General features: G+C 38.4%; 2 protein-coding genes across 2 annotated transcripts; one reads left to right on the top strand and one right to left on the bottom strand.

Annotated features, from left to right (window-relative positions):
• The first annotated feature begins 26,659 nt into the window (after positions 1–26,659).
• Positions 26,660–28,666, top strand: LOC137501020 (uncharacterized). The gene is made up of 3 exons (XM_068227866.1): positions 26,660–27,311; positions 27,404–27,438; positions 27,532–28,666. Exons 1-3 carry the CDS (start codon positions 27,010–27,012, stop codon positions 27,945–27,947), a joined length of 753 nt encoding a protein of 250 aa, XP_068083967.1. The 5' UTR covers positions 26,660–27,009; the 3' UTR covers positions 27,948–28,666.
• Positions 28,667–28,954: 288 nt separating this feature from the next.
• LOC136875035 (zinc finger protein pat-9) lies at positions 28,955–129,404 on the bottom strand. Its single transcript, XM_067148757.2, has 5 exons — positions 129,381–129,404; positions 128,055–128,150; positions 95,737–95,895; positions 95,191–95,468; positions 28,955–30,555 (listed from the first exon to the last, which is right to left on the bottom strand). Coding segments are annotated over exons 4-5 (828 nt in total). The 5' UTR covers positions 95,193–95,468; positions 95,737–95,895; positions 128,055–128,150; positions 129,381–129,404; the 3' UTR covers positions 28,955–29,729.
• Between the last annotated feature and the right edge of the window lie 5,538 nt (positions 129,405–134,942).

Genomic DNA, 134,942 nt, shown 5'->3' with positions numbered 1-134,942 from the left:
TCTCTGTCGCTTGCCATGTGACCTACTACAACACTCGACCTACAGCGCCCACTTCACAGCCTATACAGTACTGTGCTCCCCGTCTATGCATCCACCTTGTGATTTAAAGTACATGTTCTGTGTATCTGTACTCGTTTTATGGGTTCATTCGAGGTACCCACAATGAATTAATAGAGGTGCTCAAAATTCCTGCTGTCTTCTAACCCGTAAACACACATCTCGTTATATTACCCCAGTTTAAGGAGAGGGATCGATGTCGTTCAAAATTGTAGTAAATGTGAAGGGATGCATAAAACTGAATCGCAAGGGGCTGGTGGACCATCCAGTATATAAATGATGTGAGTAAAGAAGTGGAATCAGAGATATGGCTTTTATGTTATTCAGTATAGAGTAATAAATAAGTTACAAGATTGTGAGAAACAGAAAAATGACCTTGATAATGCTGTGAGATGGACAGTATGCAATGGTATGATGATAGGAAAAATCCTCTCAGTTTTAAATACTGGATTGATGGGGTGAAAATTCCTTTTGGGGATCATTTTAAGTACCTAGGCGTTAATATAAGGAAAGATCTTCATTGGGGTAATCACATAAACAGGATTGTAAATAAAGGGTACAGATCTCTGCACATGGTTATGAGGGTATTTAGGGGTTGTAGTAAGGATGTAAAGGAGAGGACATATACAGTAAGTCTCTGGTAAGATCCCATCTGTATGGTTCTATCATATAGGACCCTCACCAAGATTACTTGATTCAAGACCTGGAAAAAATTCCAAAGAAAAGCAGCTCGATGTTCTGGGTGATTTCCAACAAGAAAGTAGCATTACAAAATTGTTGCAACGTTTGGGCTGGGAAGACTTGAGAGGAAAGAGATGAGCTGCTCGACTAAGTGGTATGCTGCAAGTGATTAGTATTATTGTAGGTCTGTATTGAAAGTTATTATTATTCCCCATGTAAGGGGCAGCCTAAATAATTGCTGGCAGTAGCTCTAAAATGCCTTTGAGAGTGATGACACCATTGTAATCAACACTCCTGAATAAGATTCGGAGTGGCCAACCCCGAAGGCGTTTAGTCTTCACCCCTAGTAAATTTCTTTATTAGTTCCCATACGATGAAAGTTATTATACTTACTAAAATAATTGTTTTTGTTCATCCACCAATGCAATACATTAATGATTTTAGTAAGTATAAGTGGTATGTTCCGAGCTGTCAGTGGAGAGATGGCGTGGAATGACATTAGTAGACAAATAAGTTTGAGTGGTGTCTTTAAAAGTAGGAAAGATCAGAATATGAAGATAAAGTTGGGATTCAAGAGGACAAATTGGGACAAATATTCATTTGTAGGAAGAAGAGTTATTATATATTATATATATATAACCTTAAGAAACTAAATTTAACAAACAGTATTTGATAGTTAAATTATGCAAATTAATACCATTATACCTCCCGAACTCTCGGGTGATGTTACACATTTAGCCATGCATAAGACAGTATCGGTACCTACTTGTTAACACGTGGAATATAGTGATATAAATGGTGCCCAGTAAACATATTTCAGTCATCATGCCACGATAAATGGAACACCCTTACATAACCCACAACATCATCTAATGTAATTTACATAGGCTGCAAACCCACAATCTCACTATCATGCAGTAAATAAATAAAAATCTTGACTTTTTGTCAAATCAACATTGTATCTGTTTTCTCACTTACCTTAAAACTTCAACATCTTGTTAAATTTATAATTAATGTTCTACTAATAAATATTAGAGTTCACAGAGCTTATATGTATTTTCTTTGAAATCTAGAGGAACGAGCTTAAACCTTGTACTCAGATGTGTTAGTTCGTTTAGCCTGTTCCCAATATTTTAAAAAGGGTCCACATTTCCTCTTATTGAAGTTGAGTTTATGCAGGCATCACATTACTATATATAGTAGGGTAATAATATATTTTAATGTTTATTCCTATCCCGAGTTATATGGCTAGTCACATAACTTCATATGTATTATGCCATTATTGACAGTGAGTGATGCGCTCAGAATACTAGTGGTGCAAGTCCAAAAATTATTTTTTAGAACAGAGGGTTTTTTCAGAGGGCTAGTGAATGAAGTGCTTAGTTGAGCTGTTTGTCTCCAGGTGGCAGCACTTTACATGACCACTGAAGAAGCTGTTTATTGTTTCAGAATACAAGTGAAGTCCACATTCCATGTTGTGTTTTACTGTATAGCCATGACGAATATAAGAACCAAGTGTGATTACTCAACTGTTATAGCGTGGTAGTTTGTGGACCCGCCACTGGGAGCACTGCAAACGTCGGAATCCAACACGTGCTTCAGTAGACCGGCAAACCATGTGTTGGAAAGTGCGGGAGATGTTGATGTGCGAGATATTTCAAGTCAACAAGTTGAATTTCCTTTGCTTTCAGTTCCTAAACTCAGTTCATTGTGTGTTGTGCACTTAAAGCACGTGTGTTAGTGGTCTGATTAAATTAATAGTTCAACATGCCGTACTGTTTTGTGCCTGGCTGTAAGTCAGGCTATGGTAGAATAGTTAATGGTATAAAATTCTTTTCACCACCGAAGGATATAAATAAATTTGAAAAATGGGCCAGAGCTATTCCACGAAAGGATACTGTGTTAACGCGTAGAAGTAGAATTTGTCAAGTTCATTTCTCTGATGATTTGATAGTAAAATCAGATTATAGTGAATGGTGAAAAAGTGGTTATGCCTCGTGATAGATGGAAATTACGTCCAGGAGCAGTGCCTCACATTTTCCCTAATTTGCCGAAATACCTTTCAAGTGAGATTAAGTCCCGTGAAACTCCCAACAGGAAAAAGAATCTAGACACCACTAGGAGAAGAAAGAAGATTGAAGACGCGAGTGTAGCAGCAAATGGAGAATTAAAAGGCCAGTCTAATGTTGATCAAAATTTGGGTTATGCTAGTGTGCTTTCTGATGCCGAAAAGACAATATTATCGCTCAAAAGGCGGCTAAAAAATGCTAATCGAAATTTAATTCGAGCTAGGTCCAGTCTAAACTCAGCAAAATCGAGAATTAATTTACTGGAGAAGCAGGTTGGAAATACACAGGAATTTAATTATAGAGATAACGAACACCTTAGCAAGAAGGAAAAGATGATAATCGATACCATGCTTAAGAAATGCCAGGTGAAATCTTCTAATGGAATGAGGTACAGCAATGAATTCATTTTAGAGAGTTTATTGTTGAGAATAAAATCACCGAAAGGATTCCGTCATTGTCGGCGACATGACCTCTTGCCTCTGCCCTCAGAAAGTCACTTGAGAAAACTTTGTAAAGGGCTTAAGTGCCCTTATGGAGTTAATTCGCATAGCATAAATGCTATTTCAGATTTTCTTAAGGATGAAAATGATAATTCACGTTATGGTGTTGTTATTTTTGATGAAGTTAAGCTAAGAGAAGAAATCCAGTTCAATAGTTTTTCCCATAAAGTAGATGGATTAGTTGATTTAGGTGAACACACGCCAGACCTCCAGAAGAACTTGCTTGCAAATCACGCTCTAGTGTTCATGTTCGTACCTTTTATGCATAATTGGGTGCAACCAGTTGCTGTTTATGCATGCAGAAATGCTACTCCAGGAGACATTCTCGCAAAAATTCTAATACAGGTGATTTTGCAGTTAGAAGAGGCTGGGGCGAGGGTGGTTGGATTTACTTGTGATGGTAGTCAGACAAATAAAAAGGCCTGGAAATCGTTAGGAATCAGTGGCAAGACAAGTTCTCTACAACCTCACATCATTAATCCTGCAGATGTTAAGAGAAAGATCTGGGCTTTCTCCGACTTCGTGCATGTATTGAAATGCATAAGAAACCACTTTCATGATAAAGTAGAACTTCACTATAACGACAAAATCATTAATTTCAATTTCTATAGGGAATTGTTCAAAGAATATCTATCAGGATATGCTGGGCTTAGAGCCTGCCCCAAGCTGACAGTTGCTCATTTAGACCCATCATCGTTCCAGAGAATGAATGCTAGGCTTGCCTTCCAACGTTTTAGTGATAGTGTTGCCAAAGGTATGAAATTTTATCGCGAAATGGGACTGGCAGGATTACAAGGTAGTGAGGACACTGAAACATTTACCAGCGATTTAAATATGGTTCATGGTTCATGTTTGTGGGTTACTGTAGTCACGTCCTAGTTCGTGAACCATGGGCAACGGCTGAGTGGCCTAGTAAGTGGTCCTGAGAGTCGGGATACCAGTTGCTATGGAATGGGAGTGGGCATCTCGGACATATTCTGAGTCGTGGTCCTCCTTGTGCTCAGGCGGCTAGGACTATACAATCCACCGGTGGTCCATAACCCGTTAGAGGAGAGATCCTCACTTGGACTATGTGCAAGTAGGGCAGCATCCTGCTTCATGAATCGACCGAGCTCAGAACATTTTAAGCAAGCCTCGGACCTATGGGAGTAACGGAGTCCCACTCCCATTTGACAGGCGAGGGACTCCTTGGAAACAACTTGGCGAACGAAATGGAATTCGATGGGGAGCTATCAATATTAATGGGGCTTATGGAAGAAAGAAAGTAGAACTGGCTGAGTCAGCAAAGAGGATGCATCTGGATGTGCTAGGAGTAAGTGATATTCGGGTAAGGGGAGATAACGAGGAAGAGATAGGAGATTATAAAGTGTACTTGACGGGTGTTAGAAAGGGAAGGGCAGAGTCTGGGGTAGGGCTCTTTATCAGGAATACCATTGCACGGAACATAGTTTCTGTTAGGCACGTAAATGAGCGAATGATGTGGGTAGATTTGTCAGTTGGAGGAATTAGGACTAGAATTGTGTCCGTGTATTCACCATGTGAGGGTGCAGATGAGGATGAAGTTGACAAGTTTTATGAAGTATTGAGTGACATCGTAGTCAGGGTAGACAGCAAGGATAGAATAGTGCTAATGGGCGATTTCAATGCGAGAGTTGGGAATAGAACTGAAGGATACGAAAGGGTGATTGGTAAATGTGGGGAAGATATGGAAGCTAATGGGAATGGGAAGCGTTTGCTGGACTTCTGTGCTAGTATGGGTTTAGCTGTTACAAATACATTCTTCAAGCATAAGGCTATTCACCGTTACACGTGGGAGGCTAAGGGTACCAGATCCATAATAGACTATATCTTAACAGACTTCGAATTCAGGAAATCTGTTAGGAATGTACGAGTTTTCCGGGGATTTTTCGATGATACAGACCACTATCTGATCTGTAGTGAACTAAGTATCTCTGGGCCTAAGGTAGAGAAAGTGAAATCTGTCTGCAAACGAATAAGGGTAGAAAATCTCCAGGACGAGGAAATTAGACGGAAGTACATGGATATGATTAGTGAGAAGTTTCGAACAGTAGACATTAAGCAGGTTCACGATATAGAAAGTGAATGGGTGGCATATAGGGATGCTGTAGTAGAAACAGCCAGGGAATGCCTTGGAACAATTGTGTGTAAAGACGGGAAAAGGCGAACATCTTGGTGGAATGGTGAAGTGAGAGCAGCTTGTAAACGTAAAAAGAAGGCTTACAAGAAATGGCTCCAAACAAGGGCCGAGGCAGATAGGGAGTTGTATGTAGATGAAAGAAACAGAGCGAAACAAATAATTGTTGAATCCAAAAAGAAGTCATGGGAAGATTTTGGTAACAACCTGGAAAGGCTAGGTCAAGCAGCAGGGAAACCTTTCTGGACAGTAATAAAGAATCTTAGGAAGGGAGGGAAAAAGGAAATGAACAGTGTTTTGAGTAATTCAGGTGAACTCATAATAGATCCCAGGGAATCACTGGAGAGGTGGAGGGAATATTTTGAACATCTTCTCAATGTAAAAGGAAATCATCCTGGTGGTGTTGTGAACAGCGAAGCTCAAGGGGAGGAGGAAAATTATGTTGGTGAAATTATGCTTGAGGAAGTGGAAAGGATGGTAAATAAACTCCATTGTCATAAAGCAGCAGGAATAGATGAAATTAGACCTGAAATGTTGAAGTATAGTGGGAAGGCAGGGATGAAATGGCTTCATAGAGTAGTAAAATTAGCGTGGAGTGTTGGTAAGGTACCTTCAGATTGGGCAAAAGCAGTAATTGCCCCTATCTATAAGCAAGGGAACAGGAAGGATCAGTGGCGGCTCGTGAAAAAATCGTCCTACGTGCTACAAAAAACAAGCTAAATACGCTGTTTTAAATCTGCATATTACCATGATGAACAACGCATACTTCAAACTTGGTAATAATAATAATATATATATATATATATATATATATATTCGTTTAGGGCCATTAGAGACCACGTTAGATAACAATTACATGTTTCTGGAAGCCTTCCTCACAGCCCAGAACTTCAGCATCCTCTCTCTGGCAGCCTGTCTTCTTTCGTCCGTCCACCCACGGTTAAGTTTTGGTTCGTCATGGAATCCCTGAAATCTGTCGATCACTGACCTAAACTTTGTTCGGTTTGAGATGTCTTCCGAATTTAGTCCCACCTGTCTGAGATCCTTTCTCACCTCCCTGAACCATTTGTCTGACACTTTAGGTCTGCTGTCTAGTATTGTGAAAATCCTTTTCGTTAGTTTCTTCTCATCCATTCTAAATAAATGCCCATAGAATTTAAGTCTCCGTTTTCTCATGGACTCAGTTAGCCTTTCATTGTCTCGGTAAAGTTCTTCCCTTCCTCGCAGCCTATACTGCCCATCCACAATCTTTGGACCCATTATTTTGCGAAGGATCTTTCTTTCAAATTTTTCAGCTTCTCTCAGTCCCGCTTTTCCTGTCATTTGGAGGCATAATAATAATAATAATAATAATAATAATAATAATAATAATAATAATAATAATAATAATAATAATAATAATAATAATAATAATAATAATAATAATAATAATAATACAACTTTTCCCACGATTTATAACTCAGAACAAACAAAAACAACATTAATTTGGAAGCAGATGAATTCTTCGACAACTGTCTACGAGATAAATAATTCATTGGAGAAATATTGTTTTTACTAACCTAATGGCGCAACTTACATCAGTGCAAATAGAATCGTGGGAATATAGATCCCCACTAAGAACACTAATTTAATTTCACTTTATATACACTGCAGTGGATAAATAATTTGATAAGTCTTCGTATAAACTTTAGCACTAACCCAATGACAGAAAAAACACGCACCAGTAATATAACCGCGAGATTAAAAACCGCACAAAGCAACTGAAAGAGCCACCAACTGATTCATTGAGACCTCCCCTATTACCAGAGTAAATGTCCGGCTCCATGGCTAAATGGTTAGCGCGCTGGCCTTTGGTCATAGGGATCCAGGGTTCGATTCCCGGCAGGGTCTGGAATTTTAACCATCATTGGGTGTACGTGTTGTCTTCATCATCATCTCATCCTCATCACGACTCGCAGGTCGCCTACGGGCGTCAAATCAAAAGATCTGCATCTGGCGAGTCGAACATGTCCTCGGATACTTCCGGCACTAAAAGCCATATGCTATTTCATTTCACCAGAGTAAATGACATTGTAATGCGGGATAACATTTAGGGTCAGTCAAAGATTCTTTGACTCACCTACGAATTTCTTATTTATGACACAAAAGGTAGATGGATATTTTAATAAGCATGTGTGAGATAGATTGCCTCCACTTACGCTTTACTTTCGAGCTCAGACGATGCTACTCTCTAGTGGCAGGTTCGCTTACCACGTTCAACATAAGCACGATCGACTGGATCCCTCGCTGCGCTCCAAGGAGCTAGCTAGAGCGACGCATCAAGTCGGCCGTGAACATAAGGGTAGCAGCAGACATCGAGTAACTCTACCCCCTTGCGGGAGAGGAAGTAACTATAAACGGGATCAGTGAAAGTTGATCCCGGTTTACGGTATATTCCGCCGGCTAGGGGGAGTGTTGCAAGCTTGGCTGCGCCTGCGTATTGCTTCCTTCAGGCTACAGGTAAGGGCTCACTTCACATGAGCACGAGCCTTGTTCCCCGGGAGAACGGCGCTAGGTGTTCGACAGATCTCGTCCTGATTTTCACAAAACACAAATTCATATCGTACTCAAAATAACGAAAAGGCACCAGGATAATTGTACTGTACATAAATAATATTCCTTGCAGTTCCAAGCTACGTGCTGGAGCCCGGTAGCACGTACTGACCGGCCGCCACTGGGAAGGATTGCAACAACTATCGAGGTATCTCACTGATTAGTATACCAGGCAAAGTATTCACTGGCATCTTGGAAGGGAGGGTGCGATCAGTCGTTGAAAGGAAGTTGGATGAAAACCAGTGTGGTTTCAGACCACAGAGAGGCTGTCAGGATCATATTTTCAGTATGCGCCAGGTAATTGAAAAATGCTACGAGAGGAATAGGCAGTTGTGTTTATGTTTCGTAGATCTAGAGAAAGCATATGATAGGGTACCAAGGGAAAAGATGTTCGCCATACTGGGGGACTATGGAATTAAAGGCAGATTATTAAGAGCAATCAAAGGCATTTATGTTGACAATTGGGCTTCAGTGAGAATTGATGGCAGAATGAGTTCTTGGTTCAGGGTACTTACAAGGGTTAGACAAGGCTGTAATCTTTCACCTTTGCTGTTTGTAGTTTACATGGATCATCTGCTGAAAGGTATAAAATGGCAGGGAGGGATTCAATTAGGTGGAAATGTAGTAAGCAGTCTGGCCTATGCTGACGACTTGGTCTTAATGGCAGATTGTGCCGAAAGCCTACAGTCTAATATCGTGGAACTTGAAAATAGGTGCAATGAGTATGGTATGAAAATTAGCCTCTCGAAGACTAAATTGATGTCAGTAGGTAAGAAATTCAACAGAATTGAATGTCAGATTGGTGATACAAAGCTAGAACAGGTCGATAATTTCAAGTATTTAGGTTGTGTGTTCTCCCAGGATGGTAACATAGTAAGTGAGATTGAATCAAGGTGCCGTAAAGCTAATGCAGTGAGTTCGCAGCTGCGATCGACTGTATTCTGTAAGAAGGAAGTCACCTCCCAGACGAAACTATCTTTACATCGGTCTATTTTCAGACCAACTTTGCTTTACGGGAGCGAAAGCTGGGTGGACTCAGGATATCTTATTCATAAGTTAGAAGTAACAGACATGAAAGTAGCAAGAATGATTGCTGGTACAAACAGGTGGGAACAATGGCAGGAGGGCACTCGGAATGAAGAAATAAAGGCTAATTTAGGAATGAACTCGATGGATGAAGCTGTACGCATAAACCGGCTTCGGTGGTGGGGTCATGTGAGGCGAATGGAGGAGGATAGGTTACCTAGGAGAATAATGGACTCTGCTATGGAGGGTAAGAGAAGTAGAGGTAGACCAAGACGACGATGGTTAGACTCGGTTTCTAACGATTTAAAGATAAGAGGTATAGAACTAAATGAGGCCCCAACACTAGTTGCAAATCGAGGATTGTGGCGACGTTTAGTAAATTCACAGAGGCTTGCAGACTGAACGCTGAAAGGCATAACAGTCTATAATGATAATGAATGTATGTATGTATGTATGTATGTATGTATGTATGTATGTATGTATGTATGTATGTTAAATATTGTTGCTGATGCACTAAATGCATTCATCCCTTCTCAGGCTCTTCGTAGAGGTTCACCTTCTCATACAGTTCTTGTTAATTTTCTTCAAACTGTGAGATCTACTAATAACACCTTTGCCTCCAACAGAACCTTGGAATCACTTATGGTAACCCTACAGAGTACTTTGGAAATGTCTGAATGGCTTTGGGAAAGAGGTTATAAGTATGTGTTAACAGGAAAGCTCACCCAGGATCCCTTGGAACGGCACTTCGGAATTATGCGTTCTTTCAGTTCAGATGATCATCCATCGACAATAGATTTCCTTCATTTGCATCTACTTCAATGTGTCTATGTCCCTATAAAGCAGGCTTTAAATGTAGGAGGAAATTGCGAACCTAAACGGGAGCCGATCTTGACCTCGTATGTTAATCAGATGCGTATGTTTGCCCGGAATGTGGAAATGCATAATGAGACAGTGAAACAATCAGTGGAAACTTCCATTAAGCAAAAAATCGTGGTCCAAGATGCAGTAAATATCGAAGACTGGGAAAGCTCTGTACCTGAATTTGATAGCGCAGTTCGAAACTCTTCGATTGAGAAGTGTTTAGTGTACCATTTGGCTGGGTATGTTGTTAAGCACTCTTCTAAATTTATTAAGTGTTCTTCCTGTGCCCATTCTCTACGTGATAATAATCATAGTACATTTTCAGTTCTCTCCGAAATAAAAGACTACGGTTCAAGCAATAATGAAGTGTTTTTAACACGCCCTTCCAAAAGTATATGTGACGTTCTTTTCCAGGCCGAGAAAGTAATTAGTGAAAAACTGAACTCAAAATCGATGTGGAGCGAAATATTTTTTGATTGTATCGATTCTATAGACAAAATTTCAGTTGTTTCTTCAGGCGCTGGCTGTTGTCTTCAACATATTATGGATATAATCCCCAGACTTGTTTATCATTATCTGAAATGCAGATTTTTCTTCAGAGTGAAAGAAATCCGGCGAGATTTACAATCTCGAACATCCGCCAAATCTTCACGGAAGCTTTCGAAAGTCCAGTAACCGACAAACTGAGATGGTAAGTAGAGAATTACCTTTAAATAGTTCATGGGTGCTTTTTAATATGCTATGTATATGTATATATACACTCGAGTAACTTGTGCTTTTCGCAACATGTGATGGAAGTCGTAGCTCTTATTTCCGTGTGTGATATTTTTCCATTGTTCTCTGCCGTGGCATTTTAATTGTAATCTCTCATTTTTTTTTATAAAAGACAGTGTATATACTTATCAGTTACGGAGTAATACGTTTCCTGTGTCACCATTCCTAAGAACAGCTGATAGGTATTGTGGAGCCACCAAACTCTAGCGCTGCCTGGCGGGGCGCGCCTGAACTCGATGAGTCATCACACTTGGTTCTTATATTCGTCATGGTATAGCTATAACACCAGCTAATCATTACTATGGACAGAGACGAGTGTTTGGAAGAAAATGAAGGTAAGGTTTAAAATTGATGTTATTAATCACATGAAATAATTTCCTGCTTATCAGAGTCCTTACACCAGAAACAAAAATCCTGAAGAACAAAAAAAACAAATATACCGGTATATATATTTAAACCATGTTAATGTACATGCAGGAATGTAAAGAAGAATGGAAAACACCAGTGAAACAGAAATTCTATTACAATGTTTTCACGACCAAATTTAATCTCTATTTCAAGCTACTATCAAAAGACAGATGTAGTTTCTGTGATTATCTTAAAGATTTTCAGTGGAACAGAATTAAGCTAAACTGATGTCCTTGAAGCAGAAAAGAGAAGTGCCACTTAATAAGAGCTGCTCAGGCTAGCAAAAATTTAAAATCAGATTCAACTAATTGTTCAGATGAATGTTATGTAAGTTATTGATGTTTGATCTACAGAAAGCACTCCCATTTCTAAAATGTCCACATTGGCAGCATAATATAAGAGGAATCTAACTGTGCAACTTTGAAATACTTTCATTTAATGAAAATAATGGTTTTATGTACGGAAAAGGGAAGAGGATCGCAGGATCTTTCATCTTGCGTAGTGAAACATCTGGAAGAAAAAATATGCAAACATTGCAAGCATGTGATTTTGTATTCCAACATCTGTACTGGACAATATTGGAATACAAAAATGGCATTTGCATTGAATAACCTGGTATGGACACAGAAAAAATAGATCATAAATTCCTCATATCAGGACATTCACAACTACCCAATGATTCAGACTTTGGCTTGATAGAGCAATACATTTATTTATTTATTTATTTATTTATTTATTTATTTATTTATTTATTTATTTATTTATTTATTTGCCAGATGACTGGGTGATCATTGTGAAAGAACTCACAAGAGGAAAAATCCTTTTAAAACAGTTTGAGTAAGGCATACTGACTTTTTTGACCAAAAAATTGTAAGAAGCCATTGTGAACCAAAGAAAAGCTGTTGACGGTCACAATGTTCATTGGCTATAAGTGCGACGGGTGAGGTATGAAAAGGGATGTGAATTTTAACTAGAATACAAGACAACCTCAATCCTGATATACAGTTTCATGAACTTAATTTGGCAAAGAAAATTAAAGGAAGACCAGCATTACAGCAACCAGAACAAGATCATCCCTACATGCTGTGATGTGCAGTTATTGACGCGTAGAAGAAAAGAAGGATATGTTGGATCTGCTGTCTTTTATTCCTCCCATCTAGTATACTTTCATTAAGCATCTTCCTTGCATTTCAAACACTTGTCAATCACAGCTTGCTCAAAAAGATACAGGTGCTGAAGATGATCATGAATTGTTCTATGTGCAAATGTGTACAGAAATATGATCAATACAAGAACTGTGAATGGAAACAATGGAATGATGTAGTTTTGTCAATGACAAACTTCACATGAAAATGTTATATTGTGTACTGAATGTTTTGTAATAATTTTCAGTAGGCAACTGAAGCAAGTCCACAATTTATATTCCAAAAATTATTATAATTTCAAATGTTTATTCTGTATACTGAAATTGACATGGTATTAGTGAAGTAAGCCTACTATTTTCTCTTTGGAAATATGTCAAATTTAGATTTGTAAAATATATGCTGAGATTTTTATTCCCATATATCTGGGAAGAGTCTTTTTGACTCTGGCAAATGGGAGTGAGATGCATCATTGCAATTCATCTAGCAACAATAACATAAGGACTCGACAAGTTTGAGTTCTCTAGCCTCTTTCACTTCAAGCACATAACCTACAAGAGGTGCACCTGTTAAGCCAAGCAACCCAGTGGAAGGTTTGGGTACCCAACCCCGGTGGGAAACTGGGTCGACGAGCCGATCAGTGCAGGAGGATCACCAATCCGTCATTGAAGGGGGCATAGTGATTAAGCTTCACACCCTTTAAGTCAAATGGTGAATGATGTTAAGGTTAATAAATTCTTCAGAGGTAAAATTCCCACAATCGGATCTCCGGGTGGGTGCAGCTTTGATGTCTCAGAAACAAAGAACTATTACAAAGAAACCTCAAATATTCAATGTCTGTACCTATAACTGTCGCTCATTGCTAGGTAGTGACAGGCTAGAAGAGATTGAAGAACTTGGGAAGATCAACTGGAGTATTGCTGGTCTAAGTGAAATGTGTCGGAAAAGAGAACACTGTCTCCTCTTAAAATCTGGAAATTTGTTTTATTTCTGTGGCAAGCCAGAAGGAAAACTGAATGGAGTTGGGTTCCTAGTAAACAGGAATATCACTGACAAGATATCGGTACTAGAAGGAGCATCCAACAGAATAGCTTGACTGGTTCTGAATGTTATAGATGTTGATTCCCATAGAGAACCTGAAATATCTGTCCCGAATGAGTAAATTTATAATGCCAATTAAATGGTCCATTATTGGACATTATAAATTTTCCAGCTAACTCATTCCTGGTTGCCAGCATTTCACCCGTGTGCTAAGTTGGGCTCATCAGTTGGTACTTAGCACACCCACCAAAACGTATGGCTAGTGCATACCGTGGAGGCCACTGCGTAGGCTACTAAGTCACCGGCAGTGCCAATGCACTATGAGAGATTTTGTCTCCGTTCCAAAAAATGATGCCTGCTTGGCCATCAAATGATATATAGATTATATGTCTAATTTCAGTCTTTAAATAATAACCTGTTAAATAATTCTTCATTGATATATCCAGAATTGCTTTAGCAACTTTGAAGTTAATATTTTAGCAACACTTTCTTTCTAGATGTAATTTACGAGGCACGTCCAGAAAGTAAGTTCCGTTTCAATTTATCTCCGCTGCAGCGCTGCGATCGCAGTTCCGCACATGCACGGTAGACGCTCTGTATCAAGGAGAAGAAGCGTGTGCCATTTTGAGATCGCTGTCAGCCACGTACGCTTTGTTGTGCTTGTTTACAATGTCGGTGTTGATTGAAAATCCCGCCGCTTGTGAAATCAGATCTGTGATTCGTTTTCTGAATGCTAGGAAAGTGAAACCAATTGAAATTTATCGGCAAATTTGCGATGTTTACGGACAAAATACGATGAGTGATTCAATGATGAGAAGGTGGGTCCGACAGTTCAATAAAGGACGTAGTGACGTGCACGATGAAGAACGAAGTGGGCGTCCATCTTTGGTTACAGAAGAACTGGTTCACGCGATTGATGACAAGATCCGGGAAAACCGCAGATTTACAATTAGTGCTCTCGCTATGGAATTTCCCGAAATCTCACGATCACTAATTCATGAAATTGTTACCGAAAAACTGCAATTTCGTAAACTTTGCTCACGTTGGGTACCAAAGATTCTTACTGAGCAACACTAAACAAAACGGATGGGTAGTGCACTTCAGTTTTTAACCCATTATAATGAAGGCGGCGAAGAGTTTCTGACACAGATAGTCATAGGAGATGAAACTTGGGTTTCTTACGACACCCCTGAAAGTAAGCGGCAATCAATGGAATGGAGGCAATCTTCATCCCCAGCAACAGTTAAGCCGAAACAAATCTTGACACCTCGTAAAATGATGTGCACAGTGTTCTGGGACTACAAAGGCATCTTACTCATTGATTTCTTACCGCGTGGTCAAACAATGAAAGCAGATGTTTACTGCAAGACACTTAGGAAATTGCGCCGCGCAATACAGAATAAGCGCCGAGGATTGTTGTCAAAAGGTGTTGTTTTCCTTCACGACAACGCACGGCCACACACTGCAAATGTGACGAAAAACCTCCTACAGGGATTTGACTGGGACGTGTTTGACCATCCTCCGTACAGCTCTGACCTCGCTCCTATCGACTTTCATCTCGTACATCTCAAGTCTTTCCTTGGCGGTCAACACTTCAACAGTGACGAAGAGCTGAAAGAAAATGTTTCCAACTGGTTGAAGACACAGGCGGCAAACTTCTATGAAGAAGGTATACAAAAACTTGTGCCCGCTATGACAAATACCTGCAAAATTTTGGCAGTTATGTGGAAAAGTAGTTTAAGAGTTGTAGAATTTTGTGCAACAAATAATTTTTCTGTATCTGTACACAATTTAATTTTATTACCAAACGGAACTTACTTTCTGGACGTACTTCGTATTTATCCATTTCCTTATATACATTTCCATTGATATTTGAATTTAGCGTGAATTTTCAGGTCACACCACTAGGAGCGCCACTTGCGAATTATCTCCTATTTGAACAACGCTAAATCCGGAAGTGTCACATATTGTCTCTACTGTATTTGGCCCAACTTAGCACACGGGGGTGAAACACTGGCAACCAGGAATGAGTTAACGGGTTCTGAATGTGTCAAAAAGGTACAAAGTGCAGATTGTACAAGTTTATGCTCCCACTTCAAGCCATTCAGATGAATAAGTTGAGTCCTTCTATGAGAGGCTTGAAAAAAAAATATGTGAAAAAGGGATAGTCATTTCCAACTGATTATTGGTGATTTTAATGCAAAAGTCAGCACCTATACTTGGCGACTCAGTGGTGGGCAACTACAGGATTGATGGCAGGAATGACCGAGGAGAGAGACTAGTCCAATTTGCAGAATATACCAACATGCCAATAATGAAAACATTCTTCAAAAAGCATCCTAACCGAAAATTAACATGGAGAAGCCGCAACTTCAGTGTTAAAAATGAGATAGACTTTATTCTGTCAAATACGCCTCATATTGTGAAAGACGTCTTGGTTTTAAACAAATTCAATACTGACAGTGATCACTGACTTGTAAGAGCAAAAACTGAAATTAATGTAAGAGATGAAAGAAAAAACTTAAAAAGGAAGAGAAACGTAATCAATCTCAAAAATTTAGAAGAAAACAAAGAAGAATTCCAAAAAGTATCCAAAGATTTCAGGTAACAAAGGAAGAAGACCTAGCACAAATGTTAGTTGTAGATGCACAAGAAGTAGGTGGCTTTTGTAAAAATAATGACCAACCAAATAAATTCACTGACAAAACCAAAGACCTGATACAGAGGAGAAGAGAAATGAAAATTCAAACTGATCAGGGCACAATAGAATATTCTGAGCTATGTAAGACCTTAAGGGGAGAAATGAAAGCTGATATACAGAAGTTCAATGAAGAAACCTTAAGAACAAGTGTAGAGAAAAAGACAAGTTTAAAGGCAGCTAAACGTAAGCTCACAATTGGTAAAAAAACAGACCATAGCAATTGATGGAGACAGAGGTCTAATTACTGAAAAGGAGGTTTTGAATTTTAGAGACTTTTATAGCAATCTGTATAGTAAAACAAAGGAAATTTTGATAGCACCAGACCTAAAAAGTGTAACTAAAGTTCCAGATATACTTCCTTCGGAAGTCAGATATGCTATAGACAACATGAAGAAAGGAACTGTTGCCGGTGATGATGATCTTTATGTTGATATTCTGAAGCTTACAGGTGATGAAACAGTAAACAATTTGGCTAAAATCTTCACTTCTTGTTTACTCAATGCTTCAAACCCAGCATCATGGAATAAAGCAAAGATAGTATTATTGCATAAAAAAGGAAGTATTCACAATACCCAAAACTACGGCCCTATAAGCTTGCTCTCAGTTTTGTACAAACTTTTTATAAAGATCTTGCTACACAGAATCAGCTCTACCCTTGACTCAGCCCAGCCAGTTGAACAAGCAGGATTCCACAGCAGCTTTAGCACAATGGACCACATTCTGGCTCTGTGTGAAGTGATTAGCAGAGCAAATGAATACCAGATGCCTCTGTGCATAGCCTTTGTTGATTTTGAAAAGGCATTTGATACAATCAGCCATTCAGCTATCTTACAAGCCTTAGATGAGCAGGGAGTTGAAGTGGCTTATATCAGAGATCTCAATAACATCTACAAGACCTCTTCAGCCTTTGTTAATGTTGGTGAAGCAACTTCAGAATTCCCTATCGGAAGAGGTGTTAAACAAGGTGATCCAATCTCTCCAAATCTATTCTCAGCTGTTTTGGAGATGGCAATGTCAAAGTTAAATTGGGAAGGAAAAGGTATAAGGATCAATGGCAGAAGGCTTAACAACTTGAGATTTGCTGATGACATTGCATTACTGGCAAACGACAATGACGAACTGCAGACATTAGTTACTGATCTTGCCATGGAATGTGAGTCAGTCTGCTTGAAGATGAACCTTTCCAAAACAAAAGTCATGTCCAACAAGTGGGTCACAGCAGGAAGTGTGAACATCAACAACATGCCATTAGAGAAGGTCAATGATTATATCTATCTGGGCCAGTTGATGAATATGAAAGGTGATACAAGACCAGAAATTTTTCGACGCATTAAGCTAGGATGGCAGGTGTATGGAAGAAACTGAACTATCTTCACATCAAATATGCCAGTAAATCTGAAGAAAATAGTTTATGATCAGTGCATTCTATCTGAGCTGACTTATGGCTGTGAGACCTGGACACTGAACGAATTTACAAAAGGGAAACTTAGGACAGTGCAGAGACACACAGAAAGGTCAATGCTGGGTTTTACAAGGAAAGAGAAGAAGAGAGCAGATGACATCAGATCAATCACTAAAGTTAATGACATTTAGGAGAGAATAGCCACCTTAAAATGGCAGCGGGCTGGATTATATTGCTCAAAGGGAAGATGACAGATGGATGAAGCTAGTGTTAGAATGGAGTCCAAGAGATCATCAAAGGGCTAGAGGAAAACTGCCAGACAGATGGGACAAAGACATCAAGAGAATAGCCGGTGCTACCTGGCAGAGAACTGCTCGAGACCTTTCTACTTGGAGAGTTCTGCTAAAGACTTACCTGAGTCCATGACTTAAAGAGGCCACATCATGTAATGATAGAATTAGCTGCTGATGATGATATCTTTAACTCCCAATGTCACAAAAACGGTTTATCTGGACTTCAAAAATAATAACGGTGTTCATTAATCTACCTATTCAATACTTTATTTCCACTTATAGTGGTTACATAAACGCAATAACACTTATTTGGGACATGTTTCGCCCTTAATTTAGGGCATCTTCAGCCTAAAATATAATCTTCGTAAGTACACGTAATACTACAATAGAAGCTAAAAGATTAGCTAATTACTAAAATTTGGTACATATAATGTGAATATTGATACATTAATAAAAATATGTTAATGGAACACTGTCAATGATCATTGACTGTGGATTAATGAACACCTTTATTATTTTTGAACTGTAAATTTTCAATACGGACCAATAATGAGGTTTATAACATGTAATAATTATCTGGACTTACCACTTGTAATCTGAACGTTTCATATCTGGCCCTGAAGAGGGCTGTTGGCTGATCTTTTCAGTAAGTTGACCACACACCACCATTGAGCTTGACTCTTCCAAACATGTGGCCATGGAATTGATTTGGGCAGAAGTATCTGTATTATCACTTGCCACCTCGTCCCAGGGCTTGAGACGTATCTACAGAATGGAGAAGGCCCAAGGTTGGCTATTCGCACACTTGGCACAAAAACCGTCAACTCCGTCTATCTCTAGGCCTAAGACACACTTCCCTACACACAATGCGGGGACAACGTTCTCGAGATCTCTCTAAATTTCTCACGAGAAACAGATGCTTGTGCTAGTTTCGAGAAATCTCACACTCTGTCTCAGATTGCCCATCACTGGTATTCCCATTATCACTTGCCACCTCATCCCAGGGCATACTGGCAACAACCTAGATGGGTTTGCTCATATTTGGCACAGGATCAGGCCAGGTCTTCACCATTACTCTCTTTGTCTCAACCCACATGATCTTGAAGAGATTGATGATGCTTGCTGTTTAAAGGGGCCTAACATCTAAGGTCATAGGCCCCTCTGGAAAGGATTCATGTCTGCTCCACAAGCAGGCAGCTGACAGGCTCGACCTGACCCTGTCTGAGAACCATTCGTGAATTAATCGGAATGGGTGCATCGGAGACAGGTCCTGCAGAAATAATGTCGGGGGATGAAGCACCTGCACAAAAGGGACCATAATATTCCTTAAAATGTGCCCAAATTGCTCAGCAGTGAGACATTGCTATATTCTGTGCAATATTCCGCCAGAACCTGTCCAACACCACACCCCTCCCTCCCCGTGGGTGGGGCGGTAGAATAACACCCATAGTATCCCCTGCCTGTCGTAAGAGGAGACTAAAATAGGCACCACAGAGTGAACTTGTGATTAACTGTAAACGGTAGTAATTCAATAAATTTAGTGGATAGTTAGAAAAACCTACCTCTCTGTGTACTAATCTTAGTTTTAAGAAACCAGATAATCCACCACAATAATAAAATTCCCAATATCAATATATTAATCTTTATTACATTCTCATATCACCTACATGCTCATTTGGTACCACAAGTATAAAACAGATCTGAAACCACTGACAAGTTCTACAGAATAGGGCTAGTACACATTTATGAGGAGCATCATATTTAACACATACTAAAATTATTCAGTCTTTAACCTTCCTTAAATGATTTGTGAGCAGATTAGGATATAACCTTGCATTTTTAGTTGTAAAGTTCAATGCTGCTATTCATATTTTCGAAAATGTTAATTTTTCATCCAATAAAACAGAGATATATACCAATATAAGATAAATTCAAAAATCTGAATCAGGAATAGTAACTACAAGGAACAAAGAAATGTGTCTAAAATGGATAATAACTGCTTCGTGAAATAAAATACCTTTCGACTATTAATAAATCAGTTAAGGAGATTCTTGTTTTAGCTCTTAAAACAGTTTTTTAAATTATTAACTAATAATGTGTATGGCCTAATCTTTTTCTTTTTGCCTAATTAGGTTATGATTTAGTTTGTAGCAATTTTGTCCTAGTGTTGTGTGTGGATTATCATCAGTATAATTGTAGTAGTTTTTTTTTTACTTTTATTTTAAATTCCATCATATTTTATTGAACTCTTGCACAACTCAAAATTGTTCCAATATTTTCCACGTGTATACGTATGTCCAATGTATACAGCCTCTTACAGTGAGCTAGGCCTACTTGTGGCCTTTCACAAATAAACTGAAAAAGGTAAAATGTTTGATTAAGGGAAAAAGATGCACATTAATTGAATAACTCTAACACTTTTGCTGCGCTATTTTTAACCAACACTTACAGAAAAATGTAAATTTTTTTCGTATTTTCCAAATGAACTGAAACTTTATTTTTTTAAAGGTTAGTGACATTCAGCACCACTGCGCCATTTTTACCTCAACTTTGGCAAACTAGCAGTGACATTTGACCTTTTAACACACATTACTGTGATACATCTCCGAACTTGGAACTGGACACATTGCAGGCTGTCCTGGGCAATTCTTACAAATACTGTGTTTTCTCTTGCACAGTCCCTTTCGTTTCTTTGAACATTTTGCTGGTAATATGGAACAAACAACACAATTAGGTTTGCGACTCTTGTCCTGTTGCTCCCCAAGAAAGTGTCTCTCCGTCAGGCGCTTGAGTTATGTAATCAGAAGGTCTTCCTCGTTTCGCCGGCGAACTGCCCTGATACTCTCGTATAAGTCCCATTATGACAGAATATCTGAAGTCAGGAGCACTAATTACCCTTTTTTGAAGCTCACTGTACAATATTCTTCCAAGTTTTAATGTCATCACTAATATCCCGCTAGTCCGACACAAAAGGAAGATCTTCCTCTTTGGCACTTTCTTCCGAACAATCACTATACACGTCATCACTTGTTTCATTGTCCAAATTTACTGAACAGTCTGAATCAGAATCGGCCACTAAACGATTGAAGATTTCTTCACTGACATTACTAATGTTGTTCCGCACGCTCATAGCGGCTGAGTGAAGCCTGCTATCGGCCAAACAGCTGACAGGAATGTTGGCGGGCAGGCGGGTGAAAGTTACCAAATAAACATAGGTCCAGTATTGGAGGCAGCATTTTCAAACAATGCTTAGTACATAGTCAATGCATGACTATAGATCAGGGGTTGCCACTAACCTTAACTTTGGGAGCCGCAAATTTAGGAGACAAAACTGGGAGCATGTTTAGAAAATAGTTTATAAAATGAAGACACGTTTTTCATTTTATAAATGAAGGAACATTTATTTTCTACACTACACAGAACATTATTGTTAAAGTACACATCAAGGAATGAGATTTTTTTGAGAAGTGCTTTTTTGAGTATTCATTTTTGTTGTTAGTTTTTTGAAATCTGGTAAGCGTAATTCGTACAAGTTCACCTAAATGTTCATCAGTTAGTTCAGATCGATATTTAGATTTAATGAATTTAAGCATTGAGTACAGTGATTCACACACATAAGTAGTTCCAAAGATTGAGATAAGGCTCTTGGCACACTCTTTTGTTAGTGGTTATTTTTCTTCTGGAATGTTCTTCCAAACTTCTATGGTAGAAATGCCACTTCGTTTGAGTCCTTTTAGTCCTTCGTCCTCTTGCAGTTCTAGTACGTCCAACTCTACAGCTGCTGTATCCTTTGTTATTGGTAATGAAACAGGACAGCCAATGCCCACATCAACAGAAAAAGGATTTTCCAGAAATGAAAATGAAATCAATAAATCTGCCATTGATTTCTTCAGCAAGGCCAGACATTTTACTCATGTAATCTCCAGTTTCCAGTTGAACGCCAGGAATGCTTTCAGTAATTTTCTTCAAACATTTGAAGTGAGAAAATATTTTAGTCTGAAGGTCTTTCCCAAAAAGCTTTAACTTGCTATGAAAGCTAAACACAGTCTGGGCCAAATCAGAAATAAGTTTTTCTCTTCCTTGTAAAGATATGTTTAGCGTTTTTAAATTTTGGATCACATCTGTAAAAATATCCAAATCTAACAACCACTGGGGGTCACTAAGTTCAAGGAATGTTTTTTTCTTTTTCTTCCATAAACTGTTTGATTGAATCAAGTAATTCAAGAAATCTGCCAAGAACATTACTTACTGATAGGCATCTTACTAAGCAGTATCAAGATACATCATGAGGAAGCCCATCACTGTTCATATCTTCTATAAAAGATTTGAACTGTCGGTGTATTTTGGCACATGAGGGAATCAAAAGTCGACTTCCGCAGCGAAAGAGTTAAAACAGCTGAGAGCAACTGATAACCTAAACTAAAACTTGAATACATGGAGCAGAATGGAAAAATCAGACAAGTACATCACAAAAGATGGGGAAAGAGCAGGGAGTGAGGAAAATAAAAACTGAAAACATTCGTCCATTAGGGGCATACAATCTCTGAGATTCAGGGATGAGTTTTCTCATTGCAACACATGTGTGGTTAATGTTATCTGCCTCTCCCCTCGATATGCCTACTGCAGTATGCGGGTGACAGGCCATCTGAGTGAGATCCCTCATCAGCTAAGGGTGGACAACGTTATTTAAAATAAAGTGAGAGATTGATTGTGTCCATTCCCGTCTGTGTGCTGCTTTCTGCAGGTGTCCAAAAAACTGTTCAACTTTCTTGATGACTGTGATGTTGAGAATATCAGTGTGTTCCTGATATATGAAGATCATGATGAAGACCTTCAAGATCGTGAAGAGAGTGATATGGACGGAGAAGACAGGGTTGAGAAGTGAGAAGGGAACTCTGATACTGATCAAAGTGATGAAGAAATAGTTTGTGTAGTGCCATCCAATAAACTGTTGTTTTTTTCTTTTTATATAGGAAAGGACAAGAACACAGTTTTGAACACTCATCCAAATCCATGTAGAAAAGCTCGACCTCACAATCTGGTCAGGTGTTTTCTTCCAGTTGTGGGGGCAGCAAGACAGACAATAGAAATGTTTCTTCCGAACAAGAAATATGGCAAATTATTGAGTTACATACTAATCGGTATATTATATCAATAAAAGATAAATTTCCATGTGAAAGAGAATCAAACTCGCTGATATTGTTGAGATAAAGGCATTCATTTCACTACTGTATTTGGCCGGGATACTTCATGGAAACAAGAGTAAATTTGGAAGATCTGTGAGGATCTAACGGTGATGGAGTAGAGCATTTCCAACTGAGAACGAGTGTGAAAAATTTAGACTTTTGATTAGATGTCTTTGATTTGACAATCTAGGAACGAGAACTGAAAGGAAGGAATTAGACAACCTTGCAACATTAAGGGAATTTTTTGAGTGCTTTGTGCAAAATTGCAAAATGCAAATACTCTATCAGTTCTAATGTGACAGTGGGCAAGAAACTTGAAGCCTTGAGGGTAGATGTAAATTCTGACAATATATTCCATCACACCACACAAAATATGGTATAAAAATGTATGCAGTTGTGGATTCAAAGATGTTCTACACACAGAACATGGAAGTACAGTGAAACCTCGTTAGTGCGTTCCTCATTAACACGTTTTCCTGCTTAGCACATCGTAAATTCAAAGTCCCGATTCTCATCGTATTAAATCTAATATAAAAATATCTCACTTATTGCATCAAATTTTTGCTATTACCGCTTAGTACGATCACATTTTTCCTAGCCTTGAAAATGTTGTCATCCCTTGTGAAAGAAATGCGATTTCCAAGTCGAGTAAGAGCCATCGCCACAGTTGCATGATTACAGGAAAAGGCCTTGAATTCCTGAACACAGAATAAGTTGCACCTTCAGGGAGCACGCCGTTAGCCTCAGGAATGTTCAGTTTTGCTTATGTGTTAGCAGCGAGATTGAGTCTGGTTGTGCTTGTATTTTGCATTCCATTTATAAGTTAGAAATTTATTTTGTGTTGAGTAGTACAGAGAAGAGTAGCTAATATTTATCCCATGATAGCCTAGTTATGGATAGGGAAAAAGTCGTGAAATTCCTTACATGAAGACAAAATTAAAATCTGTCAGAAAGTAGGCTGGCATCCGCATCTCAAGCATGCAGAGGTCGCAAATGTTGAAACTTGCACCTTCAAGTTTCGACTCAATCACTCGAGAGTTGGTCAAAATTTTGTCGGATTCAAAATTTTGGTCAAAGTAATTCCTGGCAGCCGCAAATGGTCGAATGTAACCTTCAATTCATTGTCTGACAGTGTGACCAGAAAATAATGTTTAACCCTTACGCTTTCAAGGTAACGATCTATCAGTACCCACGGTTCCTGTGAAAACTGTTGTGGTAACAATCCATCGCTACCGGCCTTTATTGTTATTTCGTTATTTACACACCAGATAGCAGCATTTTGCATCGAATAAGAAGAGCACAGTTTTAACTCACGTTATACTCCGCAGGAACTGCCGACTATCTGTATTTATCTATATTCTTAGAGTTTAAAACATGTGCTCACTGGAATTCAGTGTCTTGTTTACATCGTGGTTTGCAGCAAATATGCAAACATTTCTCTCTCTTTTTGTTGATGATACTAATTATATAGTGAAATTAAGCAGTATCATAGACATTATATTAGTTTACTTGCTAGTTCATTATTTAAATAGCTTTCTTAGGTAATTAGATGCATATTGTTATAGTTGGATATACAGTAAATCATTTAGGTTAGGCCTAGTTATTTATCACGTGCGACATGGCAAAGAAAGTTCATTTAGCTGACGATGGTGATATCACAGGATATCTTGACAATTATTCAAGTGATTATGTTTCTTTGTCCAAATCAGAAAGTGTAGATGACGATGATAATAATCCAACACCTCCAGTAAGAAATGTGTATTTTACGCAAAAATGGCTGACTTTTTTCAGTGATAAATCACTTTACACAATTTAATCTATCCTTGGATCTAATGCACATAGAATCTTGATATTTACCATGCTAGTGAACAATAATATAACCTTTCTATTAATAGCAATCACAAACTTAAGCAGAGAACACCATTTTTCAGAATTACTTCAAAACTTTCAAAAACTGAAACTTCTAACTTTGTTTTGGCATGTAATTTTTCCATGTAATTTTAAAAGTAGTGTGTACATAGTGGGGTAAATAAGCCTGACAGTTATCACACATCCATCAGCTGAGAGCTTGAAAGTAAAAGGTTTAACAACCCACTGGTCCAAAATAAAAGGCTCCTACTGACATTTGTTTTAGAAAGTGTGATCTCCACTACTAATTGATTTTTTTATTGGCCCCTGTGCACATTTTCAGATTTGTTGTCTGGTGTTTTTCACACCTTTCAGTACACTGTTATTTTATAAGCCCCAGCAGAAAAAAGTGTTCATATCTGCTTTTTGTGTTTTTCACACCTTTTAAAATTTTCCTCTCATCTTTAGGACTGGAAGATATAGTATTCACTGTATCTGTGGATACACTATGTAAAATGCTTGTGTCAGAAAAAATAGTATCTAGAGTTTCCATAACCCTGTTGGATAGTTTTTATTTGTGTATTCAGTAGGACGTTTCTCACTTAACAAGTTCTTTTTCCTTGTCCCCTGCAGAAACATCTTAACGAAGTTTTACTGTATATACAGGTAAACAGCCAGAGGGACCATATAGAGAAAGTAATTCTCCGGCTGATGATGCAAAGCGATTGGTTGCAACCACTAAGCGGTAGTGGGAAGGAATATAACGGCAGATAATTCGTTTTCAGATGTTAGTTTGGCCAATTATCCAATTGGGGAAAATCTCTCGTACGTTGGAACTCTGAACAAAAGTAAGAGCCATCAGGGACAGACCAGCATCTTCAAGTATATATGACTTTGGAAAAAATGTTACTTTTGTCTCACATGTGACCAACAAGAACGTGCTTTTGATCTCCACTATGCACTATTAATATTTTTAATGCAGCCAAATAGCCATAACAGAGAATATAGGTTACATTGATGGGTTACATATTTGCATAATCACTTATAGACATTGTTCTCTTGTACAGAATTCAATGTGGTACTGTTCACATGTTTTTCCACATAGTTTGCACTCACAGTCTATACTTGGGTCATGGAAGTGTTTTGATTTGCAGAGTAGGTGATGAAAACCGTGAACTGCTAATCTTGTAATGACATGTCTTAATTCAAAATTAGCTTTTGTCCACGAGCGATCTATCATTGCCCCTGTGCCATAGAAGTCTGGTTGGACTTCTTCTCTCTTCTCCGTCAGATTTGCTAGCAGTTTCTTTGATGCACCGGTGTTCGGTAGTGGCATACTTGTCCTGAGATCTTCTATGAGAAATTATTCCCTTGCGAGGAGATATACAAGTCTAGATCGTGTCGTTTTTGATACACCTATCACCTTCTTTATATAGTTCGCTTTCACCTTTTCCAAGGTTGATAAGTTCCTCATTGTTAAATGTGTCCAGATAATTTCAATGCCATAAGTCATTATTGGAAGAATTTTTACTCTGAATAGCAACATTGCTGTCTCCAGACTAAGTGATCTAATGTCTTTTATTTCATGCATTGCCATCATTGCTTGAGTTGCCTTTTCTGTGACATGTTTTGTGAAACAATATGCGCTCGATTGCAGGGTGATGCCTAAATATTTGAAGTCTGATACTATCTTTAATTTTTTATCCCGAATGAAGGTCTCTGCTGAGGCGGGTACTTTCCCTCCTTTCCTGAACACCATGGTGTCTGTTTTTTGAGATGTTTATGAACAGCTTGTTTTCGGAGCACCAGTTTTGGACGTCATTTACAGTTTCTTGTAGTTTTGTTATGTCTCTTGAGCCAATTACAATGTCATCAGCATACGCGCAAGAAAATACTCCCTCCTTTTGGGTAATTCTTAGGATATCTGCGGTTGCAACTATAAACAGCAAAGGACTCAGTGGGTCACCCTGTAAGACCCTGTTTGATTGAGCTATTGGATCTGATAGAGTGAGGTTATCCGAAACTCGTACTTCGTTCCATTGCAGTATTGATGTGATGAGATAGGTCCATATGTTGTTCGTGCCTAGCATCTCCTTAAGCTTGTCTATCACTAGCTTCCTGTTTATCAGGTCAAAAGCTTTAGTAAAATCTATGAAGATGGTGTAATATTTTCCGTTGTCTTCTAAGGCATCCCAGATTTGGTTTAGCAGGAGTTCAATAGCGTTTAGGGTAGAGCGTCCCTTCCTAAAACCAAACTGGTTCTCTGGTAGATGCTCATTTATTTCCTCATTTATTTTTCCTGTTATAATTATGGGGACATACATACGTTTGATCACATATTTGACACTTCGTCAAGAAACCAAGATGTCTTCGACACTGTTATTAAGCCGCTAGTGGTATCAGCCATTTGCGGATATAATACTACGGTATTGGCATATGGTCAAACAGCTTCAGGAAAAACACATACTATGTCGGGAGATGAAACAGAATGTGGAGTTATACGGTTAGCTATATCATACATGTTTGAAACCATGAAACAATCAAGTGGCTGTGAGTTTTCGGTTCGGCAATAAAGCTCATGAAGAGAGGGGAGCGAATGAGACTCGTTTGTAAGACGATGTCGAATGAAAAAAGCTCTCATTCACATTCTATCTTCCGCATTAGTATTCAAAGTAAAAGCACTAATGAAGGTGATGCAGGTGCAGTTAGAGTATCTCATCTAAATTTTGTGGACTTAGCTGGATCAGAGAGGGTAAATCAGACTGGTGCTGAAGGTGGACGTTGGAAATAAGGATGTTCCATCAACTGCTCTCTTTTAGCGCTTGGTACTGTCATGTCTCAATTAAATGAAGGTCAGCAGAGATATGTAAACTTTCGAGATAGCAAGTTAACTCGTATCCTGCAGCACTCCTTAGGAGGAAACGCTCTCACTGTCATCATCTGCACAGTTACTCCTACTGCAGTAGAAGAGACTCGCTGTACTCTGCGGTTTGCTTCTGCAGCGAAGAATGTTAAGAATGAACCTATTATGAACGAAGTTTTCTCAGAGAAGATATTACTAAAGAGATATGCTCGCAAGATATCAAAATTGAAAGCTGAACTTGAGGCTAATGCTTCTAATTATGCTCAAGAAGTTGAAGTCATGGAGAATGAGTTGGAGCGAAAAAACAATCATATTAGACGTTTGCAGGCACGCAAGGCGCTTTGACTGAAAGATTAATTTCTGGAGCTACAACCGAAGATGTATGTCATGAGAGGAATGAAGCCCTCAAGAGACGACAAACATGGTGTGCACCATCTGCTAGACTTTCTTCCCTTCCCTTAAGTTTAGCAACGATTGAAGAGATTACTTCTGCAAGTCAAAAGCCAGTCAATATTTTGGAAAGCTCGCCTTCCTCCCAGTTTCAGATGCCACTGGAGGAATTTGAATTAGAGTGTTTGTCATCTGGAATTTCAACAAAGTCTGGCACGATACAAATCACTATGTGAAGGCCAAGGATGTGACTCATCTGGGGGACAAGGAAGTGCAGCAGAACAAAATGCAAAGGTGTACGAAGTATAACTGCAAGGTTTGCTATAGCAATCTCTGCTTGGCTGACCACTGCAGATTTATTTATAAAGATGGTTAAGAGCAAGTTCCAGAAGCACAGGGGTAAGAAGATCCTTAGAAATTCATGCCAAAAAATATTTTATCATACATAAATCTAGCTGTGTTGTTTATTATCTTTCTGTTTCTGGACTATAAGGTTTTACCCTTTTCATATTTACATCAGAACAGCCAGCAGGTTCAAAGACTATTTTTTATATATACGCATAGATTAAATTTTTGGTTTAGTCTGTATTCTGCAACAACATTAAACTTCTGCTAAAAATGCTGCGCTTGAAATATACTGAATTGAAACTTTCATGGCATGTCAAATATGATGTTTTGTATGACTCTGATGTAGTTATATGTAATAGCAACATGTTTGTATTATAATAATAATAATAATAATAATAATAATAATAATAATAATAATAATAATAATAATAATAATAATAATAATAATAATAATAATAATAATAATAATAATAATAATAATAATAATAATAATAATAATAATAATAATAATAATAATAATAATAATAATAATAATAATAATAATAATAATAATAATAATAATAATAATAATAATAGGAAAGTGTAAAATGCATAATAAAAACAAAACAAACACTAAGACTAATATTGACAATCTGGCAGATGGACTGCAACGAACCATACAACAAAGTAACAAAAAGTACTATAGTTTACAATGCATTATCAATAGGCTATCAAATTACTTATAAACTAAATTATTTCAACTTAAGCATCTTAGGAAAGCATCAGACTGTAAGTGAAAATCAAAACAATTTACAAAACAGCTTTCATAAAGTTTTAAATCCTTTAAAAGTATAAAAATCTCTCAGGTGAGTTGCACCTAGTAGTTACAAAAATATTGTTGCTAGCAAAGGGAAAAAAGTATTCCACAGAATTAATACTGAAAAGAATAAGAGGTTGACAAAAACTCCACATTATGGTGGATGAATCTGGTTAAGAATATCATAATGCAACGAGCCATGGATGGGAATACTGCATGGTGATGGATGATAGTAGAATGAAGAGGAATCTCATTTTGGATGATTACAGAACATGTAATACTCTTTAAGACTATTAATTAATAGCATACATACATACATTATTCAGTCTTTTCAATACTCAGTTAATAAATAATACACATAGAAAGCAATGTTCTTGGAAAAGTTGACAATCAATTTGAAGATCATATCACAACTAATGATGAAGTGGCCAATGAGATTAAATGAAGAATTTTAAGTATCTAATCAGAGCCACCTCTCTCCATTCTATTTGTACTTCGGTTTACATCATCTGGATTTCATCCGCAGACAGTATACTTTAATTTAAATTATAACAGGAATTATAAAGTTCACAGAAATCAGTGCATATGAAAAATCAGCCTACCAGCCATATACTATCAGAGTATGTTCTGTATCGAATACGTTTTCCCAGGGAGTAACTTTTCATACTGCCTGTTTCTGTATGCTCAGAGGTATCTTTGTCTTCTGCTGTGGCAGAGTTCTTTCCAGAATTCACTGAGGCATCAGAAATGGAAGAGGTCAAGGTACTATTCACTTCCTTCAAGGAACGTTTTCGAACACCAGACTTCTTAAGAATCATTTTCTGTTCAGAGGTGTTCTTTCCTTCTACTGTAGCCGAGTTCATCTTAGTCTTCACAAAGAAATCGGAGGAATTTGGGGTTGAGGTACCATTTACCTCTTTCTGGGAATGTTTCAGAGAGGTAGGCTTCCTAAGAACCATTTTCTGTTCATCTGAATTGTGAGAATGTTCTGTGGATGATTTGTGACTCCCATTTGCAGACAAAGAGTTGAAGTCTTCACGAGAATCATCACATGCATTAGATGTAGATTGAAGGGATCTTCCACGGCACTCCTTAAGCAAGTGGATTCTTCGAGCTTTCCATGTCTGAAATGTGCTACCACAATTTCTGCAAAGGAATAAAGCAATATTAGTGTGTTTCTTTTTGTGATTTTTTAAAGCTCCTAGGCTGTTGAATTCCCTGCCACAATATCGACACTTAATGCTAGACAATGACGGTGAGTTGCAATAATGAAGCATTGCTTCGTTTCTTGTTCTGAAGGGCTCTGAGCATTTTTGGCAGGTGATCTTTCTTTTCTTGCCAGCAATTGCCCTTCCTTTATTTTTGTCGACTACGTCTGTAGAAGTCGGCAAGACATTTGTTGCAAGAGATTCACTGCACCTGAAATAAGGAAATCTCAATGTAAATACCATTTAAAAATAAAAATAAAATATTACTCCTAAAAAAAATAAACACTAATGGCTCCATCATGCTTTACACAAAATAAATCAAATGTCTCATTGGGATGTTGACAAGAAATGAAGATATAGCATATATAATCACGTGTCATATCCAAGGTGTATCAAAACTAAACAGCAAAAACTTCAGGAAATGCATAATTACAGAATAACTTCAGTAACTTTACTACAATCTGACACTCCCAACGCTGTTGCATTGCTACACTACGTAAATCAGCAATGCCAGCTGGAACACACTGTTCACGTAACAGATGAATTGTCGGAACTGACCTCCTCTTGCCTTAACAAAGGCCTCAGCCTGTCTTCACATTAACTGCCAAATAATCACAACAATAACAGAACAGGTGATGATGTGCGTCGTTGTCAACACTAATAAAAAAAAAGTAAAAAAAAATATTTAATACTTACCAATTAATCTATCATACATGTTTTGAGAACACCATTACATCCGTAAAAAAGCAATCACGTGTACTGGAAAGTTTGATCACAACTTGGCTCGCAAGTTGTTTATCATTTTAAGATGTATTTTAACACATAAGGAATACAGATGGAACTATATGCGAAATTGGAGTCAAGTTTTCAACATACCGTACACAAGAATTTTAAAGACTTCATATAGAATATTCTGAATATTTGAAAGAAGGAGAGATTTTTTAAAATATATATAATTTTGATCAGCAATTGAGGCTTTTTTTTTGCTTTTTGCTATTTGTTTTACGTCGCACCAACACAGACAGGTCTTATGGCGACGATGGGATAGGAAAGGCTTAGGAATGGGAAGGAAGCGGCCATGGCCTTAAGGTACAGCCCAAGCATTTGCCTGGTGTGAAAATGGGAAACCACAGAAAACCATCTTCAGAGCTGCCGACAGTGGGGTTCGAACCCACTATCTCCCGGATGCAAGCTCACAACTGTGTGTCCCTACCTGCATGGCCAACTTGCTCGGTAATTGAGGTTTTTAAAGTTGTAATCCTCTTAATGGGAATGATATGAGTTGTTAAGGTGATGAATTATAACATTTCTTGTATTTTTATTTGTAAGATAGTTGATATTATACTGGAGTTATATAATTTGATGAAGTCTGCAGAATATTCTGTTGAACTTTTTGTCGCTGATGAGGAGAATATAATGGTGTTCTCGAAACATGTATGATATGTTAATTGATATGAATTAAATAATTTAATTAGTAATTGACAAGGTGGACACACATCATCACCTGTTTTTTCAGTGTTTAGAATAGGGAAAGGTCAATACGGACCCAAATAGACCATAATGGTCAAAGTAATAAATTAAGTGCCAGATGTGAGCATCTGGTGTAGTGTGTACTGCCTGGAAGCCTACCACAATACAGCACAGAAATTTGTTCATCAACAGCAGTCCAAAAAAACGAGACTTAAATGTCAATATCTATCTATCTATCTATCTATCTACTGATCTGCATTTAGGGCACTCACACAGGTGGCAGATTTCCTGTTATTTTCATAGCCTTTTCTTAAATGATTGCAAAGAAATTGGAAATTTATTGAACATCTCCCTTGGTAAGTTATTCCAGTCCCTAACTCCTCTTACTGTAAACGAATATTTGCCCCACATGCAAGAACATATGAAGTCGGACAAGTTGCCGAATATTGTAGGGGCTGCATACTAGCCAGGAACTAAATTTGTTGAAACATCGTATGAAGGCTCTGTGCAGCTCAAGCTACAAACAAGCTCTAGCACGTAAACAATTCAGCTGAATTAAATACGTAGCAACAGACAGTGACCATGCATCCTAAGCAGGCTGGAGAAGAAAATACATGGCAATGGAATGACCACATTATATGAACAATGAACCGTGAATATGCTGCTTATATTCGGAGTGTGTAATGGCAATGAACGACAAGCGGCTACAATATCGCAGTATGTATACTTCATTTGGCAATTCGTCCGTTGAGGACTCCGTACAGGAATCCAGAGGAAGTGAATATGGTGAGAGAAGTTGTTGCTGTAGAAACACAAACAAGTGCTACAGAGTTGGCACACATACTGGGAACACATCATGTTGAAGTGCACAGAATTATTAAACGTAATCTGCACTGGCACACAGCACCAGCAAACAGAAGACCATGCCCTTCACCAGATTTTCCATGAGTAGGTAACTCAACTAATGAGTAGCGCACACCTCAATATAAATCACGTTGTTACTCCAAAGTCATAAAGTGACGTGTTGTCTCCCATTGTTTAGCTTTACCATGTTATACCATAACGATCACTGGACCTTGGACTTCTTTTGAGGTGCTATCTGCACGATCAAATTTACACAACATTATCTGCAATCAGAGTAGACCTTGTACATAAACTTTGTATGGCAACAAAAGCTATCATACCAGTAACATTAACAAGAGTGTGGGGAACAGGGAGGGGCCTATTTTGAACATTTGTTGTGATTAAACATGCACCATTCTGTGATTCCCCTCTCTTTCCATTTTCCTTTCCATCCAAATGCAACTGCCAGGTGAGCAACAAACCAACATACTACACAATATACACAGTTACAGGATTGTGAGAGATTGCAAAAAAAAAAAAGCCACTTTGACAATATTGTGAGATGGACAGCAGAATCGTATGATGGAAAATGGGGTGAAAAGTCAGGTTGTAAGTTTCACCAAGAGGAAAAGTACTATCAGTTTTAATTACTACATTGATGGGATGACAGTACCCCACAGAGATCAGTGTACCTTAGATACTTAGGTGTTGTATAAGAAAGGATCTTCATTGGGGTAATCATATTAACAAGATTGTAAATAAAAGTTACAGATCTCCTCATCATATGGTTATAAGGGTATTTAGGAGTTTTAGTACGGAGGTACAGAAGAAGGCATATATCACCAGAACAAGCCCCAATTAGAGTACGACTACAGTGTACTGGACCTTCACCAGGAATACTTGATACAAACACTGGAAGAGATCCAAAGGCAAGCAGCACTATTTGTTTTGATTTCCAAAAACAAAGAGTAATGTTATGAAAATACTATAAACTTTGGACTGGGAAGCCTTGGGAGTAAGGAAATGAGCTGCCTGACTAAACGGTATGTTCTGAGCTGCTGGTTGAAAGATGCTTGTCATTCGACTGGGCAACAGGGAGTGAATGTTATTTTTTTACTCATCACAACACTTTTTCTTACCTTTTCCATTAATATTCTATATTCTAATACTTTTCTTTCTTTTCTCTCTATTACGGACACTTCATTCATCTACAATACATACTCATTGGCCGACTTATAAGCACACTGACAGCTAACCATATCCTTTTTAGGAGTTTGCATTCTACAGAATAAATAACTAACTAACTAACTAACTAAATAACTAAACAAATAAATACATAAAAAAGGTTTCCTTACAGACTTCAATAAAGCTTTTTAACACATTATTACTAATAGTATTTCAAGATCCAATACAAAAGGACTCGCGCATCAGTGCAATGTTTGACAATTCATTTTAGCATATATTCATCTCTTGGAGGGATAAACAATTTTCAGCATTCAAGACACAAGACATTTTACTTGTACTTATTTTGTCATATTAATGTGCCATTTCTCAACATAATTTTAATATTTTAATTTAGTCACGAAATGTTATGATCATGTTTTAGTATTTTAATTTTGAATCTACTGTTTTTTACTGAATATGGCCCAAAGTATAGGGCTAAAATATGTATAGATTTTAAGTATAACAATATTATATTGTACTAGCTGATGTACCCGTGCTTCGTTACGGGATTCTCAGAAAGACTGACTTGGTGGCTTTCCTAACTGAATTCAACATAGGTCATTACCAAAAAGGTCAGTAGGAATGTAGCGATTGAAAGCAATGTTATCATATAAAATACTCGATCAAATGAATAACCGCACACTTTCTCACTTTCAACGAACAGTACTACGGTGTCGATCTAAGAGTCCAAAGTTCCAGAGCTGGAATAACCAGGTCGCAGACTGCCGTGAACACTCCTCTGTCATTATTCCATTAAATATGCACACTACTCATTCCAATCAGTGGCTCAGAGTAGGGATTGTATAGCTCGAATACTATGATGAACCAGTGTGTTACGTACCAGACATATCAGAAAATGTACGAACCAGAGGAATGGCATGCTAAAGAAGAAAGTTATCTTACACCCCAGCTACTTCCCTCCAATATACAGGCAGGCTGTTACAGTTGGTACGACCAGGCGAGTTGGCCGTGTAGTTACGGGCGGGCAGCTGTGGGAGATAGTGGATTCGAACCCCACTGCCGGCAACCCTGAAGATCGTATTCGGGAGATAGTGGGTTCGAGCCCCACTGTCGGCAGCCCTGACGATGGTTTCCCGTGGTTTCCCATTTTCACACCAGGCAAATGCCGGGACTATACCTTAATTAAAGCCACGGCCGCTTCCTTCCACTTCATAGACCTTTCCTATCCCATCGTCGCCATAAGACATATCTGTGTCGGTGCGACGTTAAGCAAAAGAAAAAGGCATTCCGTGGTTTCCCATTTTCACACCAGTCACACCAGGCTGTACCTTAAAGCCAAGGCCGCTTCCTTCACACCACTATTCATTTCCTATCCCATCGTCGCCATAAGACCTACCTGTGTCGGTGCGACGTCAAGCAAATTAAGAAAACCTCGGTACGCTGCAGTAATCCTATCTATCAGGGATGAGAGGAAACAGAAGACAAAAAGCACATCGCAACAAACAATGGTCAATGTAATGTTATTGTTGATAAAGTTTATGAGCTTCCTATATTGCAGGCCTTCACATTCGTTTTCTTTCGACTCTGTGATATTAGGGTGTCTTACAAAGAAATTTATATCGTAGACTGTAGTTCCTTATTCTCAGACTTTACATACCGATTTTCACTAAATTCTGTTTACCCATTTTCTCATGACTCGGCGCTGATATGGACTTAGTAACAAAAATCCAAATTCTTGAATATCTCCAATTATATGCCGTACGGTAACAATGTATAAGACATAAGTGATTGGAAATTTAATAATTTCTTACATAACTACTACAAACTTACGACATAACTAAAGTTATGTTAGTTATGTAGTATTTATCAATACGACCACTAATAACATAAATAACTTAATTGAGAATTACATTTCAGACCTTCCCCTAAACTACTATTTCACTCAGCGTGAATAAAATAATTTGCAGCCTAGATTGCAGTGGTTCATCACCCGACATTACATACCGATTTTCTTAAAAAAATATCTTCAGCCGTTTTATCATGATGCGTGTACATACATACATACATACATACATACATACAGACAGAAATTACGGAAAAGTAAAAAAAATGCATTTCGTTGTTATTGTTGACATGACCAATACAGAAATACAATTCTTTTCAAATTCCAAGTAATGTACAGACAAAACTCTTATTTTATATATATAGATTTATCGATACGACCACTAATAACATAAATAACTTATTTGAGAATTACATTTCAGACCTTCCCCTAAACTACCATTTTACTCAGCGTGAATAAAATAATTTATAGCCGAGCTTGTAGCGGTTCATCACCCGACATTACATGCCGATTTTCATTAAATTCTCTTCAGCCGTTTTTTATTGATGCGTGTACAATCATACAGACAGACAGACAGACAGACAGACAGACAGACAGACAGACAGACAGACAGACAGACAGACAGACATTATGGAAAAGTAAAAAATGCATTTCCTTGTTACTGTGGACATGACAGATACAGAAATACCGTTCATTTCAAATTCTGAGCAATGTACAGGCAAAACACTTATTTTATATATAGATTACATTACAGGCCTTCCTCTAAACTACCATTTCACTCAGTGTGAATAACATTATTGATAGCCTAGATTTTAGCGACCTATTCCCCGACTTTGCATACCAATTTTCGTGAAGATACGACCACTAATAAAATAAATATTTGACAATTAAATTTTAGGCCTTCCCCTAAACTACCATTTTTCTCAGCATGTATAGCCTATATTGTAGCGACTTATTTCCCATCTTTGTTTAGCAATTATCATTAGGACACGACCACTAATAACATAAATATTTGAGAATTGAATTTCAGACCTTCCCCTAAACTACCATTTCACTCAGCGTGATTAAAATAATGTATAGCCTAGATTGTAGCGGTTCATCACCCGACTTTACATTCCGATTTTCATTAAATTCTCTTCAGCCGTTTTCTCGTGATGCGTGTACATACATACATACATACATACAGACAGACAGACAGAAATTACGGAAAAGTAAAAAATGCATTTTCTTGTTACTGAGGACATGACCGATACATAAATACCATTCTTTTCAAATTCTGAGCAATGTACAGACAAAACTCTTATTTTATATATATAGATTGAACAGGAGGTTACTATTGAAAATTAATATATTTTTATAGAAGAGTTAGCTGTCAATACAGATAATATGAAGTTTATATCTTGTGACTCACAACTCTGCATACATTTATTTCTTCAAGTTCTCCATTGTTTTCTATCTATTCAAATCTTCCAAGAACTTCCTCGATCTCAACTTGAGGAGTTCTCCCAGCTTTACTAGCTATGTTTAAGAAACGCAACACTAACGTTCAAGAATTTTTCCTGCTATAATATGTACAATATGTGATCAAAAGTATCCGGACACCTGGCTGAACATGACGTACAAGTTCGTGGCGGCCTCCATCTGTAATGCTGGAATTCAATATGGTGTTGGCCCACCCTTAGCCTTGATGACAGCTTCCACTCTCGCAGGCATATGTTCAATCAGGTGCTGGAAGGTTGCTTGGGGAATGGCAGCCAATTCTTCACGGAGCGCTGCACTGAGGAGAGGTAGCGATGTCAGTCGGTGAGGCCTGGTACGAAGTCGGCGTTCCAAAACATCCTAAAGGTGTTCTATAGGATTCAGGTCGGGACTCTAAGCAGGCCAGTCCATTACAGGGATGTAATTGTCGTGTAATCACTCCGCTACAGGTACTCGATCGTGTTGAAAGATGCAATCGCCATCCCCGAAGTGCTCTTCAACAGTGGGAAGCAAGAAGGTGCTTAAAACATCAACGTAGGCCTGCGCTGTCATAGTGCCACGCGAAACAACAAGGGGTGCAAGCCCCCTCCATGAAAAGCACGACCACACCATAACACCACCGCCTCCGAATTTTACTGTTGACACTACACACGCTGGCAGATGACGTTCACTGGGCATTCGCCATACCCACAACCCATTATAAGAGACACAGTCTGATAACTGCATACGGGAGATAAAACTCCACAATGGAATTAGGCTTCTGATAAGTTCACCTGCATACACCCCAGCGTCAGTGGGTAGGGTCTGACACATCCCACTCTGATGAGTCTAGTGTCAGACCTAAGACAAAACGCTGGTTAATAGAGCAAATGCCTGAAAAGGCATACATCTAATTTTTTATCTGATTTTTTATATGCTCTGTTGGTGGAAAAATATCTAATTCCCCCCCATGGGAACTTAGAATGATATAATGGTACCAGCAATAAACTCGAGCACAAGGTGTCAAGTAGTTCATAGTTGGCCGGATAAGAAGAAATCTACAGCTGAATATCCGGAAATAAACATCAGAAATAGGTTTTCTGCCCTAAATAATTAAATTCAGGAAGAAAGTGATCGCGCACGTGAAACCAAAACATCGCGAACCGCTGCTGTTGCCGTGCCAAGGTTAAAATTTAGGCCTAGATTTCAGAATCAAGACCCAGCTAGGCCTAAATCAGCAAAAGTAGCTGTGTTTGGTGATAGCCAAGGAAGGGGAATTGCGGGAGTGATAAATGACGAGAATATAGCAGCAACCGGAAAAGTATATCCAGGAACTTCTATCAATGTCCAGGAAAACATAGAAGAAGCAACTAGGAACTTCGGGAGCGGCAATGCAGTGCTTACCACCGGTGGTACAAACGACGCAGCTCACAACAACGCCAAGAATGTATGCTCTCAACTTCAATATATACACTAGGGAAGCTGACTCACACTAACATCTTTGTAGTGAACGTGCTTCACAGGCATGATTTGAGTTGAGACTCGTGTGTGAACATTGAAGTGGACAAAGTTAATACAGATATTGTTAAAATTTGTGTAAACATTTTTGTAATACTCAGGTAATTGAATGCAGCAGTTTCGAGACACACTGTTACACAAAACATGGCCTTCATCTAAACAATTCAGGTAAACTAAAAGATTGCTAATATTGTTCTCAATTTTATTAAACATCGATATGTACTTTGAAAAAATTCAATTCCCTTAGCTTATAAAACCCACCAGGATAACTAGTAGAAAGAGCCAGCTGTTCTTCAAGCTGGCTCAGTCAACTAGAAAATGTTATGAATTTTAATAGGCCATGTAAACCAAAACTAGCATCTGCGACCAAATCAGATCGGTCACCAAATCAAACCATTATCAAAGATAGTTTAGTAAGTAGCCAAACTCAGGTATGTTATTTTCCTATTCATAAAATACGAGTGCATAAAACATCAAGTCAGAAATCTCCACCAGTAATGAGTGATACAAAAAGTGGTTACCAAGAGGTAAATGGCATCCAAAAGAAGGATAGCAAGGGTAAATCTCTCAATTTATTGCAAGTGAATATCCCATGATTAGAAATAAGTTGTTAGAATTAGAACAATTTTGCCAAACTGAAAAAGTTAATGTGATTTGTGTATCGGAGCATTGGCTTACTGAAAATCAAGTAGAATATTTTGTGCCCCATGGATATACTGTTGCAGATATATTTTGTAGGAGTAAAAAGAAAAGTGGAGGAGCTGGGATTTTAGTTAGAGAGTGTTTTAAATTTGTAAAGATCGATATAAGTCAATATTATGTGGAATTCGAGGCAGAATTTAGTTGTGTGAAGCTGGTTGATCAGAATTTGATAACTTAGTTTGTATAGATCTCCAAATGCCGATGCTTATGTATTTCTTAAGAATTTTGAATCAGTAATGGAAAAAAGTTTGAAGTTTAAGGCAAAAGTTGCTATTCATGGGGATTTCAACACAGAAAAGGCATATTCAGATGGACAGATTTCTAGAAATTTTCTGAATTTACTATGAACTCTACATTTAACTTGCACAAACAAGCTACTTACACATAATAATGCATGCTTGAATAATATTACTGTAAGTTTTTCGAGAGATTTGTATAAACTTAGACTTGTTGGTGGGGGTTTCGCAGACCATGACCCCTTGCTTATGTCATTATATCTTAACCAGCCTGACATAATTTACAATGACGGACCTGTTCTAACAATTAATTAATGTTATTTGTTTTATGTCCCACTAACTACTCTTTTACGGTTTTCGGAGACACCGAGGTGCCGGAATTTAGTTCCGCAGGAGTTCTTTTATGTGCCAGTAAATCTACGAACACAAGGCTGACGTATTTGAGCACCTTCAAATACCACCGGACTGAGCCAGGATCGAACCTGCCAAGTTGGGGTCAGAAGGCCAGCGCCTTAACCGTCTGAGCCACTCAGCCCGGCACGAACCTGTTCTTTTTTTTGCTAGTTGTTTTACGTCGCACCGACACAGATAGGTCTTACAGTGACGATGGGAAAGGAAAGGGCTAGGAGTGGGACGGAAGCGGCCGTGGCCTTAATTAAGGTACAGCCCCAGCATTTGCCTGGTGTGAAAATGGAAAACCACGGAAAACCATTTTCAGGGCTGCCGACAGTGGGGTTCGAACCTACTATCTCCCGAATACTGGATACTGGCCGCACTTAAGTGACTGCAGCTATCGAGCTCGGTCAACCTGTTCTAATGTGGGCAAAAAGTCAGGGTGATGATTACATTAACATATTTATTTTTAAAAATCTGAAACAAATTAACTGGGGCTTTGCATTTGAATTTCAAATGAGAGAAAATGATATTGAAACTGTATTTGGAAACTTTTTAAATAAATTGGTTGAATTGTGCCATTTATGTTCACCACTGGTAAAAATTAGTTTTAATGGTAAACTTAAAAGCAAGAAATTGAACTTACATACAGTACTGACGAATTGACTCAGTATAGAGAAAGAATGCTTTTGGTGTATAGAATTTATAAAAACTCTTGTCAAGGAGGAACCAAGCAGAATGGCATGTATAAAGCTTATCTTAATTGTAAAAAGTTATATAAAAGAAAACTTATCCATGCCAAAACTTTAGCTTGTGAAAAATATATTGAGAATGCACCCAACAAATGCAAGGTGGCATGGGATGTTATAGTGCAAGAAAACATCCCTACTCGTACTCAAGACACATTCCTCGATCCTGAAGAACTGAATAATTATTTCTTAACTGTGTAAAAGAAATCCGAGATCAAATTAAAGCAACAGGTACCTCTACAAGCGACTTTCTTCATAATCAACCCCCTGCCGAAACCCTTCCCGTTGGGTTGAAATCACACCTGATGAAGTAATTAAAGTTAGCTTAAAATTAACAAACTCTAAGAATATGGATTTTTATTGGTTATCTAATTACATCATCAAAATAATAATACATTTGATTTCTGAACCTCTAGCTTTTATTTTTAATAAGTGTTTAGAGTTTGGAGTTTTTCCTGATTTACTTAAAATTTCTAGTTATTCCAGTATTTAAAAGTGGGGACAAACAATTTCTTCAGAACTATTGTGCAGTCTCAATTGTACCAATAATTTCTAAAATATTTGAATTACTTTTGTACAATAAACTTAGCAACTATTTTGAAACTTACAATCCCCTATCGAAAAGTCAGTTTGGGTTTCGACAAGGTAAATGTACTACTACTGATGTTCTTGAAATTGATAATCAGATATTAACAGCTTTTAAAAAAAGCAGGCCATCTCTTTGGTGTTTTGCAATCTAAGTAAAGCTTTTGATTGTATTAATCATGAAATTTTACTTGCAAAGCTTGAGATGTATGGTGTCAAGTATCCCTCACTGCACATAATTAAGTCATACTTAAATAACATATCAGTTTGTTGTCACGATTAAAAATAGGCATTCCACTTTGAAGAAAGTTACAACTGGTGTGCCACAGGGCTCTGTCCTCGGTCCATTTTTATTCATTCTGGCAATCAATGATTTACCACAAAATGTCACAAAATATCCTATGCAGACAATACAACGTTAATTACAAAACACCAGAGCATCTCAGGTTTGCACAGATGTCACAGGAAACTCTTGCAAATGCAATGCATTGGTTTTCATCAAATACGCTGTTGTGCAATCAGGATAAAACTCAATTTCTCACACTAGGTTCATCCAAAGATATTGAGTCAGTCAAACTTTTGGTTTTTCATATTGATGCCAAACTGAACTGGGAAACACACATTGATCATGTTAGTAAAAAACTATCACGAGTGACCTATCTGATAAGGAAATTGAGGGATTTAGTAACCAGTGACTACCTAAAAATGGCATATTTTGGTCTCTTTCAGTCGAACATTACTTATGGACTGTTATTATGGGGACAATTCTTCTTACGTATATAATATTCTTCTAATACAGAAAAAGGTTGTACGCACAATGTGTAGACCTCTCATCATTAAGCTTAAAATACTGACAATTATAAATTTGTATATTTATATATCTTTGACATACTGTATGTTAAAAAGAACAAATGAATTCAGTACTAAGGAAAACATTCACCTTCATGATACTCGGGGCAAAGCAGACATTGACATCCAAATTCACAGGCTGACAAAAACTGCTCACTCACTTAAAATCAGTTGTTTAAGATTATTTAATAAATTACCACAATCTGCACGGTCCACTCCTTTAAGTAATTTTAAAAGGAAACTGTATGATTGGTTAATAGAAAATCCATTTTATAATACCTCTGAATTCTTAGAAATGCATAATGTTAGTATTAAATTTCAATAAAAGGTGTATGTTCATTCAGCCTTAGTAATATTAAGTACTAAATTATTATCAGTTGACAAACCCTATTTCATTGTATATGGTGAATGGCAAATAAAGATTCTTGATTCATTCTCTGTCTGTTGTGTAGATTTTCTGACATCACCGACATCTAGAGGCACCTGTTTTTTGCAAAGTGCAAAATCACAAAATTTTTGTGAAATTTTACAAATCTGGCTCAAAAACACAAAACTATTTTCATTTAAGCAAAATTGCAAAATAATTTATGAAAGTATTTGGAATTGCATCTTTTGAAGTTTACAACGGAGATTCGAGGTGAGTTGTGGCAAAATCTGATAATCGATGCCACAATCGACTTCATACCCTTTCAATATATATCGAAAGCTAAGATATAGTACATCAATTATCACTAAATTAGCTTCCTGTGGAGTTGGAAATGTATCTTATTCATAATTACGTGTAACGTGATGGTGTATTTCCTCTTGCCTGTTGAAAATCGCTTCTGATTGATGCATTTAATTTCCTATTTTGTCCTCAGTTTATTAAAATGGTTGTGACAGTTTTTGATCAAGAAAAAGAATTTGCATGGGAAGGATTTTACATGTTTGAAAAGACTAGAAAGGTACTGAAGTGCAAATACTGCAATGTGCGAACTGAGTGGCAGAGAAAGGACACGTGCCTGAAACATTAATAACAGAGTTTCACATAAGAAGGAAAAGGTGCTAACGACGACAGGCATCAGAAGACAAACTTAGTCTCGCAGACACTAGTTCAGCAGCAAAACGAGCGGAATATGATAAAGACGCATTCATTTTATCTATAACTCGAGCCTTTATGGAGGCAAATATTCCACTGGAAAAAGTTGATCATCCGAAGCTGAGAGAGTGGATAGAGAAATATATATACCAGGTTTGTGCAATACTATACATTTTTTCCTGAGAAAGAGATGTGAGCTTATGTTTTTCTAATAACTTTGTGCGGTTATGCTAGTTTTCTGGTTTAATGACATTTACGCCTAAATAATGTATGCTGGATCCCTCATTTACTTACAATTATAAATCATTTAATTCATTCAAATGACGTTAAACAACCCTCTAATATTAGGCCTATTGATATTTTCAACGTGCTGGACACTTGCCCACAGCTGGAAGGCTGAGGGAAGGTTCTGTACCTCGAATCATCAAGAGGAGGAGGAAAGATTAAAAGAAGCTGTGAAAGATGAGTGTGTTTCAATTCTTTGTGTTGAAACAACTGATAACAAAGGGCAATGTGTATTTATGGTTCTGATAAAAGTGCTTAGTTGTGGCGAGTACAGTTCAGAAGTTATTTGTAGGGGGAGTGAAAGTTATTGCAAATGCTAATGCTACAGAATATTCACAAGCAATTATGAGCGTAATTCCAAAACTTGAAATTCGGTACCAGAATGTAGATTCTGTAACTTCAGATTAAGCACGTTACATGGGCAAGAGGATAAATGCAATTAGGGTTCTAGTTTCAGAAGGGTTGGTACACACACAGTGCTGGGCTCAAACTGAATTTGGTGGGCTGTGGAACTTAAGTGCTTTGAACAAATTTGTTGTACACGGAAAAGAAAGCATGCATACATTCAATTCTTGAATCAGAAATATGAAGACAAACCTACTAAAGCTAAACTCTTCCCTATTCCTGTGATCACCAGGTGGAACTCATGGTTAAAAAAGTGTTGAGTAACTTGGAGAATATCTTCTAGTACACTTTGTTGAAACTACTGAAGACGAGAGTGTTGCTGTGAACTGTTTCAAAGCCTTGACTCCAAACAAAGTAACGAAAATTCATCACCTAGCTATTTTTCTTGTTGAGCATTACTCAAAATGTTGTAACTTGCTGCTCATATTAGAGAGTTCCAACATTAATTCATATACTACTGGGCGAGTTGGCCATGCAGTTAGGAGCGCGCAGCTGTGAGCTCGCATCCGGGAGATAGTGGGTTCGAACCCCACTGTCGGCAGCCCTGAAGATGGTTTTCCGTGGTTTCCTAATTTCACACCAGGCAAATGCTGGGGCTGTACCTTAATTAAGGCCATGGCCGCTTCCTTCCCATTCCTAGGCCTTTCCTGTCCCATCGTCGCCATAAGACCTATCTGTGTCAGTGCGACGTAAAGCAACTAGGAAAAAAAAAAAAATCATATACTTAAATCTCAGCTTAGTGACTTTTCAAAGGGCTTTAAATTACTAGAGGACGCATTTTTTGAGACAATCTCGGATAAAGTTTCCAATCTACCAAAACAAATTCAGATGCATTTAACATCTTTATTTCAGTCTGTAGGTAGAGCAAGCCTGAAAAAGCTAAACTAGTTAATAGAGTCTGACACAGGAAAGTTTATCATTTCTTCTTTCAGTAAACCTTTCAACACCAGAATACCTTGAACCATACACAGCGTTTATTGATCTAGTTACTAGTTCATGTAGAGCAGGTAGAGATATTGATGTGATTGCCATTCTTCTTTCCCTGCAACCAAAATTTGAACATTTTGTGGAAGCTGCAGTGAAGGTCTTATGGATCCCAGTCAGTAATGTTGATAGTGAGAGGGCATTCTCAACGTATTCTAATGTACTGTCTAACACGAGAACAGCTCTGACTCCCAGTAATATGAAACTCATGGTATCTGTCTTTTCCAGATTGATATGTTTCTATATACTTAGGCCAGGCCCTACTTGTTAAGAGTGACAGCCGATACAATTTTTTCAAACTTCCATGCTTTGATATGTGTAATACTGTATGTGTTTTGAACAGAAGCATTATGCAAAAATACGTTGTTATTCTGCAAATATGGCATCAACTAAGTTATTGGTTTACCTTTTATTGCTGAAAAATGGAAATAAAATTTAGCAAAATTATTGACAAAATAAAATAAAAGTAGCTAAAAAATATACCAAAATAACTGTTAAAAAATTATGAGATTAGGCAAAAAAACATTCAACACAAACAGGTGCCTCTACCGATATCCATGCCCTCAGAGCCTACTATGTATCTGGCATCCTACTGATTACTGAATTTGCGTCTCCCATTTGTTCTACCTCTTCAGCAACTAATCTGAAACACACTGCCGCGAGCAGTGCCAGAGTATCCGATTGTCAAAACCAAAACTTGAGCAGCAATCAGATACTGGACAAATCAAACCTTCGCTCCATATCTACTCGCAGGAAAGTAGCCAACCTTAGATTCCTTTATAATGCTGTTAACGGTTTATTTTGTTTTCGTGAACCTGCATCCTTTTCCCTACATGTCCCAACTCTCAAAACCAGGATAAATCCACCCCTTCATATTTTGTATTCCCGCCCTTCTCTTGTTCAGAGTACTTTATTTATCCACATTCCAACCCTCTAACTCTTTATCTTCTGATAGGAACTTGGACGTTTTTCTTCATATGTCTCGTTTCATCAATTCATTCTTAACCTAGCTCATTTCCTTCATATTCCTTTTTCTCTCCTCATTGCTGTCCCCTATATTGTACATAATGTATACCTATTTTTTACTGTACTATACCGACACTTGTGTGTCTTATCTGTACTTATCTTACTGTGCCTAGCTACAAGTTTTTCTCTTAGTTTTTCTAGCACCCGTTAATTTTCCTTGTTCTTTTCTTTTGCCTGTATGTTTTATTGTTGTGTCAGATTTGAAGTTTGCATTGTGCTACTCCATTGTAAATATATTTTTCATTGTGGAAATCTGCAATTCAGCATCTTGCTGTTTTGGTTTCTCAAACAAACAAACAAACAAACAAACAAACAAATGGTCCCAGGAATTAACCTGGGAGGAGTCCTTGTGCCTCTGGGCAAATGGGAGTGAAATGCGTCGTTGCTGGGTAACTGCAACATAAAATATTGGATTCAGCAAGAGAATCCAACTAGCCTCTTTCACTCCAACTCCAGCACGTAACCTACAAGAGGTGTCCCTGTTAAGCTGAGCAACCCAGTGGAAGGTTGGGTAACCAATCCCAGCGGGAAGCTGAGTCAGTGAACTGATCAGTGCTATATTGCTAGGAGATTTCAACGCTCAGATTGGGAGAGAACAGAAATACTGGAAGATTGTAGGAAGATACCCCGCCCATAAGATAACCAACAAGAATGGGGAACGGCTAATCAGTCCGTGCACCAAGTATGGATTACTCTTGAAGTCTATGGCTTTTAAACTCCTACCTAGGAAGGCCATGACATGGCGCAGCCCAAACAGCAGGATGGGCGAGTTCCAAATTGACCACGTAGCAGTAGACAAGAAGCACCACTGCGACATTATGAACGTGAAGGTTTAACGAGGAGCTAACATTGACTCTCATCATTACCGGTCCATGGTTAAGATGAATCTGAAACCACTGTATAAGACCAAGGCTATGCTTATGGAGAAAAAAGAAGATTCCTAGGTTTGATATCACCAAACTTAAAGAAGACAATGCAAGTTACAAAGAGAGTCTGAACCAACACATCAATAGAATTCACACCACTACAAAATGGGACCCACTTCGGGATGCTATAACAGACGCTGCTCAGAAGACGATCCCCAGCAGACCTAAAGGAAATAAGCACCCATGGTGGTCTAACAACTGCGATGAGGCTATAAGAGCCAGGCGACTAGCATGGCTCAAATGGAACCATCATAAAAACGAAGCCAACCTACAAGCCTTTATTACACAAAGAAAGAACACCTCCAGTATCATAAGAGGGGTGAAAAGAAAATACAACAAAGAACTGATTAAACAAGTTGAGGAGGATTTTGGAAGAAACAACTCTAGAGACTTATACAAAGGTCTAAAACAACAGACGACCCAGTTCACACCCAAAACTTTACACCTCCAGAGAACAGATGGATCACTGTGCCTCAATGATGATGACTGCATCAAGACCTTAGCTGATTATTTCCAAGGACTTTTGAATGCTGAAGAACCTACGCAACGCCTCCCAGTTAGAGAACCAGCTAACCCCCCTCCTCCCACCTATGAAGAAGTAAAAGAGACCATTCAAATTTTCAAGAACAACAAAGCCCCTGGAGAAGACGGAATAGTAGCAGAAATGTTGAAACAAGCTGGTGAGCAAACATTGAGGCACATACACAAAATAATCCTGGACATATGGGCTAAGGAAAGGCTCCCGGATGATTGGACATCAGTCGTTATCCACCCAATCCACAAGAAGGGAAGCAAAACACATCCCAGCAACTATAGAGGAATGTCATTCCTTTCAGTATCGTATAAAGTCTTTTCCAAGATTCTGGAACGGCATATAACAAGAAAACGGGATAAAGAATTAGCATAATATCAAGCAGGGTTCAGAACTGCAAGGTCTTGTGCTGAATAGACACAAAATCTGAAGACCATCCTTCAATATAGCAAGAAAAGATGCCGACAGTGGGTAGCTATCTTTGTCGACTTCCAGAAGGCATATGACTCCGTGGATAGAATCACACTCTTCAACACCTTAAGAGAACTGGGACTGAACGAAAAAATTAATAGGTTGGTGCAAGTCACCCCGCACAACACCACTTCCAAAGTTAAGTTCAGAGGTCAATTATCAGAGAGCTTCACAATCAAAACAGGGGTAAAGCAAGGAGATGGTATCTCATGCATATTATTTAACTGTGTCCTGGAAAAGAAAATAAGAGAATGGACCAGGTAATTACCTGAGAACACCGGATTAAGCATGGGGTTTAAAGCAGACAACTTGAGGATTCCACGCCTAGCCTTTGCTGATGACTTTACTATATTAGCAAACGACATGCATGAGGCCACTATGCAGCTTAAAACACTGCACTCTATAGCAGCTAAAGCGGGTCTCTTGATCAACATTGGAAAGACCGAGTTTATCACCAACATCAAAGATGCCCCTACAACAATAGGAGCCAGTGATACAAAGCATATCATGAGAGCTAAAAATGTGACGTGCCTCGGAGAGTGGATATCGGAGGACCTAAGTGAAACGATGGCTCTTGAACAAAGGAGAATCAAATTAGACAAGGCCTACCATGCCTGCAGAAAACTGTATGCCTCAAAGCATTTATTAAAGAATGTAAAACTGAGACACTATAATGCAGTAGTCAGACCATCAGTCCTCTACGCAGCAGAATGCCTATCCCTAACTAAAAAGACCCCACTGAGAGCCCTGGAAGTGCAAGAACGGAAATTCCTGAGAAGAATGATAGGGGCAAGGATCCTACCAGATGGATAGCGATGGAACAAACCCAACAATGAGCTCTACCAGCATCAAGAAAACCTCATAGATGCCATCAGTAGAAAACATCTGACTTTCTATGGACACCTACACAGAATGGATCCTAATAGATTATCCCATAAGATCTTCAAGGTTGCTAACAAAGGCAAAGCTACTGGATTCCCCTGGACCCAGCAAGTGGACAAAGATCTTGCAGAGCTTAATATTAATCAAACCGCCATAACTGACAGGAATGCATACCATTTAATGGTCAAAACTAAACCTTTCCTAACATCCCTTACATCAGCTAGTCACAAAGGAGCCGGGAATCAGTCAGAGGAGCGCAGGAAAGAATTCAGCGAGAAAATGAAGGAATACTGGGCCAACAGGAAGGCTCAAGAGACCGCTAAGAACGCAATCCAGTACGCCAAAATGGGCAGACGGTAAAAACACAGCTAGAACACAAGCACCGTGGTCCACAGACGGCCTAAACGCAACGAAAAAATAAATAATTGTCAATAAGTCTGAAGGAAAACTGTTTTGAATGTGCTACCATACTGGTCACTTTTAACTGTGCTCACAACTTTATCAGCATTCCTGCCTTTTAACAAAACACATCTTTCTACTCATATCTTCTAAGTTAAAATAATGTTGAACTTCTAAGGCAGTGGTTCCCAACCTGGGGGCGATCGCCCCCAAGTGGGCGATTTGGGTTATCAGGGGGGCAATAAATAAGTGGGGGGCGATGAGTATTCAAAGGGGGAAAATTAAAATAGTACTGTACAGTAGAATTTGTCGGGTGTCCGACTCGTTGGCTGAATGGTCAGCATGCTGGCCTTCGGTTCAGTTATTATGGACTTGGTGCAGCTTATTGCACTCACCATTCGACAGCGAAATACAAATATGAGGGAATGTGTGAGTTCTGAAGAAAGGTAAGAAAAGTGAACTCTTTTTTTTTTTTTTTTTTTGCTTCACGTCGCACCGACACAGATAGGTCTTATGGCGACGATAGGACAGGGAAGGGCTGGGAGTGGGAAGGAAGCATCCGTGGCCTTAATTAACGTACAGCCCCAGCATTTGCCTGGTGTGAAAATGGGAAACCGGAAAACCATTTTCAGGGCTGCCGACAGTGGGGTTCGAACCTACTGTTTCCCAAATACTGGATATCGGCCGCACTTAAGCGACTGCAGCTATCGAGTTCGAAAAGTGATCTTTACTTTTACAAAAAAATTAAAAAGGTTAGAAAATAATTCCATTCTTTCTCCGTAATGTCCTTTCTTGCGTGATCCTTCAGCGTACAATTGTACGGGGTGTTTTTTAATTTCTCCCACTAACTTTATGTTGAAAACTAGTTCGCTCGCCATCGTAAAAAGCTTGTTCACTGGGAACTGAGAAACTAAACTCGCTGGTGACTGGCTCCGCGAGACACCTGGAACTGATTACAAACTAGTTACTAACAGATTACTAACTGGTAGCGCTGTGTGTGGCTTTCCATTGAAATACACAGGAAGTGACACTCAAGTAATCGGCCGGAAACTTCACTTACCAATCAATTACTAATGAGTAGCTCTGTGTGTAGATGGCCTTACAGTACATTCGTCTTCAGTCTTAACTAGCCTTTGTGTGCTTCACCATAAGTTTTTGTGCGTGGCTTTTCTGCTTTTGTGCATTTGTTTTGAAGTGTAGAAGTTCATGCACAATGGATTCAAAGAAGAAGTGTCATCAGTACTCAGCTGAGTATTTAAAATTTGGCTTTATTGCATCACCGCAAAATGTGCAATTTCCATATTGTCTTTTATGCAATAAAAGATTTAACAGTAATGAAGCCATGAAGCCTTTGCGAATGAAAGATCATTTATCAAGAGTGCACAGTGATAAAGTGAGTAAAGAACTTAGTTATTTTCAACACCTCAAAGCTAAAACTGACAAACGGCCTAATGTGAGTGAATTATTTAAAAAACGAGCAACCGATCTTGACAAAGGTCTTCTTGCTTCTTACGAGGTGTCTTTATTGATCGCTAAATGTGGTAAACCTCACACAATTGGCAAAACTCTTGTTTTACCGGCTACAAAAAAAATTGTTGAAATCATGCTAGGCGAGGGCCCTAGTAATAAGATAAGTTAATCGGTTCCTTTGAGCAACAATACTGTTTCCAAGCAAATTGACGAAATGGCCACGGATGTTGAATCCAAACTCACCAGTTTGTTGAAAAAAAAGTAAATTTGCTTTGCAGATTGATGAATCAACTGTGACTGATAACAAAGCAATTTTATTAGCTTATGTGAGGTTTATCAATGAACAAAAGGAAATTACCGAGGAAATGTTGTTTGCTAGAACTTTGATCACTGATACGAAGGGATTCCCCTAACAAACGTGAGCGCGTGTGCAACAGACAGTGCTCCTGCCATGTCAGGTCGTCATGCTGGGTTTCTAGCCCACCTTAAGAAAGAAGTGCCAGAGGTCATCACTATTCACCGTGTCATTCATAATCAACATTTAGCTGCGAAAAAGTTGAGTGATGTCCTGCATGAAACCCTACAACTGGTTATTACTGGTGTCAACAATATCAAAGCTAATTCCCTCAATGACCGTCTGTTCCGACAACTTTGCCATGAAAATGATGAGGAATTCGAACGCTTGCTTCTACATACGGCTGTGAGGTGGCTCTCCAAAGGAAACTGTTTGCGCCGTTTCTTCGAATTATTTGATACGGTTACTGAGTTTCTCGACACGTCTAATCCTGTCTTAAGTGAGAATTTGAAGCAACGCAAATTGGAACTTGCGTACCTTACAGATATTTTTGAAAAAATGAACGAAGTCAATATAAGGCTTCAAGGAAACAAGATGAACCTTATCAAGACCAAAGGAATTATTTCATCATTCATCGCCAAGTTTGATATTTACAAGGTAAATATTGGCCGTAAAGAGCTTATTCAGTTTCAGACCCTTAAAAAGAGTTCAGTGTCAGATAACGAGAGACCTGAACTCCCAGAAGACAAACTCCTAATTCTTACTCATCACCTTGACCAGTTAAAAACTGACATGGAATCAAGATTTGACCAAGTTACAAATTCCGGATTGGATTCTAGATCCATTCTCGTTTGAAGCTGTGGATAAGCTTGATAACTCTTTGCAGACGTAGTTTCTAGATCTGAAGTATGACTGTGAGGCGAAAATCATTTTCAAGCAGAGCGGTAACGAGTTAGCCTGGGTGAAGCTTATGGACACTTATCCACAACTGTGGGGAAAACCTGAACCACTTCTCATCTCGTTCCCGTCAACATATTTAGTTGAAAAAGGATTTAGTTCTGTTGTCCAGCTCCTCACCAAACAAAGAAATAAGTTGGACATTTGCCTCAAAGGAGACTTGCGCCTGAACTTGACGAACATAAAGCCGGATATTCAAGCTTTAACTGCAATCCACCAAGGACAAGGCAGCCATTGAAATGGTAAAATAAAACAATAACAAAGTTTTCAAATTTTCATTTACCTACATACATTATCATTATAGACTGTTATGCCTTTCAGCGTTCAGTCTGCAAGCCTCTGAGAATTTACTAAACGTCGCCACAATCCTCGATTTGCAACTTGTGTTGTGGCCTCATTTAGTTCTATACCTCTTATCTTTAAATCGTTAGAAACCGAGTCTAACCATCGTCGTCTTGGTCTCCCTCTACTTCTCTTACCCTCCATAACAGAGTCCATTATTCTCCTAGGTAACCTATCCTCCTCCATTCGTCTCACATGACCCCACCACCGAAGCCGGTTTATGCATACAGCTTCATCCATCAAGTTCATTCCTAAATTAGCCTTTATCTCCTCATTTCGAGTTCCCTCCTGCCATTGTTCCCACCTGTTTGTACCAGCAATCATTCTTGCTACTTTCATGTCTGTTACTTCTAACTTATGAATAAGATATCCTGAGTCCACCCAGCTTTCGCTCCCGTAAAGCAAAGGTGGTCTGAAAACAGACCGATGTAAAGATAGTTTCGTCTGGGAGCTGACTTCCTTCTTACAGAATACTGCTGATCGCAACTGCGAGCTCACTGCATTAGCTTTACTACACCTTGATTCAATCTCACTTATTATATTACCATCCTGAGAGAACACACAACCTAAATACTTGAAATTATCGACCTGTTCTAGCTTTGTATCACCAATGTGACATTCAATTCTGTTGAATTTCTTACCTACTGACATCAATTTAGTCTTCGAGAGGCTAATTTTCATACCATACTCATTGCACCTATTTTCAAGTTCCAAGATATTAGACTGCAGGCTTTCGGCACAGTCTGCCATTAAGACCAAGTCGTCAGCATAGGCCAAACTGCTTACTACATTTCCACCTAACTGAATCCCTCCCTGCCATTTTATACCTTGCAGCAGATGATCCATGTAAACTACGAATAGCAAAGGTGAAAGATTACAGCCTTGTCTAACCCATTTTTTCAAATTTTAACTCTCCACTTTCTCAACTTTTCCAGATTTCAATTTTAAAATGAAAACATGTACTCCTGTTTTTTTTTAATGTTCATCAAAGATACCGTAATAATTATTTCACTTCTTTTTTCTTAAAAGATCTGTAAAAAAATGTACATTTTAATATTTTCTCTTTTATTTAAGAGTGACCGGATAAAATTGCTGTGGTTGTTTTTATATACAGTAATAAAATTGTTTAAAATAATAAAACTGCTTTCTTTCTTCTTCTTTCGAATGGGCCACCAGAGGACCACGTGCCAATTTCAATTCCTTCTTCTTTGTTCTTTCCTTTTCTTCCAGTACGCTTTCATCTGTTCACTATGTTTCTTCTTTCTGTCTTCAGACCACTTTGAACCAGTCTTTTTTACTTCCCTACCTTGGAATCCTTCTATTTTCAATACTTTTTCCCGAAAGCCTTCTCTATTATTTATTTCTTCTGTTGTTATATTGTTTTTTTCTAAATCCTTTCTTACTTCATTGATCCAGCTTGTCGTTGATTTCTTACCCCACAAATATCTGAAAATCTTACTGCATTCGATAAAAATGTCCAAAAAACATAAGTCTCCTTTTCCTCATTACATCTGATATATTTTCTATTTTTTTATATATTTCAGCATTACTTCGTAATTTCCAACCTTCTGCTGTGTTTTGTGGGCCTAATATTTTCCTCATGATTCGCCTTTCTAGTATTTCTAGTTTATCTAAATTATAGTTTAATGCCAGACATTCGCTTGCATATAGGCATTCTGGCTTCACTACTGTGTTGTAATGCCTTATTTTTGCATTTTTGGATAGGCATCTTTTATTGTAGATATCTTTGGTAACGCCATAAGCTCTCTCCATTTTATGTACCCTCTCCTCTACTGCAGATTTTTCTAAACCATTTTCTTGGATTATTTCCCCTAGATATTTGAATATTTTTACCCTCTCTATTTGGCCAATATCTGTTTTCAGAAATTTTGGTGCATCCCAAATATTTGTTAAAAATTTTGTTTTTTCTGCAGAAATTCTTAAGCCAGTTCTGCTGGCAATTCTTTCCACGACATTTACTTGGGTTATAGCAGATGTCACATTTTCAGAAAGTATTGCAAAGTCATCTGCAAATGCAAGACAATTTATTTCGATCCTTTTGTTTCCTCTTCCTAACCTTATCGGTGAAATGTTGAGTTCAATAAGTTCTAAGGTAAATGTTGGACTACCAGTAAAAAACAGGTTGGTATTGAAAAATACCAGGTGAGTTAGCCGTGCGGTTAGGGGCGCGCAGCTGTGAGCTTGCATCCGGGAGATAGTGGGTTCGAATCCCACTGTCGGCAGCCCTGAAGATAGTTTTCCGTGATTTACCATTTTCACACCTTAATTAAGGCCACGGCAGCTTCCTTCCCATTCCTAGGCCTTTTCTGTCCCATCGTCGCCATAAGACCTATCTGTGTCGGTGCGACGTTAAGCAAATAGAAAAAAAAAAAGTATTGAAAAGATGGATTCCTTTCAAAGTTTTACATAATATAAGCATCCAACTCAATTACAGAGGAATAGCCCTTCTGGACTGCACATACAAAATATTCTCTCGGATTAATTCTCAACACATCAAAAATATTCTGGAACCTAAACTTGGAGATACCAAGGAGGAGATCACCCGTAGGGAAGCTATCCAGACCAATTTCTCAGCCTGAAACTAATAATGGAATATTACAAGTGGAGAAATGAACAGCTCTTTATTTATTCATTCATAGTTTCAAAAAAGCATATGATAGGATCCATAGATCATCACTTTTTAAAAATCCTCAGATCATAGAGCCTTCATCCCAAACCAACAAAAATCATCAAACTCACTTTAATCAACATGAATTCCAAGGTAACGTTGAGGGGGAAAGTGTCAAAGGATTTTACAACAAAAACTGGACTCAGACAAGGTGATGGATTATCTCCACTGTTTTTCAATATGGATCGCGATTACATCATGAAACTCTGGAAAACAGAAAACCCACCTAAAATAAAAAATGGAGCAAAACTCTCTATAAGAACAAACTGCCTGAGATCTGCAGATGATTCTGCTCTCGTAGCCCTGGACTTGGAAGAACTTTGTGCCTAAATCACCAGTCCCCCAAAAACTGCCCTAAAGATAGAATTACAAATATCCTTCATGTAAACCCCTGAGTTCAAATAAAGTCTTCATACATGATCAAAAAATCAGCATAGCTCTACAATTTAAACATCTTGGAGAAATCACAACTTAAAAAAGGAAGATAACTAGAACTAACAGAATTTTAAAAAGCCCAATTTCTAATCGGGTCAATGTTTAATAAGAAATGCCTGTCAGTAGACACTAAGGTATTTATTTATTTTATTTATTCCTGACTTACATTTGTGGCAAAGTTAGGACTCATGGCCCTCTCTTACACTTAACCACTTTAAACAATAAAATTTTAAAATGTAAACATAAAAGTTCTCTTGTTTCCATTAGAAGTAAGACATAGTAATTCTACAAAGAAATAATACTACCGACAGATATACTAAGTTACAAATCAGTACGGCAATTAGTGTGACAATAATAATAATAATAATAATAATAATAATAATAATAATAAAAAGAGGAAATATAATAATAATAATAATAATGCTGAAGTGCATAACAGATGAAGAAAACCCATTCACACAACATACACACAATGACTCACATAACTCAGTTATATGTTCCCAGAAAAAATGTTCAGCAGGCAGATTTGAATTTATGAGAGGAAGTAATGTGCCGAATGTCCATTGGGAGTGTAATCCAGAGTCTCGAAGCGGTAACTAAAAAGGAACGATTGTATGAATTTGTTCGATTTAGTGAAATTTCAAGTAGGGAACCAGAACAGGTACTAATTTCATTTCATGGAATGAGAAAAGGAAATTAGAAGATAGGTAAGGATTGTTCATCGAGAGCACTTGGTAAACAAGTGTCATTAGGTGAAAATTCCTTCGTTCAGTTATGCGTAGCCATCCCAATGTTTTGAAATATGGTGTAACATGAGCATCATGTCACAGTTGGAAGACATATCGTATGCATGAGTTTTGTGCTCGTTGAAGTCTCAAAGCTTGTTCAGCATTTAGAATGACTAGTACTGTATCACAGTAGTCTAAAATTGGAAATAGTAGTGCTTGGATTAATGTTAATTTAAGTTTTTGAGGAAAAGAATTCTTGTGACGATTCAGGGGATATAGAGCTGCATGAACCTTTCTTCATACATTAGTTATGAGTTCATTCCAGGTCAGATTCTCATTGATGGAGATTTCAGGATTAGTTACATTTTTAAGGTACAGTACAGCAAATGTCGCTGATTATGATTGGAGGAGGATTGGTATCGCTTATTATATGTAATAATTTAGAGTTTCCTATGATAATACTTTGTGTTTTATGAGTATTTAGGATTAAGTGGTTGTATTTAGAATAGGTGGTAAGCTTTTCAATATTTGAATTAATATGCTGAACTGTTTCATGTAAATTGTTTATAGTGGTGTGTTTGTATATCTGCATATCATCAGCATATAAATGGTAGTTAAAATACTGTCATGTCCTAAGGATATGGCAAGCTGGGGACTGGAAAGGGTTCTAAAAATGGACTCAAATTCTACAATAAGAACACCAAGTTAAGGTGGCTTAATGCCACGAATTACTATGTTGAATTGCTCAAGTTAATCACTATACAATATATACACTCATATACAACTTGATGTTAAATTGATCTTGAGTTAGGGAACTTCCTATTCTACACAGTATTCAGTACAGCTAATAAGTTCTTGGTTCCCTATTTAGTCCAGTTATTTACTAGATAATACTTATCTTCCAAGCGGAGGAAGTCTTCCACGTCTTCTTTCTTGAAGCTTGAATTTCACTTCACAATTTATCACATGCTGGTTCACTGCTTCCCCTTACTATTTCCCAAGAGATACAGTTCTGTTATTACTTTGTGTTACTGTCTAGGTGGATCCCTAGGCTATGACTTCACAAGATGTACAGGAACCAGCCGTTCCGTGGTTACCTCTTCCCAACTATCTGGTCCAATCTCGTACAGTCTTATTCCTGTTCAACTCTGTGGTAGGAAACTATAATTCCTAATTGATACCTTCCCTTGAGTCTCCTCTGTGTAGTTTAGTGACTATCGAGTGGGCTCCTCCAGAGACCTTCACTCATATTAATGAACAGCCAAAGTCTTCGATCGTTCTCCCTTCGATTTAAGTCCTTGATAGCAGTAGAGATTATATGTTCCCACTGCTAATCAGATGTCTGTACGTTTCCCTGGTCGCGTTTTTATAGGGACTTTCCGTTTATCCTAATGGTTAGATAAGTCTGTGAATGAGTCCTTTCACCCTAACACTCTACTACTTGAGTGTGTAGACTTCCTGGCACACTGCCTAATATAATCTATTACCAAGCTGGTAATTCTGACTTAGTACTTTACTCAAGTTCTGTTCGCGACCTAACCGGCTTATTGTCCCCACCAGACTTCCAGCCTCACTTCCCCAACTACCTCTTCTGACTGTGAGCTATGAACTAACTGATCACCTCTCTGAGTTCTCCCTTAAGTTAATTTCGTATTTCGCTGTTACTATGCTCAGCCGAACTTTGAACCCTGTGTACTTCTGATTTGTCTTATTCTCATTGGCTGGCAGCTTCCCTTCTCTGAGGGAATTCTAAAACTTCTTAATTGTTCCAGAAGGTCGAACCAAGGAAATTTCCTTGGATTACGTGCGTTTCAATCTATGATCTGTCATCCTTTTGACCATGTACATACTGTGATAAGAAATGACAAATATATGTGTTTGTTCAAATATTTCACCACTGCCTGAAAGCTTCTACTGCTCAGAACTGCATCTCCTTAACAATTCCCAATGTATACTACTCCAATCTCATTTTCTTTCACATAAAATTATTTTATCTTGATGCCTTGAAGTTCTATTTCAATTTCTGACTCCAAAATTTCTTATAATTACTTTTACTCCTGCATTGTGAGGTCGCGGTTCGAATTGATGTTTGAACCGCTCACTCACGAATTTATGAATTACGGGTGGTGCCGGGTCAGCGACACGACAATACTGAAGTGTGGAGTATATGTCATTAATATGCAAGACAAACAATAGGGGCCCTAGAACAAACCCTTGAGGGACACCGGATGATTTTACAGCCGATTGGGATCTTTGACTGTTTACCACTATGCACTGGTGATGATTTGTATGGCACGACTTAAAAAAATTTAGGGCTAATGGGCCGATATGCAGAGAGTGGAGCTTGGATAATAGTACATCTATATTTACCAAGTCGAACACACTACTAAAGCCAAAGAGCGTCAGTATCATCATCTGCCGTTTGTCCATTGCTAGTCTTATGTCGTCTGTTACCCAAGAAGTGCAGTGGTAGTACTGTGTCCCTTTTTGAAGCCAGATCGCAATGGGTCAAAAAGAAAATGACTCGTTAAGAATTCTACTAGCTGCTTGTGTACAACTTGTTCAATAACTTTCAAGAGAGGGGGAAGAATCAAAATAGGCCAGTCATCAGATGGTGCATTTGCTGTGGTATGCTTTAATATTGGGGTTACTACAGCATCCTTCCATGCAGTTGGAAACATCCCTGCAGTGAGACTAGTTTACAATGTGGGTAATAATTGGTAGGACAGCGCCAATGTTTTTTATAAAGCCTATTAGGATGTTATCTGCACCTTTAGCTTGTGACTTAACTGAATTCAAAATATGCTTAACATCATTTACACTGACAGGGTGAAAAGATAAATTATATTCATTTTCTGTAGGGTCACTGATTCTTTTATTTAGATGGATATGATTTTGAGGTTGAGATTCCTTTATTGGGTTAGTTACAAAGTGAGAGTTAAGGGTATCAAGAGATATGGTTGGCACAAGAGGCACTTTGCATTTTCCAACTCCCATAGCTCGAAGTTGGTTCCAGGTTTCACGTGCATTAAAGTTCCTTGTTACATTTTTAATACTATTAAATTTGCTATTGGGAATTAATTGCTTTGTTACGTAAAAGACGATACTGTTCAAAATCTATTTCATTATTTGTTTCCTTGTATTGGCAGAATATTGTGACACGGCGAGCCATTGTTGCTTTTATATCGCTAGTTAACCAAGGTGCAGGCAAGTGAGTTACTCTAGCTTGCGTAACTGGAGCATGCTTGTCATATACTGTAGTTCTAGGAGTAGAGAGTTAATCTTGTCACTTTCATGTCTGTGTCGTGCAACTGCTTTATATCCTTCCAAGGTAAACTGTACGCATCATTCTGGAGTTGTTGTAGATCGATATTTTTCAGATACCTATAACTAATGTATTTAGCTTTGTACTCTGGTACACATAGAAAGTTGCACAGGTAAATTATGCCATGAGCTGAGATGCCAGGTACAGGAAATTGACCACATTTAAGAACTTTATGCGGGTTATTTGTAATCAGGAGGTCAATTACAGTATGGCTTGTATATCTAAGTGTATGAACATGATTAGTTGCATCTAGTGGTAAGATCGTCATGTCGAAGGAGGTAAATAGTTTGCTGATTCGGTCTACAAAACTATAAAACACTACAAAACCGTAACTGTCCCAGAAGCCACTTATGCTTGTGAAACCCTGTTTAAAATTAAAAACCAAAGAAGAACTGATTAGCTCCTCAAAACTGAAAGAAGAATCATCAGAACTTGCATTTTTGTTATACCAGGTCGAAGGAGTCTGGAGAATCCTTCCTAACGAAACTGTCTATCGAGAGATTGACACAATCACCAGCACAATGAAGAAGAAAGGAATCTTATTTCTTTCGCATCTTGTGACTGCCAGGAGACAAAATTTAATAACAACTAGTGATAAGAAATTTTAGAAAGGTGACTGGAAGACAATGGATCCGTGAAATTCAGCAAGATCTCAAAGCAGTTGGACTCCAGATAGCAGATACAGAGAATAAAAAAACTTAACACCCTTTTTGAAGCTCACAAATTTTCAACAGAAATGGCACACAGAAGAGCTATTGCAATTTCAGATGAATAGAAAAAATTACAATCAAAACGACTGAAAAACTACTAAACTACTGGGCAGATTACAAGAACCAAATAGTGCAAACTTCAAAGAGAAAGTGAATGTGGAACAGTTTACGTGGTCCAATGTGGCCAATCAATAATAATAATAATAATAATAATAATAATAATAATAATAATAATAATAATAATAATAATAATAATAATAATGACTCATTGAAATTTATTTCATGCAGCTATTCTTTGGCCAAAGAGGAACATGCTTCCGGCACAATCATACATGAGAGTCACAGCTACTCTTTTGTTCCAAGAGCCAGTGTTACCCTACTCGATTCACAGTATCCTAGGAATAAATGTTTTAGTTGCATTAGCAGCGCAAGTTCACAAATAGAAGTCGTCTTCATGTTATCTTCAGAATTGGTCCGCTATGACGTATGTTTCCAAGGGTCATTGTGATGTATTTGGAATTGGTCTGCTTTGGCTAATGTTTCCCATGCAAAATGGGATCACTTCTATAACTTTTTCAGAGTAAAATATGAATGCAGAACAACAATATAGTACTAACAAGAAAAGGAAATTAATGAGCAGAAAAAAGGAAAATCATACAGGAAACGAACGGGAAAAGGGAGAAGATCACCCAAGTTCAGTCCCATGAAAAAAGGAAGAAAGGGGACCCTTTGCAGTGGGGAAAAAAAGCCATTAGGACGATCAAAAGAAACAGAGGAAAGGCATACTCAGGTGTCACAGTATAGTTCTTCAAAAACTCTTCATAGACTATGAGTGCAAATGTTTAAAGAATCATACAAACGTGTCAAAAGATAATAAAGCACTTTTTGGTGAGTTTTATAACAATGATAGCAGAGCTATAATTCATACAGCAGTGCTGAAGACTAACAGATACAATATAAGACCAGTAAGAAGTGCATAAACTACACAGTAAAAGTTGTTTTAGTGCTGTAGATCTGATTAGAGAACTGAAAGCTTACTTGCAATTGGACGTGGTTATGCAATTGGGAACCAAGTATCATTTTTCAGATTTCTGGTTCTCTATTGCAAACTGTGACTGAATATGTGTAGTTTGTGATGCAAAATAGAACCAACTCCATTCCATAATGTGTTGCTCTCTAGAGAGGTCTGAACCAACTACCAGTAGCTGTACCCATGTACCAGTTATTTACAATGCGGAACCAAGTCCATGTAATAATGATATACTGTTGTCATACAGATTTATCAAGAGGAAAGTATTTGGTTTCTTTGTGTTTGGCAAAAATACTGAAACCAGTCATTTTGAGGTTAGTATGGCCATGATGTATCTTAAACATATAATTTTTATTAGCAGCTGTGTTATAGAACATTTTAATTAATAATATTTATCACTAAGTTATCTTTAAAACTGTGAATAAATGACCACAGGTCATTTAATGATGTAATTTGTGGGCCTATGTTATTATAATAGGGTTGTTTCTTTTTTCAGTTGATGACTAATATGACTTTACCATGCAGTTCTGAGCCAACCACCTGACGTTAAATAAGGCAAAGAATAAAGCTCATTTTTATATGAACTTACATGTCAAGATAGGAAAGTTAGGCAAGGACATCAAATTTATTAAGAAGTGTATCACAAATAATTTGACTCCTAATTTTTTTAAAAACAATAAACGGAACATTTTAGCGCATCAGAGAAAAGTACATCTAAAAACCAACAAACTTTGGCTCCAAAATGAGCTTAAGTTTTTAGATAAGAAAAAATCATTCCTTAATAATCGCATATATGAAACCCATCTCGAAGTCACCACAATGTTATCAACAGCACAATGGAATATCTTTCAAGATAACGTTCAAGACAGGTTAACCACCATTCTTTTCCAAAAGCAACGCACCTTAGACAATAAACTTCAAGCCCTTCTCAATAAAGCCAATGCAGACAACAAGCCGCACAGAAATTCGCATAACACAAACCCAACACTTACCCGAGTTCCATCCGCCATTTATTAATTTGTCCAAAACTAATTTCGACAAAGAAGAAATTTATATCCTATAGAAAGGACCCAAACATAATTGGCCCAATTACAATATAGCAAACATGGACAATAAATTAGTAATAGAGACAGAAGCAGCTATTAGCAAAATGCCCATTGATATCCAAGATGAAACCATATATGAGACCAAAAAACAAATATTATTTTCAGTACACCAACACACCTTATAATTTCCACACAACTTACAGACAGAAAAAAGATTCTTCAACTCAAAGACAAAATTAGAAATTCAGAAACCATTATTACCAAAGCGGACAAAGGGAACGCTACTGTCGTAATGGACCAAGCAGACTATATCGAAAAAACAAAAACCTTTTTCACAGACAAATCCTTCACAGTTATAGACAAAGATCCTACCCAGTCCATTCAAAAACAGTTAAAACAGATACTTAAAAACACAAATTTTTTACTAACGGACAGTGAAAAGAACAAATTTATTAATACGAACCCTGGCTTGCCAACTGTTAAAGCGCAACCTAAAATTCATAAAGATGGAATCCCTATACGCCCCATAGTAAATTTCAGACTGAGTCCACTTTACAAAACAGTTCAATTTATTCAACAGTTTCTGAGCAAGCATTACACTTTCCTGGCAAATAAATCCATCAAAAACACCCTTGAATTAATCCAACGCTTGAACAACTTTAAATTACAACCATACCATACCATGCACTCCTTTGACATTACCAACATGTACACAAATATTAAACCGGAAAAAGTTATACCAATTATTTCAAAAAACCTACGCTCTCATAGCCAGCTCAGCCAACTTGAAATAGTGGATTTCATGCCCATATTGAAACTTTTAACTAACAATAATTATTTCATGTTCAACAAGGTAATGTACAAACAGGACGGACTAGCCATGGGTTCGCCGGCATCCGGCAATCTAGCCAATATATATCTTGATTTCTTAGAGTACACTAAAATAGAAAAAGATAAGAAATTTAAAAACATAGTCTTATGGTCTAGGTTTGTAGATGATACGTTTATCATCATGGATCAACGCGACACCGATGCATTTACCACCCTAGCACACCTCAATGACATCGATACGAATATTAAGTTCACTATAGAATCCGAAATCAATAAGGCCCTCAAATTTCTAGACTAAACTATTACCAGACTCCCATTCGCCTTCAAATATAAAATCTACAGGAAACTGACGCATACAGCTATAAATATCCAGCAAGACTCCTTACATCCCACTTGCCATAAGTGTGCCACCTATAACAGTTTAGTACACCGTGCCTACAATATTCCCATGTCACAAGCAGATCTCAACAAAGAGCTTAATACTATACGTAGTATTGCACTTCACAATGGTTTTAATCATGGTTTTATAGAACGTATAATACGTAAATGTAAACACCGACCCAAAACCAGTTTACAGAAAGAAAAAACAAAAACAGTAACACATACAACTTTTACATTTAACCCGGATATTTACCGAGTAACTAACATATTCAAAAAGAAAAACATTGAAATCGCCTTTAAAACCAATAACAGATATCTTGATTCATTCCATAATCCTAGCCGTGTCAACCTTCCCAACCCTTTTGATAGGTCAGGTGTGTACAGATTTCACTGTAATGACTGTACCAGCGTTTATATTGGGCAAACAGGGAGATCCTTCAAAATCAGATACAACAAACACATTAATGCCATCAAATACTAAAGATTCTCAGCAATAGGACAGCATACGCATGATTACAAACACAGCTTTCACGGCATCAACAATGATTTAGATATTATCGAAGTGATGAATAAAGGGCTTCTTTTAGACCTAACAGAGCAGTGCTTCATTCTTTTGGACCAGTACTACAACCCTAATTTTAATCTCAATGAACTGCCCGAAAAACCTACTATCCTATTTGATATACTCATTTCAGTTATTAGCAAGCTTAAAATTCCAAAAGATCAACCAATATATAAAACAGTTTGCAACACGCTGGCATATTACCCCTACCGGAAACCTCGCCCCCCCCCCCCCCCGACCTTTATTCGCCTGTTCCTGCGACTTCCCCTCCCCCTCCACCTACCGGGCACGCCCCGATTCCCCGCTGATGTGTGCGGCTTGTTGCCTGACACACCGCTCGGCAGTTTCGCTTGCCAGTTCCTCTTTAACTTCTCGCCGGTAACGTGGTGCTTGAGGTGAGTTTTTAAAATTGCCTAATTCCTTTCTCGATCCGTTTACATTATCACTTATACAGTTTTCAATTTCTTTTAGGTCCGTTTTGAATCAAGATCCTTCTAGAATTACATTTGACCACCTGAAAACATCGGTTCTCATGAACTCGCACCCGTTAACCTACGGCCTAAGTCCATTTACATGTTTGAATATACTATTGAAATATAGGTTTAAAAACCATTTTATGCCCTGATAGTAAAGCTATTTCACTAAGATTTAAGCAAGATACAAGTCATGAAAGCCTTTTACTTGATTCTAAAAAATCCGACCAGTTTATGATGGCTTTCCGATTATAATCCATTGAGGAACTATCTTTAACAAACATCGGACAATAAATGCTCCTCTCTCTTATACTATATAGTAATACTCTGAAAAATTTAGCCAACAGTGTATATATGCTGAAATCTCTCATGATAGAACGTTCAAAAAGATTTTATATATTGCTTCAAGGTCAATACTCTAATTTTAATCAGCTGTGTAAATAGTCTAGACAGAAGATTTTACAAAAAACTTGTTGGCTACTGTAACTCTATACACAATCGTAGCATTTAACATCACCAGGTGATAGAAATGCACAGAGCTACATAGATCAATTTTACTTTTTGTTTAGAACTGTATTATGATGTTTATATGAGAGTTTTATGCAGTCAAATGTTTTATATTGTGACGCAATTATAAATTGCTAGACTTTTGGAAGATTTATTTGTGTATATACATATGTAATTTACTCAATGTCCTTGTTTGCTAAACCTAGGCTGATGATGGCATAAAAATATGCCAAAACCGGTACCTAAAAATTATTAATAAAATGTGACATTTTAATTTATATCACATTTTAAGTTGTATTGAACAGGTGGAGAATCCTACCCTTTATTTTTGAATGTAAATCTTTTTTCAATACGGACCAGTTATGAAGTTTTTGACGTTAAATACCAACACATCGGACTTGGAAAAATCTTTACCCTTACCCCAAATTCAAACTAATATAAATTTTTATAAACAGCAACTCTAGCTGTATAACTGCAGAATCCACACGGGAAAAAAATAATGAACCTCACTCTTATGTGTGGACTGAAGGAGTTGCTGGTCGAAGCTCAAGAGGTAGGATCTTGTCTGAAGAGAGACAATGTAGCAACGTTAATGAACAAGTCAAATTACTAATTTTGTGGTCTGATTCTTGTGTGGGGCAAAACAAAAACATAAAAATTATTTTGATGTTGAAGACTGCTTTACAGAAACATGTCACCCTTATAACAATTACCCTAAAATTTCTTATTTCCGGTCATTCATTCTTACCAAATAACAGCGACTTTGGTGATATAGAAAGTGCACTAAAAATGCAACAAAGGCTGTATACACCACAAGATTACATCAGTGTCATGCAACAAGCCATAAAAAAACATCCATTACAAATCCATAGGATGAGAACGGAAACCTTTTGGAGTACTTTACCATTTGAAAAAACCCCAGTCAACAGAAAATATTACATTCACAACAAAGTTAATTGGTTGGAACTTCATAAAATAAGAATAACCAAGGAGAAACCTTATTCAATATTCATGAACAAGGACTCTGATGAGAATTTTGTTTAAATATTCAGAGACGTACTGCAGGCCGCCCAAAGCCTTCCCCAGACCCAGCAGCATTCTTGGGAGCTTTATGGCCAAATGGTAAACCAGTATCACTACTACAGGACATAAAAATCGATAATGCATCTCATTCCAGGGGATGCCACACAGTTTTAAGAAAACCTTACCTCAGACCCTGACCTTGTGGATGATGTTGATGGCATTGACAGTACACTTGATTTCACTTTGGAGTAGTTTTCAAGCATGTAAGTGTGTAAAAGAATATGGAATAAAATATGTATACAATATATATATATTTTTTTTTTTTTTGGCTATATTTTTTACATTGCACTGACACAGATAGGTCTTATGGCGACGATGGGATAGGGAAGGCCTGGGAATGGGAAGGAAGCGGCCGTGGCCTTAATTAAGGTACAGCCCCAGCATTTGCCTGGTGTGAAAATGGGAAACTGCAGAAATAATTAGTAATAGTAATAACAGTGTTAAGTATTGAAGTATTTACTTTCAAAAATTGTATGAAAATGATAAAATATTAGTGAATTTGGTATAATGTTTCAAATATTTTTGTATTTCTTTCTCATTTTACACGCCTTACATTTGACATTGTCAATATAAAACTGTTCAAACATGGATTCTGAAATGTAGTTATTTAAATTAGATCAGAGTTGCCTCATTCTTGTTTCGAACTAGAAAAAGCAAGAACCAATTCCCAGTGTTAAATTTTAAGATACGCAATAAGGAACCAACTCCAATTTTTGCCTCCTACGCTGCATTGGTCAATAAATGCTAAGACCTATAGTATTAATCTGACAGAGCATTAAAAACTGTTTATAATGCAACAATTACTTTCAAAATAATGTAAAATTAGTATTTTATTTGTAATATTATGCTAAAACAGCTCTGGCTTAAAAATGTTGTTTTTGGTGTTGGACCCCAACTGCATGTATGCATGTACGTTCAGTCCGTCAGCAATACCGCTGGTGGGATCCTCAACAGCTCTGCCATCAGCTGTCATAGATGGCCTAGGCATCACAGAAGAGGCGTACTAGGGAAATGCGGAGTGAGGTAGTTTCCTGTTGCTTTCCTCACTGAGCCGGAGTTGCTATTACATATCAGTCTGCCAAGTCCACTGAAATGCATACACCAACCGACCCTATGAGCAACATTTTCACACCATTCATAGCAGGGACCGGCTGCATAAGGATTGACATTACTAGCATCGCTCATACCTCAGTCGCTTTCATATTGTCAAAGCCAAGGATAAGACAGACACAGATCTATGAAAGTCACAAAATTGCTCTAGCCTATAACAGAAGACATAGTGCACTGTAAACACTAGGTCCTGCCAGCAAAAACTACATCCAATTTATAACTGCTACACCAACCAAGAGATATATATATATATATATATATATATATATATATTTTTTTTTTTTTTTTAACTATTGTAACAGCCACAGGGTTTTCAGGGTTTCCTAGACTTACTTATTAGAAATAAAAGACAAATATTTTGTGTATAATAAATTTATTCAATAGAACATGGTACACTTGGAATGTGGGTAATAACTCTGTGTAGTAGGTGTCTGTGATATGAGAAATAATGGACATAATTTAAGAATCTGGGAGTAATATTATGAGTTAACACTGGATCAATAAATGAATTGCCCGATGTGCTGGGATAGTTGCTCGGCACAACATTCAAATTAAAGTGATGTTTGAGAAAATCAACCTCCAACTGTGTGTGCGAGTCAACATAGTGCCATCTTATAAAAGAGTATGCATGTGATGCCAATCTTTCTTTTCCATTATTAAATTTGTTATTCTATACAACTGACCACGATGTATTCACAATGACAGCTAACCTCCAACTGAGCGTGCACGTCTTTTTTTCTTTTCTTGCTGGGGGCGAGTAGATGGAGAGTCCTAAGGCGAAAAATATGCCCTCTTGCTCATCTGTTTCCTAGGAGTACCCGACAAGTCTGAAAAATCTCTATTTATTGCACTGGTGGAGGAAAAACAATCTGTCTTGGAGGTGGTATTTAACCTCCAAAGAAACCCCTTCTGCACAAATTTGGAATGAATATATAGTGGATGTTGGAGTGGGGGGATAACCTTCTTATCAAACAGGTTCTAGTCAGGACAAATTTTGATGTGTATTAGTAACTGTGGTAGTTTCTCAGAATTTGGAAAAGGCCAAAAATGTTAAGCACAGTTAAGTGATCCAAGGGTCACAATGTTTACATCATGTGTTGGGCTTCTTGGTCCTTATGACCTGTTGTAAAATGGAGATGCCCTGGTCGGTCAACTGAGTCTGCAAGATTCTCGCCTTGGTCATCTTTACCCGAGTTCTAATAGTCTGAACACTAACTTCGGATCGTATCTTCCTATTAGATCTCAGGAGTGCAGCTCTAGTAATTTTATGTAGTAGTTTATTTCGAAAATTTCTAATTTGGAAAAGGGAGTCTTGGGAATATACCACCAAGCCTCGTTACCTTAAAGCAGCCTGGGCCTAATAATTGCTACATAAATATTTCTCTTAAACACGGTGCCTTTTTTTTTTTTTTTGTTGCTATGGGCTTTACGTCGCACCGACACAGATAGGTCTTATGGCAACGATCGGATAGGGAAGGCCTAGGAGTTGGAAGGAAGCGGCCGTGGCCTTAATTAAGGTACAGCTCCAGCATTTGCCTGGTGTGAAAATGGGAAACCACGGAAAACCATCTTCAGGGCTGCCGATAGTGGGATTCGAACCTACTATCTCCCGGATGCAAGCTCACAACCGCGCGCCTCTACGCACACGGCCAACTCGCCCGGTTAAAGAGAAAAAAAACCACGGTGCCATCTTATAACAGAGTATGAGTGTGACATCACATATTTAGCACAAATTTTAGCTCTTGAGTTAAAATAGTTACAAGAATAGTCAAGAGATGACATAAGCTGCAATTCCAAAATTTTAAAGCTGGACGGTGGCATTACAAGAGGCACATTTCTTTGAGTTATCAGCTGAGCTGTGCTTGATTGCAGAATATTGCGGTTCACATTTTCCGTTCTTCCTCATGTTTTGGGCAATATAGTTAAAAGAAAACTAATCACAAGTGATGAAATAGTTAATAAAAGTTGCAGCTAAGTGTCACAATTGTCATTTAGTGACAGTGAAGGCCAATCTCCCAAGATTTCTTGCGGCAACAGTAGTAAATGCAAGAGCGGCAGAAGTGATCTTACAGACAATAGAGCACATGCACCCGGTGCTGCCTAGACTGACAAGAGTAATGGCTGATCTGTCCCATCAATTAAGATTCCAATATACAAAGGGCACTAGGAAAGTTTTGCAGTGTGAGTGAACGCTTTAAACTTTTTCAAAATAATTTCCACCACAATCAATACACTTCTCCATACGTCGAAACCAGTCACTGAACCAACTCTGCCACTTTCGGTTACATTTTCACACTCTTTGATTCCATGCTTCCAGAAGCTCCTCGTCGGATACAAAATGCCGCCCTTTCATCTTCATCTTCGCTTCTGGGAAGAGTGCGAAGTCACATGGGGCAAGATCAGGACTGTATGGAGGGTGATCAAGCACAGTCAACCCTGATCTGGCAAGAAAATCCATTGTTACATTAGCACGATGTGCTGGAGCATTGTCGTGATGCAAGAGCGAAGTGTTGAGCCGTGACCTTGGACGGAACTGCTTGCGAGCCTGGATGACCTGAGGCAGACAAGTCTCACTGTACCACTTCGCAGTAACTGTCCTTTGTATTTCTAGCACAACCCGAGTCAGAATGCCCCGTTTAGTGAAGAATACTGCAATCATCCTTTTCTTCACTGATCTTTACTTTCGCACAGTCACAGGAGTACCCTCATCTTCAAACAGCCACACCTTGTTCTGGGATTTTGTTGGGACATCATAATAATAAAGCCAAGTTTCGTCACCTGTAACGATGCTACTGACGTTACGCGAAGTCCCATTTTCAAACTGTTTTTAGCATTTCTCGGCACCATTTCACTCGATGTGCCCTTTGTTTCTCTGAAAGTGAATAGGGCACCCAAAGGGAACAAACCTTTTTAACATGGAGATGGCCGTGTAGAACTGAATGAATAGCTGATGCAGGGATGTGGAGGGTCCCTTCTACCTGCCGATATGTAAACCGCCTCTCTTGCTGCAATATTTCCTCACAGCTTCAATGTTTTCCTGTCACTGATTCACACAGTCGCCCAGAACGAGGATTGTCTTCAACCCAAAAATTTCCCCTCTGAAACTCTTTGAACCAGCGGAAAATTGTTGTCCAATGTGGACGGTCTTTCCCCAGCACTGGAGTCATTTCCGCCAGGCACTAGTCAACAGTTAATCCACGAGCAAAATTGTAGCAGATAATTGCGCGATATTCAGCTTTAGACCACAATGACATCTTAACTTGCTTTCAATCCCACTGCCTGGTAACAACTGATGTGAAGGTCGCACCTTGCTGTCTTCTAGACCGGTTTTCACCCCTCACCATAACAGGGGTGTCCAGCCAACCGTTTTTGCATATTGCAAAACTTTCCTAGTGCCCTTTGTATAATATTCAGCAGGGGACTATATTACCATCACATTTTGATCAAGATACTGATCCACTAGAGTATTTTTATCTTTTCTTTGATGATGAGAGTTTTGAGATAATTATGAATGAAACTTATATTCAGGGAAACACAAATAAGAAAAAATGTAACACCCCAAACTAAGAGGGCAAGAATTGCATCCTGGTCTCCCCCAAGTGTTTCAGGCATGAAAGCATTTATTGGTGCGGTGATTACGATTATTATTATTATTATTATTATTATTATTATTATTATTATTATTATTATTATTATTATTATTATTATTATTATTATTATTATAATCATTATAATCATTATTATTATTATTATTATTATTATTATTATTATTATTATTATTGTGCTGTCTCTTTTGTGTGGTGTTTATTCAGCGAACAATTATTATGGTGATAACAAAATTCAGAACTGTGCATAGCTTATTTTCAAGATTATTATTATTATTATCTTATTATTACATTTACCAAACCAAACCCCCATGGCACTACAGCCCTTGAAGGGCCTTGGCCTACCAAGCGACCGTTGCTCAGCCCGAAGGTCTGCAGATTACGAGGTGTCGTGTGGCCAGTACGATGAATCCTCTCGGCCATTATTCTTGGTTGTCTAGACCGGGGCCGCTATCTCACCGTCAGATAGCTCCTCAATTCTAATGACATAGGCTGAGTGAACCTCGAACCAGCCCTCAGGTCCAGGTAAAAATCCCTGACCTGGCCGGGAATCAAACCCGGGGCCTCCGAGTAAGAGGCAGGCACGCTACCCCAACACCACGGGGCCAGCATTATTATATTTAATGAACAATTATTATAGTTACAAAACTGCAGCATGCAAATGATGCTGCCGCACCTGCTCTCAAACCTGAGGAGCTGCAACAGTCAGTCAGTTATTTCATAAGTGCTTGCAATCATTTTGGTCTCTCCATTAATGTTCAAAAAACCAAAGTATTCCTACAGCCTGCACCTGGATCGAACCTCCCACCTTTCAATATCTCCATTGCGGATACTCCACTGGAGCAGGTCGACCACTTTTTATATCTATGAAGTATCCTCTCAACAAATGCTAACTGCTCATAAGATATTGATAGGAGAATTGTTGATACCCACTCCGCATTTGGATGTTTATCCCATCGTGTCTTCATGAATAACGACCTTATAATGCATACCAAGATCATGGTTTACCATGCTGTTGTCATATCAACAGTACTTTATGGTTGTGAAACGTGGACCCTCTACCATCAGGATATCAAAAAGCTAAGAGCGCTTCCATCTGCAAAAACTTCGATCCATCTTGAACATCAAATGGGAGGACGGAGTCACCAACCTTGAAGTTCCTGAGAAAGCACATGCTATAGGCATTGAGGTTACAATCATTAGCCACCGTCTCAGATAGACCGTCCATCACATGAGTGAAACCAGGCTTCTTCGTCAACTTTTGTATGGTGAACTCTGTGCCGGCAGAAGACCTCATAGAGCTCCTCTGACGCGCTTCAAGGATCAGCTTAAGCATACTATGAAAAGAGCTGGAATTAATACTCTATCCTGGGATACGCTTGCTGAGAATCGTACACTTCCGCACCACACTGTTTCTACATCAGTTTCAGTGTTTGAAGAGGAACGACGGCGACGTGAAAAGGATAAATGACAAGCACAGAAGCTCTGTAAAGCTCAGTTCCGCCATCCCCCAACCATTTCATGTGTTCTATGTGGACGTATGTTTCATACAGACAGAGCAGATGTAAGGCTTTTCAGGTGTTTGCTCTATCAACCAGCGTTTCGTCTTAGGTCTGACACTAGACAAAACGCTGGTTGATAGAGCAAACGCCTGAAAAGCCTTACATCTGCTCTGTTTGTTGACATGCTCTATTGGTGGAAAAATATCTAATTCCCTCCTTGGGAACTTAGAATTTCCATTCGTATGTTTCATGTCAAGATTGGGCTACTAAGTCATATGAAACATATTCACAAAGCTTTGCGAGTGTGAAAATGTACACTGCTTAAGAATATGTTTACTCAGATATGAGTGGCAGCCGCCGCCGATTATAGTAATAAGATTCAGAACAGTACATTGCTTATTTTTATGATGATGATTATTATTATTATTATGATTATTATTATTATTATTATTATTATTATTATTATTATTATTATTATTATTGGTCCCTCTTGCCATATTTAGTCAGTGAACTGTGATTAGAGTAATAAACTATCAATAACAATTTCACAAACTACATTATACTGGTAAAATAGTTCAGTGACACTTGTGCCGTTTTTGTGGTAACAAATTTCTGTAAAATAATAAAACTTTGTTCCTGGAGCAGATCAATGCTGAAATTCAGCAAAACCCAAGACACATGTTATTTTTATACATGAATGCATAATTTAAGGTAGTCTTATCGGTATTTACATCAAATTACTTTTTCCAAAATTCACCCTTTGCCCTCAGCCAAAAAGCATCACCGCCCGCGAAGGGTTAAAATATCTGAAGAGTCATGAAACTAAAGAAACGCTAACAGCACAGTCTGACAGCTGCAATGGTCAGAACAGAGATTTCAAGACTGCTTGTTCCTCGATGTTTGTGGTACAGTCTCCACAGATAAGCATTAAAGAAGTTATCTAAGTTTGCTGAACCAGGACATTCTTACCTACCAAACGATACCACATTGTCACCCAGAGGTCTATGTTCCATCACTGTGGCATGATACAATTTCAAGTTGGGTTTTTTTTTTTTTTTGTTTTTTTTTCCATGAAGCCATTTCTTTTCAGTTTCATCTCAGTTAATTTATAACCATTAGGCTCTTCAGTCTGCCAAAATTAACTGAGTAAATAAATTTATAAACTATCTGAAACATAAAACATAAGATAACAGTATTACACCTGAAAAAGAAAAGACTGTTACGGTGCAAAAGCCGACCATTACCAGTTAACTTATAGGTGCCGTCAAATACTGTCAGATATATTCATTAGGGTTCAAGGAAGGAGTAGAGGAGCGAAAATACTGGGTTTTTGAACTATTACCTGACATATACAATAGTGAAAAGTACACTTTGTATGGCTAGGAGAGTCCAGCCCCACGGTGTAGGGGGCAACGCGTCCGCCTGTCACCTGGCGGCCCCGGGTTTGATTCCCGGCCAGGTCAGGGGTTTTTAATTGTAATGATTAATATCCCCGGCCTGGGGACTGGGTGTTTGTGACGTCCTTAATCTTCTTTTCCTCACACACAACATTCCACACTACCCCCATTCCAATTACACGCAGGTTCATACAATATGGTGCCAGTACAGGCAAAAGATCCACATGGGTTAACGCCCCAAACAAATAGCATTTTTTAATTTATTTTTTTTAAATTTTTTTTAATTGACTAGGAGAGCACATGGTGACCATGTTCACTTACTGCTGAGGGGTGATTATGACATCATAGGGTGTTAGAGAGAGACAGGGAATTAATAAGGTCTATTCAAAAACTAAGTCCGAATTTTTGCTACTGCGCATGCGCAACAAATTTAATTACTGTATTTAACATTTCACTGTGGACAAGAAATATGATCATGATGTCATAAGTACAACATCACACCACCCCCCTGTTTCTTTATAGACAGCACACGTGGTACAACTGCGAGTATGCGACATAAGCCAGGGCTGCCAACCCTTCCTCGTGTAAGGAAAGGGGCGTAACACCCGTGGTCCTTATGAGCCTGGGGTCATCTAGATATGCACATATGCCTGGCTCGTAATGGATTATTGAAGAAATGTATAACCATGGCGAATAAACACTGTGAAATTTTTAAGTAAAACTAGTCGGGAAAAGGTAAACCTACGATCTACTTGCTTCGTCAATAAACAGTTAAGTATTGGCGTTAGGGGTTGAAGGGAATTGCCAAGTGGTTCCGTTCGTTAGGTTGGTACTTGTCATGCGCATTTGCAGATTGAAGATGGAGGGGCGGTTACATGCAGCCATTACCATGTGGTCGTGATAGTGGTGCCACTACTGTCAATTCAAGTGTTGAACTTTATTTAATTAATGGCTCGTATATACATATTGTGTGGTATTGTGTAGTTAACTAATTAAGGAATGATTTGTACATTCAAAGTGGATTTATGTGCGTTGTTTTAGGTGTTTTATTGCGTATCAAAGTGCGATGAAACTAACCTTGAGTGCTTTCAAATTAATGCTGGCTGGCTTCGTAGACGATTCCAGCAGTACGTGCAATGGATACCAAAATAACGTACTGTGAGTATCATTTGAATACACTACTTCCTATTCTTGCTATTGTGTGAACTTGCAATGTAATGCAGCCTTTGTTTTAATTTTTCTGTGTGAGTAGTAACACTTTTTTGGGTGGGTCAGTAGGTCACTGGCAAGCATAAAGGAAGGATCTCTCCTCATTTCTGCTTCACGTTTCGTTTCATACCGTTTGTACATGCGTTTCTGAATCCCAAACTTACACCCGCATTTGTAAATTGGGAATCTTAAATTGTTCCATAATGATCAGGCGCTCAAGTGATATTGAAGCAATCTCTGATGTTTTCTTCCTTTGTTTTAAATTTCCAGTATTTTCATAGTTCATTGTGATTCGTATGGTGACTTTATATCATCAGTATTCATTATGTGATGTGATCATTTTCTGCTGTACCCCAGGTGTGCTTAGTTTGTCTTTTTACTTACTTGCTTCATGGCTCTACGGTCCTTTAAGGACCTTGGCCTCCTTGACCACAGCTCTCCAGCCGTCCTGGTCTTCAGCACACCTACGCCACCTCCTGACTCCAACGGTCCTCAGATCAGTCTCCACATCCTCCAGCCATCTCATCCAGGGCCGACCTCTCCTCCTCCTACCCCCAGGGTGTCCTGTCAGTGCTTTCCTTTCCTCCATCCATTGTACATGCCCCAGCCATCCCATTCGTCTTATTTTGATTGAGGTCACCAAGTCTGGCTCCTTACACAATAATCTTATTTCTTCATTTGTACTGATTCTCCATAAATCTCCCTCCTTCACTGGTCCAAATATCTTCCTCAGTACTTTCCTTTCCCACACATTTAATCTCCTCTCTGTGGCCTCAGTCAATACCCATGCCTCACTCCCATACATAAGCACTGGTTTAATTATTGTTTTGTAGAGAGTCAGTTTTAATTTCCTGCTGAAGTTTTTACTTCTCAGAAGGGGATACAGTGCCCTGTAGGATCTGTTGGCAGCCTTAATACGATTTACAATATCTGTCTCAACTTTATTTTCTGATGTTATTACTGAGCCAAGATATGTGAAGCTATCTACTGCTTCAAAGGTGTAACCATCCACTTGGAGTTTTTCAGTGTTCCTTTCACTTCTCTCCATTACCATATATTTAGATTTAGCCTCACTTATCTCCAAACCCAAGGACCCAGCCGCATCTTTCAGCTCCCTCAAGGCAGTTTTAAGTGCCTCGTTACTTCTAGCAGATATCACCAAATCATCTGCATAAGCCTAAATTTGGATCTGTCTATTGTAAATATTACCACCTGGATTAGTAGTTACTGATCTTACAGCTTTCTCCAACACTAGATTAAATAACACTGGTGATAAGGGGTCTCCCTGCCTTAGGCCTTCTTCGGTTCTGAAAGATCTTGACAGACTTCCCTGCACTTTTACCTGACTTCTGCTGTTCTCCAGGGTCATCTCAGTCAATTTTATTAACTTTGTGGGAATTTAAACTCCTTCATTGTTTCCCACAATGTTGATCTCTTTATTTTGTCATAGGCTTGTTTCAAATCTATAAAAAGATGTCCTAGTCGAACGCTGTATTCATATGTCTTTTCCAGAGCCATTCTCATGGTGAAAATATGGTCCATCGTCGATCTTCCAGGTCTGAAACCAGCTTGGTACTCCCCTATAATTCTTTCTGCTCTACTACTAACTCTCTTTGTTATGGCTGTAGAGAGGATTTTGTATACTATACTCAGTAAGGATATACCTCGATAATTCTTGCATTGCATGCGTGACCCCTTCTTATGTATAGGGCATATATTTGCTAGTGTCCAGTCCTCCGGCATTGTACCTGTTTCCCATACCTTTTTAATTATCTCATGTATTTTCCTCACCAACACTTCTCCATGTTTTATCATTTCTGCCGTTATGAGGTCATTCCCTGGGGCTTTACTGCTCTTCAAATGTTTTATAATTTCTCTTATTTCTTCAATCGATGGTGATCCCATATCGTCTTCATCCTCATCTCAATTCTTCTCATTCCTCTCTTCCCCCTCACACTCATCTCCATATTCACCCTCCTCATCTCTCTCTGGTTTCCATACGCCCTGATCCTTCTCTTTTTCATTTATTGGTCTGACAGAAAGTAATGTTTCAAAATGTTTTGGCCCATTTTTCCAGGATTCATTCCAACAATGAGTCTACCAGTCTCATCCTTAAGCATATTCACTCTAGGTTGATATCCCTTCTTTACTTGTCCAACTCCATGGAAGAATTTTCTACCTTGTTTGTTTTCAAAATTCTTCTACATTTCATCCACTCTCTCCCTTTCTTCTATTCTTTTCTTGTTCCTTATCAATGTCTTTGCTATTCTCCGTTTCTCTTCAAAAATTGCCATATTTCGAGTGGGTCTCTGTAGCATTCTTTGTCAGGCAAGATTTCTCTCTTCCAGAACCTTACCCACTTCTTCATCATACCATTTATTTCTACTATGTTTCCTTCTCTTTCCAAGTACTTCCTGCGCCGTTTTATTTATTGCTAGCTTGGTTTCCTCCCACATTGTGTTGTTGTCCACATCTCCATTACTGCCCATCTGTAGCTTTCTTTGCAGCCGATCTCTATACTCTTCCTCCTTCTTTCATCCCTTAACAGTTCTACATTATAGATCTTGCTCTGCTCAGCTCTGTCCCTGGTTTAATTGCCAGTCTTTCTCGAAACTTGATCCTCACCAGTATGTGATCTGAATCACTGTCTGCACCACGCATACTCCTCACATCCATTATATTGGAGGCATGTCGCGCATCTATCAGCATATGGTCTATCTGGTTCTTTGTCAGACCATCCGGTGATATCCATGTCTCTTTATGGACCTCCTTATGGGGAATACATGTGCTCTTAATCACCAGCTCCTTGCTAAAGGCAAAGTCAATCAATTTCCACCCATTTTCATTGGATTCTTGGTGTTTACTGTGATATCCTGCCACTGGGTGGTTTTCTTTCTCTTTGCCTACTTTGGCATTATAATCTCCTAGGACAACTTTAACATCATACTTGGAAAACTTGTCATATACTTGCTCCATTTTTTCATAGAACTGTTCTTTCTCTTCCTCTTCGGCATCCTCTGTTGGGGCATGGACACTAATTAGTGATATGTTAGCAAATCTCCCTCTCAATCTTAACCGGCATAGTCTGGGGCTTATTGCTTCATATTCAATCACATTATGACTGACCGATTTCTTGACCATAAACCCTGTTCCTATTCTACTTTCTTCCTCCCCACTACTGAACAAAATATAGTGCTGTAGATCTGTCACCTCGATTGTCTTCCATCTTATCTCCAGAAATGCTGCCACATCTATCTGATATTTAAGTAATTCCTCCTCCAATTTTCTACTAGCACCAGCCTGAAAGATACTTCTAACATTCGATGTTCCAATATATCCGTATCGTTGCCATTTAGCGCGCTTTAGTCGTTGTAAGTTTGGGACCGTCCGGTTATCTTGATTTGGTTTCTGAACAATATGTTGTTTTGTGGTAGTGGAGTTGTTAGCCCCACGTACCAACCCCCAACCTGGAGGACCAGGGTATCACTCTTAGTCTGGATCATCACCTTAGACCTGTCCGGCTTGGGTGGCCCTGCCAGGAGCATATGCTCCAGCCGGCATAGCTCTAAAGATCATTTAAACACGCAAGCCTCCAAAACACCCGGCAAAATATATTTTGCCTTCGTCAAGGTGGTGATACCATCGGGAGGAGTTTGTCTTTTTAAGTAAATTTAAATGTCAAATGTTGGCTCATGATGTCATAGTTTCATCAGGCTGACCTTCAACAAGTTGAAGGAATGAACTACGTCATAAACATGGCTACCATGGCAAAAGAGTCATAGCGCTTTGCAAATATTTGCATTTAATAATTACTTACAAATGGCAAAAAAATCACAATTTTCGCGTCTATGTTCCTTCTTTGGACATGGTGGAATTCACCCTTTAGGTTAAAACATTTCTTCTGAGACCCAAATTGGAGATAGTCGGCTTGTGTACTAGACCCAAAACAAATCTATTTTAATCAAGTTGATTCTTTTTCAGGTGTAATACTGTTACCATATGTCTCCTTTCATACGGTTCATAAATTTATTTACTGGAAGTTAGTTTTGGCAGACTGAAGAACCTAACAGATATTAAAACAAAATTCAAGAGCAAGAGTAAAGAAAAATAGTTTTCAGATAAGAGTAATAGGAACACAAGATTTCAAATCCACTGAAATTTTTCAGCACCATAATGTTAACCATAAAAAGAGTGACTAAGATGGCAAAGTTGAATGGCTTAAGAACATGACTACATTGGCAATACCTGTGAGGAAATCAGTACAGTAGAATTTTACTATCTGCTACTCAAACTTAATGACATTATAAGGGAGTTAAAATGATGCAAATCTTACGTGGAAATCCTTTTTGAGGAGAGATGTGCTCCATTACAATAGCCAAACACCTGTGAGCCTTTGTTGTTGTTTAAAAGGCTCGTGGATTTCCTAAAAATGGATAGATACTTCAACACCTAGTGATTGAAACCCAATGTAAACAAAATAGAGTTTAGTATCTTTCATCTAGACAACAGGAGAGCCCATTACATTCCACAAGTTCAATTCAGTGGCCAACAGCTAAAATGCTATGCTCATCCAAACTACTTCGGTATTGTGCTGGATCGCTCTTTGACTGCAGAACAGCAGTTAAGGTTTAAACACATAACATCCTTCACAAACTCAGTGGCACTAATTGGGGAGCAAATGCTAATGTCCTCCAAACAACAGCTCTTGCCCTAGTATACCCAGTTGCAGAATATTGCAGCCCTGTATGGATCAACAGCACACACACAGGAAAAGTTGATGTCCAGCTGAATGATTCCATGAGGACACTGTCTGGCACACTCAAATCCACACCACTTAAATGGCTGCCAGTATTAACTGATGATGATGCTTGTTGTTTAAAGGGGCCTAACATCGAGGTCATCGGCCCCTAATGGTACGAAATGAAATGACAACAAATAAATCAAAAAATCCACTGACCAAAATTTTAAAAAAATGTCATGAAAAATTAATGGATGGACATGAACCAAAAAAAAACAAAACAAGAAACAAACAAAAGAAACAGTGGATCCGACTCAAAAAAAGGTCATAAATAATAGTAATACTGACCAAGGGACCATTTATAAAGCACAGTCCTTAATCGAGGATGCTTGATGCCTAACGAGGTCTAAAATCCAGGTCTAAAGCCCCTCAGAATGATACATGTCACGAGTAAAGTAGAACCATGGTATTTGTCATGTTGGGGTACTAATCAAAAGTAGCGAAGACTCACAGTGTTCCACACAAGATGGTACTACTCACAAGAATTGTACTTCGTATAGGTAACGCAAACCTATGGTGTTTCTCATACAATGGTGCCACTCATAACCAATACAAACCGATGAGGTTCCTCACCTAGGTGTACTAACCACAGGGACTCGTACTATCCCGTGGTGTTCCTCACATAGTGGGTACTAATCACAGGCAACGCAGACCTACGGTGTCACTCATATAGTGGTACAACTCACAGGCAACGCGCAGACCCGCGGTGTTGCTCACATGGGTACGACGCACGGGTACTGGAAACCCACAGGAGAACCCCCTCTTGCTGCTGATAATCACAAACCTATTTCGTAATATAGTGGTACTACTCACAAGTACAAGCAACCCATGGTGTTCCGCACGTGATGGTACAAATCAAAAGTAGTTTCATGGTTCTAATTCAATCATCCCTTGGTCACCCCTTTTTGTCGCCTCTCACGAGTGGCAGGGGATACCGTGGGTGTATTTTTCGTCTGCATCCCCCACCCACAGGGAGTAAAGAGAGAGAAAAAAGAAGAAAGAAGGGATCCATCACTTCGAAAAATGAAGTAACGGACGAAGAAAGGCAAGGGCCACGAAGGGCGTGAAAATGAAAGTCTCCCTAGGCCTCGAATGCTCTAATAAAGTCGGGGTCGGAAAAGAACAAGAGTTGACCAAGGGAGGTCGGATAGGATAGTCGAAAGTGAGGAGTCTGGCACAAGTAAGTGGAAGCAATGCCAAGACTCAGCTAAGGGCCCCGTGGTCGCCAATCCACACTCCCAAGTTGAGCCCCCCTTGGGCCCCTGTTAGTCGCCTCTTACTACAGGCAGGGGATACCGCGGGTGTATTCTACATGTGTGTCCCCCACCCGCAGGGGGTCCAGTATTAACTAACATCCATCCTCCTCACCTTCGAAGGCTAACTACTCTGAAGAAAGAATGGTTAAAATGTACTGCAAATACACTCTTGCTGATTCATCAAGACTGCAACCCTCAGAAGCATGGAAGATTAAAATCTCAACATCCACCATGGCAACTAGGAAAGAGGCTGGTTGAATCGCAGTACAACATGAATAATGCCTGGAGGAAAGAGTCGGCTGCTTCAAACCCTGACCAACTAGGGTTGATATCCGACCGCTGTGGGAAACGTGCTGGGTCCAACTTGCCAAGAAGAATCTGGGCTTTGTTTAACAGAGTGTGGACCGGTCTTGGAAGATGCAACTTCTGGCTCCAGAAGTGGGGAAAAATTTCCAGCCCTCGTTGCATCTGCGGTGACGCGGCTCAGACAGTCCACCATGTTTTGATGACGTGCCCATTTCGGAGCTTCCAGGGAGTATACCACAAACTTCATGCAGCATGTGAAGAGACAGTGAACTGCCAAATTCTCTGAACATTAAACTATAAGTTATATTTCCATCCATTGACCTTTCGTCCAACTGTTGTTATATATGCTTTAAGTGTGTGTGTGTGTGTGTGTGTGTGTGTGTGTGTGTGTGTACATAGGGTCTTTATTTATGCTTGGAAGGGAGTTTATCGCTCGAACCCGGCCACCGATGACAGGTCGCTACCGGCTGCTGGTGCGCATGGTTTCCGGCATTCTGCAGTTGTTGAGTGCTGAACTCCGAGATAGTAGGGTGTTCAATGAAGCTACTGTGTACTGTATGTCGTATTGTATAGTGTTTTATTGTGATTGTGTATAGTGCCGTAATGTATGTGAAATATTCGTTACGTGAACATGTATATCTGCATAATACTTACATTAAGTGCAGAAAATCGTGCGCTAGGACAAGACAAAAGTTTCGAGCGAAATTTCCAGGGAGACTCATTCCTGTCAATCGGACAATAAATCAACTGGCCAAGAGGTTCAAACCTACAGGTTCAGTAAACAATAAAAATAGACGTAAAGATCGTTATCTCCTTACTGAAGCGTGTTTGGTACGAGGATCGTAAGTAAAAATCTGTGGCCCCCTCGTAGCCCAGATTTAACGTCATGTGATTTTTATTTGTGGAGAATGTTAAAATATGTAGTTTATGGGATCAACCCTCACACCCTCGATGAACTTAAAGACAATATACGAGTTGCAATTGCATCCATCAGTGCTGAAGAACTTGGTAGAGTAACCGAAAACTTCATTAGGAGATGCTGATTAATTTGGCAGTGCATGGGGAACATTTTCAGCATGAACTGTAAAAATGGTGAGTAAAATGCATGAAAATGCATGATAATGATTTTTGAGCATAAACTGTAAGCACGGTGAGTAAAATGCTTGATAATGATTTTGAGCACCGTATTCTGCCGTACACACGCGTGCACGGTAGCCGGTAACTGAACCGTCACTGGCATCCAAGGTCGAGCGAGAAAGTCCCTTCCAAGCATAAATAAAAACCCTGTATATATATACTAGCAAGATACCCGTGCTTCGCTACGGTATTATACTGAAATTTATAATTGAATGCTTAACGTTTTATATATAATCTGCAGAAATTCGTGATCTGACTCGTTTTCTGAGAGATTACGGTGAAGTTTTCCCATTTTTCAATCTTTCTTTCCAGCAATCGATTTCGTACTTCCCAGGCTAGGTCCGGATATTCCACTCGTCAGTTGGGTCCGTAAATCTTTGTCATCTTTTCATATAAGCATTTTTTTTCTAGTTGCGTTACGTCGCACTGACACAGACAGGTCTTATGGCGATGATGGGACAGGAAAGGCCTAGGAATGGGAAGAAAGCGTCTGTGGACTTGAGGTACAACCCCAGCATTTGCCCGGTGTGAAAACGGGAAATAGGTCTATAAGCATTTTTAATGTGGATCAAATTCTTGAGGAGATCCAAGGTGCTGTCGTCGTGGGTGCCTTGGCAGTACTGAAACCACAGCCAGACTGCATTCGTAGTCATTACCCAGCTGGGACCAGTTTCCAGCGCGGTCCACACATTTTGACGATGGTCCAGAACATTATTATTATTATTATTATTATTATTATTATTATTCAAGATCCCACAGCAAGATGCAAGACCGCTATTTGGCAGTAAATTACATCTGCTGCCATTGTCATTGCTGACTATGTGACCAGCACCATTGTCGCACGTAGGCAAGTGCGCGGGATTTCTGTCGATACGAATGATATACTTCCCTGCATTATTGACCTTATTATAGAGGTGAACAACTGCACCATCAATATCAAACCTATCATTTATTTCAAATGTGTTTAAATTTTTATTTATATACCAGGAGAATCTACTGTAATCAAAGAATGTCCTCCAAAGGAAAAGATGGCTCTTAATAACGAACCCAGAATAATAATAATAATAATAATAATAATAATAATAATAATCGTATGGCCTCAGCTACCGTGTGCAGACATTTCAATTTGACGCCATCTGGCTGTCTGCTCGTCAATTTCAACGTTTCGTTTCACTCTAGGCCCCCACTAGATGGCAGACCGAGTAAACCGAAACTCTCTTGGGCGTCTATGGCTGAGATTTAATGAATTTAAACACCAAATGGGTCACCAGAGATCTTTTACATGCCGACATCGTACGACATGGAGTGTCGAATGGACTTTTTTCCGCCCTTCAAAAATCCGACTACCTCTGCCGGGTTTGAACCCGCTATCTTGGGATCCGGAGGCCGACACTCTACCGCTGATCCACAGAGCGAGCTACGAACCCAGAAAAGATTTAAAATGATCAGTTTATGATCAGAATAAGTACATTGAAAATCCACAGCCTGTTTGAAGTCATTCGTCCGGGTCAGGAATGGAATGAATGAAGCCCCCATCCAGTGGCGAGGATAGGAATTGTGCCGGCTGCCGAAGCCTGTCGCACTCCTCTGGTGCAATGATTAATGAATGACAAATGAAATGAAATGATATTGGAGAGCGTTGCTTGAATGAATGATGACGGGAAACTGGAGTACCCGGAGAAAAACCTGTCCCGTTTCCGCCTGATCCACGGAGGCTCCTAATAAGTACATTATGAACAGTAAAATCAATTGGTCTCAACTCCTTTTTCACCCCACCGCCGTTAAGTTTATTTACGCTTCTCCCCCCGCCAAAAAAAGGAAGCGTGTTTCTTTATGTTTAAAGGAGATTCCAAATACCAATGTTCACGTCTGTTACCTTCAGTTTTGAGATGTATTATCCCAATAAAAATAATTCCCTTTTTTTTTCACTTCTTTTCACAATCTCCCCCCCCCCCCCCCAAGGGAATTTTCCGGCAAAAAATACTTGTTTCTTTAATGGTAAAGGATCTTCTAAATACCAATTATCATGACTCTAACATATTAAGTTTTTGAGATATGTGTCCTCATAAAAGTAATTCAACTCCTTTTCACTCCCGCCCCCCAAGACGATTTTACCCCCAAAACGCGGTTTTCTTTGTTTTTAAAGGAGATCCAAATACCAATTTCAGGTCTGTAACATCATCAGTTTCTGAGATATTTGTATCCTAATTAAAAGAATTCAACCCCATTTTCAGTCACTTTCACCCCCTACCCCCCACCCAAGTGGTTTTACCAAAAACAAAAAAATATACGTTTCACTATTTTTAATGGAGATAAAAAATACCATTTTTCACTTCTGTAACATGTTAAGTTTTTGAAATATGCTTTCTCATTTTAAAATTTCACCCCCTTTTTAGTTCACTTAAGTGGATTTTCCAAAAACAAATCACCTATATTTCTTTACTTTTGCAGGAGATTCCAAATACCAATTTTTACGTCTGTAATATTTTACATCTCTGAGATATACTGTACATATAGTCTTTCTAAAAATTCACCCCAATTTGTCACTCCTGTTTAACCCCAACAATTGGATTTTCCAAAAACAAAAAAATATGTGTTTCTTTATTTTTAAAGGAGATCCCAGATACAAATTTTCAGGTCTGTAATATCTTCAGTTTCTGAGATATAAGTATCCTCATGAAAGGTGTTCAACCCATTTTTCACCCGTTTTCACCCCACCTATTGGAATTTTCAGAAAAAAAAAAAATACGTGCTACTTTATTTTTAAAGGAGATTCTAAATATTAATTTTTACATCTGTAAACTTTTCAAGTTTGGATATATAGATACACACGTTTCAAAAATTCGCCCCCCTTTTCACCCCCTGCTATTTGCATTTTCCAAAAACAAAAAAATACATGTTTCTTTATTTTTAAAGGAGATCCCAAACACCAATTTCCAAGTCAGTAATATTTTCAGTTTCTGAAATATAAGTAGCCTCATTAAAGGCATTCAACCCATTTTTCACCCCTCCTATTGGGATTTTCCAAAAACAAAAAAATATGCGTTTCCTTATTTTTAAAGAAGATTTTAAATACCAATTTTCACGTCTTTAAATTGTTAAGTTTTTGAGATACAGATACACTAATTTTAAAAATTCAACCCCCTGTTCACCCCCTTAGCGATGGAATATCCAAAAATCCTCCCTTAGCGAGCACCTACATTGTAATATAAATGTATCCGCAAAATTTCATTCCTTTATGTTCAGTGGTTTTGGCTCGGCGATGATGAATCAGTCAGTCAGTCAGTCAGTCAGTCAGTCAGTCAGGACATGTTATTTTATATATATAGATATCAATGATTTTGTCACTAACCACACGTGATAATGTAGACCAACCATCTTGTCCTCAGTTCCTATGTTGGTAGTCTTGTGTATTCCACTATCATGTCGCCCACAAGAAATAAACAAACGGAAGTCATACAGTAGAAGTCCACTATAGCGAGTGCGGCATATAACGAGAACTCTGTTATAGCGAAGGCTTTTTTCTGTCCCTTCAAAATTCCTATATTAAACTGTGTATCGTCTTTTGGTTACAGCGAGAACCCTATCACTGGCGCATCTGTTATTACGAGCGATTAAGCGCGTGTGATTTTTTCCGTTACCAATATTTATGCACCCCAGCGATGATATTGCATGCGATCGATTACCTTCGGCATCGTTTCCTCGCTATGTGCACTAGCGATTTCTCTCATCGACATTCGAAGGTGATCAGATCAAAAATTAGATGTATGGCTTTTCATGCGTTTGCTCTATTAACCAGCATTTCGTCTTAGGTCTGGCACTAGACTCGTCAGAGTGGGATGTGTCAGACCCTACCCACCGATGCTGGGGTGCATGCAGGTGAACTTATCAGAAGCCTATTTATGAGGCATATTCTGATAACTGCATACGGGAGATAAAACTCCACAATGGAATTAATGCCCGCCTAGCAATTCACCTGCATGCACCCCAGCATCGGTGGGTAGGGTCTGACACATCCCACTCTGACGAGTCTAGTGTCAGACCTAAGACGAAATGCTGTTAATAGAGCAAACGCCTGAAAAGCCATACATCTAATTTTTTATCTGATTTTCGATATGCTCTATTGGTGGAAAAATATCTAATTCCCTCCATGGGAATTTAGAATTTCCATTCGAAGGTGATGTCTGAGTCGATTAGTAATATCCATTGACAGCTGTTCCATAAAGAAAATTCGAAATGAAAGAGAACATATTTTTGTAATAAATGCGTAAATAACGTGTCTGATAATGGTTGTTAATGGTTATGAATTTCATGTTTTTGGTCCGTATTGAACTGAGAATAATATATAAGTAATAATAATAACAACGTAAACGTTTCCACCTTTTCAATACTAAAATATATTCACAAAATTATAAATTACACGGTACTAGTTTCGACCCATCTAGGGGTCATCATCAGCCGTATTGGAGCAAAGATCACTTTTGGTGAAATCCTAAGAAAATGTTATTTTAAAGAATAACAAGTGAAATGAGATGTTATTAAGATAATAGTTAATAATACAAGGAATATACATACTAAGAGGTTTTTAACAAAGAATAAAGTATAAATGGGGTGTTGTAAAAATTATAATCATGGAAATCAGTAAGTTCTTGTATTGAAATGACATATATAAAATTATATATGGCTTAGGAAGAGGGCTTAAGGTGGGGCTGAAGGGTGCGGGAGAAAGTGTAATTGTCTTGGAAAAGTACCTTTGATTAAATTTAGGATTGAGTTTAGGTTGGCTGCATTATTGTTTCTGAGGAAAGTGATAAATAGATCGAAGAGTATGTTGGGTTTCTCTGAGATTTCATTGAGATTGTGACTGGCATTAAAGTATTGGTCTAGGTGTATGTAGTAATTTTCCATTATGTTGAGTAAAGGGCCCTTGTTTGCTAATACGAGGATGTCCATGTCTTGTTCAATATTGGTGAAATTATGGTTATAATCTTGCATGTGTTGGCTGATGGCTGAAAACCTGTTGTATTTTATTGCGTTAGTGTGCTCGTGGTATCTGATATTGAAGTTTCTCCCGGTTTGCCCGATGTAGGTTTTTTGACTGGTGGTACATTTGATCCTATAAACTTTTGATTTTAAAAAACTGCTGGTCTTGTTGATGTGTGAAGTATTGTATAAAATGTTCATGTTCTTATTGTTGGTTTTGAAGGCTATTTTAACGCCTTGTTTCTTAAAGATGTTGGTTAACTTGTAGATATCATTGTTGAACGTGAAAGTGGAAAATGTTAGAGGTTTGGTTATTTCTTTTTTGAGGGTAGTTTTTGGGCGATGTTTGTGTTTATTGATTATCCTTTCTATAAAATGATTGCTGAAGCCGTTGAATTTTGCGATTCCGCGGATTGTGTTGAGTTCGTTTTTTAGATCTTTATTGGACATAGGTATGCTGAAGGCTCGGTGAACTAGGCTGTTGTATGTGGCTCGTTTGTGGGACTGGGGGTGCACTGAATCTTGGCGAAATCAACTTTCTAGATTTAACCATCACTAGAAACTCAGATTCTTTCAGTTATAAAATTTTCAGAAAACCCACTCAAACAGCCTCCACCATTCGCCAAGATTCAGTGCACCCCCAGTCCCACAAACGAGCCACATACAACAGCCTAGTTCACCGAGCCTTCAGCATACCTATGTCCAATAAAGATCTAAAAAACTAACTCAACACAATCCGCGGAATCGCAAAATTCAACGGCTTCAGCAATCATTTTATAGAAATGATAATCAATAAACACAAACATCGCCCAAAAACTACCCTCAAAAAAGAAATAACCAAACCTCTAACATTTTCCACCTTCACATTCAACAATGATATCTACAAGTTAACCAACATCTTTAAGAAACAAGGCGTTAAAATAGCCTTCAAAACCAACAATAAGAACATGAACATTTTATACAATACTTCACACATCAACAAGACCAGCAGTTTTTTAAAATCAAAAGTTTATAGGATCAAATGTACCACCAGTCAAAAAACCTACATCGGGCAAACCGGGAGAAACTTCAATATCAGATACCACGAGCACACTAACGCAATAAAATACAACAGGTTTTCAGCCATCAGCCAACACATGCAAGATTATAACCATAATTTCACCAATATTGAACAAGACATGGACATCCTCGTATTAGCAAACAAGGGCCCTTTACTCAACATAATGGAAAATTACTACATACACCTAGACCAATACTTTAATGCCAGTCACAATCTCAATGAAATCTCAGAGAAACCCAACATACTCTTCGATCTATTTATCACTTTCCTCAGAAACAATAATGCAGCCAACCTAAACTCAATCCTAAATTTAATCAAAGGTACTTTTCCAAGACAATTACACTTTCTCCCGCACCCTTCAGCCCCACCTTAAGCCCTCTTCCTAAGCCATATATAATTTTATATATGTCATTTCAATACAAGAACTTACTGATTTCCATGATTATAATTTTTACAACACCCCATTTATACTTTATTCTTTGTTAAAAACCTCTTAGTATGTATATTCCTTGTATTATTAACTATTATCTTAATAACATCTCATTTCACTTGTTATTCTTTAAAATAACATTTTCTTAGGATTTCACCAAAAGTGATCTTTGCTCCAATACGGCTGATGATGACCCCTAGATGGGTCGAAACTAGTACCGTGTAATTTATAATTTTGTGAATATATTTTAGTATTGAAAAGGTGGAAACGTTTACGTTGTTATTATTATTATTATTACTTATATATTAATGGTTGTTAACTCGTTAAAAATTAAGGCTGACTAAACGACCGCTTAATTATGAGGCTAAATACTGCAATTAAGTAAGAATGGGATACACCTCGAGATATGGCAGAGTGCTTAATTGATTTCAGAGGTTAGTTTATATTTTGTCGCGTCTGGTTAAATTACGGAAAGGCTATTATGAAAATTTATAGCGAGAAAGGTATAATTTCTCTTCTGGCGCTTGAAGTGTGTTTTCATCATACGTATAGTACGGTTAAGTTAGGATACGTGACGCTGTTTGAATAAGAGAACTGAAACGTTTGCAACAAAATGCGACCGATCATCTTCGGTACGGGATAGTTTTCTCACTTTGTGCATATGCGAGCTCTCTCGTTGACATTCAAAGGAGATGTTGGAGTTGATTAGTAATACCCATCGACTGCTGTTCTCTAAAGAAAATTCGAAATGAAAGAGGATAACACGTTTTCGTAATAAATGCGTAAATAACATGGCCGATAGCAGTTGTTAACTCGTTAAAAATAAAGACTGAAGTAAACGATATCTTAATTTTAATGTTATATACGGAAATTAAGTAAGAATGTGATACACCTCAAGATATGGCAGAGTAAATCACTGATTTCAGAGGATATTTCATATCTTCTCGCATCTAGTTACGGCTATTTACATGTAAATTTTTTGCGAGAAGGTTATTTCTCTACATGCGTTTCAAACATGTTTTCATGATAGGCTACATATACGGTTAGGTTACGTGACGCTGTTTGAAGAAGAAAGCTGAGGTGTTTGCCACAGAAATCTCTGGAGTGATACCGTATTTCTCCGAATGCAAGACTTTTTTTTCTCAGAATCTCATGCGAAAACTCAAGGGCTGTTGCATTCGCGTCCTAACAGTAAGTTAATGGATACCACTGGCAACTACCGCAGTAACCACGCTGCTTCTTTTCACACGTGCACAGAACTTGTTGACAATAAACGACCGCCTCTTTACTACACATCGCTAGCCGTGACAACCGATTGTACAGTGCCTGTGTGTTTCTCAAATCTGTAGAATGGCATCAAAACATGCGACCCTTCGAATTCTTAGAAAAGCCATGGCTACTCAGTGGCAGAATCATAACACGTCTATTGTACTTGACGCTTGGTAAAATTAAGGTTTATAGACAGCAGGAATATTTTCGTGATGGATAGTCGTGTTGTAAAGATACGTGGAAAAGGTATTACCGGCAAATTTTCAACAGGTTCTAGTGGATATTATGATGCCAATTTTAAGTTAATGTTTATTAAACACTCGGAAATGTAGAATAATTGTGCAGCCGTAAGAAAATACGGCATAGGCCTAACTAAAGCCAATATTTGGCGCTAGTGTGAAGACAAAGAGCTAAAAAAAATGCGTGCTGTACAAGAAATGCATTCAGTGGTCCACAACAAGGATGCTTTAAAGAAATCGAAGATGAAATTGTGAGGTATGTGCACGAAAAACGCTAGGGCGGAATGGCCATATCGTAGCACAATAAACTCATTCCTTGACTTTCAACGTTCGCAATTAGGCCTATACATCGCTAGCCGTTAAATTTGGTGTAGCGGTAGCCGGTTATATCTGACGCTGCGTAAAATTAATAGTTTTATAGACAGCAAGAATAATTTCCTGATGGATGGTTGTATTGTAGAGAGGCATGGAATAGATATTGCCGGAAAATTTTCAACGAGTTCTCTTCGGTATTATGATGCCAATGTTAAGTTAATGGTCCTTAAACCCGGGGAAATAAATAATAATTGTGCAGCCCTAAAAAAAAAAGAAAAAAAAAGAAATACGGCGTGACGAAAGTCAATGTTCGGCGTCTAAAAATAGTCTAAAAATGCGTAGGCCTACTGTACAACAAGGCATTCATGTGATTTTACAAACTTCTTTTTGAGCCCAATTAAAATTTTTTGAAGGGAAAAGTGGGGTTCATCTTGGATTCGGAGAAATACGGTACTATATTTTTTTCAGAATGAAATTAAACATACACTTTCACGTAGTATCGGATTACGAAAAATAACAAACAAGTAAGCCGTAGTGTGGATATCATCTGCGGAGACGCAAGTTTTGAACAAACCGATTGCCGTTTCATACCGATTTTAAAGTACATGAAGGGTTTTCCGACTTTTATACAAAAATCGGATATAACGACAATCCGTTATAGCGAGTACATTTTTCACTGTTATGAATTCTCGCTATGACGGACTTCTACTGTATATAAACACACATATTCTCTGTAACCTCTACTCTAGATGCCATACGAAATACAATGCAAGTTACCAAGAGAGTCTGAACCAACACATCAATAGGATTAACACCACTACAAATTGGGACCCACTTCGGGATGCTATAACAGACGCGGCTCAGAAGACGATCCCCAACAGACCTAAAGGAAACAAGCACCCATGGTGGTCTAACAACTGCGATGAGGCTATAGAAGCCAGGCGACTAGCATGGCTCAAATTGAACCATCATAAAAACGAAACCAACCTACAAGCCTTTATTACACAAAGAAAGAACACCTCCAGCATCATAAGAGGGGCGAAAAGAAAATACAACAAAGAACTGATTAAGCAAGCCGAGAAGGATTTTGGAAGAAACAACTCCAGAGACTTATACAAAGGTCTAAAACAACAGACGACCCAGTTCACACCCCAAACTTTACACTTCCAGAGAACAGACGGATCACTGTGCCTCAATGATGATGACTGCATCAAGACCCTAGATGATTATTTCCAAGGACTTTTGAATGCTGAAGAACCTGCGCAGCGCCTCCCAGTTAGAGAACCAGCTAACCCGGACACCAAAGACATCCCTCCTCCCACCTATGAAGAAGTAAGAGAGACCATTCAACTTCTCAAGAACAACAAAGCTCCTGGAGAAGACGGAATAGTGGCAGAAATGTTGAAACAAGCTGGTGAGCAAACATTCAGGCACAAACACAAAGTAATCCTGGACATATGGGCTAAGGAAAGGCTCCCAGATGATTGGACATCAGCTGTTATCCATCCAATCCACAAGAAGGGAAGCAAAACAGATCCCAGCAACTATAGAGGAATATCACTCCTTTCAGTATCGTATAAAGTCTTTTCCAAGATTCTGGAACAGCACATAAGACAACTGGATAAAGAATTAGAAGAATATCAAGCAGGGTTCAGAACTGCAAGGTCTTGTGCTGAACTGATACAAAATCTGAAGACCATCCTTCCATACAGCAAGAAAAGATGCCGACAGTGGGTAGCTATCTTTGTCGACTTCCAGAAGGCATACGACTCTGTGGATAGGATAGGACTCTGTGGATAGGATCACACTCTTCAACACCTTAAGAAAACTGGGACTAAACGAAAAAATTAATAGGTTGGTGCAAGCCACCCTGCACAACACCACTTCCAAAGTTAAGTTTAGAGGTCAATTATCAGAGAGCTTCACAATCAAAACAGCGGTGAGGCAAAGAGATGGTATCTCATGCATATTATTTAACTGTGTCCTGGAAAAGATCATAAGAGAATGGACCAGGTCATTACCTGAGAACACCGGATTAAGAATGGGGTTTAAATCAGACAACCTGAGGATTCCATGCCTGGCCTTTGCTGATGACCTTACTTTATTAGAAAACGACATGCATGAGGCCACTATGCAGCTTCAAACACTGCACTCTATAGCAGCTAAAGCGGGCCTCATGATCAACATTGGAAAGACCGAGTTTATGACCAACATCAAAGATGCCCATACAACAATGGGAGTCAGTGATACAAAACACATCAAGAGAGCTAAAAATGTGACGTACCTCGGAGAGTGGATATCGGAGGACCTAAGTGAAACGATGGCTCTTGAACAAAGGAGAATCAAATTAGACAAGGCCTACCATGCCTGCAGAAAACTGTATGCCTCAAAGCATTTATCAAAGAATGTAAAACTGAGACACTATAATGCAGTAGTCAGACCATCAGTCCTCTACGCAACAGAATGCCTATCCCTAACTAAAAAGACCCCACTGAGAGCCCTGGAAGTGCAAGAACGGAAATTCCTGAGAATAATAGGGCCAAGGATCCTACCAGATGGAAGGCGATGGTACAAACCCAACAATGAGCTCTACCAGCATCAAGAAAACCTCATAGATGCCATCGGAAGAAAATGTCTGACTTTCTATGGACACCTATACAGAATGGATCCCAATAGATTATCCCATAAGACCTTCAAGGTTGCTAACAAAGGCAAAGCTACTGGATTCCCCTGGACCAAACAAGTGGACAAAGATCTTGCAGAGCTTAATATTAATCAAGCCGCCATTACTGACAGAAATGCATACCGTTTAATGGTCAAAACTAAACATTTCCTAACATCCCTTACATCAGCTAGCCACAAAGGAGCCGGGAATTGGTCAGAGGAGCGCAGGAAATAATTCAGCGAGAAAATGAAGGAATACTGGGCCAACAGGAAGGCTCAAGAGGCCACTAAGAACACAATCCAGTATGCTAAAAGGGGCAGACGATGACAAAAACACAGCTAGAACACAAGCAACGTGGTCCACAGATGGCCTAAACGCAAATAAATAAATAAATAAATAAATAAATAAATAAATAAATAAATAAATAAATAAATAAATAAATAAATAAATAAATAAATAAATAAAAATAAATAAATAAATAAAAATAAATAAATAAATAAATAAATCAACCCACGAGCCCAGTACATTTATTTTATAACCTAATTAAATGTGGCATAGGAAATTCTCCATTATTTGAGCAACTACTAGCATTGCCATTAGCTGACATATAATTGGATGTCATCATTCCCAGTAATCAAGAGAAATACATTGTTACCAACCTGTACAGAAGAAAACAAGTAAATACAAGCTGTAATCGAGCTGGAGACTTATGCCCCCAGACCCCTTGACCTCAGTCCAATGGTTTTATCACTAACCGGACCTAACCAATCCGGATCAATGGTTTTGTCACTAACCACACCTGACAATGTAGACCAATCATCTTGTCCTCAGTTCCCAAGTTGGTAGTCTTGTGTATTCCACTATCATGTCGCCCACAAGAAATAAACAAACAAAAGTCATACTGCACCTAGACACCAGTGCTGCAAGTGGTGACTTCTGGTACTAATATTGAGTAGCACAAGGTAAAACTCTGCCAATCAGTACTGATTGTACAGTTATAAATAGAATGTACATGAAGTACAGTATGATTTTCAAGGGCCTTCATCTGCAATTTCATTCGAAAGGGTAATGTTACATGCATTTTATATTACCAAGCATATCAGATGATGTATTTTGTTCATTTGTGTTTGTAATAGTGAATCAATTCTAAAATAAACCAAATGTACAGGGTGCAGCAGAAATACCTGACGAATTTCAGATGTAAATGACTCAGCAATGCAACAAGCCATTCACAATTTTGTTGCGCAGTTTAAAAGAGCAGGGTTTTCTATTTATGTCACGTGCAGCAGATTCGAGCGAACTAAAGGTAGTATTGGCCATAGCTTTCAAACAGGTGTTATTGTCGTGCGCGCAGTCTTGTCCTTGGAGAACAAGTACATCGTCTCGTCCAGGCTAGTCAGCCAGCCAGCCGCTAGCATGGCGTGGAGTGGAGTGGTGAACACCGAGATTTCATGATTAAGACTTATTTTAAAAATGCTGACTCTTGTTACAACACAGCATTTGTTTCGCAGACACTTTGGCTTAAGTCGACATGTGAAAGTTCCGAGCAGGAACACCATTCTGTTATGGGTGAAGAGCTTGAAAAAAGTGGTTCGAGTGTGAAAACAAAGCCGCCGTCGGGTATTTCTGCCGGACCCTGTATTTCATATGCCAAAATGGACCATATCCCACAGATCTGAAAAAATATATATATATAATTCAGAAAAGTGATGCATGGTTCCTGAAAGTATTCAATACCTAAGAGTCGACAGCAGATTTTAAAGGTTAACTTTAAGCCATAATTTCTGAGTGTGTTTCTTTTGACAGTTTGATTTGGCATGTAACCATTCAATTGTTCTGCAAGAGAATGACTACATCTTTTCTCTGTTTTGCTGATACTTACATTGGATCACTGGAGATCCCTAATGGTGGTGAAGTACTATTCTCAATGCCATTACTTGAAACATCAGTTATATTCTTTTGAAGATGAGACTTTTCTGAGCAGCCATTTATATTTAGGGTGGCATTACAAACAGTTGCAGAGTCACTCTGATAGTCCTTCGAACATGAAGGAATCGGACTGTTATTTACTAGCCGAGGGGAGCAACCACTGCTGCTTTGAACATTCCCAGGTTCTTCAGCAGAAGTTGGCACAGGATGTTCAACCACACTCTCTTCATCCTACAACAACAACAAAAACTACTATTATTATTATTATTATTATTATTTACCACAGATCATATAGATTTTATGGATGGTCTAGTGAAAAAGGACAAGCTCCATGTATATTATCTGCTTCACAAACCCACTAAGATAATATTTACAATAATTGCATTATTCACATATTTACACTCTTACACTCAACAACACTTATACTCAATTTCATCCAATTTAATGGATGAATATTGCTATAACCTGAAGTAAATGTTCATAAGTGTACCCCACATACCGTCAGCTCATAAGAATCAATTAGTTCATTTGGAAGACCATATCGTTCCCTCAGTGTGGTATCGATTATAACACTACGAAGGACAAAGTCGTGTAGCAATTCCAACTGGTAAATGCAATGTCGACATAAGTAATTTGGCAAACCATCGTTCTCTTCCACCTACAACAAAAGAGTTAAAACATATTCAGAATAATTTCAAAATTTAGTAAACTGTGGTGTAAACTTACACACCATGTGCAGAGAACCTTTCCTAACAGATACTTCTCAAATACAGACTGAAGCGTTTGTCATAGGGATGGAAAAGATTTGGTGGGAGGGAGAGTATGCGTACCGGGGAAAGAAAAATCTGTAAAAAATTAAAGGATTAACACAAAATTCTAGGTGTAAATCTGATTTCTAAAGATAATATGCAACTTACATTTTTGGACTGTACAGACCTAGAAGGGAATTATTTGATCGACATAGAAAGGAAAATGATTCTAGGGATGATTTCAATTTATCAAACGTTAACTGGGAAGGTAATGAGAATGTAAGAGAGCATGACCTCGAAATGATAAATAAGTTAAACTGGAAAGGACAGCTAAATCAGAAAGTGATAGAATCAACTAGAGGAGATAATATTCTAGATATGGTACAGATAAAAATAGATGAGCTCTATGAACTGAAGTGATAGATGGTATAAGTGATTACAAAGTGGTTTTTGTCATAGTTACAAAATAAATGCAATAGAAACAAAGGCTGTAAAAGTAGGATTATTAGGCAGTACGTCTTAACGAGGTTTTACTGTATTTACAATCGTGTTTATGTGATTACCTCAATGAAGATCTCCCCTTATATTAACATCTAGATACAGTGATCCCCATAAGGACTTTCACCCCATCAAGGCAGTAATTTACACTGAGAAGACTTTTCCTATTATTGAAACTCACAACCTGACTTTTAACCCTGTTTATCATCATACTATTGTCTGTGTTACATCTCACAACATTGTCGAGGTCTTTTTGCAGTCGATCACAATCTTGTAAATTATTTATTACTCTATAGGCTCCGTCCGTATAGGAATGTGCTGCTGCAAGTGGATACTAAAAGAACTACTTAGAGGTACGTTCATCAACAATTGACCATAAGGAGCTGATAATAATAATAATGTTATTTGCTTTACGTCCCACTAACTACTTTTACGGTCTTCGGAGATGCCGAGGTGCCGGAATTTAGTCCCGCAGGAGTTCTTTTATGTGCCAGTAAATCTACCGACACGAGACTGTCGTATTTGAGCACCTTCAAATACCACCAGACTGAGCCAGGATCGAACCTGCCAAGTTGGGGTTAGAAGGCCAGCGCCTTAACCGTCTGAGCCAATCAGCCCGGCCGTAAGGAGCTGCTGGAGTGCTGTCTTTGGATTATTATTTTCTAATGCCATAACGTTCTGGCAGAGCTATGTGCTTACTTTTGGGTGCATTAATAGATACGGTAATACAGAGCTTTCTTTCGCGATTTAGTGAAATTGATTTCAAAAGACAGTGGATCTTAGCAGTAAATCGGTTTAAAACTTTTAATACAAAATAAATCTTTACAAAACTTGTTTTAATTATTTTACAAATACGTTAACAATATAGCAAACTAATTATTATAATGCAGTAGACCATCCTTTTTAAAGCGCACTAGTAGACACTATTGTCGTCTGCGAGATGTAGTGTTTACAGTGCACTATGTCTTCTGCATACCTGCCAACTCTACAAAACCAAAAATCACGAGATTTTGATACGAAAATCAGAAAAAAATAAGGAGAAATCAGGACATACAATTGGTCAAAACTGCTTATTCTACATGTCTTGCGCGATACAGGAGTACTACGATATATATTAAAACACTTATTGTCTCAACACCCGACTGTTGCTATATGAGGCTATAATGTTAAAAATTACACATCGCTATTCCCTCACAGGAAGTATGTGAGTGAGACATCAGTCTCTGATAAGCCTTCTGAAAATAGAATGAACTCATGTTCCATACGTGTGAATCAGTCAAGCACTTAGATACCATTACTTAGCAAATGCATAGATAAATACATGGCATCATGCGCCCGTGCGATTATGCGAAGCGCAATACTATTTTTATCAAGTAATACATTAAAATTTGCCCGAATCGTCTCCAAACAGTTGAACTTTTTTGTCTTTATAAACGTGTTAATTTAATTGACATTGTGCGTTAATCCTTATGTGGCTTTAAAACATTACAATCATTAATTAATACTGACGGTGAATGGTCTTGCCCTCGCATCTCAAACGCAGGAAAGGAGAAATTGAACAAGGAGAGCGGTTAGAAGAACTTTTTCTGATAAAAATGCAGAGGCTTGATGTTGGATCAGTTGAAATTCCTGATTTAGAAATCGCATGTCCACTATCAAGTACACACAGTTTCACTCACCATTAGAATGGAAGATGAAATGCATGAAACTTTTTAACCAGAATCTCATTGTGTCATGTTGCCATTGAGTTTTAGACATCAGTGTTAATGAATCAAGTCTTTTACTCTAACTTTAGCATTGTTATTTTAATCACAACTACACTGTCAATTTATACATTGTATATCATAACTGCATCTTAGCAAAATGTTTTTATCTAATTAGTGTTAAGACTATAATTAATTGCAATTATAAGTACATCAAGATTATAGCTTAACCTTGAGACATTGTAATAGCTGAGGATGCTCGGTAGACGAGCGAAACATTTCCCAACTGTAGTATTATGTCAAGGATAACATCCTAACAATAAAAACATTTTATGTATTGAATAGGTAGAAAATAAATATTTGTATTATTTTACTCAGTACTACGGTGCTGATCTAACAGTCCAAGTTCCAGAGCTGGAATGACCAGGCCGCAGAGAGCCGCGAACACTCCTCTGCCATTATTCTGTGAAATATGCACACTGATCATTCCAATCAGTGTCTCAGAGTAGGGATTGAATAGCTCGAATGTTAGGATGAGCCAGTGTGTTACATACCAGTAGTATCAGAAAATGTATGAACCAGAGGAATGGCATGCCAAAGAAGAAAGTTATCTAACTCCCCAGCTACTTCCGACCAATATCAGGCAGGCTGTTGCACTCGGTACAACCGGCGAGTTGGCCGTGTGGTTAGGGGCCCGCAGCTGTGAGCTTGCATCCGGGAGATAGTGGATTCGAACCTCACTGTCGGCAGCCCTGAAGGTGGTAGTGGTTTCCGATTTTCACACCAGGTAAATGCTGCGGCTGTATCTTCATTAAGGGCAAGGCCACTTCCTTCACACTCCTAGCCTTTTCCTACTCCATCTTCGCCATAAGACCTATCTGTGTCAGTGTGACGCAAAGCAAATTTTAACAAATACTTGCTACGCAGCAGTAATCTTATCTATCAGCAACAGAAGAAACAACGCACATCACAACAAACAATGGTCAATGTAATGTTATTGTTGATCAATTTTATGACCTTTCTATATTGTATTGTGCTGTGCTTAATCGTGTGTATAAGTACGGTATAAGAGAATTATTTTTTTTTAAATGCAGAGTAGGTAACTGACATCACAACAATGCAAGTTTCGAAGTGAAGTATTTTTAAAATATATATATATATCGAGTGCTGTGTTATGAAAGTGGGATAGCTAATACTAACATAAAAAGAAACATCTCAAGCAGTGATACTTATAGGAAAACAGTGTAAATATTGTGTAACTGAAACCGTTAAATATCTCAAGTGTGCTACGTCGAAAAGCCGCCATTTTATTCCGGTTTACGATAATTGAGAGCAAACAAGTTTTACTCGCTACGAGGAATTCTCTGAAGTCAAAAGACCAAAAGTCAAAGAACATACACAGCGATGACTCCAAGGAAGACGGAAATCCAGACGAAAGAGAATTGCGGTTCCTGCAAACAGGAATTTGATGGAAATTCTGCAGCCGTAAAATGTGATGGAGCTTGCTCACTCTGGTACCATAAAGACTGTGCAGGACTTAAACAAGGAGAATTTGACATGCTGAGCAAAACCAACAGCAATCTAATGTGGATGTGCGGAGACTGCAAAGCCATATTAGAAGAAATGAAATACAAGAGAGACATGACTCAAGAGATCATGGAGAAAATAGATGGGATAGTGATAAACAACCCAAAAATAGAGGAATTATCAAGGAAAATAGAGAAAATGACTGATTTCATCCAACAAAAATTGAACATGACATTAGATAAAACACAAGAAGAAGAAGAAGAAGAAGAAGAAATAAATGTTCCATCTGAAACAAACAATACAAAACAGACGTTAGATAAAACACAAAAAGAAGAAGCAATAAATGTTCCATCTGAAAGAAACAATATAAAACCGACGCAGACAGTGAGAAAGGAAAAAAATAACCACATCCCCAACACAAACAGCACAATTTCTGAACAAAGAGAAGAAGCAATTGCTGAAAAGGAAACACTGACTCCACCTCAAATACAGAACAACACGAAAATTAACCTGGGTAACAAGCAACACTCAAACGGAAACATAGAAGAGGAAAGAAACAAAGAGGGCTGGAGAGAAGTAAGGAATGGAAGAACACTACCCAGAAGAAACCAAAAAGAAGCACTGCTTGGAACGAATCAACATGAAGACGAACTACGCGCAGCCGAAAAGACTGCCTGGCTCTTCCTGGGAAGGATAAATTCAAATTCCACACAGGAGACAGTCAAGAAATTCCTAATCAGAAACGGGATTGAAGGAAGCATAACTTGTGAAGAAATATCCATAAGTTGACTCAATAAAGCATTTAAAGTTGGCATCCCCTTTAAATACATGAACTCAGTATCAGACCCAGGGTTCTGGCCAGCAAATGTAATAGTCAGACGCTATAGGTTCTTTCGGAGTCAACGGAGAACTGAGGGAGCCATCCTTGATTAATTCAACGAAGATACCCCAAGGGAGCAATAAAGTAACAGCAAGTGCCACAACATACATACCACAGAACAAAATGACAACCGAAATTATAATTTCCAAGATAGCATGTAAAACTGCCTCAACCAACAAAACAGAAAAAGACAGCAAACATAATGAATACACAGGACTGCTATGGAACGTCGAAGGAATTAAGGGAGCAATGGCCTTAACACCAGATAACACCTTAAGCAAGTACGACATAGTAATATTCACGGAAACTTTCCTCTTGGAAGACTGGCAACATCTACACTTCTATGGTACACATCTCATGGCAAAAAAAGGGGAACTGGGAAGACCTTCAAGGAGGAATATCCATTCTGGTGAAACCATCCTTGACACCGATCATCTTCACTACTCAATCCAACAATGCATTACTTGTGGAAACAAAGAACCTCGCCATCATAGCTGCTTACTTCCAACCATATTACAATGCTTTGGACATAATAGATGAGCTCAGTGATCTAATACAAACCAGCGAAGGAAGCAAGCCAACCGTACTAGCAGGAGATTTGAATAGCAGAATAGACACTGATAACTACAAGGCAAAACTTATCATTGAAAAGCTCAGAGAACAGGGTTTCCTACTTACAAATAACAACAAGACTCCAACATATATATCCATCAACGGCAAGAGCGCAATAGATCTATTATTTGTAAAGGGACAAAAAAGAGGGAAGATAAGACCAATCTGGACGAACTCATTGACACCCATACGGAAACGCCTCCCAATGGAATTCACCATTTCCCACCCAAGAGACAAAAATCAAGATAACACACAGAAGATATCTAGGAAACTAAACATAGATACATTGAAAGAAAGCCCTTGCAAACTAAAAAGCATAGAAACACTAATAGACAACGAAGAACTGTCAGAAGCCACAAGCCGGATAGAAGATCTGATATTAATCTCTACAGAACCAATCAACATGCACGCTAAAGTGAGTAAAAAGTGGTTTGACAAAGAATGTTTCATCAAAAGAAAGAAAGTGCTAGACAAGTTACACCAAGTGAAGCTTAACATCCAAGACCCTAACCTACTAGAAATGTATGTGACTGAAAGAAAACAAAACAAAGCATTGATAAAGGAAAAGAAAAAAGCATACAGTGAGAAAAAAGCTCATCAACTGGCTGAAGAGGTAAAAAAAGATCCATACATTGCACTCTGCCCACGACAAGCTCCACCAATACAGTACATAAATATGGCAGTCTGGGAAGACCACTTCATCAGCATTTTGAACAAAAAGAAAGAAACAGATTTACCTAACCACAGAACGGAAGATGGCAATAAAACAAACCTAACTGAATAGAAACCATTTACAGCAGAAGAAGTCCGAAAGACAATAAATAGAACAAAGAACAAGAAAACTGCAGGCCCAGACAAGATCTATAATGAGCATATAAAATCACCCATAGAATCACTGCACCCTATTTGGACGAAGCTATTCAATAAATGCATAGAGACCGGAACAATACCAGAACAATGGAGGAACTCCATAATTAAAGTTATATTCAAAGGCAAAGGAGACCCAGAAGATCCCAACAACTATAGAGGCATTGCACTAGAAAACGCTCCCTTTAAAATTCTCACAACATTAATAATGGAACGAGTAAAGAAACCCATTGATGAGATCCTCCCTGAAACTCAATTCGGATTCAGAAACAATAGATCGACACTAATGGCAGCAGAACTATTATTAGGCAACATAAAAGAAGCACTTGAAAAGAAAGAAAAGTTCTATTCCGTCTTTATGGACTTCACAAAAGCTTTCGACCAACTGGACAGAGGACTAATCATATCCAAACTTGAAAACCTATTAGGAAGAGAAAACGTATGGACAAGACTGATCAAAGAAATATTACAATACAACACTATAAGGGTATCAGGAGACCCCATGAGTCCACTACTATTCATCCTAGCAACTGAGCAAATATTGAGGATAACGCAAGACAGAGAAGACATTCACATTTTTGCGTATGCAGACGACATAGTAGTAAGCTCCACAAATCTGCACAAACTACAGAGTGCCATAGATACAATTGTAAAATGGTGCCAGAACAACAACTTCTACATTAACAACACAAAAACGGAAATGATGATCTTTAGAAATGGAGATAAGATACCTCACGGAACAGAAATCACTATCTCCAACAGCAAACTCAAAATAGTCAATGATTTCAAGTATTTAGGGGTCACACTACAACCTAGCGGCAAATGCTTTACAAAACACATAACAGAAAGAGCTGCGCAAGCTATCCTAGCAATAAATAACATCAAGCATATACAAGCACTTAGCTTGGAAACAACAATGAAATTATTCGAGGCAAAGATTATTCCTATCCTAACATACGGCATTGAAATTATATGGCCTGACCTCACCAGGAAAAACCTAGCTACCTTGGAAAGAGTTAAAACATGCTTCTTGAAAAGAGCTTTGGGTGTATCCAAATCAACAAGATCCCGCCTAACACATGTACTAGCTAGAGAATCATTTCTGCTAAAGGATTTGAAAACAACCTTCGTGCTCCCATCTACCATAGCAGCAGATCAAGAATTACAAAGTTTAAGGGACCGCCGCCTAGAAATTTGGCCAGAATTCTACAGCACGGGTGCGATGATCGATAGGACCTGGACGTCAGCAAACTTCGAGATGAGACATGTACTAACGAGACTGTCTGTGCACGGCTTCCATCATCACCTCTGCAAGAACAAGGTATACCACAATCCGATGAAGACTTGCATATGCCAACTGTGAGAAAAGACGTGTGATCGTTACCACATCGAACTGTGTACAAAGCGAACAAAAACCATAAGTGAATACGCAAAACTAAGTATTAATAGAAATAATATTTAAATGACTTATTTTGTTGTACTATGCACATTTGTGCGCACTTCCAATATATATATTGTATTGGTTCATGGTGTGGGTTACTGTAGTCACGTCCTAGTTCGTGAACCATGGGCAACAGCTGAGTGGCCTAGTAAGTGGTCCTGAGAGTCGGGATACCAGTTGCTATGGAATGGGAGTGGGCATCTCCGACGTATTCTGAGTCATGGCCCTCCTTGTGCTCAGGCGGCTAGGACTATACAATCCACCGGTGGTCCATAACCCGTTAAGAGGACAGATCCTCACTTGGACTATGTGTAAGTAGGGTAGCATCCTGCTTCATGAATTTACCGAGCTCAGAACATTTTAAGCAAGCCTCGGACCTAAGGGAGTAACGAAGTCCCACTCCCATTTGACAGGCGAGGGACTCCTTAGAAACAACTTGGCGAACAAAATGGAATTCGATGGGGAGCTATCAATATTAATGGGACTTACGGAACAAAGAAAGTAGAAATGGCTGAGTCAGCAAAGATGATGCATCTGGATGTGCTAGGAGTAAGTGATATTTGGGTAAGGGGAGATAATGAGGAAAAGATAGATTATAAAGTGTACTTGATGGGTGTTAGAAAGGGAAGGGGTAGGGCTGTTTGAATAATAACACAGTAGAGGTTTCCACCTAATCAATACTAATATGTATTTACAATATTTTAAATTACATGGAACTAGTTTCGACCGACCTAGGGATCATCATCAGCCATATTAAAGCATAAACAACTCTTGGCGAAATCCTAAAACATGATATTTTAACGGTGTGAATCTTATGGATTTATAATTTATAAAGTGAAGTGTGGTAATGAAATGAGAGATGTTAGTATGGTACAGGTGAGTAATAGTTAATAATTATACAAGGCATATACATACCAGGAAGTTTGGAACAGAGTACAAATGGGGTGCTTAGTGTTGTAAGAGTTATACACTCATGGAGATCAGTAGGTCCTCGTAATAAAGAATATAATGTAAAATGACACATAAAAATATAAAAATATATACAAGTATGTATAAAGTCTGGAGAGTAAAAAGTGTTATATGCCGAGTCGGCTTGACACTGATCAGCTTCAGCAGAGAAATTAGGCAGTTGGTGTATTAAAGCTTTGTTGACCGGCAGCATTGTTGATTGTTGGATGTGAAGTTATTTTTGAATTTCTGGTTAAGAAGAAAGTGGACACTGCGCGTGGAGATATTATTCTCAGATCTTAGCGGAAACCAATTGGACCTATTAAAATGGAGAAAAGCCGGTAAAAAACAAAGTACATGGAGAGAGGAAAAGGTTACCATAAAGTGAAAGGACGCTTACCTTGCGCTGCGGTGTGTGTGGTTTAGCTGGTGGTGTGCGACTGGTGGCGCGACTGTGGTCTGCCCACATTTCTCTTCCCGCCACCAGTCGCACACCACCAGCTAAACCACACAGACCACAGCGCGAGGTAAGCGTCCTTTCACTTTATGGTAACCTTTTCCTCTCTCCGTGTTCTTTGTTTTTTTCCGGCTTTTCTCCATTTTAACAGGTCCAATTTGGTTTCCGCTAAGAACTGAGAATTTCTCCACGTGCAGTATCCACTTTCTTCTTAACCAGAAATTCAAAAATAACTTCACATCCAACAATCAACAATGCTGCCGGTCAACAAAGCTTTAATACACCAACTGCCTGCCTAATTTCTCTGCTTAAGCTGATCAGTGTCAAGCCGACTCGGCATGTAACACTTTTTACTCTCCAGACTTTGTACATACTTGTATATATTTTTATATGTGTTATTTTACATTGTATTCTTTAGTACGAAGACTACTGATATCCATGAGTGTATAATTTTTTACAACACTAAGCACCCCATTTGTACTTTGTTCCATACTTCTTAGTATGTATATTCCTCGTATAATTATTAACTATTACTCACCTGTACCATACTAACATCTCTCATTTCATTACCACACTTCACTTTATAAATTATAAATCCATAAGATTCTTACCGTTAAAATAACATGTTTTAGGATTCGCCAAGAGTTGTTTATGCTTTAATATGGCTGATGATGACCCCTAGGTGGGTCGAAACTAGTTCCATGTAATTTAAAATATTGTAAATACATCTTAGTATTGAATAGGTGGAAACCTTTACTGTGTTATTATTCATATGTTATTCTCAGTTCAATACGGACCAACAACATGAAATTCATAACCCTTGAGGATGAAGCTGTAAGCATAAACCGGCTTCGGTGGTGGAGTCATGTGAGGCGAATGGAGGAGGATAGGTTACCTAGGAGAATAATGGACTCTGTTATGAGGGTAAGAGAAGTAGAGGGAAGTAGCTGAATGTGAATAAATTTTGTATTGATAAGGTGGTGACTTATATTTATATTGTTTTTATAAAGTAATATCTATCAATACGGAAATGAAACTTATAAACAACAGAAGTAGAGGGAGACCAAGATGACGATGGTTAGACTCAGTTTCTAATGATTTAAAGACAAGAGGTGTAGAACTAAATGGAACCACAGCACTAGTTGCAAATAGAGGATTGTGGCAACGTTTAGTAAATTCACAGAGGCTTGGAGACTGAACACTGAAAGGCATAACAGTCTATAATGATAATGTATGTATGTCTATATTGTAGGCCTTCATATTTAGTTTTCTTTTGACTCTGTGATATTAGGACGTCTCATAAAATGATTTATAGCGTAGACTGTAGTTCCTTATTCTCCGACTTTACATACCGATTTTCATGAAATTATGTTTACCCAATTTCTTGCGACTTAAGCCACCAGCGCAGTAAGTCACTACACTAGCGGTTAGCAAACATGCACCGGCCGGTACTACCTATAAACCGGTGTTAAATAAACAAAGTTTATTAAACAAATTAAGGAAATCAGTCACAAGGAAAGGAAAATTACATCCAACAGTTACTTACCCAGGAAGGCCCAAATAAAACTCCCAGAGGAAATGGATAAAATTCCTTGTTTCGGCGCTGAACCACACAGATAATAAAGGAGACACTGGTTTCAATGAAATAAACTTTTAATTAAAGAATGAAAACTTAACATGAAACCAAAAGAACATCGTCCTATCTGAGGGAATAAAAGTATTTTAAGTAGTTCAAAACAATTAGTGAATAATAGAAAATACACGGATGAAACTGAAAAACGTAGTCCTTTTCAGAAAATGATACTGATGCAAATCATTAGCTTAAAAACAGAAGGTTGTACTAATTAAAGACACTAAATCATTACCAGAAACAGTACACCTTGATAACATTACTATAATAACAGAAAATGATTCGAATTAAAACTTAAATTGTTCACAGAAGGTTTAAACGGGCCCCGTTTGTTAGACTACTAAAATTAAATTAAAACTAACGCATTAAACCTAGGGAAAGCCACTCTATTAACGAGTTTCATTGAACTTTCTTAATAAGAGGAGGCTTCGCAGGAGCATGGAACTCTAGCCCAATTAATAAACTACGAGGGGTTTAAAAGATTAGCGAACGGAAAACACACACAGTTAAACAGGGGAAAAGGAAGAAAACCGTAAGAGATCAAGTGAGGAACCAAGAAATCTTCCACAAAAATCGAAAATACTTAAGTAAACTCAGGCTCCGCGATTAACACGCAAACCCATAGGCAACAATCACCGTCCTGCCCCCAAAAGCCAAACGTTACATAGCAACGAAAACATACGCCCGCAAACCAATCATGTTACAAGGCACAACAAAGGCCAGAAACAAAATAAAATCAGGGAACACAAAAGATAAAAATACCAGGAAAATAGAAGCAAGGTTTTTTTTTAAAACCGAGGAAACCAGAATTATATGCTTCTGCGGAACCTCACGCAGTATAAAGGGCACTAAGTGCCCGACACATTTTGAATTTACATGATCAATGAAGTTCTTTAACGGGTGAAAATGATAGTTAATTTAAAAAGGATTTCCTTATTTTCGTATTCTACACATGCCAATAATTTTGATATATTTTTAGACTTATCCACTCGTTCGTCCGCTTAGTAATTTCCAAAATAATTATTTTCACGAAATTCCACCTTGAAAGAGTTAATTTTCAAGACACAAATCACACGAATTTCCTTGCAGTTTCATAATCACAGGATATAACTTGCCAAATGATGAAGCCACTTACTTGGGTGAAGTTGACGCTCAGGCATGTTGAGCTAGTTCCTCACATACTTACAGATGCTTACAGTTAGGTTTCCCCGGTCAGAATTCGTTGAAAAGTATCATAATAGGACGATGCAGGAAACAAAGTAATTTGGGTTTAAAACCCACATCTCAAGACCCTTAGCCGGGGTCTATACTCCAACATGACGCCAACATCTTAACAATCCAGTTAACACAACCGCATGCCATGACTTCCCAAAGCGTACTGACTCGAGGCAAAATGGCGAGGCTCGCTTCCTCAGGCAGTAACCGCGCTCCGATAGGTAGAAGAGCGCGCGGGGAGGGGAACACTATTGTAGGTGATTGACAGAAGGTAGCAGCACATATTAGACGAGGAATGAAACAGTCCACACCATACATATTTGCGAGAATGTATTGACGTTGTCATTAGTCCACAATAAGAATCATAAGTAAGTTCGATGAGTATCATCAAAGCTCGTGGTAGTACGAGGGAAATCATCCGCTTAGACATATAGAAAGATTAAGATTTTCTACGGCGATATTGCCAGTTCAAAATAGGTTCACAGGGTAGGGTAAATTGCGTTACACCGTAACAGCCTTGGCGCTGATATGGACTTACATGGATATCTCTGTAATCATAGCTGGTATGGTAACAATGCATAAGATATAAATGATTGGAAATTTGATCCTATATAACTTTAGTTATGTAGTATTTATCAATACCACCAATAATAACAAATATTTGAGAACTGAATTTTAGGCCTTCCCCTAAACTACCATTTCACTCAGCGTGAATACAATTATTTATGGCCTAGATTATAGCCACTTATTCCCCGACTTTCCATACCGATTTTCATTCTCTTCAGCCGTTTTCTCATGATGTGTGTACATACATAAGACAGGCAGGCAGGCAGACAGACAGACAGACAGACAGAAATTAAGGAAAAGTGCATTTCCTTGTTACTGTGGACACGACTGATACAAAAATACCATCCTTTTAAAATTCTGAGCAATGTACAGACAAAACACTTATTTTATATATATAGATATAAGAAAACAGAAAAATCCAATAACACTGCCATGAAAAATTCCCAGAATCAGATAATACTTCACCTACTCTAATTCTCAGAGTTCTGTTCTCTAGAAATATAGCCACCCATTCAGTCACTCTTTTGTCTAGTTCAATTGCACTCATTTTTGTCCGTAGTCTCCCATGGTCTACCCCAGGGGTTTCCAAATGGCGACCCGAGAAGCCATATTTTGCATCCCGTGAGAGCTTTAAAAGAAATATATTTTAAGAAAGTGAAGAAAATGTACCAAAAATAATTCACAGCCCGTTCAAACATGTTAATTTTTATACCCTTTATAGACCGAAGTCAGAACTAATTCATTCTTTAATATTATTTCCTGTTTTTAAGCATTCACTTGATCTGAATAGATTATTTTTTATTAAAAAGAATTAAAATGCAAACTTTGGGAGAAAATGAGCCCTCACAAATACCAATGCCAATGAACTGACACATTGTCCTTGCTGTCTACAATTAGCAGTGGAGAAAGACCAGGAAACTAGATATTTTTTCAGATTTCAGTTCACAGATACAAGGGATGAATGAAGAATTCAACACATGATTCATGGAAATTGAAATTCTGAAAAGCAGTATATAACTTTGCGCGAGTCCTCTTGTTTCTATGATAGAGGAACAAGAACCACATCTACAACTTGATATGTGCGATCTACAAGCCAATGCGTTCCTACAGACCAAACAAGAAAAGGGATCACATACTTTTAAACCGTTATGCAGCGAAAAATACCCTAAGTTAAGATAATTGGACTAAAAATACCTCATGTTCGGGAGCTCATACATATGTGGAAGTCGTCTTTTTTCTATAAAATTCATTACAAATCAATACAGAAGTTGACTTCATGATTCTTTCTTGCTGCATCTTTTGAGATTAGCAACAACAGAGCTGGAGGTAGATGTCATTCCTTGATAGATTCAGCTGATCGACCACACTACTCCCACTAGATTGACCTTTAAGTTTAGTTTTGACTACATTATTAATTTCAGTGTGTCTTTAGGTAATTTTTTTCCTTTTTGTCATTTGACAAATAATTCAAATGAACTGACATTGCTGGGAGCTCTTCTTTTAAATTCAGTTGTACTGGGTAAGTGTTTATTTTTAATTCCACTCTTTCATGCAATTGTAAAATACAGTTTTAAGTAATTCAAATTATCAAACCTTTGTTTCAATTGAACTATGCATATTATTTCATACTGGCACCTCTGTTATATTTGAAGAATAATACGAAAATTAGGCTATTATTAAAAAGCGGCCCACGATCATGCCTAAGATTTCCATTGTGGCCCTCGATCTGCTACAAACTGGAAACTCCTGGTCTACCTGGGAATTCCTCATGGCAGTGTTATTGGATTTTTCTGTTTCTTATATCTATATATTATATAAAATAAGAGTTTTGTCTGCACATTGCTCAGAATTTACAGACCATTTGACCTCCTGAATCTAAGACATCTGCCATATCTTGCCGGACCGGGCGAGTTGGCCGTGTGCGTAGAGGCGTGCGGCTGTGAGCTTGCATCCGGGAGATTGTGGGTTCGAATCCCACTGTCGGCAGCCCTGAAGATGGTTTTCCGTGGCTTCCCATTTTCACACCAGGCAAATGCTGGGGCTGTACCTTAATTAAGGCCACGACCGCTTCCTTCCAACTCCTAGGCCCTTCCTATCCCATCGTCGCCATAAGACCTATCTGTGTCGGTGCGACGTAAAGCCCGTAGCAAAAAAAAAAAAAATCTTGCCGGAAACCTACAAGTTCAGCCTTGGTGGAATAAACTTTCCGAAACCCGAACTGCCTTCTATTGAACAGTTATTAATTTTGCAAATTTGTCTAATACAATCAGAAAGAATGCTTGTCCGCCTCCGTAGCGTAACGGTTAGTGTTGTTAGCTGCCGTCCTCGGAGGCCCGGGTTCGATTCCCGGTACTGCCAGAAATTTAACGGCAGGAGGGCTGGTATGTGGTTGAAATGGTACACGCAGCTCTCCTCCAATGGGGGTGTGCCTGAAAAGAGCTGCACCACCTCGGGATGAGGACTGGAGTGGGTTTTTTTTTTTTTTTTTTTTTTTTTTTAGAATGCTTTCTCTAAGCTTACATGCAACACTTCAAACTGTCTGGCCTTTAATTTTCGGATTTATATTAATCACATTTTCCCTAATATACATGGGCTACCATAGCAACTCCATTCATTTGGTATAGCTCCTTCATACAAACAGTAATCAAACAAATACTTCAGATATGGTTCTATATTCCAAACCAGTATATCCCGAGAAATCTTATCAATTCCAGCCGCTTTTCTAGTTTCAACTTTTGCATCTTATTGTAAATGTTGTTATCATATGTAAATTTTAATACTTCTTTAGCTTTAGTCACCTACTCTATCCGGACATTATTCTTGTAACTAACAATCTTTACATACTGCTGACTGAATACTTCTGCCTTTTGAAGATCCTCATATACACACTCCCCTTGTTCATTAATTATTCCTGGAACGTCCGTGAAACCTGTTTCTTACTTTAAGTACCTACACATACCCATACATACATACATACATACATTATCATTATAGACTGTTATGCCTTTCAGCGTACAGTCTGCAAGCCTCTGTGAATTTACTAAACGTCGCCACAATCCTCGATTTGCAACTAGTGTGGTAGCCTCATTTAGTTCTATACCTCTTATCTTTAAATTGTTACAAACCAAGTCTAACCATCGTCGTCTTGGTCTACCTCTACTTCTTTTACCCTCCACAGCAGAGTCCATTATTCTCCTAGGTAACCTATCCACCTCCATTCGCCTCACATGACCCCACCACCAAAGACGGTTTATGCGTACAGTTTCATCCATCGAGTTCATTCCTAATTTAGCCTTTATCTCCTCATTCCAAGTACCCTCCTGCCATTGTTCCCACCTGTTTGTACCAGCAATCATTCTTGCTACTTTCATATCTGTTACTTCTTACTTATGAATAAGATATCCTGAGTCCACCCAGCTTTCGCTCCCGTAAAGCAAAGTTGGTCTGAAAACAGACCGATGTATAGATAGTTTCGTCTGGGAGCTGACTTCCTTCCAACAGAATACTGATGATCGCAACTGCGAGCTCACTGCATTAGCTTTACGACACCTTGATTCAATTAAAGATAAAAAATTCATACTGTTCCGTATTGAAATGTATCACAATGAAATTGAAATAATAAATGAGGTAGTTCAACCTATTCAATACAAATAAATACGAAATGAAAAGTTACATTCCTATTTAATTATAAGTGAAACCGGTACCGCTTCCCTCAGTACAATGTCATATGCTTTCTCTATATCTACAAAACAAACACAACTGCCTATTTCTCTCGTAGCATTTTTCAATTACCTGGCGCATACTGAAAATCTGATCCTGACAGCCTCTCCACTTATAATTAAATAGGAATGTAACACTACATTTCGTATTTATTTGTATTGAATAGATTGAACTACCTTATTTATTATTTCAATTATCTTGATTCAATCTCACTTACAATATTACCATCCTGGGAGAGCACACAACCTAAATACTTGAAATTATCAACCTGTTCTAGCTTTGTATCACCAATCTGACATTCAATTCTGTTGAATTTCTTACCTACTGACATCAATTTAGTCTTCGAGAGGCTACTTTTCATACCAACTCATTGCACCTATTTTCAATTTCCAAGATATTAGACTGCAGGCTTTCGGCACAGTCTGCCATTAAGACCAAGTCGTCAGCATAGGCCAGACTTATTAAATTTCCAACTAACTGAATCCCTCCATGCCATTTTATACCTTTCAGCAGATGATCCATGTAAACTACGAACAGCAAAGGTGAAAGATTACAGCCTTGTCTAACCCCTGTAAGCACCCTGCACCAAGAACTCATTCTACCATCAATTCTCACTGAAGCCCAATTGTCAACATAAATGCCTTTGATTGATTTTAATAATCTACCGTTAATTCCATAGTCTCCCAGTATAGTGAACATCTTTTCCCTCAGTACAATGTCATATGCTTTCTCTATATCTACAAAACAAACAAATGCCTATTCCTCTCGTAGCATTTTTCAATTACATGGCGCATACTGAAAATCTGATCCTGACAGCCTCTCTGTGGTCTGAAACCACACTGGCTTTCATCCAACTTCCTCTCAACGACTGATCGCACCCTCCCTTCCAAGATGCCAGTGAATACTTTGCCTGGTATACTAATCAATGAGATACCTCAATAGTTGTTGCAATCCTTCATGTTACCTTGCTTATAGATAGGTGCAATTCCTGCTTTTGTCCAATCTGAAGGTACCTCACCAACAATCCATGCTAATTTTACTACTCTATGAAGCCATTTCATCCCTGCCTTCCCACTATACTTCGCTATTTCAGATCTTATTTCATCTACTCCTGCTGCCTTATGACAATGGAGTTTATTTACCATCCTTTCCACTTCCTCAAGCATAATTTCACCACCATCATTTTCCTCCTCCCCATGAGCTTGACTGTTTGCAACACCACCAGGATTGATTTCCTTTTACATTGAGAAGATGTTCAATACATTCCCTCCACCTCTCCAATGATTCCCTGGGATCTATTATGAGTTCACCTGAATTACTCAATACAGTGTTCATTTCCTTTTTCCCTCCCTTCGTAAGATTCTTTATTACTGTCCAGAAAGGTTTCCCTGCTGCTTGACCTAGCCTTTCCAGGTTATTACCAAAATCTTCCCATGACTTCAACAACTATTTGTTTCGCTGTGTTTCTTTCCTCTACGTACAAATCTCTGTCTGCCTCGGCCCTTGTTTGGAGCCATTTCTGATAAGCCTTCTTTTTACGTTTCAGGCTGCTCTCACTTCAACATTCCACCAAGATGTTCGCCTTTTCCCATTTTTACACACAGTTGTTCCTAGGCATTCCCTTGCTGTTTCTACTACAACATTCGTGTATAACACCCATTCACTTTCTATATCCTGAACCTGCTTACTGTCTACTGTTCGAAACTTCTCACTAATCATATCCATGTAATTCTGTCTAATTTCCTCGTCCTGGAGATTTTGTACCCTTATTCGTTTGCAGACAGATTTCACTTTCTCTACCCTAGGCCTAGAGATACTTAGTTCACTACAGATCAGATAGTGGTCTGTATCATCAAAAAATACACGAAAAACTCGTACATTCCTAACAGAGTTCCTGAATTCAAAGTCTGTTAAGATATAGTCTATTATGGATCTGGTACCCCTAGCCTCCCATGTGTAGCGGTGAATAGCCTTATGCTTGAAGAATGTATTCGTAACAGCTAAACCCATACTAGCACAGGAGTCCAGCAAACGCTTCCCATTCTCATTAGCTTCCATATCTTCCCCACATTTACCAATCACCCTTTCGTATCCTTCAGTTCTATTTCCGACTCTCGCATTGAACCAAATAATTAATGAAAACAAAATTCCACCTAATCGATACTTTCTCTTTTATTTAGCCTTAGGCTATTTAAACAGACATTAAAATTAAATTCGGGTGCCATTTCTAATAATAATAATAATAATAATAATAATAATAATAATAATAATAATAATAAAATTAAATTCAGAACATGTTTCGAATGTTTGCATTCATCATCAGAGCTGTTTACAATAGGCATAGGTAAAAATAGCTAAGAACGATCTCACAATTTACTTTAAAACCTTAAAAACAAGTGTTAGTCGTACGCATGTGGGTGGGGGGCGGATTTGGGAGGGGAGGTTGCATTGAGGGCGATTGTTAGTTGGGCTATAACTTATTATTAAAACTTAATATTAAAACCACTAGTTGGGCTAAAAATTATAGTTTCACTTTGAGTCTTGTGAGTTTATCAATAAAATCATTGATTGCTGAAAACTTGTAGATCCTTTGATGAAGTATTTCTGTTGAACAGTTTGTAAAATGTTTGTCTTCTTAAGACGGCATCCGGTTGTTTTCACGTCTCTTGTGACTTATTAGGTGGATTCCACTTATGGCCGGTTTCTGGAATGACAGTTATTTGTAGATGCGTAGTTATCAGTGACTTAATACGGTGATACGTTTAGAATGAGTTTCCGAAACAACAGTTATCGGCTTCTTCACATTTATCTGCGCAATGACTGGTAACTGCAGCTAGAGCTGTAGTTACCTCTATGTTAGAACTGATTCCAACAAATACTGATACTTGATACTGTTTCGTACAATGTCTTATATTAGTTTTGTGAACATTAGTACATGATAATGAACTGGTTATAACATATTTACAGTCATTCATTGTAGTTTTAACATGCTTGGGAGTGCTGGAGTCGACAATATTTTGGTCAGTACATTTACTTCCTCGTTATCACTGGCTTTAGTCACTGCATTTTATTTTAGTTTTTCAGTAAGATTGGTGTTCACCTTGGTGCCGTTTTATAGAAATACATTTACTACTGTTCTTAAGATGAAGATTCAATAATAGTTTCAGACACAAAGTTTTAAATTGACACTGTGATAATTTTAATTGTTCATGTTATCACGTCTTTAAGAAGAGCTTTAATGTTGTTTTTAGATGTAATGTAATTTGGTTTTTGGACTAATGTAATTTTAATATTGACTACTGACTGTTTAATATGTTTACGACTGTTCAAGAACATTTTAAGATTAAGATTTAAGCTGAAGATGCTCTTTATAAGAGCGAAACATGTCCCTTAGAGAAATTAATTGTATAAAAGTGTAAACACCAAAAAGGTGATTTGTATTGAATAGGTGGACAAGAAATACTTATTATAATTGCTGTGTACTTACATTCTGTACAAAAACTACCAGGATACCGATTCGATCAGCACCCTCTTATAAGCTAGATTGCTCCACAAATCAGATAGTAAGAAGGTAGAATTTTTGTTAATTCCTTCGTATCTCATTAGATGGCACTGATATAGCTTCATTTTGCTAGTTTACTCGTCCATGTGAGTGTATAGTCTGTGAGCGCTTGACGTCTATGATCCGATATGGCAGCCTCCTTGTTTGCTTATGTCCGCGTGTTGCGATTTGTTTTCAATAATTTTACGTTGTGACGCATTGTGAGTTATTTTGCAGGTTATAAACTTCATTTTCTTTGTCCGTATTGATGATCTACTTGTGATACAATTCCTTTAGTTTTGTCAATTGCCACCTTTTCAATACAATAAAAATATAGTACAAACTTACATATTTATTATGATGTTTAAATGGTACATGTTTCGCTCCTTTTTGTGAGCATCATCAGCCAAACTATCATTAATCTAAGATTGTATAAGATCATAAAACAATTCTTTGGTTCCAGATTGCTCTTATAAAACTAATTGATAATCTTATAACATTTTAAAAAGTCACATAACAATAAAACTATGTCTTAAGCTAACACTTTTGTCTAAAATCTTCTTCAGTCTAATATTTTATTGCCAAAACTTATCTGGTGAACATCTTTTAACTTTGTTTAAAAATAAGAATAAAATAAAAAACTTTTGAGATCTGGCTAGTTGTGTTGGTTCCTGTTACTGAACTTATTGAATATTTTCTGCAGTTGATAATTGTCATTATGGTCAATAGACTTGTTCTCGTTGCTGGAGTAACATTTATAAAATGTATTGGTATTAATTTATATTATCAATGGGGTAAAATTGTTCGTGAACAAACTTGTTGATGAAACAGTTACTGATGTGATATTGGATTTAAAATGTTCTCGAACGTTCCATAATGGCTCGTTGGTATATTTTCTTTTTTGCTGTGTAATTGTTTGATGTTACTCCTAGCCTCTTGAGAATTACTTGCTGTCCTGTTTGCACTTCTTGTGTTGTATGGCCGCAATGACTGGTAACTGCAGCTAGAGCTGTAGTTACCTCTATGTTAGAACTGATTCCATACAACACAAGAAGTGCAAACAGGATAGCAAGTAATTCTCAAGAGGCTAGGAGTAACATCAAACAATTACACAGCAAAAAAGAAAATATACCAACGAGCCATTATGGAACGTTCGAGAACATTTGAAATCCAATATCACATCAGTAACTGTTTCATCAACAAGTTTGTTCACGAACAATTTTACCCCATTGATAATATAAATTAATACCAATACATTTTATGAATGTTACTCCAGCAACGAGAACAAGTCTATTGACCATAATGACAATTATCAACTGCAGAAAATATTCAATACGGTTATGAAGTTATAATGATAGTTATACAAGTTCAGTAACAGGAACCAACACAACTAGCCAGATCTCAAAAGTTTTTTATTTTATTCTTATTTTTAAACAAATTTAAAAGATGTTCACCAGATAAGTTTTGGCAATAAAATATTAGACTGAAGAAGATTTTAGACAAAAGTGTTAGCTTAAGACATAGTTTTATTGTTATGTGACTTTTTAAAATGTTATAAGATTATCAATTAGTTTTATAAGAGCAATCTGGAACCAAAGAACTGTTTTATGATCTTATACAATCTTAGATTAATGATAGTTTGGCTGATGATGCTCACGAAAAGGAGCAAAACATGTACCATTTAAACATCATAATAAATATGTAAGTTTGTACTATATTTTCATTGTATTATTTGAGTTATTTATCGTAATATATAAAGTTTATTATTATTTCTACTGTAGTTATAGTTCCATAGCAATTTATTTAGGTTGTAGTAACACTACAGTTCAAGAAATGAAAGCTTTCTTGGCTTTCATACTGAACATGGGACTGAACCTTGGTTTAGGCACATGTTTGCCAGAAACAGATTTCAGCTTCTGTTGAAATTCTTTCATGTTGCAGACAATAGACGCCTTGCTGTTCCTAATGAATCAAATTATGACCCCTGTGGAAAATTCCAGCCTGTTGTTGACTACGCCAATCGAGTTTCAAGGTACCATTTCACTCCACATCAGCAACTATCTGTTGATGAAAGTTTGGTGGGGATGAAGAATCACACAAATCTCATGCAATACCTGCCAAAAAAGCACCACCACCACAGGTGGGGCATAAAACTTGAATGATACATGATTCAGTAGTGAATTACTGCTTATGATTTTGTGTGTACAGAGTAGCAAATAGTCAAAAAGATAAAGACAATACTGCAAAGCATGGTTTAAGGTACTGTGTGGTTTTGCACCTGCTCACTATAGGTTATTTATAGAAAGCATATCATGTGTTTGTTGACTTTTTTTTTTTTTTGTCAGTGCCATAAAAAAAATGGGGACATACATAACAGGAACTGTTCAATGAAACAGAAAAAGATTGCCTCAGTATTTGAAACAAAAGTTTGGTGTTGGAGATAGAAAATACTTAAGGTCACGGCCTGTGTTAGCTATGGGCTATAGTGAAAAGAAGAGTTAGAGGAATCCTGTCCTTCTACTGACTAGTCAAGGTAGGGCTGCTGATAAAACTTTCACAACTAAACACCATGATCAGCAAAAAGAAATTACAAAACCAGAAGTGGTGTGTAAATATAATAAATACATGAGGGATTGATACTAGTGATATGATGTTGTAGACATACCCTGATGAGAGGAAAACTCTAAAATATTGGAAGAAGGTAACTTTCAACATCATTGCAAGGATGGTGTTAAATACTTACATCCTACTTAAGGAAAATTTTGCAGGAGCCCAACATCCCATGTCAAGACTGGCTTACGCAGTGTCAATCATTGAGACTTTAGGAAGCGAGTGGCTTGAACATAAGCAGTTTGGTGTGGTTTCACCTGACAGCGTGAGTGATGTAAATTGAAGTAGCAGTACTTCTACTAAAGTGCAAAAACTTCCTGAAAAAAGGGAGTCTAACTGTTTCGTGTGTAGTCATCATCGTCAATGTCCCACTCCAGTCGCCCAGGTGTGGTTTTGCATGTGTAATACCAAATCAAAAGGGCATAGAGCAAGAACAGCGTGTTGCAAGTGTAGCAAAGGCCTGCATTTAAATTGTGGTCCAAAACACATGTGCAATGTGATCACATGAAATTTATCATAAAATTCTGGTGGAGGATTTTGTAATAAATTAGGCTATTTACATTCCTCATTTTATTATGGACATTAACTGATTTTGTGTTGTTCTTATCTCCTGAACTGTTCTGTAGGACTGCTGCTAGGCACAGTTCTCTCAAAAGATCACTATTACTCTCTCAAATTCATAAAATATCCAATCGTTTGACAGGTTACACTGTTAGTGTCTTTCTCTCCACATGTTGCATGTTTTTGAAAATTAATTTAAAATTGGAAAGTAGGCCTACTTTTAACAACATAAATTGGTATATATGATCCCGGATTAAATATCTTCACTTAGTCACTTTGGATTTAGTGTAAAATATACTCTAATTCATTTCAAATTATGTTTTTCCTCTTTTTAATAAAAAATTATTATATTTTTCTGCACAGTATTCCATGAAATTTTGTTTTTTGAAATGCAAGTCACATGTTTATATTCCTTGGAGTATATCAGACTCGCATACCAAATTACCTCCATATCTTTTAAACTGAGACGTTTATTAATTTTTTTTATACAGTGATACAAAATCCATTGAAACATGATTGGCATTCTATGCATATGATGACCTATAATGGGTTGGCATCCAAAGGGTTAAGGTTCATTTTCCTTTACGCATAAGCATAGGAAAATTAACATAACAAAAACTGTTCTGATGGATTGCATATTGATATGTGGCTGGGAGGCATGACCAGTCCTAAGGCAAATAATGGATAGGAAGAGCACTGTCAAATACATGGTGTTGTGTTTCAGTCATCAGTCCATAGACTGGTTTGATGCAGCTCTCCATGCCACCCTATCCTGTGCTAACCTTTTCATTTCTACGCAAGTATTGCATCCTACATTTGCTCTAATCTGTTTGCCATATTCATACCTTGGTCTACCCCTACCATTCTTACCACCAACACTTCCTTCAGAAACCAGATGAACAAGTCCTGGGTGTCTTAAGATGTGTCCTATCATTCTATCTCTTCTTCTCGTCAAATTTAGCCAAATCGATCTCCTATCACCAATTCGATTCAGTATCTCTTCATTCGTGATTCGATCTATCCATCTCACCTTCAGCATTCTTCTGTAACACCACATTTCAAAAGCTTCTATTCTCTTTCTTTCTGAGTTAGTTATTGTCCATGTTTCACTTCCATACAATGCCACGCTCCACACAAAAGTCTTCAAAAACATCTTTCTAATTCCGATATCAATGTTTGAAGTGAGCAAATTTCTTTTCTTAAGAAAGCTCTTCCTTGCTTGTGCTAGTCTGCATTTTATGTCCTCCTTACTTCTGCCATCGTTAGTTATTTTACTACCCAAGTAACAATCTTCATCTACTTCCTTTAAGACTTCGTTTCCTAATCTAATATTTCCTACATCACCTGCCTTCGTTCGACTGCACTCCATTACTTTTGTTTTGGACTTATTTATTTTCATCTTGTACTCCTTACCTAAGACTTCATCCATACCATTCAGCAGTTTCTCGAGATCTTCTGCAGTCTCAGATAAAATAACAATATCATCGGCAAATCTCAAGGTTTTGATTTCCTCTCCTTGGACTGTGATTCCCTTCCAAATTTCTCTTTGATTTCCTTTACTGCCTGTTCTATGTAAACATTGAAACGGAGAGGGGACAAACTGCAGCCTTGCCTCACTCCTTTCTGGATTGCTGCTTCTTTTTCAAAGCCCTCGATTCTTATCATTGCAGACTGATTTTTATACAGGTTGTAGATAATTCTTAGTTCTCGGTATCTGATCCCTATCATCTTCAGAATCATAAATAGCTTGGTCCAATCAACATTATCGAATGCCTTTTCTAGATCTACGAATGCCATGTACGTGGGCTTGTCCTTCTTGATTCAATCCTCTAAGATCAGACGTAAAGTCAGGATTGCTTCACGTGTTCCTACATTTCTTCTGAAGCCAAATTGATCTTCCCCCAACTCAGCTTCAACTTGTTTTTCCATTCTTCTGTAAATAATACGTGTTAAAATTTTGCAGGCATGAGATACTAAACTAATGATGCGGTAGTTTTCACACCTGTCAGCACCGGCTTTCTTGGGAATAGGTATAACAACATTCTGCCGAAAATCGGATGGGACTTCTCCTGTCTCATACATCTTGCACACTAAATGAAATAACCTTACCATGCTGGTTTCTCCTAAGGCAGTCAGTAATTCAGAGGGAATATCATCAATTCCAGGTGCCTTGTTCCTATTTAGGTCACTCGCAGCTCTGTCAAACTCTGACCTCAAAATTTGGTCTCCCATTTCATCACCATCAACAGCCTCTTCATGTTCCAGAACCAAATTATCTACATCGTTACCTTGATACAACTGTTGGATATGCTCCTGCCATCTTTCTGCTTTGTCTTCTTTCCCTAGAAGTGGCTTTCCATCTGAGCTCTTAATATTCATGCACCTAGATTTCCTTTCTCCAAAGGTTTCCTTGATTTTCCTGTACGCAGCATCTACCTTTCCCAGGACCATACAGCCTTCGACATCCTTGCACTTCTTCAGCCATTCTTCCTGAGCTACCTTGCACTTTCTATCCACTTCATTCTTTAATCGCCTGTATTCTTTTCTGCCCTCTTCATTTCTAGCATTCTTGTATTTTCGTCGTTCATCAATCAGGTCTAGTATCTCCTGAGTTTTCCACTGATTCTTAGTTGATCTTTTCTTCCTTCCTAACATTTCTTCAGCAGCCCTAGTGATTTCATTTTTCATGACTCTCCACTCTTCCTCTACTATGTTTCCTTCAGCCTTTTCATTTAATCCTTGTGCAACATGTTCCTTGAAACAATCCCTCACACTCTTTTCTTTCAACTTGTCTAGATCCCATCTTTTTGCATTCTTTCCTTTCTTCAATTTCTTCAACTTCAGATGGCATTTCATGACCAACAAGTTGTGGTCAGAGTCCACGTCTGCTCCTGGGAAAGTTTTGCAATCCAACACCTGGTTTCTGAATCTCTGCCTAATCATAATGAAGTCTATTTGATACCTTCCAGTGTCTCCAGGTCTTGTCCACGTATACAGCCGTCGTTTGTGGTGTTTGAACCAAGTATTGGCGAGGACTAGATTATGATCAGTGCAGAATTCAACCAGCCGACTTCCTCTTTCGTTCCTTTGTCCTAATCCAAATTCTCCTACTGTACTACCTTCTCTTCCTTGGCCTACCACTCCATTCCAGTCTCCCATCACAATTAGATTCTCGTCACCTTTAACATATTGTATTAAATCTTCTATCTCCTCATATATTCTTTCAATTTCTTCATCATCCGCTGAACTAGTAGGCATATAGACCTGCACTATTGTGGTGGGCATTGGTTTGGTGTCTATCTTGGCGACAATAATTCTTTCACTACGCTGGTCGTAGTAACTTATCCGCTGTCCTATTTTCTTATTCATTATTAAACCAACTCCTGCATTTCCCCTGTTTGATTTCGTGTTGATAATTTGGTAGTCGCCTGACCAAAAATCCTGTTCTTCCTGCCAACGTACTTCACTTATACCAACTACATCTAACTTTAGCCTATCCATCTCCCTTTTCAGATTCTCTAACCTACCACAACGATTCAAACTTCTAACATTCCACGCTCCGACTCGCAGAATGTCAGTATCCATCTTCCTGATGATCGCCCCCTCTCGTGTAGTCCCTACCCGGAGATCCGAATGGGGGACTAGTTTACCTCCGGAATATTTTACCCGCGAGGAAGCCATCATCAGTACATCCTTCATACAGAGAGAGCTGCATGTCCTCGGGAGGTAGTTACGGCTGTAGTTTCCCGTTGCTTTCAGCCGCGTAGCAGTATCATCACAGCTAAGCCATGTTGAGTATTATTACAAGGCCGTATCAGTCAATCATCTAGACTGCCGCCCTTGCAACTACCGAAAGGCTGCTACCCCCCTTTCGATGAACCATTCGTTAGTCTGGTCTCTCAGCAGATACCCATCCGATATGGTTGCACCTGCGGCTCGGTTATCTGCATCATTGGGATACGCAAGCCTCCCCACCGTGGCAAGGTCACATGGTTGTATCTTAACCCGCAATTTGTTGGTCATGCTTCCTGTCGTTCACATTACCTTCCCAATTGACATTTGGTAAATTGAAATCACCCGCTACTATCATATTCCTTTCCGTACTGTTTCTCACATAGCTGATTATCTTATCAAATAATTCTGAATCAGCGTAAGCACTACCCTTTCCCGGTCTGTACACTCCAAAGACATCAAATTGCCTATTATCTTTAGAGATGAGCCTTACACCTAGAATTTAATGTTTGTCATCTTAAACTTTTTCGTAGCTTACAAACCCTTCTTTCATCAGAATAAATACTCCCCCCTCATACCATTTCTATCCTATCTTCACGATAAACACTCAAGTTCCGTGAGAACATTTCTGCATCCATTATATCCTTTCTCAACCATGATTCAACTACTATTACAATATCTGGTAAGTATTCATCTATTAAATTACTTACTTCTATTCCTTTCTTTACAATATTTCTACAGTTCAACATTAACCTGTACCCTTATCACCGCTCCCTAGTCCACCCTGTTTCTCTGAATCCACCTCCCTATGACCCTTCTATACATGAAAATTACTGTAAACATCTTGATGTTTAATGAGGTTGTACTTAAAGATTCATAAGGTTACGAGTGTGTTTAGGGGTTGTAGTAAGAGAGTAAAGGAGACCGCGTGTACGTCACTCATATGATCCCAGTTTGAGTAGGCCTCTGGTTCCGAAGTACGGAACCCTCTTCAGGATTAATTTAAGAACTGCAAAAGATCCAAAGGAAAGCTGTACAATTTGCTCAGGGCAATTTCCTACAAAATAGTGTTGTAAAAATGTTGCACACTTCGGGCTGGGAAGACCTGGGAATAAGGAGACGAACAACTCTACTAAGTTGTATGTTCTGAACTGTCAGGTGACAGATGATTTGGAATATTAGTAGAAGAATAAGTTTGTTTTTTACAAGTTGCTTTACGTCACACTGACTCAGATAGGTCTTATGGCGACGATGGGAGAGGAAGAGGCTAGGAGTGGGAAGGAAATGGCCGTGGCCTTAATTAAGGTACAGCCCCAACATTGGCCTGGTGTGAAAATGGGAAACCACGGAAAACCATCTTCAGGGCTGCCAACAGTGGGGTTCGAACCCACTATCTCCCAAATACTGGATACTGGCCGCACTTAAGCGACAGAATAAGTTTGAATGAAATTTTCAAAAGCAGGAAAGATCGTAATATGAAGGCCTTTGTTCATAGGGATTTCGGGTTAGATTCCCGGCAGGGTCGGGAATTTTAACCATAATTGGTTAATTGCCCTGGCACGGGAACTGGGTGTATGTGTCATCTTCATCATCATTTCATCCTCATCACGACGTGCAGGTTGCCTAAAATTGTCAAATCAAAAGACCTGCACCTGGCGAGCCGAAGTCCTCGGACACATCCCGGCACGTAAAGCCATACGCCATTTCATTTCATCGTAATAAGAAGATAAAGTAAGAATTCAAGATGAAAAATTGGGGCAAATACTTGTTTATAGGAAGTGGAATTAGGGATTGAGACATTTTGCCAAGGGAGATGTTCAATTTTATATCATTAAAAAAACTAGGTAAACAATCAGTAGGGAATATGCCACCTGGGCGACAGCCCTAAATGCAATCAGTGGTGACTGAGATTAATTTATCTCCAAAATGAAAACATTTTATGTTTTACTAATGGCTGGCTGTGAGGAAAGCAAGTTGCCCATTTCTCTGGTAAAGTTTGCAACTTATCTGGCCACGGGACTGATTCGGTGAAAAGCACGCAGATCAAATTTGTCATGTCATGTTCAGAATGCGACCAGTCAAACATTTACTTGTTTATAATAACTAGTGATCAAATTAAATTGCCTCAGCAACATAGCAGACCAATGGTCTTGAAACTTGCTGGACCAAACCAAAGGTTTGTCAAGCAGTCCAACTGAACTTCTGTCCCCTCTTGAACACAGAATGCACTGGCGTGCATTGTAGATTAATATGCCATCACTCTCAGCCAATCGAGCAGAGTGGTTTCAGCTCTATATTCAGGTGATGGACTGGTCCCACCATCAGCTGTTCTGGGAATAGTTTTCTGTGGTTTTCCATTCTCCTCACCAAGGTGAATGTCGCAACAGTTCCTTTTATAGCCCTCAACTGCTCCTCCCCACCCTTTTCCACACTCTAATCACTCCAACACATCTCCTGGCCTGAGAGATTAGGGTACAGAATGAAAACTTTTTTTTTTTTTTTTTTTTTTTTTTTTGCTATGGGCTTTACGTCGCACCGACACAGAAAGGTCTTATGGCGACGATGGGATAGGAAAGGCCTAGGAGTTGGAAGGAAGTGGCCGTGGCCTTAAGGTACAGCCCCAGCATTTGCCTGGTGTGAAAATGGGAAACCACGGAAAACCATTTTCAGGGCTGCCGATAGTGGGATTCGAACCTACTATCTCCCGGATGCAAGCTCACAGCCGCGCGCCTCTACGCGCACGGCCAACTCGCCCGGTGTGAAAACTTTTAGTAGTTACACTTTTCCAGCTAGTTCGCATTTTTTAAGGTGAAAATCATTTTAAAATTATGTGAAACGACACCTGAAATATATGAGAGAAGACATCCTCCTTTTATGCTTGAGAGGGACCCAGCAACTTGCCCGTAGAAGTATTCTTTCACAGAAAATGTAAATCTGACAGAAGAATGTGCGGCTATTTCCTATGTTATTACTGGCTGTAGGGCAGTTCCTATTGCATCCGACAGAGCTCGTATAATGTCTTGCCCACTACTACTACTACAATCTCTGAAAGGAATGAAACTGTGGAGTTTAAAAGTGGCGTGTGATGGTTGTAGTTTCACCCTAGTACATGAGGTGAAGTAAGGTATGTCATTGTGAAGTGTGTAAGAGACACCTGCAACAAAGTCAGCAGAACTAACCAATCCAGCACAATGGTCTTGTCACTAGCCAGACCTAACCAATCCAGACCAATGTCTTGCCACTATCCAGGTATGGCACTGTCGCAGGGTATACTATAGGCCTGTGGGCCACTTCACGGCTCTAACTTGGGGACTAACAACACCAGCCCGATGGTCTTGTAGCAGACCAAACCAAATCAGATAAATGGTCTTGTCAGCAGACAGATCTAAGTTCGTAGGTTGTCACTTGTGTGTACCGCGCCACGTTGCATTCTTAACATCTGTTTTGCAAACTAGTTAGTCAAATAGTTAGATTGACAACTCTGTTTACTGTATCGTGATGTCTGAGCCACATGCGCCATGAGAGATCTCTAACCTTTGGTGGCCTTACAGTTGAATTTTTACAAGTTTGTACCTTACACCTTACCCAATACAGTAAAAATCCCGTAGACCCTTTGCGGATAGATCCAACTTAGAAATTACAAATCTTTACAAGACCACTGGGATGGGTAAAACCATTAGACTGGATAGATTAGGTCCAGGCTGTGACAAGACCATTGGAATGGGAGCAAGCAAAGGAGGTCCGGGAGACGTCAGCCCCTAGGTTAGAGCCATGAAGAAGCCCCCAGGTCTCTAGTATCCTGCGTGACAACAGCATTGGTCTGGTAAATTAGGCCTGGCTGGTGGTGGTGATTGTTTTAAGAGGAAGTACAACTAGGCAACCATCCTCTATAGGCTATAGCACTAATCAGAGAGAAAAAATGGAAGGGATCCTACACTTCGAAAAATGTAGGTATCGGCCAAAGGAAGACAGGGGCCACGAGGGGCATGAAACTGAAAGACTACCTAGGCCTCGAGTGCTCTAACACCATCGGGATCGGAAAAGAACAAGCGTTGATCAAGGGAGATAGGATAGAATAGATGAAAGTGAGGAGCCTTGCACAAATAAGTGGAAGCAATGTCAGGACTCAGCTAAGGGCCCTGTGGTTGTGAACTCAAGCTCCTAAGTACAGAGCCCCTTGGGCCCCTTTTAGTCACCGCTTACAACAGGCAGGGGATACCAAGGGTGTTATTCTACAACCCCCACCTACAGGGGGTTTGGGATTGACTACTGAAGAAGCTATTGGTCTGGATAGGTTAGGTCCAGCTAGAGACAGATAAGTTGGCCCAGTTAGTGACAGAACCACTGGCCCAGATGGGTTAGACCAGCCATAAACATTGCGGCATACCAAAGAGGTTTACCTGTACAGTTTACCTGCGCAGTAAACCTGTACAGGCAACGACCTCATACACACTACGGTTTGCCTGCCAGTTGACCTTATGGCATCAGCATGACGAGATTATGACGCAATCACAGTGGTTGGTTTATTGTTAGCAACGAGTTTAAAAAAGCAAAGGAAACGCCGCACCTCATGGTGTCAAGACTGATTGTTGAGAAGAAATCACTACACTCACGTTAATTTATTAAAATAATTTAGTAGAGAAGAATGAGACTACCGTAGTTACTTGAGGATGAGTGAACCAGTGTACCATTGGTGTCACCTTTAATCCAAAAGAGCGATACAATTATGAGAACTGAGATTTCTCTGCACGAAAGGCTAAGGCTACCTTAAGATTCCTTACTACAGGGCAACCATACGAATGCCTCAAATGTTCAACTCTAATATCACCGCAATCTCTTAGTCGCATAATTCCAGAGACGTGATGCCATATACAAAGTTCTGCAAAAAGATTACCTTCAGGTATGTATGTACAATGAAATATGACATTAAAATTACTCTTATTTATTTATCATAGGGTTATCTGTAGTATTATAAATCTATACAATAAAGCATGAATGCATAGTAAAACTTTTGAGATCTAAAATTTAACATTCCAAACTACAATTTCAAATCAAATCTGTGCAGAATTATGTTCAGTGAAGGCACTTAAAAATGATCCAGCTGTAGTTTGTGAAAATTGCATTTGAAGAGTCACATAATATTTCTGCTCCCTGAGATGGTGGATGTTCTCCGCTATGAGGAACTGCTTGAAAAGGACTTTGTGACGATGGACTTGCACTCGGTATATTGATATAAGTAAACGTAGGGCTAAGAGATCATGTACTATTGCTACGTGAAGACCAAGGCTGATTATCCATAAAATGCCCTACGTTATGTATCATTGGTGTGGTAAGAATGTCATTAATCCTTCTTACAGCAATTAAACAATGACGTTTTTCCAGGCCTCTCACCCTCATAGCTACCGTTTTTGGAAAGTGATCATAGCGATCTTCCACTTCTGGAGGTTTTTTGAAATGCTCCCAAACTGAGAGTAACACCTGATTGGTCAAATTTGCACTAATATTCTTCTTGGTATAGTTAGGTCTTGAATAAGGGTGTGCGCGGTTGCTTGTACTTACTGGGGTTGAGGGGGTTGAAGCTTCGTCGTTATTGTCTGCCTCTTCATTCACATTTTGAGAATGTACCAGTGATTCTGGAGCCTCCTGATCGTTATCCTGAATGTATAAAACAATTATTGTTATTGTCAGAGAACAATTTTTGCATGTTGTCTTAAACAATAAACATTGTTCAGCCTATGTCAAAAGTTGTATTCTGCATTCATTTCATTGTCCCCTAATACCATAAAGAGGATTTCTGAAGAAGAAGAAGAAGAAGAAGAATGTATGTGTGTGAGTAAAACTTTTTAAATTATGAAGCTATCTTTAGTAATATAATTTTATCTATTTATCTTTTTTTGTTTCAATTTCCTGATTCATCAGGAAAATGGGAAGAATGTGCAAAATTGTTTGACAAAACATATAGACATAGTCCCTTCAGCAGATTCTGGATCTTTTTATTACAATTACAAAGGCAGACATAGCATGGTACTTTTAGCAATAGTTGATACAAGGTATCGATTCCTGTTAGTAGATTTTGGAAGTAATGGTCGAATGTCCAATGGAGGTGTTCTCCTGAATACTAAATTTTCTGAAAAACTACAGAGTGGTGAACTGAACATTCCAGAGCCCAGAATGTTTCAGACAGTTTCAAGAGTGTACCATATGTGATTGTTGCCGACGATGCTTTTCCTCTTAGACCAGATATATTAAAGCCATTTCGACAAGCTCAGTTAGATTCACCTGACAAAGAGATTTTTAATTACCGACTCTTTCGAACAAGACACATTGTGGAAAATGATTTTGGAATACTTGCTTCCTGCTTTCGTATATACCATACAGAAATCAATGTAGAACCACAGAACACAGTGAAAGTAGTGATTGCTACCTGTGTCTTACATAATGTTTTGATGGAACTCGAATCCACTAATTATGCACCTCCAAGCAATTCGTACTAGGAAAATACTGAAAACGGGACTATTGTTTGCACAGGGTACGATACTTCTCAAGCTAACAGTACTGCCCTGAATCGTCAAAACCAGGGAAATATAACTCATAGTGCTAAAAATGTTAGAGAGAATTTCATGTACTAACTTACTTTATGAATGAAGGTAAAGTGCCATGGCAAGAAAAACATATTCTTAAAAACCCACATACAAGTACCAATTAATGTAGTGCTTTATTATGGATTTACGTAGTTATCATAATTTAAAATTTGTTTGAAAATGTTGTCTATATTTCGATGTAGGTGTTCAAATAACTTTAGTGAAGGGAATTAAACTACGGTACCGCAACTTTGTACCTAATGCAAGTTTAAATAAATGTAAAACAATGTTTCTGTGCACTTACATCATCACTCTGGTTTCTTTCTTCATCATGCAAGTTTGAAACCGATGTACTGAGAGTATCTTGATCCCCCAGGAAATCAAACAAATTGTAGTACTAGAGCGTTGGCTTGTACAAGCCATCTGTTCCTGCTCTAGACTTCTTTGATGCCTTGAATTTCTTCCTTCTCTTTGCAAAAATTGCTCCTCAGAATAACTGTATCCTTAACAGCTTCAGTCTCGGATTCCTTCAACTTTGTCAATAATTTTGTATAAACGGCATCTCACAGTGCACAATTATGATACTCCTTGCTCTTCACATACCACAAACATGGTTCAGATTTGTACAACTGATAAATTCCTCAAAAACTTTAGTTCGCTTACGGTTTGACATGTTTCGTATAGTATTCTATCAAAACAAAACATCACCGGTAACCAAAAAGAATTTACAAAACAAAACAAACCGAGTGGTTTTGTAAAAACAAACAGAACGCAACACCCTCTTCTTAAGCTTGTCCTGCTTCAACTTAACTGAAACCAGTGCAGGTCTTGGGTGAATCACACAGACGTGCAGTTATGTTCAACTGCGCAGGTAACGGAAATGTTTTTCGATTCTTCCTGGCTCGCCTGTACAGGTTCATCGAACGTATATGCCACCCACGCTCCGGTTTATCTGCGCACCGGTTTACCTGCGCAGGTTAACTGTACAGGTAAACCTCTCCAGTACGCTGCAACGTGTATGGCCGGCCTTAGGTTCTGCCTTATGACAAGACCACTGGTCTGGATTGGTTAGGTCCAGTTTGTGACAAGATCATTTGGGCATGGGTTACAGTGGTTATAATGTTACAGTGACACTAAATTATGTATATGTCTAGAATAAAACAATCACAACCACCACACGCGATTGCAAGTTCAAAATACGAGGTTTTCTTCTTTTCAACAAAAGTGGCAGGCTTGTGGACACGCGTGATGCAAGCGCTATCACAGCAATAACAAAAATAATAATAATATTCATGACAGCTGACCGAGAGAAAATGGTAACGTCAGATTTGCATTGCCTCAGTTTTATTCTTCAACATAAATAAGGGGCGGATTGGTAGGTCCCTGGCAAGCATACAGGAAGGATCTCACCTCTGCGCTACCTCACATATCGTTATACGTCATTTTAATATGCTTCACCACCTCTGTAAGCCCCAAAGGGTCTAAGGAACTACCCCCATTGACTGTCCTCGCAAATTTCTTTTAATAGCTGAAAACTAAGCACTTTACGTGTGAATTATTTTTAGATCTAATATTCCACTTACTTTAAAGGGAAAAACTTCTTTCATTTTTTCTGGTAATTTGTTATATAATCCAAACGATCCGAATATTTTGATTAGCGGCGGACTCCTCCATAAGCACAAGCGACACATAACAGGAGGCAGGCCTGGTATCATAGTAGAGTATATAAGCCTAGACTTCAGTCACAAGACAACGCTGTAACTTCGATCCAACTTAACAACACTGTCGAATAGGCCACAAAAATGCGTCTTAATTTCTAAGACAAACCGAGTCTACTGCATCAGCTCTCTTAACAACCTGTCACACAGAACCAAAGAGAATGGGTACCGAACACAAGACGAATAAAACGATTCTTCTTCTTCTCCTTCCTTTCCACTTGGTCCTCGCGTCACAGAATAAATCTTTGACCTCAACCACAGATATGTAGATATAGACTCCGACTGGCAATGAGCAGCAGGATTTCGAAGTCGCAAGCGTGCGGCCGCGGCCATCTTTCCTCACTACACTACCCCTAAGCATTAATGTAAAATGGTGGGCGAAACGGGAATGTTGGGAAGGAGACAATCAAAATAATTAAAAGCGCATTGAAATAATAATAACAACAACAATGACTAATTACACCTATTAGGTCCTTCATTTTACTGTTAAAGAAAGAAACACTGGTATATCAATTTACGAATGCTTAAAAATAGCCAAACTGTTTTCGACCGATCTAAGGTCAAATCTGTTCTCATTCAAGTCTCTTGCAGTGCGATTTAAACGTGTTATCAGGTTTTTTTATTTGTCCAACCTTTGTTCCGTTTTTGTACAGGGTCGGATATGAAGTGAGATGAATTTTTCGTGGCGAATTTTTATGACCGGATGACCTTCCTGACGTCAACCTCAACAGAGGAGTTAATCAGATGAAATGAATGACGTGATATATGATAGTAGGAAGGAAGAGGGTGAAATCTGATGCCGGCACATAGCCTTCTCCTGTCGAATAGCACCAAGGGGTCTGCTCGAATCTTATCTTCCCCATCCGACGGACGAATCACCATCAATAGCGTCATATACCCTCACTCCATTTGAGCAGTATGGAGTGGTTTGGAATTAAATCCAGGTTTTTGGCACGCAATCTAATGATTGGATATTGTATACCACCAGCTCCCCTACCTTGCCGGCCAACATTCTGGTGGTGGATTCTTTTTCAACCAATGGGACTCGAACTGGCTAACCTCGGTGTCAGACTCTTTAGACTTCAATGCCACCAAGAGGGCTCTGACAAATATTTTCAGGTACAGTAAGAAGGCGATATACGTGAGCGTCCTTTGAGTTTAGATCTAAAGCATGTGAGCTTAAAGTTGAAAAAAGTACAATGTTTCATACAACTTAGTTGTGACTTCATTAGGTATGTTCCCTTTCATGACCGAGCTTAAACGATTACATGTGTTCTCTCCGAAATGCATCTCAGTAAGTTTGCACACAGGAACATCTTTCGTAGGAACATGCAGATAACCTCCATTCTTGAAAGAAATGAATGGATAACGATTTTCTAACAATAATAATATTTAATGTCATTTATTTTACGTCTCACTAACTACTTCTGTTTTCGGAGACGCCGACGTACAGGAATTTTGCCCGGCAGTTCTTTTACGTGCCAGTAAATATACCGACACTAGACTGGCGTGTTTGAATACCTTCGAATACCACCGGAATGAGCCAGGATCGAACCTGCCAAGTTGGGGTCAGAAGGCCAGCGCTTCAACCATCTGAGCCACTCAGACCAGCTAAGGATTTTCTTTTTGTACAATAGCTTCCTTGCAAGTGTCACACGGTAGATAATAACTGACGAACATCTTTACCACCAAATCCTGAGATATATTCAATTAAATTCTGTGATAGTAAACCTAACAACTATTTTGATTGTTACAAGCTTACCAATCCTTCCACCCTAATTTTAACAGTAATTTTTATATCCCTACAATGCATCTTTAAAGAACAGAAGAGATCGAGGCCACTATTATTCCATTGCTAGCATCACCGAAACAAAAACTTAAGTTATAATCCAATGTTGAATTATTATTATTATTATTATTATTATTATTATTATTATTATTATTATTATTATTATTATTATTATTATTATTATTATTATTATTATTATTATTATTATTATTATTAGGTCTTAGCCGCACTCCATCACGAGGGGCTAACAACGACAAATATACACCGAAAGGAAGTGAATTAGGCATCTTTAATAGTAAATAAAATTGTCTTAATAAGTAGGCAAGAGGTATACATGAGCACGTGTACGCCACTTACCGGTGTATTGAAACTCGTATTTCTTCCTTATTCTTTCTTCGTAAATAGGAAAAGGCTTACCCAAACACTACTCAGGTATTCACCATTCTGCCATACAGTAGTTTGGCGAAGCATTATTGTGAAATGTGCATTAAAAAACATAAAACAAAACTGCACGTAACAAAGTAACATGCATGTTTACAGTGGATCTGTAGTGATGTAAGATGGCGGCGGCCACAAGCTTCCGGCTCCACTTGCAGCAATGCTACGAGATAGGGCGCTGCCAGTGCATTTACTATATTTACTATAGTAATCGCCACGTAACGAAATACCCCAGAAAGTAAATATCGCCGCCCGATGCTCTTCTTTTCTCTTTTTTGTAATGGCTGATCACTGCTGCCAACCTGCCTGGTTACATATTAAAATCACCAGACATAACCATAACAAACTAACCTCAATGTAAACACCGATAATAAATGTTTCCCTACCCTAGTAAATGATAAAAGTTAAGATGAAATAAATCAAGATATTCATAATTAAGTCGGTTTCCACGCTCAATGAGAAATTTAGGAAATAAACACCCTTTCTCACTCAAATTAATGTTACATATATCTGTCTTTATTTTGATATGCAGTAGGCGTACTATAACCATATTCTTGAAAATAGGGGCGTGTTAAACGATCCAATGTCCGCCTCCGTAGCGTAACGGTTAGTGTTATTACCTGCCGCCCTCGGGGCCGGGTTCGATTCCCGGTACTGCCAGAAATTTGAGAATGGCAGGAGGGCTGGTATGTGGTTGGAATGGTACATGCAGCTCACCTCCAATGGGGGTGTGCCTGAAAAGAGCTGCACCACCTCGGGATGAGGACACGAGTTTACTTACTTAACGATGCAATTTGTTTAATAAGTCTTTGCAGTGTGATTTTCGAAAGTCCAATGACTTCCCTTTCTTTTGCGCGAACATTTCCTTCTCTCTTCAATACCAGTAACCAGTAGCCTAAGGAGAGAAATTGGGCATATTTTCAGCCTGCAGGCTGGTTATATCTTCACGGTTATCAGGAAACATATAGGAATACTAATGTGCCAAGCTACGTGAATGGAAATTAGGTCAGCTTTCAAGCTCATTGCAGAATTGAATATTAGTTCTACTATCTACTTCTATCGTTTTCACATACACCGAGGTGCCAGTATTTCGTCCCGCAAGAGTTCTTTATGTACCAGTAGATCTAGACATGAGGCTGGAGTATTTGAGCACTTTCAAATACCGCCGAACTCGAATCCGCCAACCTGAGCTAGTCATACATTCTCTCCTTCACTCGCTTAAAATAATGTTAAACATTTCCTGCCTTGATTTTGATGTATGCATTACTATAACTGCATTCTTAAAGGAAGGGGGGAGGGAATATAGATTGAATAATTCATTGCGATTTCTGCAAGTTCAAGGACTTACCACATAAGACATATGTCCTTCCTTTTAATAATAATGCTAACAGCTTTACATCCCACTAAGAACTTTTACGGTTTTCGGCATTTGGCATTTTAAACATATTTTCAGCTTACAAGTTGGTGTATCTCAAGCTTTCAACATTACGGAAACCAATGTACAGGAGCACTATGAGTCAAACAACATTACCAGATTTTTACATATATATTGGCTTAAATCACATGAAGACAGGTTGTGATGCAAGAATTGGATAGGAAAGAGGGCTAGGATTTAAAATGTAAATAAGCGTACAGACACAGCACTAGCCTGAAATGAAAATGACGGGCAAAAAAAAACTTCAGACCTGCAACTGTGGGGTTCGAATACATCACCATCTCCTGAAACCAAGCTCACAGCAATGTGATCAAACTGCACAGCCAGTTCACTCAGTTTCCTATGACGCGTAATAGGCCTACCACATGGGCGACCCACTTACCTGCATATGGATCTTCAATTTTTCAATTATACATGTATGCAAAAACATTATGCACCTTAGTAAGAGGTACTTCCCTAGTTGGTTCTCTGATTGGTGCACGTATA

Source organism: Anabrus simplex, chromosome 5, assembly GCF_040414725.1.
Source record: "Anabrus simplex isolate iqAnaSimp1 chromosome 5, ASM4041472v1, whole genome shotgun sequence".
In the NCBI taxonomy this organism is placed as follows: domain Eukaryota; kingdom Metazoa; phylum Arthropoda; class Insecta; order Orthoptera; family Tettigoniidae; genus Anabrus; species Anabrus simplex.
This window is presented reverse-complemented; position numbering and strand designations above follow the sequence as displayed.

What these genes read in the sequence shown, in the direction of transcription:
- LOC137501020 (XM_068227866.1), top strand. Translation starts at nt 27,010, where the DNA reads ATGCTCATTTATTTCCTCATTTATTTTTCCTGTTATAATTATGGGGAC. An exon ending in GAGTTTTCGGTTCGGCAATA is followed by an intron (nt 27,312 to 27,403) that starts AAGCTCATGAAG and finishes CTTCCGCATTAG; the next exon opens with TATTCAAAGTAAAAGCACTA. An exon ending in CACTAATGAAGGTGATGCAG is followed by an intron (nt 27,439 to 27,531) that starts GTGCAGTTAGAG and finishes GTTGGAAATAAG; the next exon opens with GATGTTCCATCAACTGCTCT.